This window comes from Gorilla gorilla, chromosome 12 (genome assembly GCF_029281585.2).
Source record: "Gorilla gorilla gorilla isolate KB3781 chromosome 12, NHGRI_mGorGor1-v2.1_pri, whole genome shotgun sequence".
NCBI lineage: Eukaryota > Metazoa > Chordata > Mammalia > Primates > Hominidae > Gorilla > Gorilla gorilla.
Genome location: NC_073236.2, coordinates 102,294,977 through 102,439,155, shown reverse-complemented (window position 1 = coordinate 102,439,155; position 144,179 = coordinate 102,294,977). Strand labels below are relative to the sequence as shown.

The 144,179-nt window shown below is 39.3% G+C and overlaps 1 non-coding gene across 1 annotated transcript; it reads right to left on the bottom strand.

The window, feature by feature from the left end:
• Nucleotides 1-53,259: 53,259 nt before the first annotated feature.
• On the bottom strand, nt 53,260-53,368 carry LOC115933605 (U6 spliceosomal RNA). Its single transcript, XR_004069475.1, has one exon. It is a non-coding gene; the product is annotated as a U6 spliceosomal RNA (small nuclear RNA).
• Between the last annotated feature and the right edge of the window lie 90,811 nt (nt 53,369-144,179).

Genomic DNA, 144,179 nt, shown 5'->3' with positions numbered 1-144,179 from the left:
AGGCTGAGCTTGGTGAGGTGTGTCTTTAAAGACCATTAGTCTGTTCTACCTTTCCTGAAGATTGAGGACAATAAGGGATATGAAGGTTCTACTGAATACTAAGAGCCTGAGAAACTGCTTGGGTGATTTGACTAGTAAAGGCTGGTCGGTTATCAGACTGGATAGAGGTGGGAAGGCTAAAACGAGGAATTATGTCTGACAGAAGGGAAGAAATGACCGTGGTGGCCTTCTCAGACCCTGTAGGAAAGGCCTCTACCTATCCAGTGAAAATGTCTACCTAGACTAAGGTATTTTTGTTTTCTGACTCAGGGCATGTGAGTAAAGTCAATTTGCCAGTCCTGGGCGGGGGCAAATCCTTGAACTTGATGTGCAGGGAAGGTGGCACTGCCATCAATAAACTAAATGTGATCAGGGTGAGGAACAGGGAAGAAGCAAATATGGGGAAATGGGGTGAATGTCAGGTGGATCAGAGAGATACAGTCATGAGGGTCAGGTGTGGTATCCGGAATAATGTGGGAGGCCGGATTGAAGTCCGGGCCAGGAACAATAGTAATTGTGAGAGACTCAACAAAGAGTGAGTACAGCTGAAGGAGCCAGGAAGCAGAAAGTATATGCCTCAGGTGTGAGGAAGAAAATAGATTTTGGAAGTTATGAGAGCTGCAGATTGTGAGTTGAGCATAGTTTGTGATTTTGAGGGCCTCTAAAACTATTAGGGCGGTGGCAGCCGCTGCACGGAGACATGATGGTCAGCCTAAAACAGTAAGGTCAAGTTGTTTGGACAAAAAGGCTACAGGACGTGATCCTGGTCCTCGTGTAAGAATTCTGACTGCAGAGCCCTGCACTTCAGCTGTGGGTAATGAAAAGGGTTGGGATGAGTCAGGGAGACCTAGGGTGGGGGCAAGTCTTTAAAGCTGTCTTCAAGGAATGGAAAGAGGAGTGGGGAAAGGATTTAGGATCTATGGGGTCAGTAGGTTTCCTTTTGTGAGTTTATATAATGGTTTTGTTAGGATGGCAAAACCAGGTATCTAAAGTTAAAAGTATCAACCATGCCTAGGAAGGAAAGGAGTTGTTGTTATGTAGAAGGTGCTGGGGTTTGAGAGATCAGTCGGACACAATCAGCATGGAGAGCACGTGTGTTTTTATGAGAATTATGCCGAGATAGGTAACAGATGAGGATGAAATTTGGACTTGACTGAAGTAATGGGGGCTGTCTGTGAAGCTTTGCGGCAGTACAGCCCAGGTAATTTGCTGAGCCTGATGGGAGTCAGGGTCAGTCCAAGTGAAAGCGAAGAGAGGCTGGGATGAAGGGTGTAAAGGAATAGTAAAGAAAGCATGTTTGAGATCCAGAACAGAATAATGGATTGTGGAGGGAGGTATTGAGGATAGGAGAGTATATGGGTTTGGCACCAAGGGGTGGGTAGGCAAAACAATTTGGTTGATAAGGCGCAGATCCTGAACTAACCTGTAAGCCTTGTCTGGTTTTAGGACAGGTGAAATGGGGGAATTGTAAGAGGAGTTTTTAAGTTTTAAAAGGCCATACTGTAGCAGGCGAGTGATAACAGGCTTTAATCCTTTTAAAGCGTGCTGTGGGATGGGATATTGGTGTTGAGTGGGGTAAACGTGATTAGGTTTTAATGAGATGGTAAGGGGTGCATGATCGGTCGCCAAGGAGGGAGTAGAGGTATCTTATACTAGTGGGCTAAGGTGGGGAGATACAAGGGGAGGATGTGAAGGAGGCTTTGAACTGGGGGAAAAAGCGGCATGTAGCCCAGGAATAGTCAGGGAAGCAGATAATTTAAAGTGTCTCGGCCTAATAAGGGAACTGGGCAGGTGGGGATAACTAAAAAGGAGTGCTTAAAAGAGTATTGTCTAAGTTGGCACCAGAGTTGGGGAGTTTTAAGAGGTTTAGAAGCCTGGCCATCAATACCAACAATAGTTATGGAGGCAAGGGAAACAGGCCCTTGAAAAGAAGGTAATGTGGAGTGGGTTGCCTCCATATTGATTAAGAAGGGGATGGACTTACCTTCCACTGTGAGTTACCCAGAGAGTCTGTGATGGTCCTGTAGGCTTTCGAGGCAATTGGGCAGTCTCAGTTTTCAGCTGCTAAGCCGAGAAGATCTGGGAAGGAGTCAGAGAGCCTTGGGCCAGAGTTCCAGGGCCTCTGGGAGTGGCTGCTAGGTGAGTTGAACAGTCTGATTTTCAGTGGCACAGATGGGACACGGCTTGGGAGGAATCCTGGGCTGTGGGCATTCCTTGACCCAGTGGCCAGATTTCTGGCACTTGTAGCAAGCTTTTGGGGGAGGAGGTTCTGGAGGAACCCCTTGCAGCTGCCGTCAGGCGTTTGGAAGTTCTTGTGTGCTGGAGATGTGGCTGGGGTTTGTCTCACAGTGGAGGCAAGGAATTGCAACACAGAAATATGTTGCTACTTGGCTGCTGCTACTCTATTATTGTACACCTTGAAGGTGAGGTTAATTAAGTCCTGTTGTGGGGTTTGAGGGCTGGAATTTAATTTTTGGAGATTTATTTAATGTCGGGAGCAGATTGGGTAAAAAATAAAATGTATATTGAGAATAAGATGGCCTTTTGACCTTTTAGGGTCTAGGGCTGTAAAGCGTCTCAGGGTTGCTGCTAAAGGGGCCATGAACTGGGCTGGGTTTTTTATATTTGATGAAAAAGAGTCTAAACGCTAACTGATTTGGGACAGGTCTGATAAAGAAAAAGGAGCATTAACCTTGACTATGCCTTTAGCTCCAGCCACCTTTGTAAGAGGAAATTGCTGGGCAGGTGGGAGAGGGCTAGTTTCGGAATGAAACTGTAAGCTGGACTGGGCGTGAGGAAGGGAGGTGATAAAAGGATTATAGGGTGGAGGAGCCGAGGCTGAGGAAGAATTGGGACCTAGCTCGGCCTGGCGAGGAGGGGAGAGGTCAGATGGGTCTATAGAAAAGGAAGATTAGAAAGACCCAGCAATGCTTGGGGTTGGGACTGAGGGGACAGGCGGAAGGGAAAGAAGGAAGATTTGGGACGAGTTGCATTGGGAACAGAGGGGAGGGACTGATATGTAAAAGAATGCCTGGACGTTAGGCACCTCAGATCATTTGCCCATTTTACGACAAGAATTATCTAGATCTTGTAGGATGGAAAAATTGAAAGTGCCGTTTTCTGGCTATTTAGAGCCATTGTCAAGTTTGTATTGGGGCTAAGCGGTGTTGCAGAAGAAAATAAGATGCTTAGATTTTAGGTCAGGTGAGAGTTGAAGAGGTTTTAAGTTCTTAAGAACACAGGCTAAGGGAGCAGAAGGAGGAATGGAGGGTGGAAGCTTGCCTATAGTGAAGGAGCCAAGGTTAAGAAAAAGGTAGAGACACGGAGAAGGGGGTGGGGAGCAGCCCTGGGCTGCAATGTGGGTGAGCAACAAGGCTTTGTGTGAGCAACAAGGCTGTTGATTTCACCTGGGTGCAGGCGGGCTGAGTCCGAAAAGAGAGTCAGCCATTTTTGTATTTTTAGTAGAGATAGGATTTCGCCATATTGGCCAGGCTGGTCTCAAAATCCTGACCTCAGGTGATCCACCCACCTCAGCCTTCCAAAGTACTGGGATTACAGATGTGAGCCACTGCAGCCAGCCCATTATGTTTTAAGAAAGTTTATGGTTTTGTATTGGGCCACACTCAAAGCCATCCTGGGTCGCATGCCACCGGTGGGCTGCGGGTTGGACAAGCTTAATTTACTCTATGGTTTTCACCCTCAGCTTTAGATTCTCCTTGGGGCTGCACTGCACGGACGGTCCCTGTCCATGTTTTTGCCTCTTTCCCAGTGGTAGAATGTACTCCAACAGTTTTCAAAGTTTTTGTATTTTAAGTAGTAAAGTCCTTTCTTTGAAGGATATCTCACACGAAAACCCCAAAGATAGAAGCAGTGCAGATCTGGTTGAAGGACGGAGAGTGGCCTAGAACTTTATTGGTGAAACCTTATCCAAACCCCCAGCACACTCACCCTGACCCACTGCAGCCGGGACTCTTCAGCAACTCCCTGTAAGCTGGTGCTCTGCAGACCTTAGCTTGGAGCTCCGATCTAATCTCCAGTCTGTTTTTACTCAGTTCTCAGAGGCAATGGCTTGGTGGATCAGTCAATCCTTGGGTTCTAGGTTACCACTTTCACCTGGTTCTCCTACCTTTCTAGTCTCTCCTTCTGTCTCCCTTGCTGTGTCTTTTTTTGTCTTTCTGACTCTTAAAAATCAGAATATTCTGGAGCTTAGTTCTTGGACCTCTTCTCCAGCTATACTCACTCCCCAGCTGATCACATCTAGCCCCATGGTTCGAAGATTATGTGTAGATAACTTCCAAATTAGTATCTCCAGTCTCAATCTCTCCCCAAACTCCAAACATCTCCACTGGGGTGTCCCAAAGACACTTCAAATGACGAAATGCAAAACTGAACTCACAGTTCCGTGCATCCTCCCGAATCTTCTTCTTCCTACATTAGTACATGGACACTTTTTAAGCCAGGTACTTACTCTTCTTTCTCAGCTCTGGACATTATCAAGTTCTATAGGCTCTCCTTTGTACCCCAAATCTGTCCCCTTTGAGCAGTGCTCCCACTCTGGGTCAAGTCACTATCATCTCTTCCTGGGTCCCCCTGCTCCACCTTGCTTCTGTAGTCTCCTATAACAGGGACTAGAACGATCCTTTTAAATTGGAATCGGGCTGGGTGTGGTGGCTCATGCCTGTAATCCCAGCACTTTGGGATGCATAGGTGGGCTGATCACCTAAGGTCAGGAGTTCGAGACCAGCCTGGCCAACATGGCAAAACCCTGTCTCTACTAAAAATACAAAAATTAGCTGGGCATGGTTGTGCCACCTGTAATCCCAGCTACTCAGGAGGCTGAGGCAGGAGAATTACTTGAACCCAGGAGGCAGAGGTTGCAGTGAGCTGAGATCACACCACTGCACTTCAGCCTGGGCAACACAGTGAGATTCTGTCTCAAAAAAAAAAAAAATTGCAATCAGGTCATATTACAGCTCTGAAATGGCTTTTCCTTTCTCTCAGAATAGGATCCAGTGTCATTTCTATGGCTGACAAGGTTCCATATGACCAGGCTCCTCCATCTTTCTGGTCCCTCCTCCTATGGCTCTCTTCCTACATCACCTCTCCTGGCCACACTGGCCTCCTGGCTTTTCCCAAACAAGCTGAGCACAGTCCTGAATTACTACCTTTCTATGTGCTGCTCCTCTGCCTGGAATGCTTTCCCCTAGATACTTGCGTCGGATGTGCCCACATTTCATCTGAGGCTTTGCTCAACTAATACTTAATTGGAGGGGTCTTCCCTGATCCCCTTCATCCTGTCCCCTGGACTTGCCCATTTTCCATCCTGGAGAGGTCTTAGTGACAACTTACGCTGTAAAGCCACCACCATCAATCACTTCATCCCCTAACGCTACAGATTGCTTCTTCTTCCCCCAGAGATGAGGGTTAGACTTATCTTTGGTAGGAGCTGCAGCAGGTGCAACACTGAGGTCTGACTCAACCGAATCCAGGGAAGCTCTGGCTTCCCCAGCGGCTGCCCTGGGGGCCAGTGACACAACCCAGAAATACATACAGTTAATGTCCTGCACAGTAGACAAATCAATGGAAAGCAGGAGATAGGAAGAGACCGAGGGTTAATTGCTTACCCTTCCTCCCTCCAGTGGATTGTTTTGACATGCAGTGATTTTATTTGACCTCTCTGGAAGAGATGGAGATGGAGAAACAAGCTGTATTTGTTGCAAAGCTGGCCATCTTGGTAACACATCCCTTGTATTTGCCATTCTTCCTTTCCTGTCTCACTTCCTACTTTCCTTCACTTTTACTCCCCCTAAATTGCACCTTCTCTCATAAAGTCTAAGCCATGAGCTTTTGTTTCAGGCTCTGATTTCTAGGGGACTGTTATCTGTTTATTTGTGTGTTATCTCTCTCTCCTCTCTAGAATGTGAGCCCAGAAGAAGAGTAGGGAGTTTGTTTCGTTTACTGCTGTATCCTCAATGACCGGCCTAGTACTTGGAACATGGTAGATGCATGTTAAATACTTGTTGAATGAACTTCATGATGAGGAAACTTGTCTTTCCTAATCCTGGACCTTAAGCCAGGATGATTCACTTGTAAGTCACCTGGTAAGTCCCACTCATCTGTGGCAATCCTTTCATACCTCTTGCTTTGAATCTGCTCTTGATCTTGCTTCTGCTTCCTCCTCTCTCACCTGTGATATGCAACAGCCTCCCAATTGGACTCCCTGCAGCATTCCACCCTGCTTCATTCTAGACTTCATGCAACAGTCAGAGAAATGTTTTAAACACATTAATCAGGTCTCATTGCTATGCTGCATAAAACCCTGTGATGGTTTTTCACTGCACTGAGAATTAATATGAAGTCCTTAACTATGGCTTACTATGGCCTACAAGGCCCTCCCCACTCAGAAACTCAACAATGTTTTTTTTTTTTTTTTTGAGACAGAGTCTCACTCTGTTGCCCAGGCTAGAGTGCAGTGGTGCAATCTCGGCTCACTTCAACCTCCGCCACCTGGGTTCAAGCAATTCTTCTGTCTCAGCCTCCTGAATAGCTGGGATTACAGCGCCCAACATCATGCCGGGCTAATTTTGTTTTTTTTTGTATTTTTTGTAGAGACAGGGTTTCACCATTTTGGGCAGGCTGGTCTCAAACTCCTGACCTCAGGTGATCCACCTGCTTCAGCCTCCCAAAGTGCTGGGATTATAGGTGTGAGCCACCACGCCTGGCCCAGAAACTCAACATTCTACCACTCTTTCCCTCCCTCTCTTGCCTAAAATGCCATGGCCCTCTTTTGTCCCTTGAACTTACTAAGCTCTCCCCTGCCATAGGGAGGCTTCTGGACATCCTTATTCTCCACATGGGATTCTGCTTTAGTCCCGATTTACATTGCTGTCTCTTTCTTGGCCTTCTCACAGAGGCTGTTCCTCACATCCTCTTATCCAAAATAGGTCCTTCCCTGTATATTTCTATCTCAGCACTCTACTCATTTCTTTCTTTATTCTTTTCACAACTTGTCATTACAATATTGTTTTACTATGGGTGGGGGGCAGCCTGTTTTCATGATCAAATTGTAGGTTTCATGAGGGCAAGGACTATGTCTATGTTTTTCATCATTGTATTCCCAGCAACTTGGAGATATTTGTGTGCGTCAGAGGTTTAATACATACTTGGTGATTAAACAAATATTCGAGAACTGATCCAGCTTCTATTTCTCTGGCTTCAGGACTTGCCTCAAATGTCCCTTTATCACAGGCCTTCTCCAACTACCCTATGTAAAATATAGCAGTGTATCTCCTGGCTTTTACTCTTGCTTGTGGTGAGAGATTTGGTATCCTTGGTCTGGGCCTTTTGTGTTCTCTAAGAACCTGGTTTGCCCTCTGCCTCTTGGCTCTACTGGCTGCCATGAGCATCTACACCTCCCAGCTCCAGCTCTCAGGGCCCCTGTCCTCATTCAAGGCCTGCCCTGCTTCATCCTGGAGGAGATGGGGCAAACTCAGATACAGAGAGCTTCAGCAACTTGTTCAAGTTTATACAATAATGAAGATTGGGCCAGAAGTCAGGTTTTGGGATTTGCACCCAGTCTCATGCCTTTTCACTCTATTATGCTAATCCTGTATCTCTGTTTCAAATCAAAGTGACTCATTTTGAGTTTTCAGATGAACACTCCAAGTGTTATGGAGTACCTGGTTATTTGAAGTAAAAAAAAAAAAAAAAAAAAAAGAATTGAAGCTTCTAGCTAGACAAACAAAGCTTGAAGCAACAGACAGCTATTGAAGACCAAATCTACCCACAGGGCTGGAATTAGGCACCGAGGGAACAGATGCAGGGAGAGATCCAAGCTCACAGCCAGGAGCCAGATGCTGGGTGTAAGCTGTCTGTGCCTGTCCTCCTTTCCCAAGGCCCGCCAAAGGGAGGCTCTGAGCTTCAGAGTGGGGATCTAGACTTCAGTTGCCAGTAGGTTCTGAAAGTGCTGCCCTCAGGGAAATTGTGACTTAGAAACAGAACTGCAACAAGTTTCAGTTGAAGTCCAGGGAATTCCCTAGGTATGCCTCTTGCCTCCTCCTCATCTCTCTCCTTCAAAAAAGGACATTTGAGGAAGTCCCAGGGAAGAGAGATGAGAAATATGGATATGAAATAAAGAGAAATGAAGAACCACAGTATGGAGTACTTTTCTGCATTGGGTAGGATTTGTGGGTGAGACAGAGAATTGGGTGGAGGGCAGAAGGCCAGAAGGAGTAGGCAGAGGAAGGAGGGGGTGTTGAACCTCCTTCAGGCATCGAGCAAGAAACCTGACCTCGGAATAGTCACACTTGATCTCCTTTTGGCGTCTGTGTACCAGCAAAGCCTTTAGGTTTAGTCTGTTTCCTCTGTGGCAGAAAAGGAAGCCCAAGACAATTTGCATAGGCAGCTCTCAAGCAAAGCCTCCCTCAAAGAGTTTCTGACTCATCCCCATGACTTCCTCCCCCATCTGTCAACAGGGGAAACTCCAGGTGGGAGGTTACATTTCCTGCCTCCCTGTTATGGACTAGTTTCCTTCCTGGGAGGTGAGGCAGAAGTGGAGGGGACTTTCTCCCTCCTCATCATCCCATGCCTTCTCTCTTCTCCCCGTTCCTCTCTATCAAACTCTATGTTCCCATTTTGAGCTGAGAATAAGGAACAGCAGAGTTTATTAAAAACATTTTAAAATCAAGTGATTAAACTCTGATAATGGCAGAATTTCAAACATGAGTGAGTATGTAAATCCAGTTGTAAAGATGAAGCTTTGAAGATATTTCTGTGTTCTCAGAACCTCAGAAGTTAATTCCTAGACATTGCTTCCTCCTAAGGGCAACTTCAGCACATGGTCCACAAGGATATAGGGCAGGATCCTCATAGAGGTAGTAGGCTACATGTCTCAAGTTGTAGGATGCTCTGGGCCCTCAAGTCTATCTATCCTCTTCCTCGAGTTCTGCACATCATCTTCTACATGCTGCTGGGCTCCTGAAAGCAGCACAACACCCGGACAGGGAGCTTGTTTGAGCATTCATTCTTTCTGTGTTTTGATAGTGTTCGGTAGGCCACCATCTGTGGGTTCTCTTTAGATCCACAGTTCTTCCTCTGGACATGGGATGTATCAAAGCAGGAAACAGGCTGCCCATCTGAGCTTTTCTTGATGTCGCGGCTGTGGCTCTGGCTGTTACCAGAGCTATACAGGAACCTCAGGGAGAGGGCTTGAAATGGTTGGGCATCAGGTATAAAGAAAAAAGCACTCAGAAGTATGGAATTTGTTTACATTGGTTCAGGGAACCAAAGAAAAAAGATTCGAGAATAGAATGTTCTGTCCTGTGTGCCCACTGAAATTAGAATTGTATGGGATTTTCCTCCAACACCCTGGTGGCTATTTTCCAGCGTCTTTTGCTGATTCCTCTTCATCTTCAGACTTGTCAAGTTTGAAAGGCTCTAAGACTCAGTTCTTGTTCCTCTTCATTTCTCCATCTCAGTCCATTGTTGACCTCATCCAGCTTCAAGTCTTTAAATACCATGTATATGTTGGCAACTCCTGGAGCTCTCAAATGTTTTCTAGACTTGTATGTACAACTGCCTACTGAACAGTTCTACCTGAAGGTCAGATTCAGCAAGTTCCCACTGAACTCCTGGTCTCCTCCCCACAAATCTGCTTCAGACATTGTTGGATGGCAGTAGCTCCAACCTTCCTGTAGCCCAAAACATAGTCATTCTTTTTATTGAGACATAATCTCGCTCTGTTGCTCAGGCTGGAGTGCAGTGGCGCGATCACGGCTCACTGCAACCTCCGCTCCCTGGGTTCAAGCAATTCTCCTGTCTCAGCCTCCCTAGTAGTTGGGATTACAGGGGTGTGCCACCAAGCCCGGCTAATTTTTGTATGCTTCGTAGAGACAGGGTTTTGCCATGTTGGCGAGGCTGGTATCGAACTTCTGACCTCAAGTGATCCACCCACCTCGGCCTCCCAAAGTCCTGGGATTATAGGTGTGAGCCACCATGCCTGGCCTTGGAGTCATTCTTGACTCTTCGATTTCACATCCCACACCCAGTCAGAAGGTAGCCTGGCCAGGTCTATCTTCCAAATACATCCAGAATCCAATCACCTTTTACCACCCCCATTGCTGCTGCACTGGGTCCGAGCCACCATTATCTCTTACCTTGATTACTTTAACAGCCTCTTATCAAGGCTTCCTGGTTCTACCCTTGCCCCCTTCAGTCTATTCTTCATGCAGCAGGAAGAGCGGTTCTTTAAAGAATTAGGCCCCATCATGTCACTCAAAGCCCTGCAATAATTCCTTATGTCATTCAGAATAAATGCCCTTACAGTGGTCTGATTGGTCCTCTGTGATCTGTCCTTGAGCACCATTCTGACTTCATCTTTGACTAGTCTCCTCCATTGCTCACTCTTACTTAGCCACAGTGGCCTACTTGCTGTTTCTTGAACACGTTAGTCTTAATCCTACCTCAGGACCTTTGCACAGGCTGTTCTCTCTGCCTGGAATATTTTCTCCCCACACTCCATGGCTATTTTTTAAAAAAATATTATTCCAGTCCTTGCTGAAGTGTAATTTTTCAATGATGTCTTGCTTGATCCCTCCCCTCAGTTTAAAGTTTTAATCTTGAGCTCTTTTACTCTGTTCTACTTATTTCTGTATCACCTTCTAACATATGGTAAAATTTACCTATTTAATATGTTTGCTTTTTGGCTGGGCTTGTTGGCTTATACCTGTCATCTCAGCACTTTGGGAGGCTGAGGTAGGAGGATCACTTGAGCCCAGGAGTTTAAGATCAGCCTGGGCGACATAGTGAGATCTCGTCTCTACTAAAAAAATAAAAATAAAATAAAATAAAAAAAAGCCAGGTGTGGTGGTGTGTACCTGTAGTCCCAGCTACTCAGGAGGCTGAGCTGAGAGGATTGCTTGAGCCCAGGAGTTCGAGGCTACAGCAAGCTATGATCACGCCACAGCACTCCAGCCTGGGCATCAGAGTGAGACCCTGTTTCCCCAAAAATGTTTGTTTTATATTATTTGACTTCCCCATTGAAATATAAGTGCCACAAAGGCAGGGATTTTTGTTTTGCTTGTTTGAACAGAGGCTGGCAATGGTGAGTTTGTTAAATGAGTGGATAAATAGCAACGGAATCAGGGATAGTCTCACAAGAGAGGGCAAATGAAAGGTGGGCAAGTGTCCACAGAGCACCAGAGTTTAAGTTGTGGCTAGTTATGGTTGAGGACCAGAGAGATTTTAGGTTGTAACTGGAGATAACACTGTGGGCCAGAAAATTGTCAATCCACATGTCCTCTGGGGTCTGTTTCCTGGTCATTGAGAATAAGCCAATCTGATTAAAAGAAAAATCAGGCATCCTATTAGTTAGACTCGGTGAACAGGCATGACCTCTAGATTATTCTCTTTTACCTTGCCTTGGTTATTGGGAGGCTACATCATATTTCATGATGCAAACGGGAATGGATACTTGATTCTGTTTTTCTTCTTTTATGCGGACATAAAAAATGATAGGAAAAGTGAAAGGTTTTAGGGGGAAATGCTTTGTTCATAGAATTGCAGCTCGAGTGAGAAGAGAGCTGGAGTGAGCTAAACAGAGAACTTTTTTTTGTAGTGAATCTTATGTCCATGCATACTCAGTGGGTATGCTGACTTTTAAATTGTTTGTGATACTGGCATATACTACAGTCACTGCTATCACTACCTGTGCTAAGGCGCAGCACCAGAGAAGTGACACCTTGGTACTGATGAAAAGCAAATCATCTGACTGTTTCAGGACCACAACCTGAGGGATGCTCAAACCCAGCTTCATCGTTCTGCCTCTGGTCTCATAACCTTTGACTTAGGTTCTGGTACCTCTGTTTCTTGCTAGTTTCTCACTCAAGATGGTGCTTCTGACAATAGCACCTTATGGAGATGGTGACTGTCATGATCAGTAGCATCCCCTTTCACTCTTAAGAGTTCAAGTTAAGATGATAAAATGTGGGGGGCAAACTATATCTAGGGCTTAGCTTGGCTGGTGACCTTGGACTCCTCCAACTTGCGGGCTCTCTGCCTCCCACCCCTCTGCTCCCTCCCATTGGCTTTGGTGATGGCGAAAACTTGATTGTGTGGAAGTTCACTTTCCACAGAAATTCAAAGGTTCACCCAGTGCAGTTCAGAATATGTAATTTGGCCATTAAATAACAGGGTGGATTCAAAAGTTTCTGGTTACCAGCAATGGAGAAGTGGTGCTAAATGAGAACAGAAACCCCAGCCCACTCCCTGAGGTTTGAGTGACCAGGAACCACATTGGCTGGAAGACAATGCCATGGATCTTAGTGTCTTGTGAAGAGACACTTGTGGTTTCTTGTTAGTTGTAACAGCAAGTCATGTTCCCCTTCTGAGACTTAGTGTCCCCATCTGCTAACTACAGGGACTCAGCCTAATGATTTGTTGGGTCCCTTTGAGCTCTAAGAGTCTGTGGACCAGTACAGCATATTATTTAAGAGCCTTACTTTGGAGATAGAACCGAATTCAAATCCTGGCTCTGTGATGTAAAACCTGTTCAATTTTGATCAGGTTATAAGTTCAACTTTCCCACGTGTAAAATGGAGATTATATTCATTCATAGGCTTTTTATGATGATTAAATGAAATAATATGTAAGAAAACACCTTGTGAAGTGGCTGGCACCTAATCACTCAGTGAAGGATACTGGCTACTATGACCCTGCATGTGATTCCCACGGGGTTGCTTTCAAAGCATATTATTTCATGTAAAGATTGCAACTGTGGGAGGTCAGTTGGGTGGCTATTGTCATCTTTATTTTTATCAATGAGAAAATTGAAGCTCAGAGAAGTCAAGTGACTTCCCTTTGGTTTCAGAGTTGGTGTGTGATAGAGCCAGGGCCTCGCCCGATACCATGGGAGAAATAAGAGGTACATCAATCAGACATTCATTGAAGAGACAGAGATGGTTGTATGCACTTAGCCAGCAGGGAAGACCTTTTAATCAGTCATTTATGTATGAAAATTCTCTAGAGATAAAAAGAGAGGGTGTTGTAAGAGTCTGATGATTAGGCCAGGAAAAATAAAAAACTTTCTGCCTCTTAGATAATGACGCAGGCTTGTATTTTGGTTCTTTTGTTCCACTGTCCTGCAAAGTGGCCGTATCTGATTCTGCTAACGTCATCGCATAGATCAGACTCTGTTTCTCATTGGCCTCTCTGATCATAGTCCCTCAGATCTGAGTCTTTACTGTTCACCTCTGATATTCACCACTATTCTATCAGTGTCTGTTTTGGGGCTCTGGTTCTGTCTTAAAATGTCATTGAAATTCTTTTTCTTTATTAAGAATTTATTTTTTATTCTTTTGCTTTATATTCCCTATACATGTCCATTGCAGAAGCATTGAAAAATACTGTCATGTGTAAAGAAGTAAACACTAATCTTACAGATGATCACTTTCTACATTTCATTCTAGATTTCTTTCTACGAGCATATACGTACAACAATTTTACTTAATTATTATCCTATTTGTGTTGTTCTATAACCTGCTTTTAGCCCTTATTTTAATACGAGTATTTCTTCATGTTATTACAATGATTTAAAAACAAGCTTTTAATGGTTGCATGTGTACTTCCATTGTATGTATGTACCAAAATTTATTTAACCCGTTTCCTACTGTCGAACACTAAAGATTCTTTCCAATATTTCACTTTGATAAATAATACTTGATGTGAACTTTCTGCCTGTAAAGTTTTGCTACGTCTCTGCTTGTTTCCTTACTGATAGTATTTTGCCTGCGAGGGCAGTGGGATGAGTACTTCGAGGATTAATCCCTGCCAAGGCGGCTGAGCAACAGGAAGGTCTCTGCAGGGCCCTCGCGCTGCCAGTAGGTGTCACCTTTGCCTCATGATTTCTCTTAATTTTTTTTTTTTCAGGATCCTTTTTGAAGGCCAAGAACAGAATAAATTTGTGAGTCAGTAAGATTCAGCTCCAAATATTAAAAGTCTCTTACAAGGGATACAAATTGGCAGTGCCTGAGGGCTGTGGGCCTGGTTATTTTGCTTTTTGTGTTGGGTTGATTTCTTCCAGCCCAGCAGTGTTTGCTGCTGAGCTGATTCTGAGAAAAAGCAGTCAATCTGGACTGCTGGCAAAACTCCATCCTCTCAGGTTCTCTAGGAAACACACACACACACACACGTAAAAAAAGCTACTGCGTACTGAGGGCTTTCTCAAAGCATCTGGTAATAAAAAATTCACAGCAATTTTAAAAGACAGTTATTATCAACACTCTTTTCTAGATAAGGGGATTAAGGCTCAGAGATGCTAAATGCTAAGGTGCCAATGGCTTAAGGCAGTATTCAGACCTGGGTACATTGATCAGTGAAGCCTGTGATTTTAACAATTTTCCTATGTTTGTTAAAAATGCTGATTCTGGCAGGGCACAGTAGCTAACACCTGTAATCCCAGAACTTCGGAAGGCCGAGGCGGGAGGATTGCTGAGCTCAGGAGTTCCAGACCAGCCTGGACAACATGGTAAACCCCATCTCTACCAAAAATGCAAAAAGTTAGCTGGGCATGATGGCGCATGCCTGTGGTCCCAGCTACTTGGGAGGCTGAGGTGAAAGGATCGCTTGAGCCCAGGAAACAGAGGTTGCAGTGAGCTGTGATTGCACCACTGCACTCCAGCCTGGGTGACAGAGTGAGATCCTCTCTCAATTAAAAAAAAAAAAAGCCATTTCTGAGGCCCCACCCCAGGCCTGTTGGACCAGAATATCTCAGCATGAGACCCTAGAATTTCCATTTAAATGGTCATCTTGGGAGATTTGTATGTGCACTAAACAGAGGTACTCATTTCATTTGTTCTGCGACCAGCTGAACCAACCAGAAATCATGAGAGGCTGGGAGAGGCTGGGTAGACCTTGGGTGGTCTGAGTCTTTAAGTCACTTGTCCAGTTTCCATTTTAGGTCAGCAACAAAGGTCTTGAAATAAATCATCTAGAACTGGCTTTGAGAGAGCATGCGATATGCTTTGAAATAAAGAGTTTTGTGGCCTCAGTAACCACTCTTTCTTTGGCTAAAAAAAGATTCTTTGAAACCCTTTTCACTCCTTAGCAGAGCAGCAGTGTGGCTTAGGGAATAGGCCTGTGCTTTAAAGTCAGACAGGCCTGAGTTTGAACGCTAGCTCTGCTACTTACCATCTCTCTCTGATCCTGGCCAGGTTGCCAAAGCTCTAAGGCTCAGTAACTTCCTCTGAAAAATGGGAATAAATATAACCACTTCATAGGGTTGAGGTGAATATAAATAAGATACTAACAGTGAAAATGTAATATCCAGCTCCTCTCTCATAATAAGTGTTCAGGAAATGACAAAAACTAGTTATTTAAAAAAATTAAGTAATAGAAAAAATGCTATTTTAAACCTAGGTAACTGTCTTTTTTCTAGTTACTTAAAAACAGCTTTATTGAGGTCTACTATACATGCATACCATAAAAATCACCCATTGTAACTGTACAGTTTGATAATTTCTAGTATATTTATTGACTTGTGCAACATCATCACAATCCAGTTTTGGAACATTTCCTTCACACCAGAGGCTTCCTCTTGCCTGTTTGCGGTCAATTATTATTTACTCTTAGCCCCAGGCAGCCACTGATCTGCTTTCTGTCTCTATAGATGTTCCATTTCTGGACAGTTCATATAAATGGGATCATAAAGCCAGGCGCGTGGCTCACGCCTGTAATCCCAGCACTTTGGGAGGCCGAGAGGCGGGCGGATCACGAGGTCAGGAGATCGAGATCATCTTGGCTAACAAGGTGAAATCCCGTCTCTACTAAAAATACAAAAAATTAGCCTGGCGTGGTGGCGGGCACCTGTGGTCCCAGCTACTCGGGAGGCTGAGGCAGGAGAATGGCATGAACTCGGGAGGCGGAGCTTGCAGTGAGCAGAGATCGTGCCACTGCACTCCAGCCTGGGGACAGAGCGAGACTCCGTCTCAAAAAAAAAAAAAAGAAAGGTATAATAAAATATGTAATCTTTAATGTCTGGCTTCTTTCCTTAGCATAATATTTTTGAGGTTCATTCATGTTGTAGCATGCATCAGTAGTTTTTATCTTTTTTGCTAAATAATTTTCCATTGTGTGAATACATTGGGAGGTATCTGCACTGCATGTTGTTTATTCTTTTACCCGTCGATGGCCATTCGGATTGTTTCTACTTTTTGCCTATTACAAATAATGCTATTATGAACATTCAAGTACAAGCTCTTTTTTGTTTGTTTTTTTGTTTTTGTTTTGTTTTTTTTTTTTTTGAGACGAAGTCTCACTCTGTCACCAGGCTGGAGTGCAGTGGCGCGATCTTGGCTCACTGCAACCTCCGCCTCCCAGGTTCAAGCAATTCTCCTGCCTCAGCCTTCTGACTAGCTGGGACTACAGGTGCGGACCAACATGCCCAGCTAATTTTTGTGTTTTTAGTAGAGACGGGGTTTCACCATGTTGGCCAGGATGGTCTCGATCTCTTGACCTCGTGATCCGCCCACTTCGGCCTCCCAAAGTGCTGGGATTACAGGTGTGAGTCACCGCGCCCGGCCTCAAGTACAAGTTTTTATGTGAGTTTATTGTTTCAGTTCTCTTAGGTATATATGTAGGAATAGCATTGCTGGGTAATATAATAACTGTATATAATTTTTTGAGAAATGACCAAACTATTTTCCAAAGCAGCTGTACTATTTTACATTCCTATCCGAAAGGTATCAGAGTTCCAATTTCTCCATATTCTTACAAACACTTGTTAGTGTCTGTCTTTTTGATGATAGCCTCCTACTAGGTGAGAAATAGAATCTCATTGTGGTTTTGATTGGCATTTTACTAATGATTAATGATGTTGAGCATCTTCGTATACTTATTGACCATTTATATATAACTTCTTTGAAAAAATGTCCATTCAGCTTTTTGGTCTACTTTTTCATTGCATTATGTGGCTTCTTATTATTGAGTTAAGAGATCCTTACATATTCTGAGTACAAGACCTATAACTGATACATGACTTGCAAGCATTTTTCCCCATTTCATGAGTTGTCTTTTCACCTTCTTGATGGTATTTTTTGAAGCAGAAAAGTTCTTAATTTTGATGAAGTTCAATTTATCTATTTTTTCTTTTGTTGCTTGTGAATTTTAGTGTCATATCTAAGAATCTATTGCCAACCCAAGGTCATGAGGGTTATTTCCATATTTTCTTCTAAGAGTTCTATGGTTTTTAGCTCTTACTAAAACATAACTGGATTAAGTGGTCTTTAATCCATTTGGAATTAATTTGTATATGTGGTATGATGTTAGAGGGTCCAGCTTCATTCTTTTACATGTGGATATCAGTTGGTCCAGTACCATTTGTTGAAAAGACTGTTTTTTCTCTGTTGAATTGTTTGGGAACCCTTGTTGAAAATAAACTGACCATGATGTAAGGATTTGTTTTCGGACTTTTAATTCCGATCCATTGCTTGTATGTCTCCCTATGCTAGACTACACTCTCTTCATTATTATAGCTTTCTAATAAAATTTCAAATGAGGAAGTATAAGTTATCTAAGTTTTTTATTTTTTCAAGATTTCTTTGGCTGTTTTGGATCCCTTAGATTTCCGTATAAAGTTTAGGATTAGCTTGTCAATTTCTGTAAAAAGGCCTGGTGAGATATTGATTGGGGGTATGTTGAGTCTGTACATCAATTGATGGACTGTGTCCATCTTTACAATATTAAATCTTCCAATCCATGAATGTGGGGTATCTTTCTATTTGTTAAGCCTTCTTAATTTCTTTCAGCAATGTCTGGTAGTTTTCAATGTTGTTAAATTTATTCCTAAGCGTTTTATTTTTTTGATGCTATTTCAAATAAAATTGTTTTTAAAATTTTATTTTTAGATTGTTCATTGTTTATGTATGCAATTGACTTTTGTAAATTGATCTTATATCCTGCAACATTGCCGAATTCGTTTACTAGTTTGAATAGTTTTTTAAGTGAATTCCTTAGGATTTTCTACAAATAAGATAGAGATAGTTTTACTTATTCCTTTCCAATATGGATGTTTTCTATTCTTTTTCTTGTCTAATTGGCTGCACTAGAACCTCCAGTACAATGCTGAATAAAAGTCTTGAGAGCAGACACCATGCATGTCTTTTTCTCAATATCAGGGGGTAAATATTCAGTCTTTTGCTTTTAAGTATCATATTAGCTGTAGATTTTTCCCAGATACCCTTTATCAGGTTGAGAAAGTTCCTATCTATTCCTAGGTTATTGAGTATATATTTAAATAATGAAAGGATATTGTATTTTATTAAATGCTTTTATTCATTTATTGAAATTATTTTGTATCTTATATCCTTTTTAATTAATATTTTTAATTTTGTTGAAAGCAAAATCTTGGAAGCCACATATCTTGCAAAACGATGCTTATTCAGTCATTAGATAATTCACTTTCTAAATTTCTGTGAAGTAATAAAAAATCATTACCAAGGCTTATCAAATGACTATGAATTATACTTACTATTCTTTCACCATGTTTAATCGAAAATACTCAGAAGTGGTTGGGAAAATAAATATTGCTAATATCAATGCAGCTTTGCCAATATAACATTTTCATAAAATGCTCTAAATTTTTTTTGTCAAAATCTTTGCATTGCACACAGAATTCATTCAACCTTTAGAAAATGCCTACCATATAACCTAAGTGACAAAGCCAGCCAGCCGTAAGTGTCAGACTCATCTAACAAACTTTTTTTTCTTTCAGAAAAAAGTCTGTTTTCACTTTTATATTAATGACAACAACAGCATGTTAACATATAGCCCCATGGCAATGGTCACTTCTGAGGGAACAATCGCTAAATATGAGTTGATTGCACTTCCTCACATACAACAGTTTTTAAAAATATGAGCTTAATATCCTGGATTCAATACTATTTACAATTTAATGGCAACAGGTAATGCCATGTGAATATCAGGATTCATTTTTTTGGCAACTAAAGCATTTATGAATAAGATAATATTATAAATTAATGTTTAAAACGAGAATATGAGTAAAAGGTTGCTGTCTCTTTTCTTTGCAGTAGCTCCATCTGGAGAGATGTTTCTGCACAATTTGAAACCTAAACTCAAATAAGCTCAGAATAAAAAGTTTGAAAATCTATTTCAAGTTGTATTCCTAAACAAGAATACATTGCATGCCATAATCATGTTCTTGCATGCCATAATCTTACCAGTAATGTGATTTTCTTTTCTGTAATAGTAGACAAATTATTGGATATGATTGGTAATATCTGTCAATCTGTTAGGTATATCCCTTATCTACCACAACTTTTTGCTTCTTGCAGTATGAAAAATGCCTCCTGCTATTTCAAGCACCCTATGAAATAAAGTAGTTTCTGCTATAATGTGGCATATATATGTCTGAAAACCTTTCATACTATACAAGTTACACATTAAAATGATAGGTTTATGGGACAAATAGGTTTGGGGCATAGCCCTCAAAACCTAGGCAACTTTCTAAGCAGTGCATTCACAGAAACGATAACTGGCTCCTGGGGAAATAATTTTGTCTGTCCAAGCGGACTGCCACAGGAGATATAAAAATGCATTTTAAAAAGGATGAAAATATTGGCAACCCTTTAATTAAAGCAGGGCTGGCTCCAGATATAAGCAGAGCTTGGGTCAGTGGGGTTGAGGTTGCAGTAATGGCAGGGCTTGGGTGGCAGTGAAACCTTCCACAAACCAAGAATCACAGAAGCCTGGGGTTGTACTTCTCAGCAGAGGTGACCCTCGAAAAAGGCACTTGTTTGAAAATGTCTTAAAATATAGTACTGCCAATACCACAGTGGAACTGAGGGCTTTTTCTTTTTTACTGAAGGTTATAATTTTACTCCCACTATTGTAACTTCCCTTGCTTAGAAGAAAACCCATACACAAAGCTAATACATGTTAAGAAAAATTACCTGAAACTTAGAAATAAGATAAAAGGATGGTAACACATTCTTTTGATATCAGATTGGAGCATTGTTTAACTGGCCAAGGATTATCTAGTTATTTAGACTAGTGCACCTTTATTTCACTTGCTATTCACTCTTGAACAAAAGCCCAGATTTTGTGAAGTTACATGTTAGTTTGTAGATTTTTATCTATAAGGAAGAAAACTTTAAAAATTATGGTCTTATTGCCCTATAGGTCACTAACTGGTTTTTTATCTAATCCGGCAATCTTTCTTTTTATTTTAATTTTTTTATTTCTGAGACAGAGTCTCACTCTGTTGCCCAGGCTGGAGTGCAGTGGCACGATCTTGGCTCACTGCAACCTGTGCCTCCTGGGTTCAAGTGATTCTCTTGTCTAAGCCTCCCAAGTTGCTGGAATTACAAGAACATGCCACCACGCCTGGCTAATTTTTGTGTTTTTAGTAGAGACAGGGTTTCACTATGTTGGCCAGGCTGGTCTCGAACTCCTGACCTCAGGTGATACGCCTGCCTCGGCCTCCCGAAGTGTTAATCCACCAATCTTATTGTAACATTCTTTTTTCAAAATGATTACAAATACCGTTTCTCAAATACTTTTTGAACCAACTTCACCATTTTACAAGTTGCCTCTTCAGCACATGTTCATTCTATATTTTTATGAGTCATGTTTTTTAATTTAAAAAAAATTATACTTTGATACATTGAAGTCAGAGAATATGTGCTGAAACTTTGCAATTTGTCAAGGCTTGCTTTATATAGCACATAGTCAGTTCTCAAATGTTTAAAAAGAATGAGTTTGATTGTTGCTGGCATAGTTTTTTATATTATTTATGTCAAGCTTGCTTATTGTGTATTTTAAATTTTCTATGACCCTACTGATTTTAAATGTGTATTTCATTTATTAATTACTGATAGAAGTGTGTTAAAATTTCCCACTATACTGTGAATTGATCTCCTCTTCTTAGTTACATCAACTTTTACTTTGTACATTTTCATCCTTTTATTCTCAATAACTTTTTGCTCTGATACTTTAGGTATGCTTCCAGTAAAGGGTATATAAGCAGATTTTGTTTTTGCAGCCAATTTGATGATCTTTGTCCTTTAACTGGGGTGTAGCGACCATTTTTATTAATTGTGGTAACTTCTGTGTTTGGGTTTATTTCCACCATCTTATTTTGTGACTTCTGTTTGTCTGCTATTCATTCCTCCTTGCCCCTTTCTTGTTTTAGATTGACTATTCTCATTTCTTCACTCTGCCTTCCCATGTTAGTTAGGAACTTACATACTCTATTTCTAATATTTTTACTAATTACCAAAAGAACTTTCAATATGCACATTTTTACTTATACATTATTTTTAGTCTGGTATTTTAGTTCTCCCTCATTTTTTAACACAATAAATTAGATGCTAGTTTTAGCTTTTGATTAAGTCTATTTATTTGGGTTTTTCTTACATGTATAACAATTTCTTTGCACAACATTTTTCCTTGGATCTCAGACCCTACTTCTGGAATCTTTTTTTCCTAAAGGAAGTACATCCTTCAGAAATTCCTTTAGATTTGTTGGTAGAAAACTCATTTGTCTTAAATATTTTTATATGCTTTTGCTGGATATAAATATCTAGGTTGACAGTTGTTTTCTTCAGCCCTTTGAAAATATGTTCTGCTGTCTTCCAGCTTCCATTTGAGAATCTTGTCTATTTGTCATTCTTTTGTTAGTAATGTATTTCTTTTTAAGTTCCTCTTTTTCTTTGACTTTCTGTAATTTTACTACAGCATGCCTAGGTATAAATTTCCTTGTCTTTCATAAATTCAAATATTAATAAATGTATTTTTATGAATTTATCTTGTTTGCTAATCATTGGCATCTTTGATTCTAAAGATTTGTGTTTTCTCATAATTTTGAAAAATTTCCAGCTAATATTTTGTAATTTTGTATTTTTCTCCATTTTCCTTTGTCTTCTTTCCTAGCTTTTTTTATTTGTTTGTTTGTTTTTTATGAAGTATTGCACTGTCGCCCAGGCTGGAGTGCAGTGGTTTGATCTCAGCTAACTGCAACTTCTGCCTTCCAGGTTCAAGCAATTCTCCTGCCTCAGCCTCCCGAGCAGCTGGGACCACAGGTGTATGACACCATGCCTGGCTAATTTTTTTGTATTTTTAATGGAGATGGGGTTTCACCATGTTGACCAGGCTGGTCTAGAACTCTTGACCTCAGGTGATCTGCCCACCTGGGCCTCCTAAAGTTCTGGGGTTACAGGTGTGAGCCACACGCCTGGGCCTTTCCTGGATTTTTGATTAGACACATATTGGATACTTGCTAACCAAGTGTGGTCTGTGAACTAGCAATATTGGCTTGCTCAGGAAGTCTGTTTAAAGTGCAGAATCTCAGATCCCATTCCAGACTACTAAATGAGAATCTGCATTTTAAGAAGCTCTCCAGGAGATTAATGTACACATTAAAATTTGACAAGCACTGCATTACACCTCTTTATGCTGTCCTTCATATCTTTTAACCTTTTATATTGTACATCTTTTGGTCTTTCTGTGATTTATTATGAATAAATTATTCACATTTTATGGTACATGACTCTTTTTATGTTTACTCTGATATGTTTATGTTTAATCATGAGTTTCTAATTTGGATTACTGTATTTTTAATTTTAAAATATTATATTAAACTTTTAAGCCTGCTTGAACTCTTTTTTACATTGTCATAATTTCAAACTTGTTAATTCCATTAAACATATTTAACGTAATTTATGTTTTATATCTGATAATTTCAATACCTATATTAATGATGAATATTATTCAATTTTTTTTGAGACAGGGTTTCACTTTGTTACCCAGGCCGGAGTGCAATGGCACAATCTTGGCTCACTGCAGCCTTCACCTCCTGGGCTCAAATGATCCTCCTGCCTCAGCCTCCCAAGTAGCGGGGACCACAGGTATGTGCCACCATGCCCAGCTAAATTTTGTGTTTTTTGTAGAGATGGGGTTTCATCATGTTGCTCAGGCTGGTCTTGAACTTCTGAGAGCTCAAGCAATCCACTCACTTTGACCTGGAATTACAGGGGTGAGCCACCTTGACTAGCCCAATTTTTTAATATGGTTTGTTTTTCTGTCAACTCTCAGTCATATTGGCTTGTTTTTTGGTTTCATTTTTGTGTTTATTTTTGTGATTTTAAAGTATGAGCTCATGCCCCTGAGAACTTTTATCTGTGAAAATTCTCTCAGGACTGGATTATATTGCATTCCTTCAGAGATAACTTATATTTGGCTCTTTGATGTGACTAGTGGCACTACCAATCTGGGACTACTTTAAAATAAATGTTCAACTTGAAGGTTTTTTTGGCCATATGCTTACTATAAATCCAGTCCCAGATCCAATTGGAGATCAGTTTACGGATATTAATTCTCAGAAAATATGCTTTCTCCCTCTTGATCCATAACAAGGAGTCAAGTTTCTTTATGGTTTATCTTCATGGGGTTATTGCTTTTTCTTTCTCTGAGGGTAGTATCTTTTGGCGGTCCAGGCTCTATCAGGAGTCTTTCATCTGGCATCTCACCTTCCTCAGGATATAAGCTTTGTTACTTGCAGCTCATTGAAACCCAAGGTCTAGGCAACCAGAGATCAGTGTGTCTCTGGGGGTAGCTGTTGGCTTCAATGTTTAGTTATCTTGCTGGATTTTTATTTCTTAAATAACATTTGACCATAAAGGATTTCTGTTACTCTCTTGCCAGCTCCGCTGCTAGGCATTTACAGAAACACTTTGTATATTATTTTCAGCGTTATTAAGTGTCCTTTAGTAGGAGAGGTTTTCGTAATGCTTATTCAGCTCTGTTGCCAGAAAGAGGAGTTTTGGAGGATTTCTTTGGATTTTTAATATGTAAGGGAAAGTGAATTTGATTTTAGACTTAAATCCCTTTGGAATTTTCCCTTTTTAAGACTTAAATTTGTAAAGAGATTTAATTTGAGTGTTTTAATTTCTCTCTAGGAACTTCATAGTGAGTGGGCTTAAATTTATACATAGGGCATCAGATACTGTCATTAGAGTGTTTTTATGATGTTCCAAATAAATAAATTTAGAACTCTGGCAGAGGAGGGACTATGATTTATTGGGTCCTCCCAAGCTCCAATAATAAACAACTGAGGCTATGAAGGAAAAAAAGAGTAAGAATGAGACAACTCATTGCTTAGTGCTTTCCCCCTCTATCTGATTTGCTGAGTAGGAAAGAAGATCCAGTGGAGTAAAGAGGATTGGTGAAAAGGCAAGTTGATGTTGTGTCTCTGATCAAGTGTAATGAAGAGGTGTTTATTCCTGACCGTTAGTATAGGAGTGGTGAGCCCATGGAAGTTTGACTGCCCTGGCCCGGAATCCTGTCTCTGGCAACTAATTCCTGTGTGATCCTGGATGAGTTACTTGATCATAATAACCATACTGTGGGGGCAGTTATTGTAATTACCGTACATAGATGAGGAAACATGGCCCTGGGAAGTTGGGTGAGATAATGTCTGCAAGGTACTTATCAAGCACTCAGTAAGTGGGAGCTGCAGTAAAGACTTAAAACTCTAGGATATAATATCTAATCATGTAAGTCCCTAATCAGTGGTCTTACTGGCATCAGGAAAAGGCCCACACCAAGTCCAGAAAGATGGGCAGAGAGATATTTTTATAGGGGTTGCATGGCATATTCTAAATCATATGAACCCTGTTTGTGTCTTATTTTTAGTAAATGACCCAACACTCTTTTTTTTTTTTTTTTTTTTTTGACGGAGTCTGGCTCTGTTGCCAGGCTGGAGTGCAGTGGTGAGATCCCAGCTCACTGCTACCTCTGCCTCCTGGGTTCAAGAGATTCTCCTGCCTCAGCCTTCTGAGTAGCTGGGACTACAGGCGTGCACCACCACACCCAGCTAATTTTTGTATTTTTAGTAGAGATGGGGTTTCACCATGTTGGCCAGGATGGTCTCTGTCTCTTGACTTCGTGATCTGCCCGACTCGGCCTCCCAAACTGCTGGGATTACAGGCGTGAGCCACCGCGCCCGGCCAAAGTGACCCAACGCTCTTGACTCACTCCTCTTCTCTCAACCTGGTCTTACATCAGAGGCTTAATTATATGATGTTTCCTCTCAATGTATGGCTATTTTACTATTTCTATTTGTGAAGATCGATACTATTCTGAAATTTGAGGTTTTCTCTTCTGTATATCATTGTCTGCAACTATTTATTGTTGATCTGTTGGTGAGATCTTTGTTCTGTCCGTTTTAAAAAAAATTTTATTATTACTATACTTTAAGTTTTAGGGTACATGTGCACAATGTGCAGGTTTGTTACATATGTATACATGTGCCATGTTCTGTCCATTTTTATACTTTGTTAATGTGCTAACATGAGCAGTGGTGGCAGAAAGAGTTTTGAATAAGTGAAAGAAGAGTCATAGGGCCTGAAATGAATTCCCTATAGCCCAGTTCTGTGATTCTTCTTGAATACCTCCAATCCTCCTTATTAACTGCTGAAGTAACTCAGGATTTTGCTCTTTACTTTTCAGATTCACTAGTATGTAAGCCAGTGGTCTCCAAAGTGGGCTTCTCAAGAGGTCTATGTAAAAGACAAAATAACTGTTATTTATACTTAGATTTAATTTTATCCTTTAAAATTCTAAGCTTAGTGCATTTTAATGGGAAGTATACAGGTATGCATTCTATAAATATACATATACAGTGAGTATATGCACATAATTTTTTATGATGGGAGAGTAATTAAAACAATTTGGACATCACTGATATAGGCTATATTTGCAGATTTAGAAATTATCAGTTCTACAATAGATGTTGGCATGGATGTCATGGGAAGGGAATGCTTATACACTACTAGTAGGAATGTAAATCACTACAATTTCTGTGGAAAGCAGTATGAAGATTTCTCAAAAAACTAAAAGTAGATTTACCATTTAATCCAGCAAGACCACTACTCGGTATCTATGCCAAGGAAAAGAAGTCATTTTATCAAAAAGATAACAGCACAATTCAAAATTGCAAAGACATTGAACCAGCCTAAGTGCCCATCAATTGATAAACGGATAAAGAAAATATGGTATATATACACCATGGAATAATACTCACCCATAAAAAAGAATAAAGTAACGTCTTTCACAGCAACTTGGATGGAGTCGAAGGCCATTGTTCTAAGTGAATTAACTCAGGAATGGAAAACCAAATACCATATATTCTCCCTTATAAGTTGGAGCTAAGCTATGGGTACACAAAGGTATACAGAGTGGTATAATGGACCTTGGGTGGAGGGTAGGAGGGGGTGGAGGATAGGAGGGGGTTGAGGCATAAAAAATCTACATATTGGGTACAATGTACACTACTTGGATGACAGGCTTACTAAAATCTCAGATTTCACCACGTAAACAAAACCCATCTGTACTCCAAAAGCTACTGGAATAAGAAGTATGTATATTATAAAAAAAGATCAGTTCTAGTATATTTTTAATAAAGGCAGAAGCTAACTGTAGGTAATAAGGTTTTCCAAAGTTTATCATTTTTAGGCAGTAATAGCTTTTAAGTGAACTTCTACTACTTAAATTTTTTAATTTTGTTTTTTGTAAAATTATGTCCAGAACATGTCTAAACTGTATGGTGGAAATATTGAACAAAACACGAGTAGAAATGAGACAAGACTAAATCTCTTCAGAAGCGTTAGTCGGCGTTGAGTTTCTAAGGTAGAATTATAGCATTTGGCTGGTTCAAACTTGCTTCCTCAAATAAAGTATCCCAATGTGGGATAAAGGGTGTTCCTAAGAGGTTCACATAGAATTCCCAAATATGTCATCTTCTAATTCAAAAATAGATTTTCATTTTTAAGTCTATCTTGGTTTTCAAAATACAAGGGATAAATTCTCTCAGGTAGCTTTTAGGTGGGGAAGAGGCCACCGGGGAGACTGGAGGTAACTCCCCGCAGAGAGAGAAGGTAATATAATAGGATTGGGATGGAGAAGTTGGCCATGAAAGGAAGAAAAAGATGTGAGATTCAACCTTTTGAAATCTCGAAGCGCGCTGCAAGTAAGCTGAGGTGAGTGAGAGAATTCAAGATGGCTGTTGTATTAGCTTCCTAGGGCTGCTGTAACAAAGTACCACCAACTGGGTGGCTTAAAATGACAGGAATTTATTCTCTCACAGTTCTGGAGGCTGGAAGTCCAAAATCACAGTGTGGGCAGGGCCACACACCCTCTGAACACGGAGGGAGGTATACTTCCTTGCCTCTTGCAGCTTTGGTAGCCCCAGATGTTCTTGGCTTATAGCAGCATCACTCTAATCCTCTTTCTCCCAGCAGCTATCTGCCATTTGTGTCTATGTCCAAATTTCGTCTTCTTATAAGGAACCAGTCATATTGGTTTAGGGGCCCATCCTATTCCACTATGACCTATCTTAACTACATCTGCAGCAACACTATTGCCAAATAAGGCCATATTCTGAGGCACTTGGTGTTAGAGAGTCAGCAAATCCTTTTGGAGGGCGCAATTCAACCTATCCACAGCTCCTGAGTGGTCTGAGGTTTCTTAGGAAAGAGATGGAGGGAGCCAGCAGTGAGCCTGGATTTCAGGGCTGTTGGTGGGAGCCCAGAATGGTGTGGGGATTCCTATCCTTAGACATTCTAAGTCAGGTCAAGAACTTGAAGACCCGGAAAAATACCAGTGGGGCATTAGGGAAAAGACATTTTATACTAGCCACTATGCTAGTATTAAATTGAGTGTTTTTGTTTAACCTTGTAGAATGGGTGAGTATGGGAGGCTGTTCACTTGTGCCTCCCCAACCCCTGGCACTGCTACACTGGCTCTCCATGGCTGCTGCTGGTCTGTTTTGTGGGTGCTCCAGTTTGGTTGATGCCATTTCAGTTGTTAAATCTTGTGAATCCCACCCCCGGGAATAGCTATTTAAAGGAATCATAGCTCTAAGTAGTGACGAAGAGGAGTCAGCTAGAGACTCATTTTTGAAAACCTTTGTGGTAAAAAGAATAGTTATAGTAGCCTGATGGGAGGGCAAGGTTAAGGGAAGGCATTTATTTTATTTTATTTTTAATGTAGATTTGATGTTCATTGTCAAACAGGAGGGCTTGAGGCCCTGCTATGGGCAGGAGAGTTTGGGATTTGGCCCATTGGTGCCGGGTTAACATCAGAAGGGAGCTAAGTGTTCTTACTGGGAGATTATTTTATTCCAGGTCTGACCTTTCTAGAATTGTCCCCTAGGCTCTGAGTCAAGGTAGCTGGGATGAGCGCCCTAATTCATGGATGCTTTCTTAGTTTGGAATCCATCCTGGCCATCTGTCAGGCAAGGATATAGCTGTTTTCTCCTCATGGGGACCATGGTGCCTGGGCACACACACACATGCCATTGCCATAGGCAAGTGACTTAGGAGAGGCCAAAGCCATCTTTGATTTTCTCCTTTTTTCTTCTATTGTTTAGTGGCCAACTGACCTAATTTCCAATGGGAATAAAGACCTATTGGTTTTTAAAAACATTTTTTTACCAGTATAATTTCATTGAAGATTCTTGTCCTTGTGAGTAAATATGATTTATTTTAAAATTATGCCTATAAAAGAGTAATGAGTGGGACAAATGTATAAGTGCCAGACAGAGGTGTTGGAACTTTTAATAAAGCACTTGTATCTTATAGGCATCTTAAAAACCCAAAGGAGGCTGGGTGCGGTGGTTCACACCTGTAATCCCAGCACTTCGGGAGGCCGAGGCGGGCGGATCGCTTGAGATCAGGAGTTCTAGACTACTCTGGCCAACATGGTGAAACTCCACCTCTACTAAAAACACAAAAATTAGCTGGGCCTGGTGGTGGGTGCCTGTAATCCCATCTACTTGGGAGGCTGAGGCAGGAGAATCACCTGAACCCGGAAGGCGGAGGTTGCAGTGAGCCGAGATCGCACCAGGGCACTCCAGCCTGGGCGACAGTGACACTCTGTATCAAAACAAAAACAAAAACCCCACAATGGAATGACCTGGGTTAAACAACCTTATCATGAAAGGATATTATTGAACTTCTGTGAGATGGTAACCTTGTTCTGAGGTCTTGCCATCATCTATCCAGCCATTATAAAGAGTAGACTAGATATTCAAAGAGAAGTTTGTGAAGCAGGATAGTTTATTGGAGAGTCCGTTGTAGTCATAGGGAGAGCACCATGGCTTTTCTCTTCTCCTGTAATCTCCTGTCCTGACCCCAAGCCACACGATTGTAGGACAGCCACTCTAGAGGTGGGATGCCAATGAGAAAGTAGGGCTGATACCTTATTACCCAGTTGGATTTCCCTTATATAGCGAATTAGTGTTCCTCACTTGGCTCCTGTTTGAACTGGAGGAGAATGAATTGAAGAGACTGGAAGTGAAGCGAGATGAGCTATAGTAGGGCAGCGTGGATTCCTACTCTATATTGGATCAATGATTCTTGAATTTCCTGCAGTCCAAGTGGGCACTGAGCTTGAGCTTGTGCCTTCTTATGGATAACCCACTCAGGAGGGTCTGATGCAGGCCAGAGGGCCCCAGGAGTAAAAAGGGGGGACAGGGTCTGGGGCAGGAGCCCAGGGAGATCAGGAGAGGTTGTGCAAGGGGATGTCTCACATGTAGGAGCCTGTGACCTGCCAAGGGAGGCAGCTTGGAGACACCTGCTTCCAGGAAAGCACAGCCAGCCAAAGCAGCTGGGAGAGCTGAGCAAAACAAACCTCCAACTCTCCTCCTTCCGCACCGTGGAGAGGCAAAGCAGGGATGCAGGGAGGCAAAGGGAGTGGATGATACTCCTGCCCTTGGGATCCCTTGTAGGATAGGTCCTTTGGGTCAGGGATGAGGCCTGAGCTGGGTCAAAGGAAAGATCTTGAATTGGACATAAAGGTTGACGTTTTATACTAAACTAGATTAAACTTTTTAATATCTCAAAGAGATGGAAAAGCTGAAGAATGTGCCTAAGGTGTCATCAAGGGATAGAACATGGATAAAGGCAGTAAGTGGAGAAAAAAAAAAGAGTTTTAGGCTTGTGTTCCACTGGGTACAGAGCTTGTGGTTTTCTGGTTCCATCTGAGAGCCAGCGAGCTGCAAAGCACAGTTGACCTTGTGGTTGGAGGACCAGCTGTGACACTGTCTGTGTGGATCAATGACTCCTGTTGGACGTGAATGGGGTATCTCAGGGACACCAGCTGGGCTGTGTGAGGCCAGCTAAGAGCAGATGCTGCCCCTGTCCCTGCCTCTGCACCCCTCCTCTGCCTTCAAACACTGCTTTGTCACTACGTAAGCTTCCTGTAGTTTAGATGACATTTGAAAGAAAAGGTGTGAAGGGACCCTGAATTGACAAAGATCTAGTTTCTACCATCTGGCATAATTAGGAAGTAATTTGAATTAGAAATTAAATTATTGTAGAGAAATAACATAAGTTTTATTCCTTGCACAGTTACCAGTGGATCACTTTTGAATACTTGTGCTTTCCGGGCACGTCATATTCTCCAATAAGTTGTTGGTATAAATTTTTTCCACTCAAATAGCCATTAAAAGGGTTGAAAAACTACCTATCGGGTACAATGTTTGCTATTTGGGTAATGGGGACATTAGAAGCCCAATCCCTACCAGATGCAATATACCCATGTAATAAACAGGCACAGGTACCCCCGAATCTAAAATAAAATAAAATTAAACAAACAAACAAAGAAACACATAGCCATTACGGTTTACTAGATCTGCCCAATCCCTCTTGTTTCAAATCATTGGTCCTGGTAATTCAGCAAGGAATTGGAAACCCCAACAAGTTTTATTTTCTTATTTTTGACTATGAAATTAATATATGGCAATTAGAGAAATTTTTGAAAATTTAAAATACATAGAAAAAATTTTATCCAAGTATTACCACCTAGAGAACTGTACAGTTAATAGCGTCTTATATTTCTTGCCAGGCTCCTGTCTTTGCATAGTTAACAAAGTTGTCATTATAGTGTATGTGCAGGTTTTTCCTCTGCTTTTTGAACTCTGTTATAGCATAAACACTTTCCATGTTATAGCAAGTTCTTTATAAACATTTCAATGGCTGCATAATAGTCTATCTTGTGAGTTTATGGTAATTTATATAATCACTTAGCTATTGTTGCTACCAAACAAAATTGCTAACACTGCCAAGGACATCTTTATGCAGTGTGGATGGGATAGAGACCGGAAGGCACTACATGGATCTTTGTTTAGAGACAGTGCCCTGTTAGGAAATACCACTTGCAGGGGGACCCATGTTGTAGGCTAGTCTCTTAGCTCTTTCAGAGTTAATGTCTCACAGGGCTCTGATCAAGCCTGGGAAGAGGTCTGGGGATGGAACATATAGGCTGAGGGCCTGTTATGTGCCTGACACACGGTTAGGCACTTCTGTGACTATTCTTGTGCATTCTATACAACTGCCCTACAAAGTGGATAGCATCTCCATTTTGGAGGAGAATCCTGAGGTTTAGAAATATGAAACGACTTTCCCAAGGTCACAGTCAGGGAGTGCCAGGGTCTGGCTGATTCCACAGTCCAGGTCCTTCGCGTGGCCCTCATTTTATTCTGCAGGCTTTGGTACCTTGTGGGACACACTTAAAAGGCCAAGGAGTCCCCGGGTTTGGGGTCGTGTGGGGGTAGATACAGCCCTGTCGGCTGCTGCTTTGTCTTGGGGCTGGAGATGGGGTGGATTAGGGCAGGAGACAGCAAAAGGGAAAACTAGCAAAACTAGAGATTTGCTAGTTAATGATGTTTTCTTGCAATTTTTTTTTGGGGGGGCACACAAAACATGTCTTGTGGCTCTTGTACTCAGAAGTCTGGAGGTAAGAGTTTGCTGGCTCTTGGCCAGGTGTGGTGGCTCACGTGTATAATCCCAGCACTTTGGGAGGCCAAGGTAGGTGGATCACTTGAGGCCAGGAATTTGAGAAAAGCGTGGCCAACATGGCAAAACCCCATCTTTACTAAAAATACAAAAAATAGCCAGGCATGGTGGTACATGCCTGTAGTCCCGGCTACTTGGGAAGCTGAGGCATGAGAATTGCTCTAACCCAGGAGGTGGAGGCTGCAGTGAGCTGAGATCGTGCCATTGCACTCCAGCCTGGGCAATAAAGTGACTCTGCCAAAAAAAAAAAAAAAAAAAAAAAAAAAGTTCCCTGGCCCTCCATTTCCCTGAGGCTTCTTTGGAGAGAAGCAAGACTTACTCTCTGTCCCTTTAATAGTGAAATGTCTTGGTGTGTTGGGCCCAGACTACCGTAGAAGTCTGAATAACTTCTCCACAGTTTCTTCCTTACTGGGTCAGTAACTCTGAATGGGCTTTCAGAGTTATTCTGAAAGATCACCACTAGGAGATGCACAAGATTCAAAGAAGTTAGAAAGAGCAGTGCTTGGTGATTTTTCTTTCACGTTTATCTGAGCTTTGCAGGTTTCTTTTGTTCTAAATTCATTGAGAATTGAGGGCGAAAATGTCAGTTTCTCAGATCCTATTAATTCTCCAAAGTGAAAAAAATCTACACTTGCCCGTAGTCACATCTAGTGAAACAGGCTGAAGGAACTGACAAACCAGATGCCATGTGTTAAGGATAATAATATGCGTAGCGCCTGATTCCTTTCAGGGAGATGTCAACACTGTTTTGTCACTTTGGTAGAGGACAGTGATGATGGCAGTGCAAATGGTTAACATTTATTGTGATTTCACTTCGCACCAGGCACCATGCTAATGCCTTTACGTTCTCTTATCACATTTAACCCTCCTGTACACTGTCTCAATTCATGGACACAACAGTTTTGTTACCCTCATTTTGCAGAAGAGGAAATTGAAGCATAGGGAGGTCGAGAAACTTATCCAAGGTTACCCACCTAGGAAGCAGCTGAGCTGCCATTTAGACTCAAGTTCTCTGGCCCCAGAGCTGCTCACTCAACCAGTTAAGTATTCTGCTTCCTGGTTTTTATCCCAACTTGACAGATGAAGAGCCATTTGATAGAGGTCAGAGTAGTTAAGGAATTTGTTCTGGTTCTCAGCTGATTAGGGAAGAAGCTTAGACTAGGTGTTCCTTCTCCTGGTCAAGAGCATTTCCCTTCTTTATCTTGTAGGCGCAGTGTCTGCTAGAGGCTACAAGAAAGAAAGAGGAAAGGTGGGGGCTCATTGGTGGGGCTGAGTCAAGGGGATAAGGGGATCTCAGCACAGAGGAAACAGTGGAAGGTTGCTGGGTGGCGGATTCTGCTACCCCTGGGCCCTTGTGGGCTGTGGCCACTTTAACTCTGGCTTAGATCATGGGCTGATTGGATATGGCCTATCTCTGGATGCTGGGTAGAATAAGCTGAAGTGGATGGAGCAGCTTGAACAAAAACATTCTGCAACCCTCTTTGAGTCTTCCTGGCTTTGGAACTCCCTGGTCAGCTCTGTCAACACGGGGTGGCAGCCATCGCTTCCCGGAGAGGAGAGGCGCTTTGAGGTCCTTTCTTCCATCTTTGCTTAGCTCCATGACAGTGTTGGAACACAAAGCTGAATGATCTTACAATCTTTTCCTGTGCTTGTATGGATGTATGGGTTTGCTTTTTTTTTTTTTCCCCCTCTAGTCCAGATTTCTATCTCTTAGACACTTGTCTTCAAGAGATGCTCACAGTTGTCACTCATGCAACCTTTATACTTATTCACACCCCACTCTATTCTTCTGACCATCAGCAGCTTCCTTTTCTTGGAGACTTCACCCTTGCAATGATCCAGGACTTCAAAGCTTGGCATGGCAGTGGAGGCCTTCTCCTGCTGTGGGTTAAGACACCGTCCCCAGGAGTCCCTTTGTGCAATACACAGTGCTGAACGACATGGAAGGATGGCACAGTTACCTCTCCAGAAGAGAGTGAGGCACCAGACCAACTAGTTGAAATCCTTGGAAATTATAGATGAATGAATGTAATAGAATGTGATTTGATAAAGTGGAGAGGGTGGTTCTGGGAGGTGGAGGGGAACACTTCCCAGCATTGCTATCCAAATGACATACTATAAATCAGGGGTCTTCAATCCTTGGACCATGAACTGATACTGATCTGTGGCCTGTTAGGAACTGGGCCACACAGCAGGAGGTGAGTGGCAGGTGAGTGAGGACTACCACCTGAGCTCCACTTCCTGTCAGATCAGTGGCGGCATTAGATTCTCATAGGAGGGGGAGCCTTATCGTGAACTGCACATGCGAGGGACCTAGATTGTGTGCTCCGTATGAGAATCCAATGCCTGATGATCTGAGATGGAACAGTTTCATCCCAAAACCATACCCACCCTCCCTTTGTGGAAAAATTGTCTTCTACAAAACCAGTCCCTGGGGCCGAAAAGGTTGGGGACCACTGCTATAAATAATGAATGAGAAAACCAGGCTTTAAGTCTTTCCCTCTCTCCCTTCCTTCTTTCTTCCTTTTTTTTTTCTTTTTCTTTTTCTGTTTTCTGACGGGCTTGTGAGCACACAGGTATGTGCTTCAGTGGCAGTCAACAGTTTTGCTGATTTCTTATTGTAACCTAGGCTAAAAAAATATTGCACAGTGAGTTGATAGTTGATAGTTGATTAAAAGTAATGGCAAAGACTGCAATTAATTTTGCACCAACCTAACAGAATTCTAATAAAGCTGGCTTAACTGGTGAGTATAAACTTTGCTGATGCTAGTTTCCTCTTCTAAAAATTAGAGATTTGGATAAGAAGAGTTTTTGGAAGTTTTGAGAGTCTTATTCATTCTAATATTTTATTTTTGGGAAAAAATGGAGATTTCAAACTGATATTTTGAGCAAGACAATGATACAAATCTTTAAAAACACAATGTGGATAAGGGTGTTGGGGTGGGTTCTTAGTCTCCAGGGTTGTTACGGATGCAAAGAGTGAGACCCTTGCCAAGGCCACCTATGTGGTGTGGCCCACCATACAGTTTTTAAATGGTATCCACATAGAATACTCTTTAGGTTTGCGTGGTTATTGCACAAAGCTGACCATTGATAGCCTGCCGGGGTTTGCTTGTGTGTCTTAAACACTCTTAAGACAAATAAATTGTCCAGTGGTCTATATTTGGTGCTCTTTTTTTTCATCCCTGTGTACAGAGCTGAACTGAGCTGGCTGCTTGCTCTTGGTCCAAATATAATGGCCCAATTGTCCCCTTATGTCAGGGGGTCGGGCTATGGAGCACACCCAGCGCCCTGTGGGAACCCACAGAAGGGAGGTGGCTATTTGGACATATAGTCTGTAGTGGAGACAAGTTAACGACCCTGCCTGGGGCATTCCAGAGTTTATTTAATGATAAAACTGGCCCCAGATTCTCCACTGGGGCTTGTAAGTCCTGTGCAGCACACGATGGGGGTGAGAATGCAGTTAAACACACATCCTAAAGGCATTTTAGCTTGTGAGGAAATGGTAAATCCCCTCTGTGATTTGAAAATACCATTTAAAAAATTGTGCCAAGACAGTTTTTTTTTTCCCTAACCCAGCTCTTATAAAGCAGAAAAACAGAATGGTAATTTAATCTATGACTATATGTGTCAAAGCAACTGATTGAAGAGTAGAAAGAATTCATCACTAGTGTCATGTTAATAAAAAAAAATGCAGTTATCTGATTGAATTATCTGTACATATACTATTCTGAATCCAGTCAAATTGATTCATATTGATGTGGCCTAAATGTGCCATTGGCCTGAAACTCACAGTCAGTAAATTGGATATGAAAGTCTTTAATAAAGCAATAAGCATTACCCAAATATCAGCTTCTTAACATTATGACTCTGGCAGGTGCTGAGTTTCTACTTTTGTTGGAGTTGGTGACAAACCTGAGTCAAGGTGTTGCCAAGAGAATGGGTCATTGCTAGGAGGACGTCTCTGAGCCTGAGGATAGACTCCTAGGGTGTCAATAGCATGGGTGACAGGGACATTGAGAAGAATGGGAATGTCAACTTCTGAAGACAGGACCACCACTAACACCTTGCCTTGATGGGTCTTTTATTCCAAACCTAGTGGGTTTTGCAGATGCTCTCTCATTAACTAATTTGTTAAGCTACTTAAAGAGGGTCTGGGAAGGAAGGAAGGTAGGGGTCACAGGCTCTTGATATGCATTGTATTTTCTGTTCCTTTGGTCCGACCAGGACAGGAGTGATAGTGAATGAGTGGTGAGAGAGAGCACCTTTTGGGAATGGTTGAGAAAAGCAGTGGATTTTGCTTTCCCCGTGGATTCTTCCCTCTGCTAGACTTGTGCAAAAACACATGTAGGCTGCACGAATCCCAGGGGTATCCCCCCAGGATGGAATCCCAGGGGGTTTTTCAGAGGGAAGACTCACTCTAAGAGGGAAGACAGTATTGGTCCAGCCAGGAAGACTTGTGTTAAATGTACACATGGGGACTTAACTATTTAAAAATGTGGAGGCTGGCCATGGTCAATCATGCCTGTAATCCCAGCACTTTCTGAGGCTGAGGTGGGAAGATCTCCTGATTCCAGAAGTTTGAGACCAGCCTGGGCAATGTAGTAATAACCCATCTCTACAAAATAAATAAATAAATTAAAAAAAAAAATAAATACAAACATTAGCCAGGCATGATGGCATGCGCCTGTAGTCCCAGCTACTCAGGAGGCTGAAGTGGGAGAATTGCTTGAGCTCAGAGGTCGAGGTTGCAGTGAGGTAGAATTGTGTCACTGCATTTCAACCTGGGTGACAGCGTGAGACTATGTCTCTAAAATAATAAATTTTAAAAATGTGGAGATTGGTTTGAAAACATAGATTTTACTTTGAAGCTAGGGAGGAATAATGCAAAGGTGCTAATGACTCGGATATAGCTCCGGGCAAATGATGCAGCAAGGCAGGACGATCCAATAAAAGTGGGGTTAGTACAGGAAGTAGAGAGATCCATGGGAAGAATGGACAAGAAAAAGATGAGTCAAGAAAGAACAACACAAACACTGAGCCCTAATGTAAACTATGGGCTTTAGTTAATAATAATACATCAATATTGGCTCATCAGTTATAAGAGATGGACTACACTAATCTAAGAAGTTAAGGATTGGAGAAACTGGGAAGCCAGATTCAGGAGATATATGGAAACTCTGTACTTTCTGCTCAAGTTTTCTGTAAGCCTAAAACTGCCTCCCTGCAATAAAGTTTATTAATTTAAAAAAATTAAAAAAATAGGTGAGAGAATGTTGTGGGAAGGCTGAGCAAAGAGCTCTAGTCCTAAAGTTAACCGTCTAGTTGAATTAAAGGTAGAAAGAAAAAGAGAGAAATTTCAGAATGCATTGAAGAGAGAGTAGGACCTACCCTTAAAGTAAGGGGAAAAATTGCAACATGTCAGAATTTCCTCTGGATTAAGGAAGGTGGGAGTGCCACAATGTCAGTGTACTTAGAGATGAGAACTTGAACATGGCATGGGGAAGGACCGTAATACTCCGTAATGAGATGGGAGCTAAACCCAGGGAGAAGACTAAGGGGTAGGCGTGGGAAGGTCCAGTTAATAGCAATAATGACACTAATAACCATCGCTCGTAATAAGCAGTTACTCTATCAGGCATTGTGCCAAATAAACTGTTTACGGGCATTATTTTATTTATTCTTCATAACAACCAGTATAGCAAGCACCAATTTTTTTATTTTTATTTTTATTTTATTTTATTATTCTTTAAGTTTTAGGGTACATGTGCACAATATGCAGGTTTGTTACATATGTATACATGTGCCATGTTGGTGTGCTGCACCCATTAACTCGTCATTTAGCATTAGGTATATCTCCAAATCTTATCCCTCCCCCCTCCCCCCACCCCACAACAGTCCCTGGAGTGTGATGTTCCCCTTCCTGTGTCCATGTGTTCTCATTGTTCAGTTCCCACCTATGAGTGAGAACATGCAGTGTTTGGTTTTTTGTCCTTGAGATAGTTTGCTGAGAATGATGGTTTCCAGTTTCATCCATGTCCCTACAAAGGACATGAACTCATCGTTTTTTATGGCTGCATAGTATTCCATGGTGTATATGTGCCACATTTTCTTAATCCAGTCTATCGTTGTTGGACATTTGGGTTGGTTCCAAGTCTTTGCTATTGTGAATAGTGCTGCAATAAACATACGTGTGCATGTGTCTTTATAGCAGCATGATTTATAATCCTTTGGGTATATACCCAGTAATGGGATGGCTGGGTCAAATGGTATTTCTAATTCTAGATCCCTGAGGAATCGCCACACTGACTTCCACAATGGTTGAACTAGTTTACAGTCCCACCAACAGTGTAAAAGTGTTCCTATTTCTCCACATCCTCTCCAGCGCCTGTTGTTTTCTGACTTTTTAATGATTGCCATTCTAAGTGGTGTGAGATGGTATCTCATTGTGGTTTTGATTTGCATTTCTCTGATGTCCAGTGATGACGAGCATTTTTTCATGTGTCTTTTGGCTGCATAAATGTCTTCTTTTGAGAAGTGTCTGTTTCTATCCTTCGCCCACTTTTTGATGAGATTGTTTGTTTTTTTCTGTAAATTTGTTTGAGTTCTTTGTAGATTCTGGATATTAGCCCTTTGTCAGATGAGTAGGTTCCAAAAATTTTCTCCCATTCTGTAGGTTGCCTGATCACTCTGATGGTAGTTTCTTTTGCCGTGCAGAAGCTCTTCAGTTTAATTAAATCCCATTTGTCACTTTTGTCTTTTGTTGCCATTGCTTTTGGTGTTTTAGACATGAAGTCCTTGCCCATGTCTATGTCCTGAATGGTATTGCCTAGGTTTTCTTCTAGGGTTTTTATGGTTTTAGGTCTAACATTTAAGTCTTTAATCCATCTTGAATTAATTTTTGTATAAGGTGTAAGGAAGGGATCCAGTTTCAGCTTTCTACATATGGCTAGCCAGTTTTCCCAGCACCATTTATTAAATAGGGAATCCTTTCCCCATTGAGCAAGCACCAATTTTATCTCCACTTCTGAGATGAAGAAGCTGAGACTCAGGGAGGTTAAGTAACTCGTCCAGGGTCACACAGTTCACTAGTGTCAGGGCCAGGATTTGTAATCAAGGTGGCTAATGCCATAGGCTGGCACTTAACCATTGATCTTTATTCCTTGGGAGTTGCTCTCTGAATAATTTCTTGCTTCAGAAATAGTACTTTAAAACTCTTAGTTAAGATGACTAAATATCATGCAGTTGTATTGTAAATATTTTGCCTCTGTTTCTACCACACCACACATCCCCTTGCTCTATACAAACTTGTACAATGACATTTGTTTGCTGGACTGGAGAGAAACAGAGGCAGAGCTGTGCTTTCAGAGAAGGCCCTGAGTCAGAGAAAGGCAGGGACAATGACTTTCTTTTTTTTTCCCTTTAGTAAAAAATTAATCCCTGTTTATTGTAACTAATTTAGAAATGGTAAGCCACACGGTTATTTTGCCTAATTTTAAAGGGGGAACAAGAATCCTTCTGAGAGCTACGTGCAGGTCAGTGTAGTGCGACAGATTTACTGAGCAATGCCATGTGTTAGACACCACACCAGGCTCTGGGGAGGGAAAAGATGAATCAGACCCGATCCCTATTCTAAATCACAGCATATGAGAAAACAAAGAGCCCCACCTTGTATGATAAATAAATTTGAAACTCTGTTCAGTACACACATTCCATCCAGACCACATCACCTCTGACTCCAGAGAACTCCCAAGGCTGGAGGTAATGCCTCTTCTAGAACAGGGGTCCCCAAGCCCTGGGCTGTGGACTGGTACTGATCAGTTTCCTGTTAGGAACTGGGCTACACAGCATTACCACCTGAGCTCTGCTTCCAGTCAGATCAGCCATGGCATTCGATTCTCAGAAGCAGAAACCCTATTGTGAACTGTCCATGTGACGGATCTAAGTTGTGTGCTCCTTATGAGAATCCAACTAATGCCTGATGGTCTGAGGTGGAACAGTTTCATCTGGAAATCATCCTTTCACCCCACAACCCCCAGGCCGCCGTCCGTGGTTTTGTCTTCCACAAAACCGGTCCCTGATGCCAAAAAGTTTGGGGACCGCTGTTCTGGGAGACATTGTAATGATGAATCTCAGCTGCTGAGTCTTCAGTCTGAGCCAATATCCCGTTGGTGTTAACACGCTGTGTGAAGATGGCCCAGATGAGGAAATCAAAGCTGCATGTGAAACCAAACCCACACACGCTCCCAGCAACACGCAAAGCTTTCACTACATTCATGGCTGCCTCCAGTCATGGTGAGACATGGAGAAAGCAAACATTAGCCAGGCATGATGGCATGTGCCTGTAGTCCCAGCTACTCAGGAGGCTGAAGTGGGAGAATTGCTTCAGCTCAGGGGGTTGAGGTTGCAGTGAGCTAGGATTGTGTCACTGCATTCCAGCCTGGGTGACAGAGTGAGACTCTGTCTCTAAAATAATAAATAAATTAAAAAAAATGTGGAGATTGGTTTGAAAACATAGATTTTACTTTGAAGCTAGCGAGGAATTATGAATTTTACTTTATGAACTTTACTTTGAAGCTAGGGAGGATAGATAAATTGAATCTATCAATTACTGATAGATTCAACAATTAACTCTGACCCCAGAGACCCTGCTATGTGCCAGATATGAGGGTATCAGGCTGGGTCCCTGGGAACCAACAAGACTTGGCTTACCCAGCTATGGAATTCCCGGATGAGCTGGGCTTGGCTTATCTCCTGTGCCGTTTACAGAGGCCCAAGTGCATTACTATAGACCCGTAGTGACTCAAGGAGTAGTGTACTTCACGAACTTTGAAAGTATAAAAGTAACTCCTCCTTCAGAGTTCACAGGTACCTCTGACTGGACAGATTGGCTATGGGCAATCTATGATAATGCACTCAGCTGCCCGCCATGTGGATATGCACACAAGAAGACAATGTAGGTACACTGGATATGCATATTGGAAGACTTAGGTGGTTGCTAACTTCTCCCAACTACCCACCTACAATTTGGGGTGTGCCGTTCATCTTGAATAATCCATTGGTTCACTCATTTAGCAAGTATTATGTACCCAGTATGTGTCAGGCCCAGTTCTAGTAAATGGAGATAATAGCAATGAGCAAACATTTAAGGCCTGTTACTGAAATGCCAGGGATTTGGTCTCAGTTCTGTTGCTTGCTGCACAGAATGCCAGCCAGGGAGAATGGGAGATAAAGTCTCAAATCCATCTTCCTGACCCGCTAAACTTGGGGGTGTTTATATAGCAGGGAAGGTGGGAAAAACAGGAATTGGGGAGGGGTAAGGGAGCAAAAATGATAGATGAGGGGTCTGGTGCCTCATCTGGATGTGGTGATCTTTTAAGTTTTAGTTCCTTGCCTGAGGGTTGGTTTCTAGAGGCAGGAACTCGGGTAAGACAAATGTAAGTTTCCAGTTTTAAGACCAGGGAGGGTCAATTTCAATGTTTATTCAAAAAACTGTAAATATTAGTTCTACGGGACAATTGGGCCGATTTCACCATCATGGAGCTTGCCTTCGTATGTGTGTGCATTTGTGTATGTAAGACAATAAATAAATTTAAAAAACAATAAATAAATGAATAAAATGTGTAGTATGTCAGATGATAAGGGTGATGGAGAAAATTAAGAGCAAGAGAGGAAGAGAACTGCTGGGACTTGGGAAAAAGTTACGATTTTCAGAGCACTCCTGGTACAGAAAAGAGTGAAGTGCAAAGGCCTTGAGACAAGGCATATTTAGCACGTTCAAGAAACATCCAGGAGGGCACTGCCTAGGGGCAGAGTGGGGCAGGGGAGAGGGGGCAGTGGAGGGAGAGGAGGTCAGAGGTGATGCAAGGCCAGATTGGCCTTAGCTTTTCTTCTGCAGGAGGAAGGGAGCAACCACAGGTTTGGTCAGGGGAAAGGCATGATCTGACTTTTGTTTTAGGAGTATAATTCTTGCTACTCCACTGAGAAAAGACTCTAGCAGGACTAGGTAAGAAGTAAGGAGATCAATTAGAAGCTATCGCAACAGCCAGGATGATAGATGACGATGGCTGGGGCTAAGGTGATATCAGTGGTGTTATTGGCGTTGAATCCGTATCCATATGGGCCTGCAGCAATCTCAGTTCTTGCCTCCTGAGGAGAAAAAATTGGACTGAGCAGCATAAGGCAGAAGGAGAGACTGAAGCAAGTTTTAGAGCAGGAGTGAAAGTTTATTAAAAAGCTTTAGAACAGGAATGAAAGGAAGTAAAGTACACTTGGGAGAGGGTCAAGTGGGCGACTTGAGTGATCAAGGGCACGGTTTGACCTTCTGACTTGGGATTTTATACATTGGCATACTTCTGGGGTCTTGCGTTACTTCTCCCCTGATTCTTCCCTTGGGGTGGGCTGTCCGCACGTGCAATGGCCTACTAGCGCTTGGGGGAGGAGTGTGTGCAGTGTGTTTACCAGAGTTGTATGCGTGCTCACTTAAGGCGTTCTTCCCTTACCAGTCTAGCATTCCTAGAGGAAGGTCATATAACAGTTAAACTCTGCCATTTTGCCTCTTAATGCGCATGCTGTAGCCCATTCGCCCAACCCCTGAGATCATATTGGGAAGCTGCTAACCACCAGTTTCAGGTGTTTTCTATCTACTAGGAGACTGCCTTTCCCTCGCACTGGCTGTGACCAATTATTATTTTAGAGAGACTCTTAATAACTGCCTGACCATCACCTGATGGTCCTGGTGTGTGTGTTGGGGGAGCCCTCTCCTGCCCTACTCATGCCTGACTAGCTACCTACTGTAACAGTGGAGGTGGTGACAGTTGAATTCTCGCCGGGCGCAGTGGCTCACGCCTGTAATCCCAGCACTTTGGGAGGCCAAGGAGGGCAGATCACAAGGTCAGGAGTTCAAGACCAGCCTGGCCAACATGGTGAAACTAAAAATACAAAAATTAGCTGGGCATGGTGGTGCGCACCTGTAATCCCAGCTACTCGGGATGCTGAGGCAGGAGAATTGCTTGAACTGAGACCCAGGAGGTGGAGGTTGCAGTGAGCTGAGATTGTGCTATTGCACTCCAGGCTGGGGTATAGAGCGAGACTCCATCTCAAAAAAAAAAAAGTTGAATTATGGATGCATGTCGTTAAGTAGTGTCAAAGGGATTTCACAAGAGATTGGATGCAGGATATTACAGAAAGAGAGGAGTCCAGCATCTGAGCTACAGGAAGGGTGCAGTTGCCGTTAACTGAGATGGGGAAGAATGGGGAGGAACAGATTTGAGGGCAAGTATCAGAAGCTTAGTTTAAGACATGTAAGTTTGAGATGGTTATTAGACATCCAAGTGGAGATGGCTATTTATACAAGCCTGGAGTTCAGGGGACAGGTCTGGGCTAGAGATAAATTATGCTTTGCCAGCGATAGGGGCTATTTACAGTCACCAACTTGGGTGAGATCACCGAGGCAGTGAGTGTAAAGAGAGAGAAGAGGCCAGAGCAGGGTGCTGGGCTCTCTCTTCACTGCAGTCAATGGAGGCATGTGAGTGGATATATACGTATATAGGTATATGTGTAGTTGTTCACAGAAGTAAGTCCAGCTTTTATTATCTACTTGAAAGAATGGATATTTCAGCACATAATGTCAGAATTGGCTGGGACATTAGAGATCATTTCAAGTGGGATCACCTTGTTTTAGAGCTGAGAAAAGAAGAGAAAGGAATTGTTTCCTGCAGATGAGCTGCTTTGTGGCTCCTAGCTGTAGAAGGGTGTGTATGTGTGTGTGTGTTTGTGTGTGTGTGTTGTGGTAGAGACGGAGGTGCTACTCACACATTGGGTGCCATTTCTCATTTACTAAGCCAACAAGTAACAGGCCAACAACCCTGCCTTTTCTCAGATATGGACCTCTCCAGAGCCATAGGATCTGAAGATGGAGGTTAGAAAGGAGCTGAGATGTAATCAAACCATACAATTTGTTTTCATCCCTTCTCCTCCTTCCTTTGAGGTTCTAGTGCTCTTAGTTTCAATTCAAGTTTCCCTTCAGGGATTAGATCTTATATCTTAAACACTCTAGTGTGAAATTATTGTATTTTCTATGTCGGCTCTCCCAATGAGTATTTGCACTTGAGGCCTTATATCTTCCATAGTAGGATGAAAGGCTTTGTGATGGTGGGGCTGCAGTGAGAGTGGGGGAGGTAGAGCTGTAAAAAGCAGTCAGCTCATGATCTTCCCCCATGCTTCTCTGAAATATAGAAGGCACAGAAGCACGAGAATTGGGGGGTCTTCTTAAGCACAGCCTGAACCAGACTACAGAGATTCTGGGGACCCAGGACTGGAAGGTGGGAGCTTGAGTCAAGAAAAACAATGATAACACTTGTGATCAAGACTACATATTTTTAATATACATGAATGCATTTAAACTTTGTAACAGTCCATGGAAGAAGGCATATTATCTTTATTTTACAGATAGGGAAATTGCGGTTCAGAAGACAAGTAACTAAAAGGAGAAGCAGCAGGCTTTGAACATTGGTCTCTAAGACTTCAAAGCCACACTGAGGAACAGTTTTAAAGGGATTAAATCTACTAGATACCATGGAAATTAGGAGCACGGGCTTTGGAAACAAAATAATTGATTTTAAATCCTGGATCTGCCATTTACTAGCTGTGAAACCTTGTTCAAATTGTATAACCTTGAACCTGTGTTTCCTGGGAAGGATTGCTGAGAAGATTAAATGAAGTAATGTATTTTAAAGACACAGCACAGTGCCTGGTGAATTATTGTGATTAATTAATGGTAAAAATTACTCAGGTTCTAGCTGCTGAGAGGCTGGCATGCAACACTATAGACACACTATAGTTGAGAGTTGGCATCTGTTGTGACTGATTGTCTCATGCTGTACCAGTTGTTGAATATTCTGACTGTCTCTCCTGATCTGGGGGACCAGGGAACACTCCTAAATCCATATAGGGCAGGTCATAAGAGCTGAAAGCCCAACCAACTGCTGAGGGCAGGGGATTCAGAGTTAGAGTGAGACCAGCAGTAAGAGGATGCCATGCCAAGGCAAAGATCAGGACACTATCCAATCTGTATGCCACAATGGGTATGTAAACCAAAAATAAATTCTAAGACCGTCATCCATCTGAATGAACCCAACCTCTTGGCAAAGGGCATTCCAAAATTAACCAGAAAAACTGGTCCAGGCCATGATGAGAAGTGGAGCTCAGACATGCCTCATTATACCCTCCTCCCTTTTGGAATTACTGTTAGTCATAGAACAGACTCTTTAAGTCTGATAAGAAACATTTACCATCTATTCTTTCTAAAACCTGCTCTCTGGAGGCTTCACCAGCATGAGAAAACTTTAGCCTCTAGTACTTGTTATCTTAACCCAGACATTCCTTTCTAAGTCTTTAGACAATAACTCTTTCAAACAATTGCCAATCAGAAAATCTTTGAATCTTTGACCTGGAAGCCCCCACTTTTAGTTGTCCTACCTTTCCAGACTGAACCAATGTACATTCTACATGTCTGGGTTGATATCCTATGTCTCTCTGAAATGTATAAAACCAAGCTGTGGCCCAACCACCTTGGGCATATGTTCTCAGGTCTCCTGAGGGCTCTATCGTAGGCCATTGTTCACTCATATTTGGCTCAGAATAAATCTCTTCAAATATTTCATGAAGTTTGACTCTTTTCATCAACAGGTGCTTGGACTATGACAACCTGGAGGGTTCTTCAAGTCAGGCTTCTTGAATTTGGCCAGGGCTATGTCTATTTTTCAAGCATGAAATGAGACTGAATCCAGAGGTGCACCAGAGATAAAGAAGATGCATCTGGATGAGTTAGAGGGCTGAAGCCGTGGGAGTACAGGCCACCTCTACCTCCTGTTTCTGACTATTGGTCTGCGCTGAGGGTGAAATGTTCATCCAGGAGCCCAAATTACACATCTAGAGATTAAGGAGCCCAGGGTCCTCAATATTCCTCAAATATGGAACATTGGTATGTTTATTTATTTATTTATTTATTTATTTTTGAGACAGGGTCTCACTCTGTCACCCAGCCTGGCGTGATCTCAGCTCACTGCAACCTCTGCCTCCGAGGCTCAAGCAATTCTCCTGCTTCAGCCTCCTGAGTATCTGGTATTACAGGCATGCACCACTACCGCCCAGCTAATTTTTGTATTTTTTAGTGGAGACGGAGTTTCACCATGTTGGCCAGGCTGGTCTTGAACTCCTGACCTCAGATGATACACCCGCCTCAGCCTCCTATGTTGATTATTTTAAACTGAAGTTCACTGAAGGTCAGCAAATGCTGGAAGAGGCTTTACTCTGATACCTCTTATCTACCTTAAGACTGGAGCCACAAGAGAGAACACCATTGCCTTCCACCCTCTCCCTTAAATCTCATTTTCTATATCAGAACAGAAGACTGAGGAATGTAATCACACCTGGATGGACTTTTTCACAAGATAATGTTTCCCTCTCTTGTGCATTCAAATTCCAAAAAGAATCATTTACAAACCATTATCTGGTCTTTGGTTACATTTACAGCACCCCTACTTCCTTCTCCCCAATAAAGAAGGTATTTACGTGTCAACCATCTGATCTTTCTTTGAGTTTTCTTTCTTTTTTTTTTAAATTTGTTTATTAACATTAACAAATTTATTATGCTCTTCTCATATTAACCTGTCTTTTGCTATAGGGGTATCAGCTGTGACCCTTATGATGGGGAGGAAAAAGATTACTCCCTTTTTGTCCCTATAATAGCATGAAATTAGAGCAAAGAACATTGAATTTATTAAGGAGCACATCCTTTGGGCTATATCACTGTCAATCTCTATAACAAACACAGGCTCTCTGCAAGAAAATGAACCCTGCCCTCTTTGTCAGGGTTCTCTTAGTATTAGTGAATCCACTTAAATTTATTTTTTATTTCCATAGGTTATTGGGAACAGGTGGTGTTTGGTTACATGAGTAAGTTATTTAGTGGTGATTTGTGAGATTTTGGTGCACCCATCACCTGTGCAGTATACATTGCACCCTATTTGTAGTCTTTTATCCCTCACCCTCTTCCCACACTTTCCCCCTGAGTTCCCAAAGTCCATTGTGTCATTCTTATGCCTTTGCATCCTCATAGCTTAGCTCCCACTTATGAGTGAGAACATATGATGTTTGGTTTTCCACTCCTGAGTTACTTCACTTAGACTAATAGTCTCCAATCTCATCCACGTCGTTGCAAATGCCATTAATTCATTCCTTTTTATGGCTGAGTAGTATTCCATCAATATATACACCACAGTTTCTTTATCCACTCGTTGATTGATGGGCATTTGGGTTGGTTCCACGTTTTTGCAGTTGCGAATTGTGCTGCTATAAACATGCGTGTGGAAGTATCTTTTTTGTATAATGACTTCTTTTCCTCTGGATAGATCCCAAGAAGTGGGATTGCTGGATCAAATGGTAGTTCTACTTTTAATTCTTTAAGGAATCTCCACACTGTTTTCCATAGTTGTTGTACTAGTTTACATTTCCACCAGTAGTGTAGAAGTGTTCCCTGTTCACTGCATCCACTCCAACATTTAATATTTTTTGATTTTTTTGATTATGGCCATTCTTGCAGGAGTAAGGTATCCTATTGTGGTTTTGATTTGCATTTCCCTGATTATTAGTGATGTTGAGTATTTTTTCATATGTTTGTTGGCCATTTGTATATCTTCTTTTGAGAATTGTCTATTCATGTCTTTAGCCCACTTTTTGATGGCATTGTTCATTTTTATCTTGCTGATTTGTTTGAGTTTGTTGTAGATTCTGGATATTAGTCCTTTGTCAGATGTATAGATGGTCAAGAATTTCTCCCAATTGGGTTGTCTGTTTACTCTGCTGACTGTTCCTTTTGCCATGCAAAAGCTCTTTAGTTTAATTAAGTCGTAGCTATTTATCTTTGTTTTTATTGCATTTGCTTTTGGGTTCTTGGTCATGAAATCCTTGTGCAATCCAATGTCCAGAGGGGTTTTTCCAATGTTATTATCTTCCAGAAATTTTATAGTTTCAGGTCTCAGATTTAAGTCCTTGATCCATCTTTTTTTTTCTTTTCTTTTTATTTATTAATTTTTTTTGATGGAGTTTTGCTCTTATTGCCCAGGCTGGAGTGCAATGGTGCGATCTCGGCTCACTGCAGCCTTCACCTCCTGGGTTCAAGTGAGTCTCCTGCCTCAGCTTCCTGACTAGCTGGGATTACAGGCTCCCGCTAGCATGCCCAGCTAACTTTTTTTTTTTTATTTTTAGTAGAGACAGGGTTTTGCCATGTTGGCCAGGCTGGTCTCGAGTTCCTGGCCTCAGGTGATCCGCCTGCCTTGGCCTCCCAAAGTGCTGGGATTACAGGCATGAGCCACTGTGCCCGGCCCTCTTGATCCATCTTGAGTTGATTTTTATATAAGGTGAGAGATGAGGATCCAATTTCGTTCTCCTACATGTGGCTACCCAATTATCCCAGCACCATTTGTTGAAAAGGGTGTCCTTTCCCCACTTGATGTTTTTGTTTGCTTTGTCAAAGATCAGTTGGCTGTAAGTATTTAGGTTTATTTCTGGGTACTCTATTCTGTTCTATTGGTCTATGTGCCTATTTTTATACAAGTATCATGCTGTTTTGGTGACTATGGCCTTATGTATAGGTTGAAATCAGGTACTGTGATGCCTCCAGATTTGTTCTTTTTGCTTAGTCTTGCTTTGGCTATGCAGGCTCTTCTTTAGTTCCACATGAACTTTAGGATTGGTTTTTCTAATTCTGTGAAGAATGACGGTGGTACTTTGATGGGAATTGCATTGAATTTGTAGGTTGCTTTTGGCAGTATTGTCATTTTCACATTATTGATTCTGCCCAGGCAAGAGCATGGAATGTATTTCCATTTGTTTATGTCATCTATGATTTCTTTCAGTAGTATTTTTCAGTTTTTCTTGTAGAGGTCTTCTACCTCCTTGATTACGCATATTCATAAGTATTTTTTTTTTGCATCTATTGTAAAAGGGGTTGAGTTCTTGATTTTATTTTCAGCTTGGTCACTGTTGGTGTATAGAAAAGCTACTAATTTGTGTACATTAATTTTGTATCTGGAAACTTTGCTGAATTCTTTTATCAGTTCTAGGAGCTTTCTGGAGGACTCTTTAGGGTTTTCTGGGTAAACAATTATATCATCAGCAAACAGCAATGGTTTGACTGCCTCTTTACTGATTTGGCTGCCCTTTATTTCCTTCTCTTTTCTGATTGCTCTGGATAGGACTTCCAGTACTATGTTGAAGTGGAGTGGTGAGAGTGGGCATCCTTGTCTTGTTCCAGTTCTCAGAGGGAATGCTTTCAACAGTTCTCCATTATGTTGGCTGTGGGTTTCTCATAAATAGCTTTTATTATGCTGAGGTATGTACTTTGTAGGCCGATTTTGCTGAGAGTTTTAATCATAAAGGGATGAATTTTTTTCTGCATCTATTGAGAGGATCATGTGATTTTTGTTTTTAATTCTGTTTATGTGGTGTATCACATTTATTGACTTGTGTATGTTAAAACATCCCTGCATCCCTGGTTTGAAACTCACTTGATCATGGTGGATTATCTTTTTGATATGTTGTTGGATTTGGTTAGCTAGTATTTTAAGGATTTTAGCATTTATGTTCATCAGGGATATTGGTCTGTAGTTTTCTTTTTTGGTTATATCCTTCCCTGGTTTTGGTATTAGGGTGATACTGGCTTCATAGAATGATTTAGGGAGGGTTCCCTCTTTCTCTATCTTGTGGAATAGTGTCAGTAGGATTGGTACCAATTCTTCTTGGAATGTCTGGTAGAATTCTGCTGTGTATCTGTCTGGTCCTGGGCTTTTTTTATTGGTAATTTTTAAATTACCATTTCAATCTCACTGCTTGTTATTGGTGTGTTCAGGGTATCTAATTCTTCCTGATTTAAGCTCAGAGCATTATATCTTTCCAGGAATATATCCATCTCTTCTAGGTTTTCTAGTTTATGTGTGTAAAGGTATTCACAGTAGCCTTGAATGATCTTTTGTATTTCTGTGGTGTCAGTTGTAATCTCTCCTGTTTCATTTCTAATTGAGCTTATTTGATTTTCTCTATTCTTTTCTTGGTTAATCTTGCGAATGGTCTATCAATTTTATTTATCTTTTTGAAGAACCAGCTTTTTGTTTCATTTATCTTTTGAATTTTTTTTTTTTCAATTTCATTTAGTTCTGCTCTGATCTTGGTTATTTCCTTTCTTCTGCTGGGTTTGGGTTTGGTTTGTTCTTATTTCCCTAGTTCCTTGACGTGTGACCTTAGATTGTCTGTGCTCTTTCAGACTTCTTAGTGTAGGCATTTAGGGCTATGAACTTTCCTCTTAGCATAGCACTGCCTTTGCTATATTCCAGAGGTTTTGATAGGTTATGTCACTATTGTTGTTCAGTTTGAAGAATTGTTTAATTTCCATCTTGATTTCATTTTTGACCCAATACTCGTTCAGGAGCAGGTTATTTAATTTCCATTGTATTTGCATGGTTTTAAAGGTTCCTTTTGGAGTTGATTTCCAGTTTTATTCCACTGTGGTCTGAGAGAGTGCTTGATATAATTTCAATTTTTCTTAAATTTATTAACGCTCATTTTCTGGCCTATCATATGGTCGATCTTGGAGAAATTTACATGAACTGTTGAATAGAATGTGTATTCTGCAGTTGTTGGAATGTTCTGTATATATCTGTATATATCTGTTAAGTCCATTTGTTGCAGGGTATAGTTTAAATCTAGTGTTTCTTTGTTGACTTTCTGCCTTGATGATCTGTCTAGTGCTGTCAGTGGAGTATTGAAGTCCCCCACCATTATTGTGTTACTGTCTATCTCATTTCTTAGGTCTATTAGTAATTGTTTTATAAATTTGGGACCTCCAGTGTTAGGCACATATATGTTTAGGATTGTGATATTTTCTTGTTGGACATGCGTTTTGTCATTACATAATGTCCTTCTTTGTCTTTTTTACTGCTGTTGCTTTAAAGTTTGTTTTGTCTGATAAGAATAGCTACTCCTGCTTGCTTTTGGTGTCCATTTGCATGAAATGTCTTTTTCTACCCCATTACCTTAAGTTTATGTGAGTCCTTATGCATTAGGTAAGTCCCTTGAAGGCAGCAGATAGTTGTTTGGTGAATTCTTATCCATTCTGCAATTGTGTATCTTTTAAGTGGAGCATTTAGGTCACTTATATTCAATGTTAGTATTGAGATGTGAGGTACCATTCCATTCATCATGCTGTTTGTTGCCTGTATACCTTGACTTTTTGTTTTTGTTTTTTAAATTGTATTTTTGTTTTGTAGGTCCTGTGAGATTTATGCTTTAAAGAGGTTCTGATTTGATGTGTTTCCAGTATTTGTTTCAAGACTTAGAGCTCCTTTTAGCAGTTCTTGTAGTGGTGGCTTGGTAGTGGTGAATTCTCTCAGCACTTGTTTTTGGAAAAAGACTGTATCTTTCCTTTATATAAGAAGCTTAGTTTTGCTGGATACAAAATTCTTTGCTGATAATTGTTTTGTTTGAGGAGGCTGAAGATAGGGCCCCAATCCCTTCTAGCTTATAGTGTTTCTGCTGAGAAATCTGCTGTTAATATGGTAGGTTTTCCTTTTTAGGTTACCTGGTGCTTTTGTCTCACAGCTCTTAAGAGTCTTTCCTTATTAACTAATTAGAGCCTATTAACTTTAGATAACCTGATGACAATGTGCCTAGGCAGTGATCTTTTTGTGATGAATTTCCCAGGTGTTCTTTGTGCTTCTTGTATTTGGATATCTAGGTCTCCAGCAAGGTTGGGGAAGTTTTCCTTGATTGTTCCCCCAAATATTTTTCCAAGCTTTTAGAATTGTCTTCTTCCTCAGGAACATTGATTATTCTTAGGACTGGTCATTTAACATAATCCCAGACTTCTTGGAGGCTTTGTTTATATTTTCTTATTCTTTTTTCTTTGTCTTTGTTGGGTTGGGTTAATTTGAAGACCTTGTCTTCAAATTCTGAGTTTGTTTCTTCTACTTGTTTGATTCTATTGCTGAGACTTTCCATAGCATTTTGCATTTCTGTGTGTTCGTTGTTTCCTGAAGTTTTGATTTTTTTTTATTTATGCTATTTATTTCATTGAATATTTCTCCCTTCACTTCTTGTATCATTTTTTTGATTTCCTTACATTGGACTTCACCTTTCTCTGGTGCCTCCCTGATTAGCTTAATAACCAGTCTCCTGAATTCCTTTTCAGGTAAATCAGGGATTTCTTCTAGGGTTGGATCAATTTCTGGTAAGCTAGTGTGACTTTTGGGGGTGTTAAAGAACATTGCTTAGTCATATTACCAGAGTTAGTTTTCTAGTTCCCTCTCATTTGGGTAGCTGTATCAGAGGAAAGGTCCAGAGCTGAAGGCTGTTGTTCAGATTATTTTGTCCCACGAGGTGTTCTCTTGATGTAATACTCTCCCCCTTTTCCTATGGATGCGGCTTCCTGAGGGTCAAGCTGTAGTGATTATTCTCTCTTCTGGATCTAGCCACCCAGCAAGTCTACCAGGCTCTAGGCTGGTACTGGGGGTTGTCTGCACAGAGTCCTGTGATGTGAACCATCTGTGGGTCTCTCAGCTGTGGATATCAGCACAGTATTTGGGGTGTCTACTGGGTCTGGCAGGTGCAATCTGCTTCCTTCAGATGGTATGTGGGTCCTCTTGGGTTTCCTGATTTATTCCTGCAGTCATTCTGGAGCAAAAATTCACGATGTGAGCCTCCACGCGCTGCTCTGTCTGTCCGAGTTGGAGCTGCAATCTAGTCCTGCCTCCATCTGCCATGATCCCTTCTGCCTCTAACCCCTGTCCTGAGGGAATGTGTGACTCCGCTTTGATTCTGACTACTTTTACATCACCTCGACAAGTTCATATTTGTATGCTGGAGGTATTCTGTCTGGGTAACTGGCATTGGCCATTAAGAATCAGAACTCCCTTTCTTTTGGGAAGGAGACCTGCTGAGAAATTAACTCTATACAGGAAACTCCTGCTGTTATCAAATATAATGTTGGGCAAAATGCAATAACCATTTAAAAATTACTTTTAGACTCGATAACATTTGAGAGCTAACCTATATTCTTTCCTGAGAGTCATGGAAGATTTAATCAGTTTATTTGCTACCCATCTCTTACAGTAAATTATCAATGGTCAAGATTCATAGTCAGATGTCCACATAGTATCAAAACAAGTAGAGTAGACAAAAAGCCACATAAAAACTCCATGAAAGGGAAGGGAATTGTAGGCTAGAGGAATCTGGAGGGTTCAGGAAAGACATGCATCTTTTTAAATTTTTATTTTATATTTTTAAATTTTAATTTTATATTTTTTATATGGAACACTTCACAAATTTGTGCATCATCGTTGTGCAAGGCCATGCTAATCGCTGTATCATTCCAATTTTAGTGTACGTGCTGCTGAAGCATAATGAAGCACATTATGGGTAGAATTTTTTTACTGATTCTGAGAAACCCACAAAAAAAATCCTTTAAAAATTCATTCACTTCTTAGCAATTTATTTTGAAAAATGCATATTTACAAGAAAATGAGTTAGATATTTCTTGTTTAAACTAATTAGCTATCTTTTATGATGAATCTTTAAATAGAAAATTATCCCAGCACTTTGGGAGGCTAAGGTGGGTGGATCATTTGAGCCTAGGAGTTTGAGACCAGCCTGGGCAACATGACGAAACACTGTCTCTACAAAAAAAAAAAAAATACAAAAAAAAAAAAAGAAAAAATTAGCCAGGCATGGTTGTGCACACCTGTAGTCCTAGCTATTTGGGAGGCTGAGATGGGAGGATTGGTCATACCTTGGATATAGAGGCTGTAGTGAGCCGTGATTGCACCACTGCACTCCAGCCTGGGCAACAGAGCAAGACCCTGTCTCAAAAAAAAAAAAAAAAAAAAAAAACAGAAGCTTTAAAAGTGTGAGCCATTAATTTATTTCTGACTTTCACTTACAGGATTTCAGGAAAAGAGAACTTTGCTTGATGTATTTTTCTGTATAGCATTAGTTCAGGAATAAAAATGGCTTTTTACCTTTCTACTGGTCTCTTTAGAATTTCTGGCTCAGAAATTTTTCATGAGGAATTGATTTCCCCAATTTTATCAATCAGTTGTAAAACAAAAATATTTAAGTAGTGAAAGAGTTCCTGAACCCAGTAAACCCATCATGCTGATAGTGCTATGACCATGACATCGGAGTTCAATATATCAAAACTGTTGCAACACAAAGTAAATTTTATCCTCTGGAAAGCTCACAGCTGGTTTATTTTGAGCTTACTAAGATTTCAAACATTCTGGTGAAGTCAATTGCAATCTCCTTTATTTATTTTCTAAGTGTACATGCTGTGTGTTTGTCTTTGTGGTTGTCGTTAGTGCTAAGACTCATAGTTTATCCCTCAGCCAACATCACTGGAAGCTTTAGTTCTTTTTCTTTGGGGTAAGTCAATAGCTGAGTGCACATTTGCAATGTTAATGGACTAAACACACCAATTAAGAGGGAGGAATGGTCAGAATGGGTAAAAGTTGCTAGACCCAACTACATATGACTAGGAGAGAAATTTAGAGATACAGATAGCTTGAAAATAAATTGATGGAACAAATTATGTTAAAAAATAGCAATATGAAGGCTGAAGTAGGCTAAATTAACATCAGATAAAACAGACTTGAAGAAAAAGAGTATTGCCAGAGATAAAAAGGAATGACAAAAATTATTAATTCTTCAGAAGACAAAACAAACATTAATGTGTATGGGCCTAAAACAGAGCCTCAAAACATATGAAACAAAAATGACAGAATTAGAGGGAAAAAATTCCAGAATTTGAGTGGAATGTTTTTATTCACTGTTTCTCAGGATTTGAGAGGACAACTAGCCAAAAATCAGTGTAAGACAGAGGATTCAAACACATTATCAACTGTCTTGATCTGAGTAATAATTATGGATGGCTCATTCAACCACTGAAAAATGAACACCTTTTTGTGTAATACACATTTGTTTTAGTGAATTTGGTATGTTCACCAATATACAACGTATTTTGGGCCATAAAATAAACCTTAATATAGTTACCAGATTGTAATAGTATAGACTGTGTTCTCTGATCACAATGAAATTAATTAGAAACCAACATCATTAATATTTAGGTAAATCCCAAATATTTGGCAATTAAAAAGCATTTTAAAATATTGATAGGCCAAAGGAGAAGACACACATAAATTACATTTTTAACTCAATGATGGTCAAAATATTTCAAAATTTGTGGGATTTAGCTGAAGAGATGCTTAGGGAGAAGTTTGTAGCTTAAATGCCTATTTAGAACAGAACAAAGAAAAGTGATATAAGGTACCACCTCAAGACTCTAGAAAAAGAAGAGCAAAGTAAATCCGAAGTAATTGGAAGGAAGGAAATCATAAAGACAAGAGAAAATATCACTAAAACAGACACAAATGAAAAAGGACATAAATCAGCAATGTTGGGAAGAAAGAAGGCTTATCACTACAGATCCTACAGAAATTAAAATAACAGATAATACTGTGAGCAAATGTATGCCAAAAATGAGAAAACTTTGGTGAAATAGACAACTTTCTAGAAAAATACAACTAAAATTGATGTAGGATGAAACAGAAAATCTGAATAGCCTTCTGTCTAATAATGAGACTGGCCTGGGCAACATGGCAAAACCCCATCTGTATCAGTCAATTTTCATGCTGCTGATAAAGACATACCTGAGTCCGGGAAGAAAAATAGGTTTAATCGACTTACAGTTCCACGTGGATGGGGAAGCCTCACAATCATGGCAGAAGGCAAAAGGCACTTCTTACATGGCAGTGGCAAGAAAGAATGAGAGAGAAGCAAAAGCGGAAACCCCTTATAAAACCATCAGCTCTCATGAGACTTATTCACTACAGTATGGGGGAAACTGCCTCCATGATTCAATTGTCTCCCACCAGTTCCCTCCCACAACACGTGGGAATTATGGGAGTACAGTTCAAGATGAGATCTGTGTGGGGACACAGAGCCAAATGATATCACCATTGCTACAAAAAATACAAAACTTGGCTGGGTGTGATGGTGTGCATCTGTAGTCCCAGTTACTCAGGAGGCTGGGGTAGGAGGATCCCTTGAGCCCGGGAGGTTGAGGTTGCAGTGAAACATGATTGTGCCACTGCACTCCAGCCTGGGTGACAGAATGAGACATTGTCTCAAAGAAAAAATAAAAATTGAAAAGCTTAGTCTCAAATCTACACAGAATGCAAATGACCTAAGAGAGCCAAGAAATTTTTAAAAAGAACCAAGTTCAAGAACTTACATCACTTGGCCTTATAACTTACCATAAAGTTAGAGTAATTAAGACTGTAATATTTGTGAAAAGATAGGCATACAGATCAATGCAAGTAATATAGATCAATAGAAGAGAGAATAGAGTTCATAAATAATTTCATATGTATTATATACGTACATACATGTGTTCAATTGATTTTCAACAAATGGTGCTAGAATAACCAGGTACTCACATGAAAAAAGAAAACAGCCCATATCTTACTCTGTACAGAAAGTTAACACAAAATTAATTATAGACTTAAATATAATAGCCAATATTATAAAAATTTTAAAACATGGGAGAAAATTTTGTAGCTTTGTGTAGTCATCTTAGATATGACACATTAGGCACAAACCACAAAAGAAAAAAGATAAATTGAATTTTATTAAAATTTAAAACTTCTTATCCAGAGACACCATTAAGAATATAAAAAGGTAAGCCACAGAATAGGGAAAAATATTTGTAATGCATATATCTGATGCATACAAAGGACTCAATTTCAGAAAATATACAGAATTCTTCTTATAACTAATGAGACACACAACTCAGTTTTAAAAATGGGCAAAAGATTTGCACATATAAATGTAAATGTTTCTATTTTGGAAGAGTGTGGCAGTTTCTTTAAAAATTAAACACATGCTTAATACACAAACCAGAATATCTCTTCTAGGTATTCACTAAAGAAGATTGAAAACTTATATCCACAAAAATATATGTACACAAATGTTTTTAGTATAACTATTCATGATAGCCCAAAGCTTCAAATAACCCAAATGTCCATCAATATTTGCTGAATTGACAAATAAAATGTGATTATATATCAGTATAATGAAAAATTACTCAGTAATTAAAATGAAAGAACCACTGACAGATGTAGTAACATGCAAGGATTTCAAAAACCATTATGTTGAGTGAAAGAAACCAGACACAAAAGAGTGCATACTGCATGATTCCATCTATATCAAATTCTAGAAAATGCAAACAAATCTATAGTGATGAAAAGTACATTAGTGGAGGCTGGGTCTGAGGTGGAGGAAACAAATAATCTTTTGGGAGGTGATGGAAATGTTTAGTATTTTGATTGTAGTGGTGTTTTCATGTGTGTTGTCAAAAGTCATCAATCTTACATTTTAGAAGATGCAGTTTGTTATATTTTCATTATGCTTCAATAAGGCTAATTTAAAAAAGAACTTCTTAAAAGCAAGAAGAAGAAGGTATTGACAGAAGTATAAATGGTATTTTAATTAATTTATAGAAGAGTAAATGGATGAGTCTTTGTAATGGTCTTTTAAATAATAATTCAGTTCCATTTACTACCATTAATACTACAAAGTACTGTGTTGCAACAGTCTATTAAAGTAATGAATCACCATTTCTGCCAATATTATAATAGAAACCTCAGCATTAATTTAAAAACTCTAGTATTAAAAAATGTTGACAATTATAACCAATTGACTTTCTGTATATTTGGGATAAAGGTTAAAAACCCTGCAATGGATTATTTGCTGAGAAATGTTTCTAAATAGTTGAAAATCTTCTCTTAAAAAGAAAAGAAAAGAAAATCTTCTCTTTTATGTGTTTTAAAAACAAAACATAAAATCATCAATATAAATTCTTTAATTTTTATTTATTTTTATCTTTTATTTTTATTATACTTTAAGTTTTAGGGCACATGTGCACAACGTGCAGGTTTGTTACATATGCCATGTGCCATGTTGGTGTGCTGCCCCCTTTAACTCATCATTTACATTAGGTATATCTCCTAATGCTATCCCTCCCCCCTCCGCCCACCCCACAACAGGCCCCAGTGTGTGATGTTCCCCTTCCTGTGTCCAAGTGTTCTCATTGTTCAATTCCCACCTATGAGTGAGAACATGCGGTGTTTGTTTTTTTGTCCTTGCGATAGTTTGCTGAGAACGATGGTTTCCAGCTTCATCCATGTCCCTACAAAGGACATGAACTCATCATTTTTTATGGCTGCATAGTATTCCATGGTGTATATGTGCCACATTTTCTTAATCTGGTCTATCATTGTTGGACATTTGGGTTGGTTCCAAGTCTTTGCTATTGTGAATAGTGCCACAATAAACATACGTGTGCATGTGTCTTTATAGCAGCATGATTTATAATTCTTTGGGTATATACCCAGTAATGGGATGGCTGGGTCAAATAGTGTTTCTAACTCTTTAATTTTTAAAAAACCTAGAATATAAGAATCTTAAATGTTGAGTCACAATTGCATGTGTGTGTGTGTGTGTGTGTGTATGCTGGGACACATAGTTAAATTTAGTCAATAGTTTCATAAATACTTAGACCCTAATTCACACATGATATATCTCATTAAAAAAATCAATTTGCTGGGAAATCATATTTTATGTTATGTAGTTAAAATAAATTAAGCATTTAATGTTATTTGTTAAGTAGTGAACAGATGGATGTTTTCTTTGATTAAAAATATTAAATATGGTAATAAAATAATTTATTTAATACAACTTCAGTAATAAGCTGTTCTAAATGAAATATGCGTAATAAATAATTTGGTTGGCCTTTGTTCCTGGTTCCTGGGAGGTAACCTCTAAACCTCTGGGATTTCCTGAGTGACAAGTGCATCTTTCTTATTCATGGTGTGTCCCTCAGATCACAACTAGTAGTTTATGCTAATGAGGTGACTCAAGATGGGAGCATGCCACTCCAGAAAGACCAACCACATGATTAGAGGGGGTTGGGGCTTTCAGCCACCTGATATCAGTCCAACTCCATATCAGTCCAGCTTCTAGGGAGGGAGGAGTTTGGATATTGAGTCACATGGACAATGGTTCACCAATCATGCTTATGTAATGAAACCTCAATAAAAACTCTGGACATGGAAGTGTGAGTAAGATTCCTTGATTCGCATGATTCTTTTTCTTCTTCTTTTTTTCCTGAGATGAAGTCTCACTCTGTCACCTGGGCTAGCGTGCCGTGGCATGATCTCTGTTCACTGCAACCTCTGCCTCCTGGGTTCAAGCGAATCTTCCACCTCAGCCTTCCAAATAGCTGCAACTACAGGCATGCACCTCCATGCCCGGCTAACTTTTTTATTTTTGTAGAGAAGGGGTTTCATCATGTTGCCCAGGCTGCTCTTAAACTCCTGAGCTCAAGTGATTTGCCTGCCTCAACCTCCCAAAGTGCTGGGATTGCAGGTGTGAGCCACCATGCCCAGCCGGCATTACTCTTTGGTTTTTGTAACTCTTTGATGCCAGGAGAGTAATACATCTTTGAGGATGACAGAAACTTCCTACACTTATCCCTCCACATCTCTTCCTTTGGCTGGTTCTAGTTTGTCTCCTTTTGCTATAATAAAACTATAAACATTGCACTTCCTGAATTCAGTGTGTCATTCTAGTGAATTATTTAAACCTGAAGGAGTCTGTGGAGATACTCAAAATTGTAGCCAGCTGGTCTGAAATGAGTGTGGCTATGGGGATCCCCCAACTTGAGACCGGTGTCTTAAATGAGGGCAGTCTTGTGGAGGATTGTGCCCTAAGACTTTGCAATTTAGGATACTCATTGCGGATGTCTCAGTTTAAAATCTTTAACATAAAGTATAAAAATCATAAAATGATTATTGAAAATTCTTGGGGTGGGAGATCTCTTAGTAATGTACTGTGAAAAGGGTTTAAAAGTGAAAAACTTTGTGCAATGGGCAAGTGTAACCACCACTTAGGGAAGAGCAGATTCTCCGCTCTGTAACCCAAATGTGCAGCTACAGCATCTAGATGGCTGTGTTTTGGTAGACATTCATATTATTTCATGACTGTGCTGACCATTTGCTATTTTAGCTTATTTCTCCCTTCTTTTTTTGTAGTAGACTCTGATTTGTGTTTAGAATTTGCCCCTCTGCACTTTCCAAGCCTCCCATCCCATATATACTTCTGTTTCTTGAGCAGAAGACTACAACCAACTTTAAATTCAGTAATTATTTTGGTTTAAGCCCAATCAGCACATTTATTTCCTTTATCCACAGTGGTTGACTTATGTGGCCCATTTTGGTTCAATGAGCTATGGAGAGATATTTTCTAAGGGTTTCTGGGAAAGAGATTTTCTTGAAATTGCAAAAAGCCTGCCTGACAAGACACTCACTTTCTGCTGGATATTAGGGAGAAAATATGTAGTTACAGAAACCCTTGGTAGCCATCTTCCAAACACAAGATAAAACCTTAAGATGAAGAAGACGCTGCAGACGGCAGTTTGTGGTATCAATGTTGAACAGCTTATTTGAGCCAGCCCTGAGGCTTATATGACCTCTGAAATTTTCATGTACATGGGTAAATGCATTCCCTTTACTGTTCCAGTCAGTTTGGATCAGTGCTTTCTGATTCTTGTATCCAATACCGTTCTGAGACAATAACTTTAATAAGAAATATGATGATGGTTTTGATAGGGAGTAAAAATCAAGTGTAAAATAACATTCTTACAAGAGAAAAAAGGTGTGGTGCATTGGATCTATGTGTTGGTTTAGGCACATTTGACCACCTCTGGCCTTCTTCTAAATCCCTTGAAATAAAATATATTTGTCAAAACTGGACCCACTACTTTCATGGAAAACAAGAAAGGGCAACATCAACATATCAGAAATGGTGGGAAATTTCCTGGATGATGGAAAGTAATGGGATTGACTTGATAAGGGTTGAAAAAACACACAGAGAAAACAGCTAGGTAGATAAGAGCAGATTCTGAGAAATTTCAAGGGAACAAAGAACAGAAAGGGTCATGTGACAATAGATGGGCCATTGGTACTGAACAGGGGCCAGTTAGGTTCATAAACCATCTCACACTGAGCCACAGGTCACAGAGGTGAGGGGTGGGTGAGTGTCCAGGTGAAGACACCAAGATTTGCACACTAGACAGTCAACCGCTGCCTCAGCAGGGTTTCTGGTTAGGAAGTGGAAGCTTCTAGAGAGCACACTGTCAGCCCCCCTCAATTCACACCATTTGGGGTGGGAGTGAGGAAAGACCTTTGCAACTGCAAAGCTAACTAAATAAAGCTTCCCAGGTCTTCATTCATAGAGATAAGTGGGAATAAATCTTCCCAGGTCTTCATTCATAGAGATAAGTGGGAATTCTAAGAATCTCAGATTCCATGTAGAAAACCAATAGCTAGAAAGAGAAGGATCAAGCTGAATGAACAGATCACTGGACCACAGAAAGAGAATATTGAGAACAAAAAAGGTTACAAAAGAAGTTCATTTTCTGTCTTTGGATATAAACAACAACATTCAAAGAATCTATTCATAAAATAAGAATTAGCAGCTATAAAAAAGTAACTCAGAGTACAGAAGGGTTTTTGAAAATAAAAAATATGATTGTCAAAATAAAAAAAGTCTAATGGAAAGAATAAGTAATGGAATGAACTGAACTCAAGACTGCAATAGTGATAGGACTAAGAATAGGATTAGGTAGGCAGGAGGGATTTTTCATTTTATTCTATATTTTTCTATGTTTGAATTTTTTTAAAGTAGTTGAGTAAAAAAGAAAAATTAAAAAATGGAATTGACTCAATAATTCTACTTTTGATAACTACTTTTTAACATTAAGGAAATCAACCCATATGCAGACAAAAATATATGTGCCCATATTTAATACATCTTTCATATTTATAATGCCAAAACATTGCAAATAATCTAAATATTAAACAGAAAAGTGACTTAATAAATTATTGAGTACACATGTTATAATACTTTATGCTACCATTAAAAATCATGTTTCAAAAAATATATCTAAATGTGAGGAAAACATACAAGATATATTAAGTGATAAAACAGAATCAAAACTATACTTAGTATATTCAAAATAGAAAGTACGTAGAACCAAGTATTCATTGTGATTATCTCTGAATGATAACGGTTTTTACTTCTGTATTGTATAAACTGTTTATATTTAAAATCGATCACTAATTTACTTAGAAAATGCTCCTAGGAAAGAAAAAGGAAAGGCAGTGATAGCAAGCAGAACATAGATGGAGTCCACATGGTCCCTTTCTGTATCTCTCTCGCTGAGGTGTATATTTCACTGAGTCTGTGAACCAGGCTGGAGAGAAACCCTAGATGAAGATTCAATTGCTTTCTGGAACAGAAGGTGTGCCTACTGTTTTGTAGTTTTGCTGATTTTGTTTTGTTTTCATTCAGAACAACATTGACATGAACCCACTCAAATAAATCATATTTATTTTAACCAACTGGTGTAGAGGGAACAAATCTTTATATATTCATATATGGCATGACACATACAACCTGTACACACACATACACACCCCCAAATCTACTCATGTGTTTCTTGGCCAAAAACTCTTGGGAAGTGTTATGCTTTTTTTTCCAGTTTTTTAGCCTACATCTGGCAGATTGAAAAGTATGAGTATGTACATACAAGAGAATTTTGCAAAAATATCACAATCTTTCTTTGCTCTAAATTTATACAATTTTAATGAATTTGCGCCTTCTTACATTCTAGGTATTTTCAGGAATTAAAGGAGATTATCCATTTATTAAAGAGGCATTTTATGTGTTTTTTAAATGAGTTACTATTTGATGTTTGCAATGCCCTGGCAACACATAGGCATTGTACTATTTCCTGCCCAAAGTTACTTGATTAGAATAATAATATTGTTTTTCCTCATAGTAGCTGTCTTCTGTCATTCTTCTTTGTAATCAATAACTAGATCACAGTAGAGAAAAAATGCTTTGAAACAGAACATTGATTTGGAACCTGTTTTTAATGTGAGAATTCAGGGTCATTCAACACAGCAAGGCAGTTTTATTTTCTTTGTAAATCCATTTGATAAATTGCCACTTTATGCTTAAATAGAGAAGCTTTTGTCCACTCTTCTTTGGTTTTTATGAAATCAGTTTAATGTAGTGAAAAAAAATCAGGGGCTTTGGGTTCATACCGGCTTCAGATGGAATTCTGGCTGTACTGTGTCCAAACTGCATGATTTGGGAAAGGTTACTTTTCTGAGCCTCAATTTATTTATCTGTACAATCAGAATAATATCAAGGATGAAGGGAATGACATTTGTAAAAGAAAATGACAAACTAGTATAGAGCTTGAATCTGAGATGGTTAAATGTTTCTAATAATGTATACTATGCTATAACCATTGTTGTTTTCCCGTACTAGGGGCTTGGTATTCCTCTGGACTGAATTAGAAGCCAGGAGGCTTAGAGTCCAGTCTAAGTTTGGCTGTTACCTGGCTGACATGATCCTGAGCCTGTTCATCCTCATCTGTAACATGAGGAGGTTAGAGGAGATGACTAAGGCTTCTTCCAGCTCTGAATGGGGATTTTGAGTAAAAATCTTACTTCGCACAGTCACACGTGTGGCAGGTGTTATGGCCATGTCAGAGCTGAGACTGGGTTGGAATTAGCAACGCCCTCCTTAAAGAGTCTCTGTGTTTGAGGCTGATCAGTCTTCTGTCCTAGGAAGCTGGCAGAGTGCAGGGGCTGGGGGAGGCACTTTTTTTTCAGAAGTAATTTATAAATTGATACATAATAATTATACATATTTATGGGGGTACATATGATATTTTGATACATATATACCATGTGTAATGACCAAGTCAGGGTGATTAGGATATTTGTCACCTCAAACATTTACTATTTCTTTGTGCTAGGGACACTCCAAATCTTCTAGCTATTTCAAAATATACAATAATAGTCACCCTACTGTGCTATCGAGCTCTAGAACATATTCCTTTTATTTAATTGTATTTTTGTACCCATTAACTGACCTGTTTTCATCTCACCCTCTCTCCTACCCTTCCCAGCCCCTGGTATTTATCATTCTACTCCCTACCTCCATGAGATCAACTTTTTTTTAGTTTTAATGTATGAGTGAAAACACCTGATATTTGTCTTTCTGTGCCTGGCTTATTTTACTTAACATAATGACCTTCAGTTCTATCCATGTTATTGCAAATGACAGGAGTTCATTCTTTTTCAGGTGGCTGAATAATATTCAATTGTATACATATACCATGTTTTATTTATCCATTTATTTATTCATTGATGGACACAGGTTGGTTTTGTTTCTTAGCTATTGTGAATAGTGCTGCAATAAACATAGAAGGCAGATATGTCTTCCATATCTTGATCTCCTTTCTTTTGGATAGATACCTGGCAGTGGGATGGCTGGAAAATATGGTAGACCTGTTTTTAATTTCTTGAGGAACCTTTGTACCGTGTTCCATAATGGCTGTACTAATTTACAATCCCACCAATCATGTACGAGCATTCCCTTTCTCTACATCCTTGCCAGCACTTGTTATTTTCTGTCTTTTTCATAATAGCTATTTTAACTGGAATGAGATGACATCTCATTGTGGTTTTGATTTGCCTTCTCCTGTGAGTAGTGATGTTGAGCATTTGCTCATATATATCTGTTGGGTATTTGTATGTCTTCTTTTGAGAAATGTCTATTCAGATCGTTTGCTCATTTTAAAATCGGATTATTTTGGGTTTTTTTTTTTGCAACTGAATTTTTCTTAACATCTCAACTATCAGGGAATGAGACTTAACCAAATTTTCTGCTTTGCTTGGAGCCCAAGAGTCTTGTGGGAAAAACAAGAGAACTCTGTCCATTTTTGTAATTTTAATATGTACTGCACTTTCTGAGGTACTTGCGGGGCGGGGGTGGGGGGGTGGTGGGTGGGTGTAAAGGAAGCCAGAATGAAGACAGAGACAAAACATTTATTTAAAAAAAAAAATCTCTTTTTGTGAGGAAGAATTTTGGCAGGTTGAGCCGAACTGAGCAGCAGGGGCTAAATATTAGAGTTCAGATAGGACGTGAGGCTGTGCTTATCAACCCAACATGGCCTTTAGTCCCCAAATCCCCTTGCACAACCACCAGGCCCCCTTCCCAGCTCTGCAACGCCTGCCCACTCTATCCACTCTATGGGGAATGGGGCTGTGTACAGAGGAGAGAACCAGAGGGGTTCAGCAGCTCTGCTGTGGCAGGCTCTTCTGCAAGAGTTCTGATGAGAGGCAGCAGGTGTTGTCCAACTGGCTAGAGACGGAGAGCAGCCGAGCTGCATAGCTTAGAGGAGACTACTTGGCCTGGAGGGGTTAGTGGCCTGTGGGTGATGGAGTAAAAATGGTCAACAGGGCAGGGAGCAGAAGGCAGGTGGAGACCATATCGTATATGTGACAATCTCCACCTTTCTTTATGACTTCTAGGGGAATTGATCCAAAGACTCACCAACTGGTGGACATTTGGGTTACAGCCCTGAAAATTCTTTGAACTGGTTGGGAAAAGGAAATTCAAAAAGGTACTGGACTTCCAGCTAATAAGTAGGTGTGTGGGTATGGGTGGAGGAGGATGTCAGGGCGGGGGGTGGTTTTGTATTGACTATTTAGATCTGGGATCTTATTTGTAACCTCTCTATACTTATTGGCTACTCTCACTTGGAATGTACTGGTTGTCCCCAGTATTTAGAATCATGACTTGCTGCTGTTACCTTATAGTTTAGCTTTGTCTTATGGCAAGTGCTTGATGCCTGCTGTGTGCAAAAGCCTGCACTAAGTGCTGTGGAGGACGTTGTCCTGCTCTTGGCTACTCACTGTCCACACAGTCTGGCCTCATGATCCTTCCTCTCCATGAGGAAAAGTGCTTCCTCCATCCTTGGATATTTCTCTGCAGATAACACAAGTGGTAGACTAGAACATTTCCAAAATATTATTTTTTATTGTAAAATATCATTTTGTATGAGAAAAGTTAAAATTTTCATTTTAACTTTTATATGAGAAAATATAAAATATCATTTTATATGAGAAAAGAAAACACTTTCACTCAGAGATCATCACTGTCAATTTGATATAAATTCTTAGAGTCTCCTTTTAAGGCATATTTATCTTTCAACAAACATTGAGTCAATTGCATTTACAAAATGAATCACTCTGTGTATATGGTTTTGGAACTTACTTTTTCATGCAACAATACATTGTGAATAGTTTTCCATGGACAGACAGAAAATCATTCCTCAGCTGGGTCTTGCAAATGACCTGGAGCTTTTATTTTTGTGGATGCTCTCTTTAATTAAAACTTGAGTTCCATATACGGATCTTTTCCTTCCATCCCTAAATTTGCATATTCCAAGAAGCCCATTTGTTAAAAATTATGAACGGAAGGATTGAAAGAAGAGAAATCTTTCTTTCCATTTAAGAACCACATAAAAATGCTCTGAATGTATATTTGACATTATCATCTGCTTCACAGATTTCTTTGGCTGGTATCCATTTAAATTGTTTTACTCTGTGCCACATGGGCTCTGTGAAGCTATAAGCTGGTCTTCACTGGGGAGATGTGGCAGAAGAGAACTGAGCGGTGGTAGAAGGTGGGAGTGGGGGGCAAGGAGAGTCATTGAGAGTAACCAACACTTGTTCCTGATCCAGGGCCTGGGGTTCACGGAAATGTCAGCATCACTCTAGTGAGGACTCATGCACTGAGAAGATTTTCTCTGGAGGCAAATTTGCCTTTATCTTCAAACCAAACAAAATCGAAATGGCCAAATGCAGGCTTTTCTTTTCTGGGGGCATTGTTTTCTGCAGAATATTAATAGGCGTTAGGAACAAAAAAAGGGTTCTGTGGTAAAGCAAATTTGGAAAATGCTGTATTTTACATAAACCTGTTTCTTCAATGCAGGACTTCTCAGAAACTTTAGCATGCTAATATGCACTCTGACCAAGAGAAGGAATCTATCAACTTTCCCCAAACTCACACACTCTCATTCTTTTGATTTTGGGTATCTGTATATTAACAACTTTGGAAAATGCCAGTCCTGGAAGTATAGTCTTCTACTGATACTGAAGTCAGGAAAAACAAAAGTGGTTCCGTTTTGTATTTAGGGTTGAGATGTTAGCCTGTAACTTGTCCTTCTTGGGGGTACTTCAGTCAAAAGCTACCTTCTAGTGGGAGGTGGGTGTGACAGAAGTCGTTCTTGGGGATTTTAAGTAACAAATGCTAAGCTGAAATGCTTTTCTGAGAAATCTTTGAGCAGAGCTGGTTCTTTCCTTAGACTGCTTACAAAGTTTGCAAAATAACAGGTGTTGGCTGAGAGATGAAAAGTGTGTTTATAGGTCTCAGTATTTTCCTTCTTATATCCCTCAAACCTTTCACCTTTATAAGGGCTGTCATCCTGGAATGAGACCCATGCAGCCTTCCTTCCTGGACGCCAGCTGAAGGATCTCTAGTTGCCATCCACGCCCCGCCTCCCCTTCTTGGAGCTGGTGATTTACTGCTGTAGTCTGAACGTTGGAGAATGTTCTTAATGAGCCTTACGACTGGGGGCTGTGCTTGGAGCTGCCTCTAACCACAACTATTCTTCGTAAAAAAAAAAAAAAAAAAAAAAAATTACCAGAAAACTAAGACCCCAGAAGAGGACCTCTGATGGGATGGTGGGTGTTTGAAAAAAAGAGGCAGGGTAGCATTCCTGGTTATCCATAAATTAAAACAAACAAAGGCATATCACATCCGACTGTAGTCAATTGCTCCTGTAAGAGAAGGAGTGTAATTCAAAGAGGTTTATGTATTTTGGCGGAGGATGGAGTGTGTGTGGGAGTTTGAAAGCATAGAATAACATGACCAGGAACTAGCTCCAGTGGCTGGGCAGCTCGTGCTTGCTCACTGCATCCGGCTAATGTACCTGGAGCCAATCTTTTTTTGCCTCCTTTATCCCTATTTGATCTCTTCCATGTCTGAGGCACCAAGGGGGTGTTGGAAGAAAGGCTGCATGTTTCTGAGATAACATCTTATGTTTTCACAATTAGGAACCATTTTAAAGCATAGTTGAATATTGTACTCTTACTCTTTTTTTTTTTTTATTGACAAGGTCTCACTCTTGACCAGGCTAGAGGGCTGCGACACGATCATAGCTCTCTGCAGCCTCAAACTCCTAAGCTCAGGCAATCCTCCTTAAAAGTTGGGTCTACAGGTGCATGCCACTGTGCTTGGCTATTTACTTTTTGTAGAGATGAGGGTCTTGCTATGTTGTCCAGGCTAGTCTCAAACTCTTCAGCTCAAGTAATCCTCCTGCCTTGACCTCCCACAGTGTTGAGGTCATACATGTGAGCCATGGTGCCTAGTTCTATCTTATTCTTATACCAAGCCTGTGAGCAAACATAGGATTTATCTCCATTATATATATATAAGACAGTAAAACATAGAGACGTTAAGATCTTATGCCTGAAATTATAAAGCAAGTTAATGGCAGAGCCAGAGGGGACTTGGCTTTCCAACTAGGGGGCCCAGGCTTTTCTAATCTAGGACTCTCTGGGTTGCCACACTAACTTCCTGTGCTTTAACATTTCAAATGAAAAAGGACTGAGTTTTGGTCACAATGATCCACTCACTACAGGTTGAATCAAAATCATTAAATGTGTTTATTAGAACACTTTTTCAGCTCCGGGGCTTAGGTTACGATTGTGAAAATATATGAAGACCCCTCAAATTAGAACAAGCAAAGGCTACTTACACATAACTCGCTCTCATGAGGGAGTCAGTCACCATCACTCATATTTGGCAGAGACTCCAAGGCAGGCAGAGGAGCAGGAAAGTTTCAGGTAGAACAAGGAGAAGACCTTAAGTACACCTTGATGAGGCTATTAGCATGGGGAAGTTACAGGTGGGCTAATTGAAGTGGGCATCCCATGTGATTGGTTAAGGGTGCTTATTTGGTTTTCTCCAGCTGGTCCTAAATTGGAAGTGGGAACAAAAATGAGGGAAGCAGTGAGTATCAAGTGTCGAGTCCTTGCCCTTTTGGATCAATTGCTGTAGAGATTATTGTCTGGCTTTCTGGACTGGTTACTACGAAGAGTAGGTTGGCTTCCTGCACTGGTTGCTGCAGGTTATGGGTTACAGTTTTTGTTGTTGTTGTTGTGGTTGTTTTTTGAGACACAGTCCCACTCTGTTGCCCAGGCTGGAGTGCAGTGGCTCGATCTCGGCTCACTGCAACCTCTGCCACCCTGGTTGAAGGGATTCTTCTGTCTCAGCCTCCCGAGTAGCTGGGATTACAGGCTCCTGCCACCTTGCCTGGCTAATTTTTGTATTTTTAGTAGACGTGGGGTTTTACCATCTTGGCCAGGCTGATCTTGAACTCCTGACCTTGTGATCCACCTGCCTCGGCCTTCCGAAGTGCTGGGATCACAGGCGTGAGCCACTGCGCCGGCCTACGGTTTTATTTATATATATATTCTAGCCATTGTCCCTTTGTATATTCAGCTTCTCAGGATTGAGAGGGAGTGAAGGAATAGGGAGGGGATCTGGGAAGTGCACGGAAGTGAGGGTTCTGGCACCACCTGGGGGTTAACACTTTGCCCCTACTTGCTTAATTTCGTTTCATTTGACATTATTAGTTTCTGTTGTATGACTTTTTTTTTTTTTTTTCAAAGCGATGCGGTCTTGTTATGTTGCCCAGACTGGTCTCCAACTCCTAGGCTCAAGCTACCCTCCCGCCTTAGCCTCACAAGTAACTGGGACTACAGGAGCAAACCACCATGTCTGACTGAGAATGGCTTTAATGCAGTAGACTATTGCTTATTATTTCCAAAGCAGTGAACTTTCAGATGCTATTAGCTAATGTGGACCCAGACCTCTGCCACCTGGTCCTGGATACTCTGGATATTTCTCAATTCTGGTTCCTTGAAGAGATTCTACTTTGCAGGAATTGGAGAAGGTTTCTAAAAGGAAGGGACATAAGAAAAAAATTTTGAAGAATGGATAGCTTTTGGGGCAAGTTAAAAATGTGCTGGAAAGTGGAAAAGGCAGGGAAATAGGAGCAGTATGGGCAAATGTATGAAGTAGAAATATGTATTCACAGAATGGCAGATAGCCTGGTATAGGAATGCGATTGGTTTGGGGTGAGATTGGAAGGATCTTGAATGTCATTCCTAGGAGCTTGGGTTTTATATGTGTTGGAAGCCTTAGTGTTTTGAATAGGATCTGAAATCCAGCCCATCTCTACAAAATACAAAAAAATGTAGCCGGGTATTGTGGCGCACCTGTAGTCCCAACTACTCAGGAGGTTGAAGTGAGAGAGAGTTGATTGTGCCCAGGAGTTTGAGGCTGCAGGGAGCCATGAACATACCACTGCACTCCAACCTGGGCAACACAGCAAGACCCTGTCTCCAAAAAGAAAAAAAAAAAACAGATCAAAGTTGCATATTTAGGACGATTACCATGGCAAAAGAATGTATGTTGACTTTGAAGAACAAGACGAGGTTGCAAGTGGTGGAAACTGATCTTAACTGCTTTCCATAATGAATAAGTAAGTTTTAACAGAAATTAACACGTCTTTTGAAAGGCAGCTGTCAATATACTTCCAATTGAATGTTTTGGGGACATCCAGCTTTCATATGGGTATAAATCATGAACCCACCCCAGATCCCACATGGAAATTCTGAAGCTATTCCTCAGGCTCAGCTGTGAGCCCGGGTGGAGTCATCAGTAGTCAATTTTAAAATGTTGCTGATAACAGGAAAGGCTAAGGGGGAGGAGCTATGAGGAGTGAAGGCAGGAAGTACAGGGAGCCAAGAAAGATAACTTGGTTTGTGTGGCAAACGGTAGCAGGGTATAGAATGAATGATTATACGGCAAAACAAGAGGAGAAACTTCAAATTATTCTGTTTTAATGTGTCCTCACAAACCTTGGATTCTGTTTTTTTTTTTTTTTTTTTTTTTGTGATGGAGTCTCACTGTTGTCACCCAGTCTGGAGTGCAATGGTGCAATCCCAGCTCACTGCAACCTCCACCTCCTGGGTTCAAGCGATTCTTCTGCCTCAGCCTCCCGTGTAGCTGGGACTACAGATGCGCGCCATCACGCCCTGCTAATTTTTGTATTTTTTTTTTTAGTAGAGATGGGGTTTTGCCATGTTGGCCAGGCTGGTCTCGAACTCCTAACCTCAGGTGATCTGCCCACCTTGGCCTCCCAAAGGGCTGTGATTACAGGCTTGAGCCACCGCACCCGGCCTAAATTCTGATTTAAAAAAATTTTAAATTATGTCAAAATTTGACTAAATCTGTATTGACCAAAAATCTAGCTTTTTGGAACAAATGCTTAATATTAGATTATTTATTTGTAAATGTTCTAAAAGGCTTCAAATAAGTGCATAATCTTTGACGTGATGCATGAATTAATCTTACTGAAACAATCAGATGAGTTTTCAAAGAAGTGTACATGAAGATGCTTATTATTTATGCTGAAAAAATGGACACAGCAGGAAAATAATTAAATATATTATGATATATTTAAGCAATGGCATGCAATGCAGCCTTTAAGATGATATGACTATATGTTGACTTGGAAAGACATCCATGGCATGCTAAGTTTTTTTTTTTTTTATACTTTAAGTTTTAGGGTACATGTGCACAATGTGTAGGTTAGTTACAGATGTATACATGTGCCATGCTGGTGTGCTGCACCCATTAACTTGTCATTTAGCCTTAGGTATATCTCCTAATGCTATCCCTCCCCCCTCCCCGCACCCCACAACAGTCCCCAGAGTGTGATGTTCCCCTTCCTGTGTCCATGTGTTCTCATTCATGACATGCTAAGTTTTAAAGAAAGGAGGTATCCAAACTTTGGATATAATATGTTCCCATTTTTGTACTTTAAATATGTAAATATTCTTATATATAAACATCTGGAAGGCTACATAGCAAATGCTAACAGTGGTTTGATCTAAGCTATTTGACATAGGCTTCTCTATTTTCTTCTTTAAATTTCCCCTTATTTTCTGAAAAAAAAAGTTTTTGCCATGAGAAAATAGAAATTCATTTGACAAGTTTACTTCTGTTAAAAGAAATAAAATGGTTAATTCTCTTGGAACATCTTTGGAATAAAAAGAGTGTTTACTCTTTAATAAACATATCTACATATTTATAAATATACAAATATTTATAAATTATATAAGTGTATATGTAGTATATGTGCGTTTGGGTTCCAGTGGCTAAATATACATGTCTATTTATATAAAGGCTATATATGCATAGTCTAGGAAACCTAGAAAATATGCTTTTTTGATGTGGTCAAATTTTCTTTTGTAAAAAGATTAAGTGACTCTGCATAATGGTGTGTTTTTTCCCTTAGAAATTATAGTCCTTTCCAGGTGGGAAAAATCACTGCCTCAGCTCTGGATCTTTCAACCAAGGCTTGGAGAGTGGTTGCATAGCAACTACTGTTGGCGTAAATGACCAGTCTTTGTTCTCTGGGGGATGATATTGACTTGCACAATAAAATGATGCATTCAGATACTTTGCCAGCTATAATAGGATAAAAGAGCTAGGACCTTTTAGGAGCCATTTGAAAAAAGACTTGGTAAAATGCAGAGCTTCAGTTTGTTCCATTGGAAATGATGAATCGAATACAGGACAGCTTTGAACAATGAAATTCAACAATGCAAATTCCTCAAGAAAGGAATCATTTCCCTTCTTTTCATCAACATTCATTAAGTTCCTACCAGGTACCAAGCTCTGTACTAGTTGCTAGGGATATAGTAATGATAACAAGCAGTCTCTACCATTTGGGAGCTTACAGGACAGTAGGAAAAACACAAAAGCTAATAACTCTAATACTTGATGCTAAGTGATCAAAGTATATGGGAGGATGTTATGGGACACAGAGAAAGCATATCCAGTGCTACCTTGAGATTGTTCAATAAGCCTTTCTTGAGCAGTGACTGTGTGTTTTGACATGGGGCTACAAAGATGAATGAGACTTGGCGCCTGGCCATAAGGATTTAAAACCTGACAGAAGAGACATATAAACAATTCAATCTAATACAATGTGGTAAATGCTCAGCTAGCAGAGGGATTAAAGTATGAGAGCACAGAGGTGGAGATTAATGAATGATTTAATGCCTACTTAATACTCTATTGTTTGCAAAACCCTTAAACATACATGATCTCATTTGATGTTTATGAACAGGTAGGATTTATCTCTCTCTTATTGATGAAGAAACTCAGGCTCAAAGATGTTGTGATTTGTCTAAGGTTGGTGTCATAGTCTGCTTGAACTGTTGTGATAAAATAAGACAGACTGGGTTACTTAAACAATAAAAATGTATTTTTTTACAGTTCTGGAGGCCAAAAGTCCCAGATCAAGGTCATATGGAGCTGGTTCCAGGTAAGGGTTCTCTTCCTGGCTTGCAGATGGCTACCTTCTGTCTGTGTCCTCACATGGTGGAGAAGGAGAGAGAGTGAGCAAGCTCTATAGTATCTCTTCCAATCCTATGTGACCAGAGCCCCACCTTTTTGATCTTATTTAACTTTACTTCCAGGGAGGTCCCATGTCCAAATAGAGCCATGCTGAGAGGTTAGGGCTTCAAAATAGGAATTTTTGGGGAACACAAACACTCAACACATAAGAGTTGGGCTATGTACTTGGGGCTTCAGCCAATAAATCGTGTGTGTGTGTGTGTGTGTGTGTGTGTGTGTGTGTGTGTGTGTGCTTGTGTATTTCCTTCACCATATTAGATCTAAGAGGCATTTTCTCCCAATGTGATGAATCTGTGACTCCCTCTTAACATTGAAGACATAAACAGGTCTGACATTTTGGGTCTCTGGCTACTCTTCCTTTCCCATCTTATCTTTAGGACTTGCTGACATGCAATCCTTTCTACAGTGCTCTCCTTGGTCTTGTGCACAGTCCATCCGTACCCATTTAGGTCTTGTCACTTGGAATCTTCAGTTGTAAGATCATGACCTGGAAGCTAGTTCTGTTTAAAAAGAATTTGGTGCCTGGGGCAGGTCCCCATTGCCTTATCCAGGATGAGACTGCAGCCTGCTCCAGGACCATTTAGAGAAGTAGGAAGGAGGTGGTAGGGGTAGCCAAGGCGGGAGCCAGGACTTACAGGGCTGGGAAGGGCATTTTGCCCAACAGCAGCAGCTGCTGTTACATGTTGGGCTTCCTGTCTTCTTACCCTCCCAATCAAAGAGCACAGCAGATGCTTCTTCCTGCCTGTGTGGGGCTGATGTGCCCACTTCCTGGCTTCCTCCAGCCTTGTGATCTTCAATCTTTGCTGCACATTCAAATTACTAGGGGGACATTTAAATACTATTAATGCTCACCTTATCCCCAGAGATTCTGATTTAACTGGAGTGGGACTTAGGGTCTCTAGTTTTTGAAAGCTCCTCAAGCGATCTCAACATGTTGCCAAGGATGAAAATTGGACACATTCCCTCTGCCCCGTTTTCAAGGGGGTGGGGCATATGCTGTGATTCCCAGGCTTCTACAGCCTCATCCGATTTGATTCTCTCAAGACCTGTGGGATAGACGGTATCATGACCTTAGAGATGAAAGCCTGAGACTGCATTTGGCCTGTGAGTTGGGAGGGGTCTGTTAGTAGGCAGAAGGTTTAGGTAGAAACAAAGGCCAGACTTGCTATAAGGAAATCAGGAAGGAATGATATTATTTTCTTGCTTTTTAAGGCAGACAGGATTTCATTCATTTATTCATTGAACAATATTTATTGAACAGCTCCTCCATGCCAAGTGCTGCACCAGGGGATGGGTTAAGAGCTAGCCCTTGACACGTGACACCTTCTGGGGCTCAGCCTTGGGTAGCGATTCTTTGGAGAAGTGTGCATTGTCAGAGCATTGTGGAACTGGAAAAGACACTGCCAGGGACAGTTTTCTTCACCTACATGACTCATATACTGAAAGAATGAAACTAATTTTTTCTTCCATTTAAAATTAAGCCTAGTCAGAATTTGTAATCTTGCTGGGATGTAAGTTTACAAGCCATAGCAAGGGATAATTATGGCAAATTTGAACTATGGCTTGATGACCAGGAAGAGAGAACATATCGCGCTAGACCCACGAATTCCACTGATGGCTCTGACACCCACGAAGTCCATCCATCTCTGTGCAGGGACATTCCACTAAACAAAGCCAATTGATATCTCACATTCTGAAGAGTTTTCAAATATTATTACTAAGGCATTTTCCCTTGTTTTGTTTTAATTCAAGTGGGTTTTTATTTGAGACTTAGAGGTCATAAGTTTTATATCCTCAGGCTCGATTTAAAACCTGGCCACAAGAGATAGTAAACAGCGGTCTCATTTTCTTGTAACAATAGTTCATGACATTGTGGTAAGAATCTACACTTGGCAGCTGAACATAACAAAAAACGCATGGTCTTTGGAGTTGAACTGGCCCAAATACGAATCCTATTCTGTCATTTACTTTGTTGGGATCCAGGGCAAGTTACTTAAGCATTTTAAGCCTCTGTTTCTTCATTTTTAAAATGGGTATAGCAATGTGAAAGAGTATATATATGCCTTAAACAGTGGCTAGTATGTAACTGGTCTTTGAAAAATATTCCTTTCTCCATTTGTCATGACATGACACATGGCACATCTCAGGACCCTGGTTTAAGGAGATGTGAAGCCCAAAGAAGGTCTTAGTTGAAATTTTGCATTGGAAAAGGAGATCTTATAATCTCCACCATGAATTATAAATGTCTAAGGAAGAGAAACAGTGTGTTTCTTATGCTTGCAAATTGCCTTTAATCTTGTATGCTTGTGAATAGTTGAATGGCAGGCAGACACGACAGCTTTACGTTCAAGTGACAAGACAAACAATAATACCTGTCAGTAGAGACTTACCTCTGTGCCATGCACTTTACATATCTTATTATTATTTTTTAAAGACAGAGTCTTGCTCTGTTGCCTAGGCTGGAGTGCAGTGACATGTTCACAGCTCACTGCAGTCCTGACCTCCTGGTCTCAGGCAGTCCTCCCACCTCAGCCTCCTGAGTAGCTGGAACCACAGGCAAGCGCCACCACGCCCAGCTGATTTATTTTTATTTTTGTAGAGATGAGGTCTCACTGTGTTGCCCAGGCTGGTCTCAAATTCCTGGGCTCAAGTGATCCTCCTGCCTCAGCCTCCCAAAGTGCTATTTTATCCTCATAATAACTTTTAAGAGAGGTGTTATCTCTATTTGCAAATAAGGAAACTAAACAGTAGTCAGGTTAATTGTCTTTCCCAAAGTTACACAACCAGTGGTAGAGGTGGGATTTTAAGCCAAAAATTGTCAGTAAATCATTGGAGATGGTGGCTATCATATTAAGAAGGCTATTTCTTTACTAAGCTCAGTCATGAGATTAGCATTCCAGTACCAACATGCTGGACACTTGCTGAATAGATGAACACATAGAATCAGTGCCTGCAAGCAGGGTGTGCCTAGTTATCCAGCAGGATGATTTCCTGGATGAGGGTTCGAGCCAAGTGAATGGGGTAATGGCCCCTAACAAACCCAGGGCCCTTGGGTCAGTGGCATCTACAATGCAATGATTACATGCTAATAATTTCAGTATTTGCATTATAGTTCAGGAAATAGAAGAACAAGTCTTTTCTTATTGCTGTGCCTTTGTTGGACATTTTGGTTGAGTACAATTTTTCCTTATCACCTTCTGAATACTTTCTGAAATACTTTCAACTGCAATTCGACTTTCAGTCTTTGCAAGTGTATCCATTGGGTGATATGTATGGTGTTATGACATTTATGTTCTAATGACGCATAAGGGCTTCCAGATTTGTAGTAAGTCTAGAATTCATCTCCAGTGACTACACTGAGCAAAAACAATATGCACTTTGTAATGATAAAAATTCTTAGTAATGGTTCTGTAATTAGCCTAATGATTTCAACAACTGATCTTTAATATGCATGAGCTTAATTCCTGTTAAGAGCAGAAAATCTCAGATTCCTCTCAAGGTCTCCCTTCATACTTATCTTCAATAATTTAATAAATGTGTATGAGTCTATAGTTGCTCATGTTTTCTCCATTTATATGCATTTATCTGGGTCAACATGTGGTTAGAGTGATGACATACAAAGGAAATTCAGGCCTCTTGTCTCAGAGCCAGAGGCCTGTATAAACATTCCTGTGTCTGAGATTTGGGGGTTGGAGAAGGTCTCTGGACCTGTCCCCTCAAAATGTCAGGAGCTTACTGCATCTCCCAAAAGGATAGTGCCTAGAAAATGTAGACTTTGTTGATAAAAAATACATAGTGATCATTACATTGACATTTGAAGTATCTGGTTCTTTTCAGATTAGGCAGATGATAGTAAAAGGTCATTGGTGGTGTTGATGAAGGAGAGAGTGGTTGATGAGTAGGATATTAATAATGGCCCTTTACTGAGGCAAGCAAACAGAACCCAACAGACAATATATGGGCAAATACTGTTAAAAACACGGCAACACAAAAACTCACAGGGCTCCACAGAAATACAAGCAAAAACAAACTCCAGACCTATTGGCTTAACATAATTCCAGAAAAGACCCAGTAAGGGTCTGGATAAAGTGTTCATGGCCAAGAGGAACTGAAAAAGTCAGATTCCAGGGGTCCTCACATTTCTGGTTTCCCATTAGATTTTATCTCCCATCTCAAGCAGTAGGATCTGGCAAGAGGGGTACAAAAGACTCTGCAATTCAACTTTCAGAAGAGCTGGGGGAAGAAGCAAGGCCATGCCTCTCTGTTAGTAATCCTCTGTGCTTTAGACCACAGTGTGAGAATTTGGAGGCGAGAGGGCAAAAGGAGGTTGCAGCAGGAATCTTGGCCTGGGATCAGTTTGAGGGAGTTTTGCATAAAGGTATTTACTTTGGGAAGATAATATTAGCTCAATTATTTCCCATGGAAACTGGAAAATAAACTCCCACTTTAAACTAAACACATGCACATACTTAGTTTCTGTTTGCACTCTTTCCCTGACTAGTGAGTGAGAAAGGTCTTTGTGTGTGTGTCTGTGTGTGTGTGTGTGTGTGAGTGTGTATGCTTCTTTGTGGCCCTATTTTTGCTTTGCTTCAACTTATTTCATCATTTCGTGCTTGCTGCCTAGCAGACATGGATGGGTGGATTTTGATCAGAGTTAAAGGCAGTTTGCCCACTATCTGCCATGGTGGGACTTATACCTGCCAGTCGGTAGGCCTCCCTGAAGTTCATCTTGTCTTGTCAAAATGCTGATGCATCAAGATTGATGTGTTTTGAGTAGGAATTATTTTTCAAAGCCTTGTTTGGGCCAGTTCTGGTCTGGTGCCATGTCTTACATAATGTATATCATGAATCTTCACTGAGAAAGAAACAAGCCTGTGTTTCTGAAGTGTCCTTCAGCTTAGGTTTGCCCATACACTTTTGGTAAAATTCCTTTTCCAGGAGCCTCAGAGTGAGTCCAGGATACAGAAAAAGAGGAGTGTATCATGCTTGTGGGTTTAACAGTTTATCTGTCACCACCTCCACCCCACCCCATGAAAAGGCCAAGTTGTCTCACTGGGGATAATTTAATGCCACTCTTCTAGGATAACAGAGAGTCACTTAATGCATGTATTTAGTCAGTCTTTGAAGTAAAGGAAGGTGTGTCGATTTCTGTGTAGAAGTGGTGTGCCCAAAGGAGTGGAGTGGTTCTACTCCTCCTCCTTCACCTCCTCCTTCCATTCCATTAATTTTGAGCACTGCATAAAGCATGGTATTATTGAGGATGTTGCTGGGGATGTTGTTCCATTTATTTTTACTACATATCAAATCACTCCATAGTTTTTGTAGCTTAGAAATTTGTAAAGGGCTGTGATGAGTGGTTCTGGAAGGGTGTGTCTCCTGCAGGAACCTATAAGAGCTTGGGTCTGGCTGGGCATCTCTCTCTCTCTCCATGTAGTCTCAGGGTATCTCCATGTGATCTTTCCATTTGGGATAATTTGGGCTTCCTCACAACATGGAGGCTTCGGGGAGGTAGACTGTTAAATGATAAATCAGGGCTTCAGTGCTAGTGCACCAGTGAACTAGGGGGAGGCATCAACTTTCCTAACAGCCTTGGAAATCATGTAGTATTACGTCTGTTGCATTCTGTTGGTTCTAAGCAAGTCAGTGTACTCAGAGATAAGGAAAATGGATACTGACCCTACTTTTTGCTGGGAGGAGTATCAAGGTAATATTGTAGAAGAGCATGTGCCATCTTTGGGGGATACAATTTGTCATAGGAATAGCTCTATTCAAGAAAAAATAATCACAGTAAAGACAGTCCAACTGGAAATAGTCCTTTCGGGAAGTTCTGTGATCTCAAAATGTTGCATGCCGGTTTGAATGGTAAAATATACACTGACCTTTCTGTGAAATCATTTTTTTTACTTTAAAATGTTATATTGTGGTATACTTTACATTCAATAAAATGAACACATCTTAAATATACAGTTTAATAAATTTTGATAAATGTGTGCATTCGTGTGACAACCACCCCAGTCAAAACACAGAATACTTCATCACCCCCAAAATTCCCTTGTGCTCTTATGGAATAAACCCTTGCTGTCTTTGGTCTCAGGCAATTTCTGTGTTGTTTTCTGTTACTATTTGATCAATTTTACCTGTTTTAGATTTTCACGGAATCTGACAGCATATACTCTTTTGTCGGCATAATAGTTTTCAGATTCACTCATTTTGTTGTGTGTAATGTAAATCAACATTATTTCTGAGTAATATGCCATAGAATAAATATACTGTAATTTGTTTATCCATTCTCCAGTTGATAGACATTTGGGTTGTTTATTGTTTTTGGCTATTATGAATAAAGCTGGTATGAATATTCATGTACAAATGCTTATGTAGACATACCCTTTCATTTCTCCTGGATTAATACTAAGGAGTGGAATTGCTGGGCCATATGGGAAATTTATGTTGAACTTTATGAGAAATTATCATTCTGTTTTCCACAGTGGTTGTTCCGTTTTACATTCTTACCAACAACATAAGAAAGTTTCTGTAACTTTACATCCTCACTGTACTTGGGTATGTCAGTCTTCAATTTTAGATAATCCAGTGTGTAGTGGTTTAAATATACATTTTCATGATGATCAGGATGTTGAGCATATTTTCATTCATTTATTAGACATTTATATTTCTCCTTTCATAAACTATCTGTTCAAATCTTCTGCCCATTAAGCATTTTAAAACATATTTTTCCTGTTGGATTATAGTTCTTTAAATAGTCTCATTACAAGACCTTCAGTAGGTACGTATATGGTGAATATTTTTTTTCCCAGTCTGTGGATTGCCTGTTTATTCTTTTATGATATCTTTGGACTAGAAGTCATTAATTTTGATAATGTTTCATTTATACTTTTTCATTTTATGGTTTGTTCTTTTTATCTGTTAGGTCTAAAAAAATCTTTCCTACCCCATAGTCACAAAGATTTTCTTCTGCATATTTTTCTAGAAGTCTTACAGTTTTAGCTTCAACTTCTATGATCAATTTTTGTTTATAGTGTGAGGTAAGGGTCAAGGTTTATTTGTTAAAATATGGGATCTGGTTTTTCAAGAACTGTGTTGAAAACACTGTCCTTTACTTATTGAATTATCTCGACGTCCTTGTTAAAAATCAATTTGCCATTGGGTAGTTACATTTTTTGACTGCCTATTGTGTTCCATTTATTTATGTCTATCCTTATGTAAATATCACACTGTCTCCATTTCTATAGCTTTATAGAAAGTCTCAAATTCCTTTCTAAAATTGCTTTTACCAATCTTGGTTCTTTGCATTATATCACCATAAATTTCAAAAACACCCTGTCAATTTCTTTTAAAAAGCTTCCTGGGATTTTTATTAGAATTCCGTTGAATCTATAGATCACTTCAGGGAAATTTATCCATTTATAATGTTGAATCTTTTGATTCATGAACATAGTATATCTCTTCCTTTATTTAGGATTTTAAAAATTTATCTCTTACACAGTTTTTGTTAGATTTATGCTTATTTTATGTTTTGATCCTATTGTAAATAACATTGTTTTAAGTTTCATTTTGAAATTATTCATTGTGCTAGTATACAGAGGTAAAAGTGGTTTTTATATTAATCCTGTATCTTGCAACCTTGCTGTATTCATCCATTAGTTGTAATAGTTTTTATTATGGATTCTTTAGGGGTTTCAATATGTACAATCATGTCATCTGTGAATAAAGGAAGTTTTATATTTTCCTTTCTAATCTGTATGCCGTTTATTGTCTTTTTCTTGCCTTATTGTATTGGTCAGGACCTCCAATACAACTTTGAATGGAAGCGATAAGAGCATGCATCCTTGCCTTCTTTCTAATATTAGAGGGAAAACATTCAATCTGACATTAAGTGTGATGTTAGCTGTAGATTTTTTTTTTGGTAGATGCCTTTTATTGGGTTGAGGAAATTCCCTTTTACTCTTAGTTTGCTGAGGGATTTAAAAATAATTATGCCTGGTTTTTGAATTTCCCAGTGCTTTTTATGTATCTATGGGAATGGTTATAGAGTTTTTCTGGTTGATTCTATTGATATAGTGTATTGCATTAATTATTCTCTAATGGCAAACCAACCTGCATTCCTGAGACAACTCCCATTTGGTCATGATGTATTATCTTGTTGCAGTGTCTATCAATGGAGTGTCTATCTTGAGGTCGCAGTAAAGATATTGGCTAGGATTGAAATTATCTGAAGCTTTGTCTGGTTGAAAGTTTCTGCTTCTAGGAAACTTCTTGCTAAAAGTCACATGACTGTGTTTGGCAGCAGATAGTTCTTTACCGATGAACCTGTTTTCTCAATGTGACAGCTAGATTCCCCCAGAGCGAGTGACTGGGTATGTTGTCAGGGAGGGAGGAGAGAAGAGAAAAAGAGCCAGAGTGAGAGTGAGAGAGACTGAAAGAGACTTTTATTTTTCTGTTTTCTGTTTCATTGACTTCTGCTTTTATTATTTTCTTCCTTGTATTCATTTAGTGCTCGCTTTTGGTCTTCTTTTTTAGCTTCTTGAGTAGGAATATTACATTGTTGATTTTTAAAATGTATTCTTTCTCATGTAAGCATTTAAGAGTACAGATTTCTCTTTAAGCCTACTTGAGTTGCATCTTATACATTCTGATGTGCTGGGTATTTGCCATCATTTAAAATACTTAAAAGTTTCTCTTGAAATTTCTTCTTTGGTGTATGGCTTATGGACTATTTAAAAGTGTTTTTACTTAATTTCAAAAAAGTAAGGATCCTACAGTTACATTTTTGTTATCCATTTCTAATTTATTTCCATTGTGATAAGTGAATATCCTATGCATAATTTCAATTTTAAAAATGTATTTCTACCTCTTTTATGACCCAGCATAGGTCTATCACAGTGAATGTTTTATTTGTACTTGAAAAGAATGTGTATTTGTCCATGTTACATGTAGTGTTTTAAAAATATCAATTAAGTCATTTTGGTTGATTGAGTTTTCCATGTCTTCTATATCTTTACTGATTTTTTAAAAGTCTACTTGTTCTATCAGTTACTGGTAGAGGAGTGTTGAAATTTTTCGTTTCCCTGTTGGTTTGTTTATTTTTCCCCTCTGTTCTATCAGTTTTTCTTCATGTATCTTGAAGTCCTATAATTGAATGAATACACATTTAGGATTGTTATGTCTTCAGAAATATTTATCCTTTTTATCAATAAGAGACTATATCTCTTTCTGTCTGTTAATCTTTCTTATCTTGATAGGTACTTTGTTCAAACTTTATATACTCTCCAACTTTTTATGATTAGTGTCCAAATGGTATGTGTTTTTCTATCCTTTTATAACAGTTATCTTCTCTGTTTCAAAATGTTTGAAGTGCATTTCTCCCAGACAGTATATAATGGGTCTTGTTTTTTGAAAATCTGACAATCTCTGTGAGTGTTTTTTTTTTTTGTGACAATTTCTGTTCAAATTATAGTGCTTAGGCTGTTTGTGGTTAATGTAATATCAGTATGCTTAAATTTAAGTTTATCATCTTGCTACTTACTTTCTATTCATTGCATACTTCATTTTCTCAGTTTTTCTCGTTTCCTGATTTATTTTGTATTGAGTATTTTAGCATTTTGTTTTATTTCTAATATTGGCAAATCTTTATACTTTTTAATTCATGGTTATTATAGTGTTTAAAATATGCATCTTAAGTCATCACAGTCTACCTTCAAGTAACATACTACCATTTCATGTATAATATAAGAATATTAACATTATACAATTCCATTTCTCTGCTCTCATTCTTTGTGCTATTGTTATCATACCTTTTACTTATGCATAAATTATAAATTTCATAATACATTGTTCTAATTTTTGTTTTAAGCCATAATTATGTTTTAAATAAGCTTAAAATGAAAAAAAATTCTTTTGTATTTGTTGCTCACATACTTGCCATTTCTGGAGCTCTTTGTTATCGTTGAAGATCTGAGGTTTCATCTGTTATTTTCCTTCAGCTTGAAGAACTTCCTTTTACATTTATTGTAGTACAGGTTAGATGATCATAAATTATCCCAGCTTTTGTTTATGTGAAAATGTCTCCATTTTGTTTTTATTTTTAACAATATATTTGATGGATATAAAAGTCTAGGTTTACTTTTTGTCCCCTTTTGGTACTTTAAAACATATCATTCAATTGTCTTTTGGCTGACTTTGTTTCTGATAAGAAGTCATTGGTTTTCTCACCTTTGTTTTTTTGTAACAAATATGTTTCCCCCTGCCTTTGGCTACCTTTTCTCTCTATTTCTAGTTTTCAGCAATTTTAATATGGTGTGCCCTAATGTGTTTTTCTTTGTGTTAATACTATGTGAGTTGTATTAATACTCTTGGATCTGTAGGTTTATGCTTTTTATAAAAATTTGAAAAATTTAGCCATTATTTCATGTTTCTATTCCTATGTCTTTGAGTTCACTGATCCTTTCTTTTCCAGTGTATACACTGCTATTGATCTCAGTCAACAAAATTTTCACTTCAGATGTTATGCTTTTTAGCTCCATAAGTTTCATTTGGTTCTCTTTTATGTCTTCAATTTCTCTATTTCTTTTAAATCTTTGAAAATATGTAAATATCACTTTAAAAATCTTTGTCTGTGAATTGTCATCTGTGTCATTTCTGTGTATGTTTCTATTGACTGATCTTTCTCTTCTGGCCACAGGTCCCGTTTTACTGCTTTTTTTCAGGGTTACTCTTTTTTGATAGGATACTGGCCATTGTAAATATCACTTTGTGTTGAGTAGACTTTGGAATCTTCTTTTACAGATATTTGGATTTTATTTTGGCAGACGGTTTAGCTACTTTCAGACCAACTTGATTCTTTTGAGGTTTGTTTTTAGCACAGGTCTGCAGTAGCCCCAGTCTAGCCCTAATACTTCTGGGGTCTTTTCTGAATGCCCTGCTTGTTCTGAGATTTCTACACCATAATTGGTAAGAACTTGGATGACTCCCAGGCTTGTATGAGTTATGGGAATTGTTCAGCTTACAGCTCCTTGTTAGTTCTTTCACTCATAGTTTCTTTTTTTTTGCCTGGTTTCGTGGTGTCTTACCACATACATGCAGAACAGGGCATGCTGCTGAAGACTCAAGGGACCACCTATGCAGCTTTCTGAAGCTCTTTCTTTGTGTGATTTTCTTCCCTTTGGAACTCTGCCTTGCAAATTCCAGCTGCCCAAGCCTCTTCTAACTCCAATATTGTATCTTTAACTCCATGAGATTTATGTGGGTTCCACTTTTCTTTTCATTAATTAATTAATTTATTCTTGAGACAGAGTCTTGCTCTGTCACCCAGGCTGGAGCACAGTGGTACAATTTCGGCTCACCATAACCTCCGCCTCCTGGGTTCAAGCAATTCTCCTGCCTCAGCCTCCCAAGTAGCTGGAACTACAGGTGCATGCCACCATGCCCAGCTAATTTTTATATTTTTAGTAGAGACAGGGTTTCACCATATTAGCCAGGCTAGTCTTGAACTCCTGACTTCGGGTGACCCACCTGCCTCTGCCTCCCAAAGTGCTGGGATTACAGGCATGAGCTGTCATGCTTGGCTGGGTGCTTTTGTATGCTCTAGTCTCCGGGTAGAAAGCTGGGACAGTTTTAGGGCTTACCTTGTTTGTTTCCTTTCTTTTGGGGATCAATTTCTGTGCAGTCTGCAGCTTATGTCTGAAAAGAGTTGTTTCATAAATGCTTTCCTTTTGAAAAAATAGTTTATAGTGGGCAAGTAAGTCTAGTACCAGTTACTGTATCATGTACTGTGACTAGAAGTTATAAAATCACATTTTAAGTCAAAGTGGAACAATCTTTTTTCATTACTCTTTGTAGGCATATATAATTTTATCTGATGACTGGTTAACTGAAAAAAAAATCCCTTTAGTACAATACTGAGAAATTAAGAATTTCCAATAAGAGAACTAGACTCTTAGAGTTGAGTTAATTTGATGTGTCTTTTGCCCATTGGACAGGGCTCCAAAATGATTTGGGAGAGAACTTGGCTGTAGTCTCTCTTAACAAATATCAAAGTATCCTTCATTTTCTCACTCACTCTACTTTTGTCTACAGAAAGTGAATTCAAAAAAGCTGGAGAGGAGACGCATCAGGTCAGAAGGGATTTGCTGCTCTGAACTGCCAGTTACACTGCACAAAAGTACATCACATACCTTTTTGCAGAGCCACTAGTGCGGCATACAAAGAAAGGGTTCTTATTGCTATCTTGGCTGCCGTTGTGGTTTTATGTTCCCATGGTTTGGAAGCCATGACTTAGAAAGAGCCATGGTACCTGGCTGACAAACCAGCTGACATAAATGTGCTAACCATTTTCTGGCAGGTGGCCTGGTCTGCTAGCTGGCTTCTGAGAAATGATACACATGGAGGCCTCACAGGCAGATCACCACTATCTCCAGCCTCTGAAAGTTCTGGAATCTGAATCTGGAATGAGTTTATTGCCCTCTATTTTCACTGGAAATAGACCAAAGAAACTGCCAAATGCTCTTTCTGTGTCAAACACCCAACGTACAATGCGACTGTGTTTGTTAAGGCATTGGGTTCTTCAAATAGGTGGGCCTAGGAAGAGTTAAATCAGTCTGTCTGTCTGTCTATCTATCTATCCATCCATCCATCCATCCATCATCTATCATGTATCTACCTATCTAAATATACATGCTATAGCTGTATATATTATATTTCTAGTTTACATGTTGTTTTAATACATAGATGAAACTAATGCAGGCTAGTTTCTCAATCCCTCATCTGCAATAAAAGAATAATATTAATTTGTACTGCATAGGATAGGAAGATACAATGAATTTATATGTGTAAATAACTTAATACCTAGTACATAGTGCCTTAGCTCAATACATCTTTACTACTGTTATTATTGTTTTACATTATAGATGGAAGGTAGTGCTTCTTGGTTACTCCAAGACTTATTCTATAGAGTATGCTTGAGCTTGGCTCCTCTATGGCCCTGTTTCAGCTTTTTGGTGATGTTAATCTATATTCTCTTTTTAACATATACTTTAGGAAACACATTCCCTGCCCTGCCCTGCCCTGCCCTCCCCTCCCTCCCCTCCCCTTCTCTTCCTGTCATCCGCTTTCCTTCCCTTCTTTCTTTCTTCTTTCAATGGATAGAGTCTTTCTAATAAGAATAGTCCTATTAGACAGACTATAAATAATGATATTCATAGATTTATTTGGTTATGACCTTGGCTTTGAACCTACTTCAGTGTTGGGATTTATCTGCCAAAACCAAGGAGAGAACTGAGATAAGAAAATTCAAGTTAAATTGTGGTAATTCACAGATGTTGTGTGAAGAAGCAGACTTCTCATTTTTCAGGCATGGTTCTCCTGTCTGAGACTTGGATTTGGATGTGACAGACAAGAATGTAATTTTAAAGTATTAAGATAGCAGTACAATTCGCAATTGCAAAAATGTGGAACCAACCCAAATGCCCATCAATCAACAAGTAGATACAGAAACTGTGATATATATATATATATATATATATATATATATATATATATATACATATATGTATGATGGCCTACTACTCTGCCATAAAAAAGGAATGAATTAATAACATTTGCAGCAACCTGGATGAGATTGGAGACTATTACTCTAAGTGAAGTAACTAAGGAGTGGAAAACCAAACATCGTATGTTCTCACTTAAGTGGGAGCTAAGCTATGAGGATGCAAACGCATAAGGATGACACAACAGTGGACTTTGGGGACTCAGGGGGAAAGTGTGGGAAGGGGGGGTGTGGGATAAAAGACTACAAATAGGGTTCAGTGTATACTGCTTGGGTGATGAGTGCACCAAAATCTCACAAATCACCACTAAAGAACTTACTCATGTAACCAAACACCACCTGTTCCCCAACAACCTATGGAAATTAAAAATTAAGAAAAAAAATAAAGTACTAAGAGTGTAGTTATAGAATGTTAAAAGGTGTCGTAGATGCCACCAGGCCTGTTTTAAACAGAAAGACACTGAGAAACATACCATAATCTGTGCTGATAGTTTGCCTATTGACTCTCAGCCCCAAGACCACAATTGTATACTCTGCTCTGTGGTGCTAGCTTTAGAGCTCCGCCAATCACATATTCCAGACTGTTTTTGCCAGATGACTTCCTACTGGGTTCTGCTAATTTCTGTCATTGGAAGAAGACTGGAAGGTAGGAGCTTCCTTCCTATTTCTCGTTGGTCTTGTCAGTGAAAGTTTACCCTTCTCTTTGTTTTCTTTTAGCATTGCCAGAACTAGCTTCATCTTACCCGCTCAGGGATATTGTTGGGAGCCAGGTGTTCATTCTTTCTCAGGTATCTGAGCCCCAGCTCAATGGGGCGGGTCCTCTGAGATTCTGAGATTCTATCAGCAGCTGGGAAGTACAGTACTATCTCCTCAGAGGGCTAAGCCCTAGGTTAGCGGATATCCCTCTTTTGAGCTTCTAGGTTTTGATAATCCCAACCACTTCTCTTTTATTTACCTAGTCCTAAGGGTTGTAGATTCTTATCTCTGGGTTATTTTAATGCTTTCCTTTTGTTCTTTCATTTTTCTAACTCTTGTGAAAACAATTTCCTATACAGTAGTCCTCCCTTATCCATGGTTTCGCTTTCTGTGGTTTCAGTTATCCATAGTCAGCTGTGGTCTGAAAATATTAAATGGAAATTCCAGAAATAAACAACTCACAATTTTAAAGTGTGCACCATTCTCAGTAGTGTGATGAAATGTGTGCTATCCCTCTGGGTCCCACTCTGGACTGCCTGGGACGGGAATCATCCCTTTGTCCGGCATATCCACACTGGAGATGCTACCTTCCTGTTAGTCACTTAGCAGCTTTAGATTGAAAAAACATAGTATACATACGGTTCAGTCCTATTTGCTGTTTCACGTCTCCACTGGGGGTCTTGGAACACACGCCCATGGATAAGGGGAGATTACTGTATTAAATCTTTTTAATTTAAATATTTGGTATAATTCTTTCTTCCCTTCCCTTCCTTTCCCTTCCCTTCCTTTCCCTTCCCTTCCCTTCCCTTCCCTTCCCTTCCCTTCCCTTCCCTTCTCTTTCCTTCCCTTCTCTTTCCTTCCCTTCTCTTTCCTTCCCTTCCTCTCTTCTCTCTTCCTCTTTGCTTCCCTTCTTTCTTTCTTCTTTCAATGGATAGAATTTTTCTAATAAGAATAGTCCTATTGGACAGACGATACATGATGATATTTGCGGATTGATTTGGTTATGACCTTGGCTTTGAATGCAACTCTGGGCTCCTTTCCAAAGGAAAAATGGGATACTCTTAGTCCATGGTATGCAGTGGCATAATAATTAAATTATCGACTATGGTCACTTAGGATAAAGTTTCTGTTAAATTTCCTGATAAAGTAAGTTTCTTGGGGCACCAAATGACTACTGCATCTGACTCTTAAGTAGAGTCAATGGCTACAAGGACTGTGGCATGAGATGGCTCTTTTTTTTTTGTCTGTACTGGAGGAATAGTAAAAAGAAAATAACAAGTTTGGGGTTTTAAATTCTCAGCTTAAGCGTCAGTCAGAAAGCCAGAGAACTTCTATGGTTACCCTATAAAAGACCATTATATTTCCTGTAGCTGTGGAACAAATATCACTGAAAGCCAAACTCCAAATCTGTGTGGATTGCAGAATTATAATCTAAACTGAAATCACAGACTCACCAAATTCTTATGTGTAAGTTAGAGAACTGATTGGGAAGAAGTGGGACCTTGATATTTGAAATGAGGGCATTCTGAATGGACTCAGAAAAAGCCAAAAATTTACAACTTTGCAAGCATCCCTAAACTTTCCTTGTTAGTAGAACAAGCTCCTTCTTCCGTATCTGAGGTTAATCTCTTCCTTGGTTGAAAACTCTTAATTTCATCTTATGCTGTTGTCTTGTGAGAGTGTCTTATTCTCCTACCTCCATCAAGACCCATTCTTCATTGCCTCAAGACTTGTATGTCAAGTCAGATATCCTCAGGTACGGGAAAGAAATAGCATAGACTCCCAGAGAATTGCATGGTTTACTTAACAGCAAACATCTGAGTAGTACGGAGTATTGTGAGAATAAATTCTAAGTGTATTAGACCAAGGAGAATAGAATATAATATGAGGTCAGCCTGAATTTATTGATATGGGTGCACTTACCAGAGATTCTGGATTTAATGTGTCAGCATAACTAGCTGGAGGTGGTCCTGACAGTGTGGTTAGTTGACTGAAACTTGGGCTAAACGATGGCCTACGTTCTGAGGCTGAGATGTCACAACTTCTGTGGCATAATGTAGAGGATGAGTCAACAAATTATGGTCCATGGGTCAAGTCTGTGAGCTAGGAACAGTTTTCATAATTTAAAGAAGAAAGAGGAGAGAAGGAGGAGGAGGAAGAGAAGGAGAAAGGAGACAGAAAGCCTATATGGTCCACAAAGCCTAAAATATATAGTCTCTGGACATTTACAGAAAAAGTTTGAGGACCTTTGGTATAGAGAAAGAAATCCAAAGGTTTGGGGGTAGGTATAAATAATGGAATAGATTTATCCTGTGCAAACTCTCCTTTTCTCTATGTCTTCCAAGTGTGTTTACAGCCATGGCTCAGGCTCATGTGTGCTCAGGCTGAGCATCACTGGGGAGAAGGTGTCTCTTCTCCTGCCTCACTGCACTGAAGGCAGAATAATGACATTCAGAGAGTCCTCCTTGTCTTATCTCTGTTCCCCTCTGGTACCCCTTGGGAGATGGGGGACATGGAATGTTAAAAAACAAAACAAAACAATGAGCCTTTGAGTAAGGACAGATTATCTGTTGGTTTTTTTCTTCCTTTAATTAAGGTGGTCTCCTGAGAAGCTAAGGGAAGAGAAGACTTAGACATTACTAGAACCCATTCCTCAAGACACTGTATTCAGACAGAGGTAAACTACCTGTGCATAACTCCACATACCTCCTTAATCGATACTGTGGCTGATAAGGTGATTGCTGATTAGATGTTTAGCTTTCATAGTTACCACAAATTCTTTTTTGGGGAGAAATTCTTTTCTTTTTCCAGCTTACCTTTTCCAACTCACATGCTTTTAAAAGCAATGTTTGCAGTTTCTGCCACTCCAATGTCAACGAGAATTTATTTTAAAATGTGTGTGAACTGGCAGCTTCTCAGAAAAAAAAAGCATTGTTTTGGGAATGAAGTCATCTGTTTGGAGAGCAAAGCCTCAAGTATCATGCAAGAGGCGGGAACCCAGTGCCCTCTGCCTGCTCAACCCTTTGGCACACACAGCCATTGTCAAAACCTGTTTCCAGAGCAACTGAATTCTCTCTTGAAATTACTTGGCAGTTGACAAGCTCCTCTCCCTAAGGGTCTGGAGCAACTCCTTTCAAGGGTCTTATTTTAATGTAGCTTGTCCCTGATGGAGACCAAGATCATTGCCAGCTGAAGAATTTACCAGTACTCTCAAGTTGGCTCACCTGATACATTTTTATAGTAGAGATCAAGGTGTGTGTTTGGGATTTGGACTCTATTTGATGTCTTCATCGTCTTAGAAACATGTATGTCCTAAAGTCAAAACAATAGCTGGCTTTTTGGGTTATCTGCAGGATAATATCGTATCTGGGTACACAGTGTTGACAGTCTTTGAGAGGTATTGCTCCCATGCATTTTTCCAAACGGTGTATGGAGTAAATAGCCATTCAGTATTACAGACTCTGTTTTCTGACCATGGCACAGCGGGGTCTGGGGAAAGGAGAAGACTGGGCCTTCCTTTGACTTTGTAAGTCTTTGCTTTAAAAAAATCATTTAAAAAAACGCAATAAAAGCTTAATTTAAAAACGGATGTCCAGGATGAATTGCTAGGTCAAAACTAACAAAAGTGGAATTTAATATAAGTGTAAAAATCCTGTGATTAAGTTAAAAAATCAGCTTCCTAAATAACTCCCAGGTGGGGAAGCTCTTGATTTTACAGTCACAGTGAATCTTTTTCTATTAAAGGTGGCCAACTTGCATGACTTCTTCAACCAGCCCCCCAGAAAAACCTCTCCTGGGCCATGTGCAAGCAAAGAATAATTTAAATCTCATTAGAGAAAAAAAGATTAAACAGAACTCTTCATTGTTGAATGGTATCCATTAATTAAGGGCAAAAGAGTAAAAGCATTTTAACTATACAGCTGAACTAACAGAATTTGATATTTAGGCTATTAAACCTAAAATCCAGGTCAATCATTGAAAATAAAATTGGACATATATAGAAAGTAAAAACATAACTGAGAAAATACAAATGGATACACAGAGAAAAGGAGAAGGCATTGGGGTCCCATGCACAATCTTCCTGAGCTAAGTATGTTGGGGAAACGTAGGTCTCTTGATTAAACCCAGGTTGGTTTTGGCATTTCTGGGGGACCAAAGAGGGAAATGGGTTCCATTAAGTTACTTGATGGTGGCTGCAGCCAATTGAAAGTAAGGCCCATTAGAAAGGCCCTGCATAGCTCGTGTAGGACAGGCCTTTCACATGCCATGGTGCATTACACTTTCAAGGCACCTTCACTTTCATGATCTCTTTTGCTCCTCCTGTCTTACAGATGTGATCATTGAAGGACTGAGAGCAGAAATATCTTTAAATTCCCAGAGCCAGTTAGCAGCATGGCTAGGTCTGGTCCCCTTGGCCCCTGCTTTTTTGTATTGATTACCTCTCTTAGAAGATTGCATCTTACAAAAGGTTATTACCTTATCTAGGAAATGTTAACCTTAATTCCTACCTTGAATTAAAATTGGTTGGGGACTTGGGGTGGGGAGTGAGGATAAGACTTAAGCACCTGCCTCCCAAGTTCTCTTCCCTGGGATAGTCTGAGCCGCTTCTTGTCTTCTGGGTCCCAGTTTCTTATTTCCTTTCAATGGGGTCTACAGATGGACTGGGAGTTGGCAAAATCAGCTGGTGCTTTGGGATTGATGATGCTTGGTTGCCTCTTCTTGAGCCAGTAGAGCCTGGGGTACCTTTTATATGATGCAATGGGATTCACAGAAGCTACACTCAGTGCAAATGCCTTTGTCTTTTCAGAGAGCAGAAATTCTGGTGGGTACTCAGTTGGAGATTATCTCTGCTGTTTTATCTCCTTCCTGTTCTTTCCTCTTATATTGTCCCCCTTTTCCCATCAATGTTCACATTTCTGGCTTATCTAGAATATTATATCTTTGTATATGTGGAACATTGGCTCAATAATGAGCACCCGTGCTTTTCAGATGGGTTTGGGGATTGTCAGCCACATAACCTCATCGCTGGTCTTATATAGATTCCCATGATATCATCTCTGGGTCCTGTGGGGGTAAATCTCAACTTATCACACCAGTCTTGCTGGGTCACAGGCTCATTTACTTCATTACTCACTTCAACGCCCTTCTTTTGCTCTCATCTCTCCCCACTTTGGCCATATGTCATTCCATATCTCTGTGTTTCAGAAACTTAATTGCAAACTGAAATTGCATGGATTGGGTTTACTCAGTTTTATTATTACAATACTAAAAAATATTAAGTGCTTAATTGTGCATGGTGATATATAAAAGGGGCTGACTTAATGATGTGCAAATAATAATCTCATATTTTATTACAGCTAATGCTATTATGTCCATTATCTCCTTTAGTACACCAATTCCAGCTATTTGTGCCTTATACATTTGTCTAAGGAGGTGTGGGATACTCTTGGCACACTCAGAATACTGCTTGCCAGTAAGTCCGATCCCTAAGTCTTACGGCCAAAGGGGCTGTGCAAAGGACCCTGGGATCAATTTTAAGGCTTTTAACATTTCTCTGCCTCTGATTATTAGTTCAAACATGCATCATAGGGAATCAGATTGGAGGGAAGGGGCAATAGACATCCCCCCACAGTTTAGGACCATGCGAAGTTGAATTGGAGGCAGGGGAAGAAGTGTGGCCTTATTAAAGGTGTTGTTTAATATTCCAAGTTTGGGATCAGTGTCAAGTAGCCTCCAGTTAGACTCTTGCTGAACTCAAAAAGGGTTTCACTCACTAAAACTCTTTAGTGAGGTATTAATAAGTATGACACCACAAAAGGGATCCATGTCCAGAGAATTTAGAAAATGAGCCTTTCTCAACACACATTAGCATACTGATGGCTTGGAGAAATCCTTCAGCAAAGGAAACATTTTAAACCTGCCTTAACTCAGAGTTTCCTAAAAGTAGTGGATCATGGAACCATTTGGAGGAGGAGCACCTGTGAACATCTGTGTATTCCAAGTTCTGGGAAGTGCTGAATTTGACTAAGTTTTGTAAGGGAGGAGATGTAATAACGAAAGAAACACACAGCCTTAGGGGTGGTTAAGGAGGAAATGAAGCAGTCAGGAGAAGGCAGAGGGACCCAACTGCAGGTGGTGGCTGAGGCCCTGCCCAGTGTTTTTGCCATGGGGAGGCATCTACTGTTCTGAGGTCTTCAGCCCTCGCTGTCTCACTGTGCATTGCCTTTTGGGAAGCATGGATTATGCTTTCTCCTGTCAAAACACACCTTCCATTTAGAAAGAAAGTCAGAAGTTTCTAGGATTGGGTCCTGGTAGATTCTGAATCTAGGATGAATGGCTTCAAACTTGAACTCCTGATTTTTTAGCTGCGCGTGTGACCAGAAAGCAAGGTGTTTGCTAGAACTTACATTGCTGACCCTTCACCTACTTTTAGAAACCCTTTTCACTTTTGCATGTTTTTCCCTGGAGGTTTGCTATCAGGCTGCTGCAAACGCATCAGATGACAGGTACCCAGAGCTGCTATTTCTGGAAGCCCTTGGCCATGTAAAAATACCAAAAATATTTTTTCCTTGTTAAAATATAAGAACTAGTCTTAGTGAGATTTAAATCATACATTGATTTTGCTTGGAAAACCCCCAATCTTTGTTCTGTGTTTTAGGATGGACTTTGAGGTTCAATTCCAGGGCTTTAGAATATGTTCTTTAGCAAATAACTTGATGTATTTGAATGGTGCTTCTAAATTTCTGAAACAGCACTAAAGGATGTTATTTTTTGGTGTGGCTGGGAATAAAAATACCCTGTTAAACTTTTGAACCATACATCCCTCTGCCTCAATAGCAGGGCAGATGTGGAGAGAAACTACTGCTTTTTTTTTTTTACATTTGGAAGGCGGTATGTACCAAGTAAAGTTCCCTCCCAACATAGTTTTGCTTTATTTGAAGAAGTTTATTAGACAAGATTAGTCTTCAGGCAATAATAGAGATTCTTCAGGAACCAAATATTTACATTTTGAACTAGCTGTAGAAATGTTTAGTGATTCTTGTGAATTTAGCTTAGACACTGCTACCTATTGTATTGAATTCATGCTTTCCTCTTGGGAACGAAGTTTGAGGTAATCTATGAAATGTATACATAATTAAGGTAATGGAAGATATTTTGAAACTTAAAAATTATGGAGTGATTTTTCCATTGACCAAGGTTTAGGAATGATGTAGAAGAAATCTGAGGCTGGCTTTAAACTTCAGAATGCATTTTTGAGGAAAGAAGGACTCTTTGTTTTTATAAATATGTTTTAATTGAGTCATCTCTGGGACTCTGTTTGGAGGTTAGGTCTTCCAGGAAGGGGGATGAAACATTTTGTAGCTAAGGTCTATTCTGATTATCTTTGATTTGAATTCATTGCTTTTAATTTGTCTTTTCCCCCCATTATTTTTACATGGGTAAATGGAGAGTATTCTGGCTGTCAGTGCTTTGACATTTTTATTAGATAAATTTGAAAGGCATTAATTCAGGCCAATTCTGTATTCTCCAAAGCTTCAAATGAAAGAGTGCAATATCCCAGTCATGAAACACCTCAAGAAGGACTTATGTTTATCTTCTAAAATGAGGTTTCACTTGGTATATGTTTGGCTGACATATTGCAGTTCTAAACTTGAGCAGACAAGCATTTTGAAGAGATTATTTCACCAATTTAAAAGTGATTATGTAATATCTGTGAACTCAGTGTGCATTTCAGGAAAAATGCTGTTGGCTTTGTCTTCGTCCTCAAGTCATACATTAAGCCTTGAAACTCAGAAATGTCCTCTGAGCTGTCATTAGTGACTCTTCAACTGTCCCTTCTTTTTTGTGTTTCAGCATAATGATTACATATGAATGAAATTAGAATTTCATGTAGTATAGGTTTCAGTGAAAAACAATCCAATAACAGTATTCTAATCTCTCTCTTTTTGTTCAAGGACTAGTTTCTTTTGTTGTGTTCCTTCAAATCCAGAATTCTCAAATCTCCAGTATAAATGGCTATTATGCCTATAAAAAAGCAAGCTCATCTCAGATTCATGCAGACGATAGGCTTACTCTGGACAATTTTGTAAATGGTCTCATATTGTGTTATTTCCGTGTGATGATTTCCTGATATAGTGGTAATTTGGTGGGTTTTCAGGGTTTATAGACCGCTGTTTCACTCTAAGTCATTAAAACAACAAACAGGTTATGCTGGAGATAATTGGAAGATATTCCTAGTTAGCTTTTGGGGTGATCAAATGTTAAGCAGAAGTGTATTTCTGGTCCTCCTTTTTGTTGAAGGGATGAATGGATGGATGATAAACCAATCGAAAGACTCCCTGTCTACCAGAGCCAAGCTGTAGAGAAGCTTACTTAATAAATCTGCTGATAATAAATTTGTATGTACCAGTACTGCTAATTGGTCATGTACCATATATTTCTGTGCCTCAGATGTCCTTGCACTATTCCTGCTGCCTCATCTTAATCCAGACCCTCATTGTCTTATACCAAAGATAACTATAACAACTTTCTTGCTAGTCTCTGGCCTCCAACCTCTGGCTTCTTCCAGTTCACAGTGGGTCTAGCACTAGCTGAAAAATCTCCCCAAATGTCCTGTTAATCCTTTTGCAAGGACCTGCAATGGTTCCCCATTGTCGGCCTTATCATGTCGAAACGTCTTATTCTATGTAGTGATGTGAGCATACTTGTTCTACTTCAGCCCAACTGAGTGTGGCCCTGCACTTATTTATTTATTTATTTCTATTCATTTATGTTTTGAGATAGGGTCTTTCTCCCTCTCCCCAGCTTAAGTGCACTGGTGCTATCTTGGCTCACTGCAACCTCTGCCTCCTGAGTTCAAGTGATTCTTGTACCTCAGCCTTCTGAGTAGCTGGGACTACAGGCACCTAGTTGACTAATTTTCATATTTTTAGTAGAGACGGGGTTTCGCCATGTTGGCCAGCTTGGTCTCGAACTCCAGGTCTCGAGTGATTTGCCTGCCTCAGCCTCCGAAAGTGCTGGGATTACAGGAATGCGCCACTGTGCCTGGCCCAGCCCTGAACTTTTATTTACACTCTTTGTTTTTTTTGGATCAAGGTTTATCCATCAAACAGTTTGACAATATGTAGTGGGTCTTAAAATTTCTCCTATTCCTGGGGAAATAATTCTTAATATAGAAACAAGTTCAGTGTATAAAGATGGTCATTGCAGTTATTTATATAATTAAAAGTCACAAACAACCTAAATATTCAGCCAAGGAGAGTTAAGTGTGGCATAGCTTATAAAACTTAGACATTAAAAATGATGTGTACAATAAGTTTGTTAGCATAGGAAGTACATTCACGCATCACTTAATGAAGGAGATGTGTTCTGAGAAATGCATCATTAGGTGATTTCATTGATGTGTGAACATCATAGAGTGTACTTACACAAACCTAGATGTTACAGCCTACTATAAAGGTATACAACTCTATAGTACTCCCTATTGCTCCTAGGCTACAAACCTGTACAGCATATTACTGTACTCAGTTCTTGGTAACACAATGGTATGTATTTGTGTATCTAAACATAGAAAAGGTACAGTAAAAATAAGATATAAAAGATAAAAAATGGCATACATATATTGCACTTACTGTGAATGGAGCTTTCTGGACTAGAGGTTGCTCTGAGTGAGTCAGTGAGTGAGTGGTGAGTGAAAGTGAGGGCCTAGAATATTACTGTACACTACTGTAGACTTTATAAGTACCACACACTTAGGCTACACTAAATTTAAGTATTTTTCTTTCTTTAATAACAAATTAACCTTAGCTTACTGTAACTTTTTAACTTTATAAACTTAAAATTTTTAAACTTTTGACTCTTATAATAACAGTTTAAAACAGAAACATGTTGTATAGTTATACAAAACTATTTTCTTTTTTTATATTCTTGTTCTTTTTTTTTTTTTTTAAGAGGCAGGGTCTCACTTTGTTGCCCAGGCTGGAGTGTGCAGTAGTGCAATCATAGCTCACTGCTGAGCTTGAATTCCTGGACTCAAGTGATCCTCCTGTCTCACCTTCCTGAGTAGCTGGGACTACAGGTGCATGCCACCACACCTGGCTAATTTACAATTTTTTTTTATTTGTAGAGATAGGGTCTTGCTATGTTGCTCAGGCTGGTCTCAAACTTCTGGCCTCAACTTATCTTCCCACCTTGGCTCACCAAATTTTTGGGATTACAGGTGTGAGCCGCTATGCCCAGCCTTTATATCCTCACTCTATAAGCTTTTTCTTATTTTAAAAATGTTTTATTTTTTATTTTTTTACTTTTTAAACTTTTTTTGTTAAAAAATGAAGACAGAAATACATATGTTAGCCTAGGCCTACACAGGGTCAGGATGACCAATATCACTGTCTTCCACCTCCACATCTTGTCCCACTAAGAAGGGCTTTAGGGACAGAAACATGCATGCAGCTGTCATCTTCTAAGATAACAATGCCTTCTTCTGGTATACTTCCTGAAGGACCCACCTGAGACTGTCTTCCAGTTAACTGTTTTTTTCAATAAGTAGAAGGAGTACACTCTAAAATAATGATAAAATGTATCGTAAATACATAAGCTAGTAACATAGTTGTTTATTATCATTATTAAGTGTTATGTGCTGTACATGACTGTATGTGCTTTGTTTGTTTACACCAGCATCACCATAAACATGTGAGTAATGTGTTGCACTAGGATGTTATGGCAGCTACAGTGTCACTAGGTGACAGGAATTTTCTGACTCCATTATAATCTTATAGGATCGCCATATATATGTGGTCCATCATTGACCAAAACATCATTATGTGGCTCATGACTTTATTTATATTTCAAGAAGAGAGGAAAAATACTAAACTCTGTATACAGTATTGAAGGTAGCAGTGGCCTGCGTGGAGCAGCTGTTGCCAAGATGCTGACTGCAGCGGGGGAGGCACAGCTGGGCTGCATGCACCACGGAGCTGGCGGGAACCAGGAGCAGGCAGGAGTCCTGTCCTCCTGGGTGCAGCTGCAGCCTCCCTTGCTGCAGCTGTGACCTGGGCATCTCTGTACTCCCTGCCCCTATAGGCTTGGAGGTGTCTGCTCCCACTGCCTGGCTTCTCCCCATTCCTGGCACCCACTCCAATCTGGGAGAGAGGTTGAGGCTGAGCCCAGGTGCTGTCGCAGACTTGCTGGGTATGCGCATGCTTGGGGCAGCACTGACACACCAGCCCCCTACCACCTTGGCCCCCTCAGGACTTTGGGTGTCCATAAGCATGGAAGGGAGGCCAAGGTGGGGCTGAGGGCAGCTTGGCACTGGCCTGTAGGCACCCCTTGGCACAAACAGCCTGGGTGCCATGAATAGTGACAAGAGGCAGACAGACTCTTGGGTGGAAAGAGGTCCCTGGTGAAGCCCCGCCTTCAAGCTGGGGAGGGCCTGAAGCCTGGGGCCCAGGCTGCTGGTCCTGCAGACTGGAGTGGGAACCTGTGGTGTTTTTTCTGGGTTCACCCATGGCTGCCCATGGAGCAATCAGCACACACTTCCTTCCCTCTGAGGCCCATAAAAACCCTTGGACTCAGCCAGACTCAAAGAGAGATGATTGGACGAACATCTGCAGAGAGCAGCTACCCACCCCAGGGTCTCCTCTTTGCTGAGAGCTGAAGAGAGATATGGGACGACCAGCTGTGGAGAGGAGCTACCCACTCCAGGGTCTCCTCTCTGCTGAGAGCTTAACACTTGTTGGGACACCCTGGCTGTGGAGAGGAGCTACCCAATGGAGGTCTGCTCTGAGCTGTTCTGTTGCTCAATAAATCTCCTCTTCACCTTACTCACCCTCCACTTGTCCATGTACCTCATTCTTCCTGGATACAGGACAAGAAGCCCCACTGAATGGTGGGGCTGAAACAGCTATAACAAAGACAACGCTGAAACATGCCCCTTGCTTGCCACGTTGCAGGTGACAAGAAGCAGAGAAGAGAGAAGGAGAGCAGAGCTGTGGTCTTTCAAGGGGGCTCAGACATAGGAGCTCCCCAAGCCAGGGCTGTGACCCCCTCTTTGGGGCTCAGTGGTTCCTGGTGTCTCCAAGCTTTCAGGTGCCACTGCATTCCTTGGTGCCAGCCATGAAAACTGCTTGCAGTACACCTGGTCCAGCTGCAGCCTCGCAGGGAGCTGGTGCCCGTGCCAGCCCCTGGAGCTGCCTGCCCCATTGTGGCAGGTATGCTGGCTGTGTGCAGTGGCTGGACTCCATGCTTGCTCACACACCCCTTGCTGCTCTGCACCTGGCTCATTCTTGGCAGGCATGGGATCGAGGCTGGTAGTGTGAGCTGAGCACAGCCTGTCAGGCCGAGTGGGTAGAAAGAGCCCAGTGGGCCAGAGAAAAATTCAGGCAAAGTCGCCACTGGCCACAGAGGTTTCCAGCTGGCAAAGTGACACCCCAAGAATCCTGTGACAGTATTAGCTCAACCATTAAAAAAACAGAGAGAAAAGAACCCTAGAAATTCATATTCTAAAACAAAAGTTATCCATGGGTAGTAGGATTATGGGCTACTTTTAGTTGTTTTTTTTTTTTTTTTAACACTTTTTAATGTTGATATTTTTTATATGATCATTCCTTACTTTTGTAATCAGAAAAACTTTTCTTCTGATTTTTTTCTATCCTTATTGCCCTTTCTAATAATAAAGATAATCTATACCCATTGTTAAAATTTTAGACTGTAGAAATGTATGAAAAACTTTAAAAAGTAAGTTATCCATAATTTCAATTTAAAAAGTCACCTAGTGATAGCCACTGTATTTCTCAAGTTTGCTCTGGTAACAAGATGACACACAATCATGGTGACTTGCAACAGCAAACATTCATTTATCATTCCTTCGTGTTACCAGAGGGCTTGGCTGTGGATGTTCTGCAGGTCCTGGGATCTGCTCCTCATAGCTTCTCATTCTGGATCTCAGGCTAAAGGAAGGGCCCTGCTCTGGGACATTCCTCTACTCACAGGAAGGGAAGAGGAGAGGCTGAACCAAACCACCCATCACATTTAAAACATTAGTGTGGGTCAGTATAGGACACACCTGTGTATGTTGCAGTGACAAAGAAAGTCACATGGCCAAGCCCAGCATGACTGGGTCAGGGCAGTACGCCTGCTTGGCAGGAGAGGAGAGTTATCTACCATAACCACCAGTAGCATTTTGGTGTACATATCCTTACAGACTTTTCAATATGCAAGAGCATGCGTACATATACACATGCATACTTTTAAAAAATGGGATGACACACACTGTAAAATTACTTTTTTTCTTTTGAGATAATGTCTCTGTTACCCCGGCTGCAGTGCTGTGGCATGATCAAAGCTCACAGCAGCCTCAACCTCCCAGGTCAGGTGATCCTCCCACTTCAGCCTCCTGAGTAGGTGGGAGCACAGGTGTGCAACACCATGCCTGGCTAATTTTTATAATTTTTGTAGAGAAGAGGGTTTCATCCTGTTGCCCAAGCTGGTCTTGAACTCCTGGGTTCAAGCTATCTGCCTGCGTTGGCCTCCCAAAGTGCTGGGATTACAGGCGCATGAGCCACCACACCCAGCCAAAATTACTTTCTTAAAATTTTTTTGGTAGACATTTTTCTAGGGCAATATCTTTATTCTTAACTGTTCATTTAGAATTCTTACATTTTCATTTGAATACATAATATTCCACTTTATAGATACATCATAATTTCTCTAACCTGTCCCTGTATTTATGGATATGTAGGCTGTTCTCTTTCTTTCTTTCTGTTATAAATAGTCCTGCCATGAACATCTTTGTTCATATATCATTGAATACATCATTAAGATAAATTACTAGAAATAAAATCAGTGGAGCATTCAGAATGCACTTCTTTTTGAGACAAGGTCTCACTTGGTCACCCATGCTTGGGTGCAGTGGCACCCTTCAGTGCAAGGCTCACTGAAGCCTTAACCTCCCAGGCTCAGTGATCCTCCCATCTCAGCCTCCTGAGTAGCTAGGACTACAATACCTGGCTAATTTTTTAAAAATATTTTTTGTAGAGATGGGGTTTCACCATGTTGCCCAGTTTGGTCACCAACTCTTGGGCTCAAGCAATCTGCCCCCTCGGCCTCCCAGAGTGCTGGGATTACAGGTGTGAACCACCATGTCCAGCCAGAATGCACATTTTCAAGGCTTTTGGTAAATGTTGCAGATTGCCTTCTTGAAATCTAATTTACACTCCTGCCAAGAGTGACGATTTGTACTTAAAAATAAAAATCTATTTACTCTTCAAGTCCGAGTTTAAATTAAACTTTCCATAATTTGTTTTCCTAGTAACTCCAGCCAGAATTGATTCTGAACATGGTACTTGAATTTCATAAGTATATGTATTTATTGTCATCTCAATTGTAAGTTTCTGGAGGGCAGGGACCCTTCCTTGAACTGCTTTATTTTCCCAGAAGGGATTTGCACACTCTCCTGATTCATGCATGCCTGGATAATATTTTGAGTGCTTAAGTGTTTTTTGCCTCCTAGTATTTTTCCCTTTCCTATCACTGTACTTTCCTGTGCCTCTGTTTTCTGATCCTCCATTAGGCAGATCTGTAGTTCACATGACCTCAGGGGAGGTACAAGGGGAGAAGATAGGGATGATTGTGCACAGGCAGTAGCAGAATGCCATTCTTTCTGGGTTTTGTTTTTAAAAGATGAAAGCCCAGAGTTGGGAGAGAATTCTCAGGCATAGAAGCAGCAAGAGAGAGCATGGGACTTCTTTCCAGTTTTAGGACTGAGTCCCCCAGAGTGGGGAGGGAGACAGGGGGGCTGCCTGGGAGATTGCACCCTGCTTCCAGGCAGAGCAAAACAAATGCTTCTACAGGCACTGCTTCCTGAGACCAGAAAGCATTGTCTGTAGGAGCATTCAAGCTTGAGCCTCACTCTGGCAGCCACTGGCAGGAATGGCACTCAGCCTTTGTTTTTTTACACTACTTAGTTGTTGTTCCTTCTCCTTCTCCTTCTTCTTCCACCTCCTCCTCCTCCTCCTGCTCCTCCTCCTTCTCCTCCTCCTCCTCCTCCTTATTCCTCCTTCCTCCTCCTCCTTCTTCCCTCCTCCTCCTTCTTGTTCTTGAAATCTCCATCATTTGAAACTCAAGAGATTTCACATACAAATCCAAATACCTATCTTCTCTTGAAAAAACCTGGAAGATTCGGTATTGCCAGCCACACTCCTGCATGGAAACCCTCACAGGGAGTAAATAGTTGCTGTTCCCTTCAGATGAGTGGGGCACCAGTGCACCTGATTCCCACAGTCCCCTTCGCTATAGATGTCCTTCCCCATCTGGCCTTTCTCATGTATAGCCTTGAAGCCTGGTCTGAGCAGCCTCTCAGAAAACTCCTGTGCCCTAGGTATGGATCAGCAACAGCGGAGCTCCAACCATGTAGCTTACCAGAACTTATGCGGACAGTTAGGATAAGGATTGGGTGTCCACTCCCAATGCTTAAATGCCCGAAAGTCTTTCAGACTTGAGACAACTTTTGGGATAGAGGTAGAGGCCTGAAAATGACTGAGGTTAAGTTTCCTCTCATCACTTTGGGATAAGGCTCAAAATAGAAATGAAATTGTCTATGGAAACAAGAGCTCTTCCGTTTCTTGTACAGTTGAGCTTATGATTTAAGAGTCATACCCTGTTCATACTTTAAAAACTCATGAAATATTTACCGAGTGTTTACCATGAGCAGGCACTGTTCCAGGCACTTGGGATACAGCTATGAATAAGACAAAACTTCTCTCCTTATGGTGATTACACTCCATTAGCCCCACTGGAAAGACAGTCCTCCTTGAACTTATCTGAAGCATTTGGTAGAATTAATGGCTTCCTCTTTGTTAGGACACTTTATTCACTTGGCTTCCAGGATACACACATTCCTGTTTTCCTCCTCCTCAGTGACTGCTCTTGTCTTTGCTGGTTCCTTTTATTCTTCCTAACCCTTTAATGTTGGAGGTCCCAAGATTTGGTCCTGTATGCATCTCTCCTCTTCTCTTATTATACTCACTCTCTTTGGGCTATCGTTTATTCTCCCAAATTTAAATAGCATCTATATGCTTAATGACTTTCAAATTTGTATGTCCAGCCCGGATGACTTCACTGAAGTCAGGACCCCAGCTACTTACTCAACCTCATCACCTGGATGTCTTGTAGGCATTCCAGACTTGATGTGACCCCCAAACTTCTCTAAAAGGCCTGCCCACTCTCTAGCCTTTTCCATCTCAGTTGGTGGCACTTTATCTTTTCAGTTGCTCAGGCCAAGCAACTTGGAGTCATTCTTGAGGACTCTTATACACACCATATCCAGCCTGTCTGCAAAAATGTTTTGACTCTACTTTTAAGATATATCCAGAATCCAACCACATTCAACACATCCCTTTCTACCACTGAGGTCCAAGCCACCATTCACTCTCACCTAAATTACTGCAGTAACCTCCTTACTGGTCTTTCTGTTTTTGCCCTTGTCCTCTATAGCCTATTCTTCATACAGTACTCAGAGTGATGCTGTTAACACACCCACTATGTCATGTCTCAATCTCTAAAATCTCACTGCCTTCTCAGTTGCCTTAGGGTAAGACCCTGGTAAGGAACTATGTAAGTTCACTATGTCTCTGGGCTCATGGCTGGTCTCTCTCTCTCCTTCCCTCAATCTGCTGTAACCATATGACCTCCTTGCCCTTCCCCAGGGACCTTGTGTTTTTTTGTCCTTTGCCTGAAATCCTCTCCCTTCTGATATCAGAGCTTCTCAGTGAAGGCTTCCCTGACTACTATATTATGACTGGACTAACTCATTCCACAAAACTATCTATGCCCCTTCCTTGATTGATTTTCCTCCCATAGCACTTACTAGCACCTAACATATCACGCATTTTACTTATTTGTGTTTAAATTTTTATCTTTTTAGAGAAGGGGTCTCACTCCATTACCCAGTGGAGTGCAGTGGTGCAATCCTAGCTCACTGGAGCCCCAAATCACTGGGCTCAGGTGATTCTCCCACCTTAGCCTCCTGAGTAGCAGGGATTACTGAAATGCACCACCATGCCTGGCTAATTTTTAAAAATTTTTGTAGAGAAAGGGTCTTGCTATGTTGCCTAGGTTGGTTTTGAACTCCTGGCCTAAGGTGATCCTCCTGCCTTGGGCTGCCTCAGCGCTGGGATTATAGGCAGGAGCCATTGCACCCAGCCTTATTTATTTTATTAATCTCCTGACTCCCTCCACTAAAATATAAGTTCCCTGAGGGCAGGGTTGTTGTTGTTGTTGTTGTTGTTACTGCTGAGTCCCCAGCGCCTATGTTGTTGCTCCATAAATATTTGTTGAATGAATGAATAAATAAATGGATGAATCTTAGAGGAAATCTACCTGAATTGACAATGGGTTACAGGGAGGAGGTTTGCTTGTCTGTTCTGTACTCATTTATTGCGAACTGACTACGTGTTGGGCCATGTGGTCATTTCTGAGAAAAAAAGAAAAAATAAGACTGTTCCCTCTCCATTTTTCAAGTTCATGTGGTGGCATAGCCCTGCTTACCCAGAATCTGCCTGGAGGTCAAGGCTGGTTTACCTAAGCAGCACTACTTAGGGAGCTGTGGGGCAAGGGTGTCCTTTTTTTTTTTTTTTTCCTGAAAATCTAACGCATTACGTCGTGTGCTTCTGAAAACCTTTTTTAGAAATTATATTTTGGCTGGGCGCGGTGGCTCATGCCTGTAATCCCAGCACTTAGGCGGGCGGATCATGAGGTCAAGAGATCGAGACCATCCTGGCCAACATGGTGAAACCCCATCTCTACTAAAAATACAAAAATTAGCTGGGTGTTTGTGGCATGTGCCTGTAATCCCAGCTACTCAGGAGGCTGAGGCAGGAGAATCGCTTGAACCCGGGAGGCGGAGGTGGCAGTGAGCTGAGAGCGTGACTGCACTCCAGCCTGGGTGACAGAGGGAGACTCTGTCTCAAAAAAAAAAAAAAAAAAAAGAAATGAGAAAGAGATAAACTTCTAATTAAGCCAATTTTACTGTTAGAATATCATGTAACTGTTTTGGCGGTTAGGCTTAAGAAAATGAGGTTTTAGCATTACTTTTTAACTTATATCTTTATGAGCTTTTTTCTCTTTTTCAGGGATAATAGAGATGTGACTGAATTGTACTTTTTGTAAGGAGCAGGCCAGCCAATATTCAAATTTGAATTTTAAAAGGAATCTCTTCCTGTCACTACAGCTGTGGATCAAAGGCATTGTGGAGTAGCAGTAAAATGGTTGATTAAAGATTATTTTACATTGAAATATGTTTTTTCCAAATGTTATTGTAAAGGAACTGAGGAAAACCCCACAGTCTGTTGAGTGAAAGTAGGACACTTGTTAAGCATTCACATGGGACTCTGTAATAGGTGAAGTCAAGGTTCTTAGACAAAAATTGTCAATGTGGGAGGCCCTTATAGTTATAAAAATGATATGGGGTCCTCAACATCCTTCTCGAACATTGAGAGGATCTTGGTCATACATCGTAGGGTGCTCAGAGCATTGTCTGCTAGTAGAGGGGTTGGAATGGGGAACTGTGCAGAGAGACTGCCATTGCTGGAGAATCAGTAGGCACAATGGGAGATAAGTACGTCTTCTATACTAAGGAATTCTAGATACTAATGATTTTGCAATAACATGATAAATCAGAAACAAACAGAAAAGAAAATTCTCTTTCTCTCTGGGAAAACCACCGCATTAGCCTTTTTCCCCATGACTTTCCATGATTATATATGAAAGATTCTCTAGTATTTAATGGGAAAAAAGAAAACTTCTGGAGACCCAGGAAGAGTTTTGGTGGAAAAGACTAACAGAGGTTTTAATCTCGAGCTCTGGGAGGTGTCTCGCCTCTTTAAGTAGAAGCAGATTTGATATCATTCCTTTAATTAAAACCATCTGACGCACAAAATCCCTTCTCAGTTGCCCTAGATAACTTATTTTCCAACTCCACCTTCAAATGGTTTGTCTTCCAATGAAGTGTGTTATCGTTTATTCAAATGACTGATAACCCAAGAGTTGTGAATAATGGAAAAATGACAAAACTTGCTATACATAATCAGTTGGCAAAGGAAGGAGAAATAACAGCTGCTTAACTGTTATAACATATATTTTTAAACTGAGCTTGTAAGTCAGTGTAACTGCCAAGTCACAGATTTTTTTCAGTAATCTCAAGATGGCTTAAAGCCATACAGATATGAGTTTGTTGGTGGCTTTCTTCTACCCCGAGCTCTTGTCTTTGGAAATATTGGTCAGGGAGAAAGGGTGCTTTTAGAACTGAGCTGTTCAGGGTCCCAGATCCTCTAATGTAATGCCAGCTGAACCCAGACAGTGACTTCCACCTCCATGAATGCAGGTAGGCATTGATACAGGAAAAAATTCAATGTTCTCCTGAAAAGTTGATTGGCAGTCAAATTAAGGTAAATTAAAATAAATACTCAATGCAGTAATGGAGCTCGATCTTTATAGAACTCTATGAATAATCATTTTTCAAGATCAGGATTTCTTGGAGAAGCATGCTGATTCAAGTGACTTAAGCTGGAATTCCAGCTCTACCCCTTATGGCTTTGTGAATGTTGTTAAGGGATATAACCTTAAGGAATCTGTCTTCTCACCTATAAAATTAACATGTATTAATAAAATCTTATTGGGGAGGTTCTATTAAAATGAGTTAATGAATATATAAGTGATTTGCTTATTAATTTTTAAAACTTATAAAACTGAAAAATATGGAGAATAATTTAACAGGTACCCAGTGACCAACCACTATATTTAAAAGTAACATCTGCCTTATTCTTCCCTTTTCTTTTTCTAGAAATCAAATATTAAATACAGCTGACTGTTTCTCATCCCATCCTTTTTCCTTCTTTCACAGATTTAACCACTATTCTGAAGTTGTATCTTTACCAACCATATTTTTGTTTTTATTTATTTATTCATTTTCGAGATGGAATTTTACTTTTTTGCCCAGGCTGGAGTGCAGTGGCATGATCTCTGCTCACTGCGACCTCCACCTCCCAGGATCAAGCAAGTTTCCTGCCTCAGCCTCCCGAGTAGCTGGGATTACAGGCGCCCGCCACCACGTCAGGCTAATTTTTGTATTTTTAGTAAAATTTTAAAAAGACAAAATTTTAGTAAATTTTGTATTTTTAGTAAATACAAAAAAAGACAGGCTAATTTTTGTATTTTTAGTAAAGTATTTTCACCATGTTGGCCAGGCTGGTCTCGAACTCCTGACCTCAAGTGATCCACCTGCCTCGGCCTCCCAAAGTGCTGGGATTTACAGGCGTGAACCACCGCACCAGGCCGCATCCCTATTTTTGTATGTGTATGTATCCCTAAACATTATATAGCATTGTTTTGTAAGTTTTACAAGTTTACATAAATGGAATAGTTCCAAATCTTTTTGCAATTGTCTTTCATATAACACTGATTTTGAGATTTAGCCGTGTTGCCCCATTAAGAAGTAGTATATTCATTTAAACTACTATCTAGTATCTCATTATATGTAATTATTTATTTCACCAGTAAAAAAGCTTGAGCTTTTAAAATTTTTTTTCTATTCATACAAGGTTGCAATGAATAGGCTTTGCATTTAAGAGTAAAATTATGGGCCACAGGGATGTACCTCTTCAGTTTTGCTAGATATTGCCAAATTACTCATCGAAGTATTTGTAGTAGCCATATAAGAGAGTTTCAATTTCCCCATATCTGCCTCAACAATTTGTATTTTAGATATCTTCTTTTTCTGAAGTGGTATCTCACATTAACTTCGTTTTAGCTAGTGAGGCTGAGAAATTTTTAGGTGTTCCAGTTTTCTCTTGTGTAAATTGTCAGTTCATATCCTTTGCCCATTTTATTATTGTATTCTTTGTATTTTTCTTATTGATTATATTAATTTTATTTATTTTAAAATATATTTATAAGGGATACTATACCTTTTTCAGTTACATGTGTGACACATAGCTTATACAAAGTATAGAGTTTGCATTTTAACTTAATTTGTGTCATCTTATATAATTTTTAATTTTAATATAACATTCTATTATAATAAAAAATGCAAATCAACCATTTCCTTTATGATTTGTGCCCCTGGCTTCTCTTTTAGGAAATAATTCACTTCTCCATTATCACAAAAATATTCTTTTCCCATTCTTTCAAAATTCTAATATTTACACTTAGAATTTAATGTGTCCATGGAGTGAGGTTGGGATCAGTTGTACCTTTTTTTTTTTTTTTTTTGCATATGGACAACATTAGTTGCAGTAACATGTATTATGTAGTCCATTCTTTCCCACTGACTTCTGATGACATCTTGTATTCATGTGGTTTTTTTTAAATTTTTTTTACCCTAAGCATTCTCTTCTATTTTACTGGTTTATTTTCTCTTTCTTTGGACAAATATTATTTTTTACAAGTTTTTTTAAACTTTTGTTTTAAAGTTTAAAACTCCTGTTTTAAGTTCAGGGGCACACATGCAAGTTTGTTATATAGGTAAACTTGTGTTATGAGAGTTTGTTGTACTGATAATTTCATTACCCAGTATTAGACCAAGTGCCCACTAGTTACTTTTCCTGATCCTTTCCCTCTTCCCATCCTCGAACCTTTGGTAGGCCCTAGTGTCTGTTGTTACCCTCTATGTGTCCATGTGTTCTCATCATTTAGCTCCTACTTATAAGTGGGAACATGTGGTATTTGGTTTTCTGTATATGTGTTAGTTTGCTAAGGGTAATGGCCTCCAGCTCCATTCATGTTCCTCCAAACGACATTATCTCCTTTTTATGGCTGCATAGTATTTCAAGGTATATATGTATCATGTTTTCTTTATCCAGTCTACCACTGATGGACATTGAGGTTGATTCCATGTCTTTGCTATTGTGAATACTGCTGCAATGAACATACATGTGCATGTGTCTTTATGACAGAACAATTTATATTCTTTTGGGTATATACTCAGTAATGGGATTGCTAAGTCAAATGGTAGTTCTGTTTTTAAGTCTTTGAGGAATCACTACACTGATTTCCACAATGGTTGAACTAATTTTACACTACCACCAACAGTGTATAAGGGTTCCTTTTTCTCTGCCACCTCAGTAGCATCTGTTATTTTTTGACTTTTTAATCATAGCCATTCTGACTGGTGTGGGATGGTATCTTATTGTGGTTTTGATTTGCAATTCTCTAATGATCAGTGATGTTGAACTATTTGTCATATGCTTGATAGCCACATTTATGTGTTCTTTCGAAAAATATTTGTTCATGTCTTTGCCCACTTTTTAATGGGGTTATTAGTTGATTTGTTTAAGGTCCTTATAGGTTCTGGGTATTAGTCCTTTGTCAGATGCATAGTTTGTGAATATTTTCCCCCATTTTGTAGGTTGTTTATTCTGTTGATAGTTTCTTTTGCTGTGTAGAAGCTCTTTAGTTTAATTAGGTTCCACTTGTCAATTTTTATTTTTGTTGCAATTGCTTTTGAGGGCTTAGTCATAAATTCTTTGCCTAGGCTGATGTCCAGAAGGGTATTTCCTAGCTTTTCTTCTAGGATTTTTATAGTTTGAGGTTATACATTTGTATTTAATCCATCTTGAGTTAATTTTTGTATATGATGATAGGTAGGGGTCCAGTTTCTGGTTAGCCAGTTTTCCCAGCACCATTTATTGAATAGGGAGTCCTTTCTCTGTTGCTTATTTTGTTGACTTTGTCAAAGATCAGTTGGTTGGAGGTGTGCAGCTGTATCTCTAGGTTCTCTATTCTCTTCCAGTGGTCTACATGTCTATTTTTGTACTAGTACCATGCTGTTTTGGTTGCTGTAGCCTTGTAGTATAGTTTGAAGTCAGGTAATGTGATACCTTTGGCTTTGTTCTTTTTGCTTGGGATTGGCTTGGCTGTTCATACTCTTTTTTGGTTCTAATGAATTTTAGAATTTTTTTCTAATTTGGTGAAAAATGACATTTTGATATGAATAGCACTTGATGTGAATAGCATTGAATATCATAATTTGATATGAATAGCACTGAATCTGTAGATTGCTTTGGGCAGTATGGCCATTTTAATGATATTAATTCTTCCAATCTATGAGCATGAAATCCTTTTCCATTTGGTTGTGTCATCTCTGATTTCTTTTAGCAATGTTTTGTAGCTCTCCTTGTGGAGATCTTTCACCTTCCTGGTTAAATGTATTTCTAGGTATTTTATTCTTTTTGGGATATTGTAAATGGGATTGTGTTTTTGATTTAGGTCACAGCTTGAGTATCATTGGTAAAAAGAAATGCTAATTTTTGTTTATGGATTTTGTAAACTAAAACTTTACTAAAGTTGTTTATCAGGTCTATAAGCCTTTTGTTGGACTCTTTAGGGTTTCCTAGGCGTAGAATCATGTAATTAGTGAAGACAGATAATTTGACTTCCTCTTTTCCTATTTAGATACCTTTTATTCCTTTCTCTGGCCTGATTGCTCTGGCTAGGACTTCCAGTACTATGTTGAATAGGAGTGGTGACAGTGGACTTCCATCCTTGTCGTGTTTCAATTCTTAAGGAGAATGCTTCCAGCTTTTGCCCATTCAGTATGATGTTGTCTGTGGGTTTTGTTATACATGGCTCTTATTATTTTAAGGTAACTTCCTTTGATGCCTAGTTTCTTGAGGGTATTTGTCATGAAGGGATGTTGGATTTTAACAAAAAGCTTTTTCTGTGTATATTCAGCTGATTATATGGTTTTTGTTTTTAATTATGTTTATGTGTTGAATCACGTGTATTGATTTGTGTATGTTGAACCAACCTTGCATCCCAGGAATGAAGCATACTTGATCATGGTGAATTAACTTTTTCAAGTGCTGCTGTATTCAGTTTGCTAGTATTTTGTTGAGAATTTTTGTATCTATGTTCATCAGGGATACTGGCCTGTAGTTTCCTTTATTTGTTGTTCTTTTGCCAGATTTTGGTATCAGGATGATACTAGTTTCAAAGAATGAGTTAGGAAGGAGTCCCTCCTTTATTTTTTGGAATAGTTTCAGTAGGATTGGTACTAGATGTTCCTTGTACATAGGGTAGAATTTGGCTGTGAATCAATCTGGTTGAGGGCTTTTTATTGGTTGGTAGTTTTAAAAAAAATTATAATTCAATTTCAGAACTCATTATTGGTTCAAAGTTTTGGGAGTTTGTATGATTTCAGGAATTTGTCCATTTCCGCTATATTTTTTAGTTTGTGTGCATAGAAGTGTTCATAATAGTCTCTGAGGATCTTTTGTATTTTTTGTGGGGTTGGTTGTAATGTCACCTTTGTCATTTCCAGTTGTGCTTATTTGGATCTTCTTTCTTTTTATCCTTTTTAAGTTGTGCTTATTTGGATCTTCTTTCTTTTTTTCCTTTTTAATCTACCTAGCAGTCCATCACTCTTGTTTATCCTTTCAAATAATCAATTTTTCATTTTGTTGATCCTGTTTGGTTCTTTGGATCTCAATTTCGCTTGGTTCTTCTCTGATTTTAGTTATTTATTTTCTTCTGCTGGCTTAAATAAAAACTTAAGTGACTCTTTCTTGGGGGGGTTATCCATCACCTCATGTATTTATTCTTTGTGGTAGAAACAATCCAAATATACTCTTTTAGTTATTCAAAAATGTACAATTAAAATCTTTTTGACTATAGTCACCTTATTAGGTCTTATTCATTCTTTCTAACTATTTTTTTGTACATAGTAACCATCTCCACATTTTCCTCAGGCCTCTACTACTCTTACCAGCCTCTGGTAACCATCCTTCTATTTTCTATCTCCATGAGTTCAATTGTTTTAATTTTTAGCTCCCATAAGTAAGTGAGAACATGTGAAATTTGTCTTTCTATGTCTGGCTTATTTCACTTAACACCATGACCTCCAGTTCTATCCATGTTATTGCAAATGACAGGATCTTGTTCTTTTTTATGGCCAAATATTACTCCATTGTGTATATGTACCACATTTTCTTCATTCATTCATCTGTTGATTAATACTTAGGTTGCTTCCAAATCTTGGCTATTGTGAATAGTGCTGCAATAAACATGGGAGTGCAGATATCTCTTTGATACACTGATTTCCTTTCTTTTGGGTATGTGCCTAGGAATGGGATTGCTGGATTATGTGGTAGCTCTATTTTTAGTTTTTTGAGGAAACTCCTCCAAATTGTTTTCTATAGTGGTTGTACTGATTTACCTTCCCACCAACAGTATATGAGGGTTCCTTTTTCTCCTCATCTTCTGCTAGCTTTGGGATTAGTTTGTTCTTGTTTTTCTAATTTTTTTAGGTGCAGTGTTAGACTGTTAATTTGAGATATTTCTATCTTGTTGATCCAGTTAGCGCTATAACCTTTCCCCTTGACACTGCTTTTGCTGCATCCCAGAGACATTAGTATGTTTTATCTCTGTTTTCATTCGTTTTAAAGATTTTTTTGATTTCTGCCTTAATTTTGCTGTTTACCCAAAAGTCATTCAGGAGCAAGTTGATTAGGTTCCACAGCATCGTGTGGTTTTGAGAGTTCCTCTTGGTATTGATTTCTATTTTTATTCCACTGTAGGCTGAGGATATGCTTGGTATGATTTTGATTTTTCTGAATTTATTAAAACTTATTTTGTGACCAAACATATGGTCAGTCTTAGAGTGTGTTCTATATGTAGATGAGAAGAATATATATTTTGTGCTTGTTGGCTGGAATATTCTGTAGATGTTTATTAAGTTCAATTGGTTGAATGTTGAATTTAAGTCTAGAATTTCTTTATTAGTTTTCTGCCTCAGTGATCTGGCTAATGCTGTCAGTGGGGGATTGATGTCCTGTACTATTATTGTGCGGTTGTTTGTCTTTTCATAGGTGAAAAACTTTCACTCTATTTCTGACTGTGAACTATGTAGAAAATATGAATTATCTGCTATTTAAAGGTTTGATAAAGTTTGCTTTAAAGCCTTTGGGGCATTTTTCTTGTGGCTAGATCTTTACTGATCAATTTGAAACTTTATATAGGATTTTACTGGCTTTCTAGTTTTTCATTAGCCAGTGTTGGCAATTTATAGTTTTCTAGAATTTTCATTTAAGTTTCACCTTTATTGACATAAAGTTTTATACAATATACTAATGTTTTTAAAAAATCCCCATTCTATCTATAGTTATATCCCTTTTTTTGTTCTTAGTATTGTCTATATATTCCTTTTTTCCTTAATCAATTTTCCGGAGATGTGTATTTCCTTTGTGTGTTTTTTCTCCAAAGAATCAGTTTTTTGTTTTGCTGATTGATTCTGTCTTTGTTTTCTCTTCTGCTTTTATATTTATTTATTTATTTTTATTTTATTTTAGTTTTTTTTTAGAAGTGGACATCTCACTATATTGCCCAGGCTTGTCTTGAACTCCTGGCCTCAAGTAATCCTCCCGCTTAGCCTCCTGAGTAGCTGGGATTACAGGTGGATGCCATCATTTCCAGCTTACTTTCTATTTAACATTTCCTTTAAACTTACTTACACTGTTGTTCTTCTCACTTCTTGAGTTCCTGGGCTTGTTACTTTTCTGTCTTTTTTTCCTTCAACACATGCATTTAAAGGTATACATATTTTGTCTTAAAGCATACTTACACTAGGTCTTACACATTTTATGTTATGTTTTCATTCTTATTTATTTGCAAGTATTAAACATTTCCATTATTATTTCTTCATAAACTGCAAATAATGTAGAGTCATGTTTGTATATTTCCAAATGCATATTTTGACCTTGTAGTTGTTGGTTTTTAATTTTATTGCATTTTATAATCAGTTTAATGCTGTTATTTTGACTCTTAGATTTCCCTTTCTTTTTTTTTTATCTACTTCTAGTTCCTAATTGAGCCTGTTGTCATGTCTGTTGGTTTTGTTTTGTTGCAAATAATTTCTAAGCATTGGCTGTATTTTTGATTGTGAGCTCATCTTCAGTTTGACATTTTGCATGGGCCTTCTATGAGGTTTGAACATTTCTCTTTAGGGTATTCTGCATTTATTTCTACCAGAAGCCCCAGGGTTTCAATAGTGCAAGACCTATTTTTATGTTAATTTCTCAGTTTATTATTTATCATGCAGGTAGTATAAATCTGACCCCCTACATTTACCTGTCATGGGTTTGAGAATTTTATTTCTTTTCACATGAACTTTCTCTCCTTCCCAGAGCCCTTATAGATTACAAGATCTCCTCCTGCTTGCCTGGACTGGTGAGAGGTTACCTTTCTGGAGTCCTAGTTTTGCAGGAAATTCAATTCTAGCTTCTTTCCTCTCAGCCTCTCAGGGGATCAGAAAAGTGCCTTATGTTCCTGGGAAGATGTTGAAATTCCAGCCCCAACCAGGATACCCCCTGAGTGACTGAGACCTCTGCTTACATGCTTGCTACTCTAGTTTTGAATAACTGTTTATTTCTGTAATTCCCCTTTGAGATCGGCCATATATTAAGAATGGTTTTGGTTATATTATAAAATTTCTAATTTTTCAAGAGAAGGAAAGGATGTACTGTCTGATCAGGCAAACTTATTGGTATTACCAGTGTAGAATTTTATAAATGTAATTTAGAGAAAGTTCTTATCTTGTGCTGCAAACTATCATTTAAAAAATAATTATTCTTGTAAATAACTTTTTATGTATTGGGTTTTCTTAAAGTAGGCTGGACATAATTATTTTTAATTGAGTTCACTTAGAGAGGAGACATCTAAGTATGAATTATGGTTCTATTCTAAGGTTGTCGTAGAGTCTTGGAAAAAAGGAAGAGTCTTGGCTTCAAGGAAATAATATAATTTCATTTACTGCTGATTTATGGGAGTATTGAGATTTACATCACTATTAATTCTCTGGACCAAGATCAACTGGAGCCTGTTGGGCACTGTAAGCCCAAGAAGCTCAAAGTGACGTGCGCAGTGTTGTATGTCTAAAATGATGGGTTTTGGCATTTTGATAGATTGACAAGCTTTTTCACTGAGTTCTAAATATAGAAATGGGCTTCTTTCCCCACATAGAAAATAATAAGAATTTATTTCCTAAAGAACACATTTTTTTTTTTTTTCCACTCTAGGCCTGATTCTCTTTGACAGGATGAAGATTTTCTTGGGAATAGATGAGATTTATTTTGGTTGGCCAGAGTGCCTGTCTACTGAAGGCCCCAAATACTAGCTGATACACTCAAGTTAATATGGATCCCCTCTCCTTTGTTTTTAATATTTATTATTCATACATTTTTATTTTGCATTAATATAGAAACTCATTTCAAAAAGTATGGGGCAGTTAGTAAACTCAGATAATTTCACACCAGAACTGCTTTTTTTTGTTGTGAGAATAGTTTGACAGCTTAGGAAAAATTAGTAACTTGATTATGTGAGCTGATACTTGAAGATGTTACCTGAGTTTAGGAACTGACTATGACAAGGAACCTACTAACAAGTGAGAATTCACGCATGTTAGTGCATTTAAAATATAGGGCTAATTTAAATAATTGGTAAAAGAAATATAAACAGGATTCTGAGTAATAAATATCTAATTTTCTTCACAGCTTTTGAAATTGGCAAACATTTAGTCCTTAAAAAAAAGAGTGACCATTGGGCTTACCTTCTGTTAAAACTTCTTTGTCTGGCTGAACCCAAAAACTTTAGGGGAGATTGAAGTAAAGCTGGAGGGAAGGCAAGTCAACCATCACTGTGGCTAGATGTACTCTGATTTCCTTATGTGGTCTACATGAGGCCAGCCCTAAAGCATCATCAGATCATCTTAACATAAACTTTGGGATGAGTAGGCAATTACTGCATTCAAGAGATGAACAATCTAACAATTGAGTCATATTGAGTCTTCTTGACACTTTGCTTATTTCAACTCTTTACAGTTGACACTTTGCTTATTTCAACTCTTTACAGTAACTGTTTAATACATCAAATTCATAGTGCATGACTAGTCAAATTTTTTTTGACACTCTACTTGCCAGGTGGTATAGGTAATTCCTATTTCTAAACTTAGAGAATTGCATTCTTTTTAGGATTGTATAGAAGTTATTTTGAAACACTCTCCCAAAGACAGCTAATGCAGTGGTTAGGGATACTGTCTGTGTTCAGATCCCAGCTCTGCCTTGTTGTGTAGTTACCTTTGGCAAAGTTGCTTCAGTGTCTGATTTTGGAGACAATAATAGCATCGCTGTTATTGAGTAGTTGGGAGAATTAGAAAATACGTAAAAAGCATGTGCCTCCCATGTAGTAAGCGTTCAGTGTTAGCCATTGTAATTAAACATGCATATATTCTGCATGAAAACATACTCAAGGAACCTGAAGTATAGCTCTTACGAACATACTGATTTTTGAGACAGTTTCTATCATCCTTTTGGGAAAGGAAATTTATTTTTTCTCCTGAAAAAGTAAGCAATCTATCTAAGTTGGTGATTCTACAAAAAAAAAAAAAAAAAAAAGTCTTTCTTTTTGGATATTTCAATCTCTTTAGGAGTGAATTCTAGAAAACTAAGTTCAAATTTTAGCTCTAGCTGTGCTTGGCTAATAGCTCCTCTTTGTAATCCAGCATTTAGTGAAATAAATTTGATTTTCAAATTTGGGCAAGGGAAACTTAAATATCAATTGTTGTTTTATTCATACTGCCTTGTCTAATTCCTTTAATTGTCTTTGCAATGTCATTTTACTGTTCCCCTGCTCTCCATCCCTTCTTTTGCTGTTTAGAACAGAGCCTTTTCCAATTGGAACTATCCACTCTGACTTTTGAAATGCTAGATTTCCAGCTGGTAACAGAGTGTGTGTCAACTGAAGAAAGCCTGTGCTTGTGAATTTCTGGTTTGCATTAGACCATCATGCTTTATTGTTCTAAAGGCTCTTGAAGGAGGATTCAATTCCACGGTGCCATGCAACCTCTCCAGGATGGGGCATTTGTTTCCAACAGCTGTTCACTTGATGTTCTTGATTTTAGAAATCACTTGGGTAAATCTTTAGATACAGTTCATCACCATCATGTATCAAATGAGGATAATCTGAATCCCTTGAAAGCATGCATAAAATAGGTAATTGCCCTTGAAAATAAGCACAAATAATTTACTGGTAAATATTTGTTTCACCAGACCACATCCCACTTCTCCAAGCTGCAGTCTGTACTCCACAGATGCTGGTAAAACCCACATTAAAATAATTGGTTCATTATGGTCCTAAGTCAATGGCTACTTCTAAAGTTTTTTTCTTTTGTTTTTTCTGAGTCCAAAAGTAGTAAGAGACAGAGTAAAGGACCTTTAATTTATTCCACTGTTGACTTCCCTGACAGCAATTTTCATTACAACCCAGGCTGGTGTGCTGCTGCTCATTAGATTTCATTTAAACACTTGGAAAATCAAGACCCTCCACACCTGAATTTCTTATACTTCCCTCTCTGGTCATCCCAGCAATGTGTTTTCTCTGCAGCTAGGTGTGTAAGGACAGCCCTGGTGTCAGCCTCACACTTTGTCTGATTCTCTTCTTCCTTCTAGCTCAACACTGTCATCTGTAGCTATCTTCTGACATCCACATTTAAAAATTTCCTTTGACTTGACTGGCCATTCTCCTCTGAACCCCCTACAAGAAGTTGTCATGTCCATTTCCACTGACCTAAGACATCCTTGAGTTTAGAAATCAATCTGTGCACACAATGAATAGTTTCATATATTGTCTTGAATTTCTAGCAATCCCAGTCTAATTACTGGTTGTCTTCTCCTATCTCCAACTCCAAGAGGGATTGTAGAGACAGAGATAGGCTTTTATTTCTTTGGCATCACAAGAAAAAGTACTGTACTGTCCATGCCTGTTTATGTATTTTGTTCATTGTCTCATCTGTGTCTAGTGTGCCTTTGTTTTCAAATGAATATTATAGTGCATATTAAGCATTTTATTATTAATAATGGTGTCCAAAATGAATTTTCAGATGTACTATTTAAATATAGCATAAGCAATATATTGTCTATGCCTTGCTTGACTCTTGATATCTTGCCTTCCTATTATCTAAAATCAGAGAGGGCAAGCTGGACAAAGACAGCAGGAGAAAATGGAGAGATTGTAAAAACTTACCTTGAGAAAGTCAAGGATGGGCTGGGAGGATATGTGGAAGACACTAAAAGGGATGAAAAGATTCTTCTGACTACATGATATGTACATATTTGCTTCTTTATCTTTGTCCCAGAGTGTCTTTTGGCTCATCAAATAAAATCATCACAAGAAAAAGAAGGTTGGTGGTATTTTGTTTAGGAAGGAACCTTATTATGTTTTTTGATTTATGTTTATGGGTATATCAATTCAGTTTTCCTGGGTCTCAACCTTATAAGATCAGAGTTCTGGAAAGGGTTAATGAGTTAATTTGACTGCAGTGTGTCTGCTTAGTCTGCTAATGTATAGTAATTTATGAATATTACAATTATGCATAGCTATTTAAGATGGAGAATATTCCAAGCATGCTTAACAAATCCATTATCCGTGAAAAACTGTATGTATTTAGATGATTCCTAGGGTAATAGCATTCTCCATTCCACATGTTTTAAGATGTTTTCTTGAGAGCTTCAGTCCATCACAGAATCTCTGCCTGCTGACCCCAGGGATGTCTATTCACCACTGCGAGGAGGTTCTTTGTACCCAAAATGGACCTTCTTAACTTTGCTTGAGATTAGGAATAAAAGGAATAACAGAGCTAGAATGTATTTACCTGTCTTCCTTGGGGGACTGAGGTTTGAGGTGAGACATGAAAGAGGTGGTGTTAATCAAGCCCAATGCAGATGTGGGTGGGTAAAGAGACAGGAAGAGGAGGTGTAATGGTTAATTTTCTGAGCCAACTTGGTAGGCAGTGGTGCCCAGTTGTTTGGTCAAACACCAATCTAGATGTTGTAGGTTTTTCATTTGTTTAGATGTGATTAACATTTAAATCAGTAGGCTGGGCGCATGGGCTCACACCTGTAATCCCAGCACTTTGGGAGGCTGAGGCGGGCGAATCACAAGGTCAGGAGTTTGAGACTAGTCTGGCCAACATGGTGAAACCTTTTCTCTACTAAAAATACAAAAAAAAAAAAAAAAAAAATAGCCGGGCGTGATGGCAGGCACCTGTAATCTCAGCTATTTGGGAGGCTGAGGCAGGAGAACTGCTTGAACCCAGGAGGCAGAGGTTGCAGTGAGCCGAGATCGTGCCACTGCACTCTAGCCTGGGTGACAGAGCAAGACTCTGTCTCGGAAAAAAACCAGAAACCAAAAAATATTTAAATCAGTAGACTTTGAGTAAAGCAGATTAACCTCCATAATGTGGGTCAACTCCATGCAATCAAGTGAAGGCCTTGAGAACAAAGACTGAGGTTCCCTCCTCACCCCTCAAAGAGAAAGGAACTCGAATTCACCTCAAGACTGCAGCACAGAAATTCTGCTTGAGTTTCCAGCCTTTGCTTCAGACTCAAGACTGGAATATCAACTCTTGCTGGCATTTCCAACCTGCCTTGTGGATTTGTAGCTTGCCAGCCCATACAATTTTCTTAAAATAAATCTCCTCTTTCTCTCTCTTCCTCTCTCTTCCTCATCCCTCCCTCCCCTCTCTCTCCATAGGTAGACAGAGAAAGCCAGAGAGATATAGATGTATCTATATCCCCCATTGATTCTATTTTTCTGGAAAACCTTAACTAATACAGGAGGGGAAGAAGATGTTAGCAGAAGGAACCATGTAGGACCCATACAGGCAAAGTTGCAAAGTCCTTGAGGCAGGAGGGAGCTGGTGTTTGAGAAAATAAAAACAGGCTTATATTGCTGAAGCACGGAAAGCTAGTGGCTGGAGGAATAGCCAGGCTGGATTTTGTGTTGCGAAGTTGTTTACGCAGAGCTGGGACTTTAGACACAGCTGCAAACATTAATTCTTTGAATTTGTATAGGACTCCTTTAAATCCACTCAATCTTCCAATTTTTTTTGTTATGAAGTGTTTATGTATTATGCATTCTTATACTTTTCTTACTACCATGTAAGATTTCTACAAATCACGTTCATACACTAAAATGTTCATTCTTTTCTCTCCTTTCATTTCTCCCTTCATCTTTCTTTACAGTGTGCTGCCTCTCTAGGCATTTTCTCTTTTGACCTTCAAATTCCTCATGCACTTGATTGGCCTTCAGATTCCTTGTACACTTGAGCGTTTTTGCACTCTGGGTCTTTAGGCTCCACTTCATGCTTTGGTTCCACAGTTTATGTACTTTCAATCAATTGGCTCCCCATATCCTTTGCTGTGATATATTAGTCCCAGGTCCTGATTTTTTTTTTTTTTGAGAAGTATTTTTTTCTCATTCTGCATTGTCTTGGGTGTCTGTCCATAAAGGTGCCTTGCTTTTCGTAAGATAAAGTGTGGGATGTGGAATTCCTGTCCTTGAACAGTATAGAAAATGATAGGACATGATTCATCTCATGGTGTCTTTCCGAAGAGATGTCCAGCTGTTCCTGTTAAGTCCTCAGCTCTGCCCTAGTTTCTATCCTTTCAAAAAACAGGTTTTTCAGTTTTGCCTCCAATGCTGTAAGCTACCCCATCTACTCCCAGTAAATCCCTTCTCTGCTGAAGTTAGCCAGAGCTAGTTTCTGTGGCTTACAACATAAGGAGTCTACTCATCCAGCATGAAAGGAGAAAGGCAAAGAATTCGGTGTGGCTGGAGGGAATGGTATGTGTGGGAACAGTGAGGATAAGGCAGTTTGGGGCCAGGTTTTAAAGGGCGGCAGGAAAAGAACTGGGGAATAAAGATGTTCACTGGGAGGACGTAGATGGAATGTGTTCAGCTAACTGAGAGAGTAAAGCAAAAGCCAGTTGGGCCCATCAGGGAGTTTGTTACTGAAGAGTTTAGGAATTCCCAGAATTCCAAGGGATATGCAATCTCACGGAGGTGATGTGGATTCTGTGCAAAACATGGGAACTCGATCCACTGTTTTGGCCAACAGAAGAGAACTGGTCAGCCTGGATTGTAGAAAATAGAAGACCAATGAATTGGTGTCATAAGAGAGCATTCCTTGTATCTGCTGCATGTACCTGTTCATCACAGCCCAAACCATGATTCTCAAGGCCCCAAATGGCCAAACAGCTAACTCTGCTTGAGCTAATTCTGTGGCCATAAAGAATCTTATTATAAAGGGGTTACTCATGTAACTTTTTCTGGAGGAGGAATATAAGTCTCAGGCCAAGATGAGGATTAGGACTTGTTCAGCAGGTATGTTTCCATGAAAATTAATATGCTGACAATTTTGGTTCTTATATAACTTTTGCAGGCTTAGATTATGTGGGTCCACTGCTGTGATACTGATTGAATTTCGAGCCTATGAATCTGAGGACAAGGCTGTAGACTGCAGTGAATTCACTCATTCAAGTAGCATTATGAAGCCCGAACTTTTTTGCACTTTCCATGAAGCCATGCTTTTTTTTTCTTTTATCTTATAGGCAAAGGATGCCTATCGAGGAAGGTTTTTAAGGTAGTAAATGAAGAGATCGGTTTAGAAAGAATCATGATTGCAAGGCAGAGAGACTCTGGCAGAAGAGAGGAGGGAGGAAGGTACTGTAAGAACCCCGAGGAAAGCTTAAGAGATCTGGATTAAGGTCACAGCAGTGAGAGGGGGTGGAGATGGCAGCTGCTGGATTGAACTAGGATCTTCTAGATCTTGATGACCCGCTGGATAGGAAGGGTGAGGGCTAGGCTGTAATCAAAGATACCAAAAGAGTGTCTTCTTTGTCACTTTTCTTTCATTAAATAACCGTATCTGAATTTCCACAAACAATGCTGCAATAGTTAAAATTGTGACAGTATGAAAACAGAATCTGAATTAAATTAGTGCTATGTCAGCCCATTGCACTAAACCACGAATTCCCTAAGAGGTTTAGAAACATATTGGATAAAGTGAAATTAATCCTTGAGAGCCACAAGTTGACATATGTATACGCTATGAATCCATAAACTATACTGTGTGCATTGGAAAAGGAAGCTAAAAAATCCGTGTGAACACACATCTGTATACCGTCCTGTGAATAAAGCCTACTTGACAATGCCATTTTCTTTTGCAGTGTTGAACCAGGAGGAGGCTCTGAAATGTTAACATTGTTGACCTTTACAGTCCGACGTGTTGTTGATTGCACCCCCAGACAAACTTGATGAGGCTTTGCAATCAGGTCACCGTTTAATATGACTCACTATCCTAAATTTAGAAAAGGCTGTGATTCTAATAGCAAGTGACAAAAACCAGAGAATTTCAAGCTCTTGTCAGCTGCTCTGGGTTACATTCCCCTCCAGGCAAAGTCAGAGCTGCCAGCCTCGTTAATGAAAATTATGAGCCTGTTAGGAGAAGAATAACCAAGAGGTGCTGCCGATAAGAAGTGAGAGAATTAAAATGCTCCTTAACTTTTGGCTTCAGACTTAAAATAGTTCCTTTGGTTTTAAATATTTTTAAAAGCAAGACCTGAAAGTGAGTTTTGTGACTTTTCACTAGCTTGCATGGAATAAGGAGTTGTGTGGTTATGTGATGAATTCAGGATCATTACCGCAACCCTTCTTGATGCTGGAGAGCAGACTTTCTGCTTGAGTGTAAAAACAGTTTCAGGTTTACCCCTAAATTATAAAATACAGCAGTTCATATTTGACTCTGGAGGCCTAGCCATGGACATTTTGAAATTGGGATCTCACCGAAGCCCAAACAAACCAGAAACCTTCATCATCTGACTCTTTCAGGCTTATCAATATTTCACACAAAGAAGGGGCACAAAGAAGGCTTTGTGCTGCTGAGCTGAGAGGCTCTGCTGGGGGAATGCGGTTGGCAGAGAATATACCACAAACTTAAAGAGAAAAGAAAATAGAAAGCCAGTGTAGACACTGTCAAAATGAGGTGCCATGCTTTTATTCACTGTCTGGGTGTGCATCTTTATGTTGAGCAGATCCAGGGACATCAACATGCTGGCTTTGTATTTTACGTAAACATTCCCCTTTCATTTATCTTCTCTTCTGATTAGCAATCCTATGTTTAACATGATTCAAATGCTAATATGCTTGATTTTATGAGAAAACAGCACGGGCTTTTCAACTTGGGGTATTACAAGTGATATTTAGTCTCTGTTTTAACATAATTGGGTAAAGATAGGATTCATGGGAGCCCAGATTTTCTAAATTCTAATCCCTAGCTCAGGTTCTTCAAACATTTTTTGTATTCAGTGCAGATCTTTGAATACTCAACATTTTGATAGCAAACCCCCAAACACACTGGGCAGCTAAAACATCAATGTAACTACTCCTATGGTAAGATCATATTTGCAGTGTTCCTTAAACCATGCGCAGTTATTGCTATAGTCACTGTCTCCCTTCAGCATGATGTTGCTATTTCAGTAGATTTACTGTCCTGCCCACATTCTCTTATATACGCATGAGGCGAGCATATCACATTTCTAGTAAACATACTATCTTTCTTTGAGTATGCTGCTTCTTAACACATTCTAAATTTGTTATACCCTGTGCTGTACCCGACCCCACAAACCCACATTCCATCTGGCACACATTGCTGGAATGGTGTGTTTTACTCTGTTGTAGTAAAAATAAACTTTATACATAGATGAAAACTTGGCAGCATACTTACATGGTTCTTGAGAACGGCTTGGCACACTGCCTTTGCACAATATTGACATCTCAGATAATCTCAGGCAAGTCACAGAAATTTTGCCCCTCAATTTCCCCTTCTGCAAAATCAGAGTAAATTCAGTTGCTATAGAAATAATGATGAAAGCATTGTGAGCTCTCCAAAGGTAATTGGTATGTAATCTTGCTGCAGGCTTGGATTCTCCAGAAAGCTGATTCTGAGATGGTGATCAGCTCACAGGAAGGGTACCAGAGAGTATTCTTTGAATCAACAAGTGTGGAAGGCATGGGACAATGAGGACATGGCAGGCGAAGGATTGGCTGTGCTTCCATGTAATAAAGGCTCAGCCACCCCATGGGGAGCTCTGAGGCTCCTTTAGAGTTGTACCAACTTGGAGTTAGGGGCAAGTTCTTTATCCAGTCATTGAATACAGGCTTTCTTCAGCTGGGGTAGTTCCTGGAGAGGGCCCTCTGCAGAGGGCTGTCATCTTACAATCTTCCCAGCAGGTGGAAAGCAATTCTTCATTCCTGAAGTGGGGATCTGGGCAGCACATCACAACATACATTACCAAAACCAAGCTAGGAGCAACAAATGTGAGCAAGTTTGCTTTCTTCTATGGTTGGTGGCTTCCAACGAAGCCAGAATTATGGCACGGATGAGTACGGTGAGAATTCCTTTTCTTTACTTCCAGCCCTCTACACAAAGTTCCAATACACTCTGATGCTGCAGTCTAGCTTGAGGGATTCTAGCAGGGAAATTGCTAAAGGGTCCCTTCTAGGATCTGGTTGATCTTCCTGCCTTCAATGAGCCTGTCTTCTTTGTACACTCAGTACTACATAATCTGGTTACATTTTCTCTCTAGTATTGAATTCTCTAATATTCAAAGTGAAACATTTATATCACTGTCTTTCAAGTCTTGGTTCTATATGCAAAAATGATCAGCTGCCTAAAGAAGAGAGCTTACATGTACTTGACATATCTCCTAAGTTTTGTAAGGTAGAGCAGTACTCCTAATCTCTCCCTTTTTATGACATTGATGTTCTGAAAATATCAGGCCAGTTATCTCATAGAGCATTTCTTATTCTGGATGTGACTGATTGTTCCTGCATACTGTTGTTCAACTTGTTCTTCTTCAGGGTAGGAAATTAGGTAGATCTAAAGGCTTGATAAGATTCAGGTTAAACATTTGGGTAAGAATACTCGATTATATCCATTTTGGAAAACAAAAAGTTACAAAACACATTCTGGAACTTCAAAATACATGAAGTAAAAATTGAAATAAGTAAGGAAAAATAGGTAATTCTAAAATTATAGTTGAAGGTTTAAAACCCCACTCTTGAGGGAGGATTGCTTCAGTCCAGGAGTTTGAGGCTACAGTGAGCTATGATTGTGCCACTGCACTCCATCCTGGGTGACAGAGCATGATCCTTTCTCTAAAACAAACAAACAAAAAATACCTCTCTTTCAATAATTAAAAAAACACTGCAAAATATCAGTAAAGGTATAGGGAATCTAAACAAGACTATTAAGCAACTTGATCTGATTGATATTTATAAAACATTATACCTCAATACTGATTAGTAAACATTCTTTTCAAGCGTACAAGTTATGTTCATCAGGATACAACACATGTTGAACCATAAAACAAGCCTCAATAATTTAAAAAAGATTGAAATTATATACAGTGTATTCTCTGATCATAATGGCATTTACTTGTAAATTAATAACAATAAAGTATCTAGGAAACCATCAACAGATTGGATTAAACACATCTAAATAACTTATGGATGAAATAAATCACAAAATAAATTAGAAAATATTTTAAATTAAAAGCAAATAAAAATACAATATATCAAAATTTGCAGGAAGCAGCTAAGGTGATGCTCAGAGGGAAATTCATAGCTTTAAATGCTTATATTAAAAATGAAAAGCCTAAAATCAGTAGCTGAGGATACACTTCAAGAAGCTAGGAAGAGTGAAGGAAACCCAAAGTAAAGTAGAAGAAAGGAATTTAAAAAGATAAGAGCAGAAATAATAGTAAAAAAAGGAAACACGGCAATTGGAAACCTCATACATTGTTGGTAAAAGTGTAAATGGTATATTCACTCTGGAAAAAGGTCTGGAAGTTTCTCATAAAATGAAATATATACTTACCCTAGGACCCAGCAATTCCTCTTCTGGGTATTTATCCAAAAGAAATGAAAATATATACTGTTGACCCTTTAACAACGTGAGTTTAAACTGTGCAGGTCCACTTATAGGTGAATTTTTTTCAATAAAAGTTATGCCAAGTATTCCTACCTTCCCTCTACCTCTCCATCTTTTTCACCTCTGTCAGTTCTGAGACAGCAAGACCAGCCCCTTCTCTTCCTCCACCTCCTCAGCCTACTCAATGTAAAGACGATGAGGATGAAGACCTTCGTGATGATCCACTTCCACTTAATGAATAGTAAATGTATTTTTTCTTCCTTATAATTTTCTTAATAACGTTTTCTTTTCCTAGCTTACTTTATGGTGAGAATATAGTATATGACACATATGACATGCAAAATATGTGTTAATAGAATGTATATGTTATCAGTGAGGCTTCCAGTCAACAGTAGGCTATTAGTAGTTAAGTTTTTAGAGAGTCCAAAGTTATATGCAAATTTTCAACTGCATAGGGAGGTGGACACCTCTAACCCCCAAGATGTTTAAGGGTCAACTGTATTGGCAAAAAACATTTGTACAGGAATTTTCATGAATGTTTCATTCATAATAACCAAAGCCTAGAAACAATCCAGGTGTCCATTATTAAGAGAATGGAAAAACAAGTTGTGGTATTTTCATAAAACGGAATACTTCTCAGCAATGAAAGGTATGAACTATATTTAACAATAGGCTGATTCTCAAAAGCATTATTTTGAGTGGCAGAAGCCAAGACCAAAAGAGTATATATTGTACAATTCTATATATATGAGGTTCTAGAATAGGTGAAATTAATCTATGGTGAAAAAATCAGAATAGTGCTTTCCTCTTGAGGGTGTGGAGTGGGAGAGGGGATTGACTGGGGTGGGTCATGAAATAACTTACTGGTAATGTTCTGTTTCTTGATATGAACTTGGGTTACACAGATGTATATATTTGTTGAAACTTAACAAGTATAATTTAAAATTTTTGCATCTCATTATATGTAAATTTTCCATCAAAAGAAAAAATTGTAAAGAAATATTGAACTCTAATGATTTGCATACAAAATATTTAAGGGAAACTGTACTATTGTACTTTCCTTTGAGATATACCAAAAAATAAGACAGATTGATGAATAAAGTGTACATATGAATAGATGTAAAGGCATGACTAGGCTCAGTGGCTTTTGCCTGTAATCCCAGCACTTTGGGAGGCCAAGGTGAGTGGATCACTTGAGGCAAAAAGTTCGAGACCAGCCTGAGCAACATGGTGAAAACCTGGCTGCACTAAAAATACAAAAATTAGCTGGGCATGGTGGTGCGTGCTTATAGTTCCAGCTACTCAGGAGGCTGAGGTATGAGAATCACTGGAACCCAGGAGGTGGAGATTGCAATGAGCTGAGGTTGCACCACTGCACTGCAGCCTGGGCAACAGAGTGAGACTCTGTCAAAAAAATAATAATAATAAAAAAAGTGTAAACACATGTAGCAAAACAAGCATAGTAAAAAATTAACAATATTCTCTGGGTGGTGGGTATATGAATGTGTACCATAAAATGCTTTCAACCTTGTTCTTTGAAAATTGTCCCAGTAAAATGTTGGGGTAAAAACATTTTGGGGACTACTGGGAGAAGTTCAATAAGGACTAGATATTATGTGATATTTGAGAATTATTTTTATCAGTTTTCTTTGGTGTTTTAATAGTATGGTTATTATGTGACAGCTTATTCTTAGAAGAAAGGAGTTAAAATATTTAGTAGTGTGTCATGATGTCTGCAACTCACTTGAAAATGGCTCAACAGAAATTTACATAATAGGGCAAATAATATGTTACAATTGTTGAATCTAGACCATGGTTACTAGGGTGTTTACGGTCCTTTTCTTTTATTATAAAGTATTGAAAAAGTAAGCAGTAGAAGTAATTAGATATTATGTCAAAGGGCAGTGACTATAAAGTCTGGAAATGCTGTACCTGAGATATTTATAATTTCCAGAATTCCTTTAAAAGGATCAACTTTGGGTTGGTAGCTGCAGGGGACTACTGCTAGACCTGGTTCAGAAGGCCAAGTCATGAGCACCCTCTTCTTGCCTTCTGTCTTATTTTACTTCTCAAGAGAGTTCCTGTTTCAGAGTTTAAATGTGAACTTCTTTTCTTTTTCTTTTTCTTTTTTTCTTTTTTTTTTTTTGAGACAGAGTCTCTCTCTGTTGCCCAGGCTGGAGTGCAGTGGCACCATCTTGGTTCACTGCAACCTCTGTCTCCCAGGTTCAAGGGATCTTGTGCCTCAGCCTCCTGAGTAGCTGGGACTATAGGTGCATGCCACCATGCTTGGCTCATTTTTGTATTTTTTAGCGGAGAGAGGGTTTCACCATGTTGGCCAGGCTGGTCTTGAACTCCTGACCTCAAGTGATCCACCTACCTTGGCCTTTCAAAGTGCTGGGATTACAGGCATGAGCCACTGTGTCCGGCCCCTGAATGTGAACTTCTGAGTTCATGATCTTGACTTTTTGTCCGATTCTGAACTACATTGTTGATGAATCTGACGCTATATCTTTTTTCACCACAGATTGAGATGTGGGTTTTTAGTGTCATCCTAGTCATTGAACCTTAATGCCTGCACATTGCTTCACTAGAGATTCACTAGAGGCTTAACAACAAATTTACTGCCAAAAATAAATACAGGTGGAACAGCAGATACAACAAGCCATCTCTTATTGTTCAGGCCTTAGCTTCTGTTGTGTGCAGTACCCTGTGTAGTGACATAGAAACAGACAGTCCGCATGACTCTCTGGGCTCAGGGATGATGTTGAAGGGGACAGATGGACTCACAAAGACCAAGCAATATGGTCACAGTGCTGTGAATGTATTTGGAAAGCAGTATTTGGTCTCATTTGATGTTTATGTCTGTGTCTGGGTACACTTATGGCTATGTGGGTGTGCTCCAGGAACTGGAAGGCCTTCCTTGGAAGAATTACGCTTTGCTTCATTTCATTGAAAATTCCCTGGCTAACATAATTTTCGATTATGGAATCTAACTCCCAGAGGATTTTTGTGGGTAAAAATGGATAAATTTCTTGATAAAAATGTAAAGATAGTGAATCTCAGAGTATTTCAAGCTGCTTTCTTTTCACCACTCTGATTCCTGATGAAAAGTTGGGTGCCTTCACAATGGACACTCTAGATAAGTTGGCCCCAAACCTGGCCGTCCCCAGGATTTCCTGGAGAGCTAGTTTAAAATGTAGATTCCCGGGTCCACCCAAAATCCACAGAATCATGATCTCTGGGGAATGGGCCCTTGGAATCTCTATTTTTTAAAAAGCTGTACGAGTTACTCAGATGGTAAGCAAGTTTGTAGAACTTTAGACAAGTGGTTCTCAAATTTTACTGTGTATATGTGTATTAGTCCATTCTCACATTGCTATAAAGAACTACCTGAGACTGGGTAATTTATAAAGACAAGAGATTTAATTGACTTACAGTTCTGCAGGCTGTACAGGAGGCATGGCTGGGGAGGCCTCAGGAAACTTACAATCATAGTGGAAGGTGAAGGGGAAGCAGGGACGTCTTACACGGCCAGAGAAGGAGGAAGAGAGAGAAGGGGGAGGTGCTATATATTTATTTTATTTTATTTTATTTATTTATTTTATTATTGTTATACTTTAAGTTTTAGGATACATGTGCACAACGTGCAGGTTTTTTATATATGTATACATGTGCCATGTTGGTGTGCTGCACCCATTAACTTGTCATTTAACATTAGGTATATCTCCTAATGCTATCCCTCCACCTCACCCCCATGCCACAACAGGCCCCTGTGTGTGATGTTCCCCTTCCTGTGTCCAAGTGTTCTCATTGTTCAGTTCCCACATATGAGTGAGAACATGCAGTGTTTGGTTTTTTGTCCTCGCGATAGTTTGCTGAGAATGATGGTTTCCAGCTTCATCCATGTCCCTACAAAGGACATGAACTCATCATTTTTTATGGCTGCATAGTATTCCATGGTGTATATGTGCCACATTTTCTTAATCCAGTCTATCATTGACGGACATTTGGATTGGTTCCAAGTCTTAGCTATTGTGAATAGTGCCGCAATAAACATACCTGTGCATGTGTCTTTATAGCAGCATGATTTATAATCCTTTGGGTATATACCCAGTAATGGGATGGCTGGGTTGAATGGTATTTCTAGTTCTAGATCCCTGAGGAATCGCCACACTGTCTTCCACAATGGTTGAACCAGTTTACAGTCCCACCAACAGTGTAAAAGTGTTCCTATTTCTCCACATCCTCTCCAGCACCTGTTGTTTCCTGAGTTTTTAATGATCGCCATTCTAACTGGTGTGAGATGGTATCTCATTGTGGTTTTGATTTGCATTTCTCTGATGGCCACTGATGATGAGCATTTTTTCATGTTTTTTTGGCTGCATAAATGTCTCCTTTTGAGAAGTGTCTGTTCATATCCTTCGCCCACTTTTTGATGGGGTTGTTTGTTTTTTTCTTGTAAATTTGTTTAAGTTCATAAACAACCAGAACTCATGAGAACTCACTCACTGTCACGAGAATAGCAAGGTGGAAGTCTACACCCATGATCCAATGCCTCCCACCAGGCCCCTTCTCCAACATTGAGGATTACAATTTGACTTGAGATTTCGGAGGGGACACGAATTCAAAGCATATGAGTAGGAATCACTGGGGTGTCTTGTTAAAATGCAGATTCTGATTCAGTAGCTCTGAGGTAGGTTGAAAATCCTGCATCTTAAACAAGCTACCTGGTACTGCTGCTGGTCTGCAGACCATATGATGAGTGGTGAGGAACTTGATCAGGCCCTGAAATATTTTCCCTAAAATGAGAGTCACGTCTTCCTTTGTAGAGAGCCTATTTGGCCAGTGTTCAGCATGCGACAAACTATTCTCACCTCCTTGCTTGATATCTCTTTGCTTCAAAATATTTTGCTTGAACAGCTGATGACTCAGACTTGTGACTATTCACTTTGGTTTGCCCAGCAGGTCCTAGTTTATACCTATTGTTCTGGCATATTAATAATAATAATAGTTATTATTATTATTTCTTGAGACAGGGTGTCTATTGCCCAGGCTCAAGCAATCCTCGCACCTCAGCCTCACAAACAGCTGGAACTACAGGCATGTGCCACCATGTTTGGCTAATCTTTAAAATTTTTTGTAGAGACCAGGTCTCACTATATTGCCCAGGTTGGTCTTAAACTCCTGGGCTCAAGTGATCCTCGCATCTTGGCCTCCAAAAGTGCTGGGATTACAGGTGTGAGCCACTGTGCCCAGCTCTGGCATAATTATTAAAGGGTTCTCTGCAACTTGTACTGTTAGCAGTGTCTCCAGCTGGAAGATAAATTATAAAGTCATCCTTTCTAAATTCACAGATGTTGAGAAGTGATATGATATAATGTACAGAACATAGGTTATATACCCAAAATCCTGTATAGCTTCATATCCTGGCTTCATTAGCCCATACTACATGTACAACCTTGAGCAAGTCAAGCCTCAATAATCTCATGTGTAACACAAAAGTGGCTTATCATGAGAATTTATAGAAATGATATAGAAAGTTTCTATTAATAGCACAATGGCTGGCATGTAGTAGGCACCTATTTATTTAGATCCCTGTCTCTTTATGGGTCAATGAAGTGAACATCTACTCTGCTTTGAAATAGCAAAAGTAGAACGCCGCTATCAACTTAGGATCAGAAGCAGCTGCAATATTAAAAGGATGGATTTGCTACACTTGTATTTCACTGAAACCCTCATGAGCCTAATATGGAATCTATCTCTGAACCCAGTAGTCCTATGAGATTTCTATCTTATCATGTGCACTTCAGCTATGTTAATAGACCTAAATCTTGAATTAGAGAAATAAAGATATTAGTATTTATTGAGTTCCAACTGTGTGCTAGACGGAGTTAGTTCCAAATTGGACCAGGTCACTATCACAGTTGAAGGACAAGATATAAACAAGTTCAATCCACTTATAAACAGAAATAATTAACAGACTTCCTGGGGGAACATCTATATCCAGTATTTTAGACCTAATCACCTCATAAAAGGATTTTGATATGACTACAAACAAGAGGATATGGATGGGAAAAGATAAAACTTGGTTATAGTTTTATTGCAATAAAGTACCCATGAAAACACACCCAACAATGAAGCAAATTTGAACAAGATACAATCAATGATTGGCTCCTTGAATACGCCCCACCTAGCTATGCAGACTTGCCTGGGTGATTTCCTTAAACTTGCAGTAATTTTTTAAAAGAATTAGAATATTTGGGATACCATTTGAGTGTTACGGCAATGCTCTAATTTATTAGGAGCCTACTGGGCAGGTGTTCTTACTGAATATCCAAAATAACTTAATGGAATAAGTTGTACTATTATCTCCATTTTACAGATGAGGAAACTGAGACACAAAAAAATTAGTTTCATGCGAGGTCACTTTGAAAGTGAGAGAGAGAACTGAGATTCAAACTTGGATGTTTAACTCTGAGTTCTTATTCTTAATTATCACATATCATTTCTCTGTGTTAATTAATATTTTCCATATTTTCAAAACAGCATTTTATTACACCATAATCTCATGTGGTCAAACTTGGGAACTTGGCCCAGGAGCATGAGCTATGTGAGATACATAGCCCATGTATTTAGGGCAAGTAGAAAAAGTTATATTAATTCATTTAACAATTTTACTGAAGTATAATTGAAGTACAATGTTTTAAAGTATAATTTTATCAGTTTTGACAAATGTATACACCCATGAAACCATCACCATAACCAAGTTAATAATTATTTCTCTCTCCTAAAATTTTTTCCCAACTCCTTTATAAATACACTCCTCCCTCTGCCAAGATTCACAGGCAACTACTGATCTGCTTTCTGTCACTATAGGTTCGTTTACATTTTTAAGAATTTCATATAAATAGAATAATATAGTATATGCTCCTTGGGGCCATGCTTCTTTCAGTCAGCATAATAATTCTGAGATTCTTCGGAAATCGTAATTTGTTGAGCATATTGGTAGTTTGTTCCTTTTTATTGCTGAGTAGTTTTGCATTATATGGATGTACCACAAATTGTGTTAATGGACATTGAAGCTGTTTTCAGTTTTTGGCGATAACAAAGTTGCTATGAACATTTGTGTGTAAGTCTTAGTGTGGACATATGCTTTCATTTCCCTTGGGTAAAAACCTAGGAATGTATATCCTATGATATATTTTATATAAGTTTTATAAGTTTTATATATTTTATATTTTAAAGAACTTGCCAAACCATTTTCCAAAATAGTTGTGCTTTACATTCTCAGCAGCAATTGTCTACATCCTCATCAACACTTGGTATTGCCAGTTTAAAATGTATATATGTAAGATATATATTCTAGAATATAGAATATTCTTATGTATTCTAGAATATAGAATATTCTAATGTACTCTAGAATACTAGAATATACATAATAATCTAGAACATTAGAATATTAGCATATATATTCTAGAATATATTAGAATATATAATATATTCTAGAATATATTAGAATATATAATATATTCTAGACTATATTAGAATATATAATATATTCTAGAATATATTAGAATATATAATATATTCTAGAATATATTAGAATATATAATATATTCTAGAATATTAGCATATATATTCTAGACTATATTAGAATATATAATATATATTCTAGACTATATTAGAATATATAATATATATTCTAGACTATATTAGAATATATAATATATATTCTAGAATATATTAGAATATATAATATATATTCTAGAATATTCTGATATATTCTAGAATATTCTAACATAGAATATTAGAATATATGTAGGATATATGTTCTAGAATATTCTAACATATAGAATATTAAAATATGTAGGATATATTCTAGAATATTAGAATATTCTAATATTAGAATATATATTCTAGAATATTCTAATATTAGAATATATATTCTAGAATATTCTGATATTAGAATATATATTCTAGAATATTCTGATATTAGAATATATATTCTAGAATATTCTGATATTAGAATATATATTCTAGAATATTCTGATATTAGAATATATATTCTAGAATATTCTGATATTAGAATATATATTCTAGAATATTCTGATATTAGAATATATATTCTAGAATATTCTGATATTAGAATATATATTCTAGAATATTCTGATATTAGAATATATATTCTAGAATATTCTAATATATAGAATATTAAAATATATAGGATATATATTCTAGAATATATATCATATATATAGAATAATAGGTGGATAGTAGTGTCTCGTTGTACTTTTAATTTACACTTCTGATGACTAACAATATGAGCTCTTTTCATATGCTTCTGAGCCAACTATAGGTCCTTTTAGGTAAAGTATATAAATGTTTTACTTATTTTAAAAATTGGATTGTTTGTCTTCTTACTGTTGAGTGATAAAATTTTCAAATATATTCTCTGTGCAAGAACTTGTCTGATATATGTTTAGTAAATATTTTCCCAGGTCTGTGGCTTGCTGTTTTGTTATCTTAGTGGTGTCTTTCAGATAGTAAAACACTTAAAATTTGGTCAAAGATCAGTTATTTTTTTTCTTTTATAGCTCATGCTTTTTGTGTTCTAGCCAAGAAATGTTTGCCTACCCCAAGATGTAATTCTTCTGCGCTTTTTGTAAAAAATTTTAGAGTTTTATGTTTCAAATTTAGGACTATGATTACTTTGAGTTAATTTTTGTGGATGGTGTGAGGTAAAGGTCCATATTAATTTTTTTTTCTGAACAATGTGTCCAGCATCATTTGTTGAAAATACTTTCCTTTCCCCATCGAATTGCCTTAGTATTTTTGTAAAAAAAACAAAAAACAACAAATCGACCATATGTATGTGGTTTATTTCTGTATTCTCTATTCTTTTCTATAAATTTATGTCTGTCTTTTCACCAGTATCATACTGCCTTTTATTTTATATTATTTTATTTATTATTTATTTATTTTTAGAGACAGAGTCTCACTCTTTCACCCAGGCTGGAGTGCAGTGGTGCAATCATAGCTCATTGTAACCTTGAACTCCTGGGCTCAAGTTATCCTCCTTCTTTAGTCTCCTGAGTAGCTAGGAATACTGCCATGTAACACCTTGCTTGGCTAATTTAAAATAAATTTTTTTTTCTGTAAAGACAGGGTCTTGCTATGTTGCCCAGGATGGTGTCAAATTCTTGGCCTCAAGTGATCCTCCTGCCTTGGCCTCCCAAAGTGCTGGAATTATAGGCATAAGCCACTGCACCCAGCCCATATTGCTTTTATTATCAGAGTTTTATAAAATATTTTTTGAAATCAGGTAAGTGTCCCAACCTTGTTCTTCTTTTAACAGAATGCTTGGGTCTTTTGTGTTTTCATATATATATATATATATATGTGTGTGTGTGTGTGTGTGTTTTCATATACATACATATATATATGTATTAGAATCAGCATTTCAATTCCTAAAAAATTGACAGTGCATTGAAACTATAGATTGCCTTGGGGAAAATCATAATCTTAATGATATTGAATGTGATAGTTATTTTTGTTTCAGCTTGACTGGTTTAAGGGATGCCCAGATAGCTGGTAAACAACATCATTTCTAGATGTATTTGTGATGGTGTTTCTGGAAGAGATTAGTGTTTGAAACAGTAGACTGAGTATAGAAGATCCACCCTACCAACACTGGTAGGCATCATGCAATCCATTGAGGGAGCGAATAGAACCAAAAGGTTGAGGAAGGTGAATTCTCTCTCTCCTTGAGCTAGGATGCCCATTATCTTTGGCCCTTGGATATTGAAGCTTGGGTTCTTGCACTTTTGGATTCTGGGACTTATACCAGGGCCATCACCCTTCCTCTGGTTCTCAGACCTTCAGGCTCAGACTGAATTACACCAATGATTTTCCTGGTTTTTCAGCTTGTAGACAGCATACCATGAGAATTCTCAGCCTCTATACTTAAGTGAGCCAATTCCCATGGTAAATCTCTTCTTACATATGTCCTCTGGAGAATGCTGACTAATACACTGAGTCTTTAAATCTATGAATATGGTCTATCTTCCCTTTTATTTAGGTTTTCTTTACTTTATCTTAGCAGTATTCCATAGTTTTTGGTGTAGACATATTTGACTTGCTTAAAACAATTTTTTTATTGCTATTGTAAATGGAATTTTTTTAAAGTTCAGTTTTGAATTGTTGCTGCTTATATACTGGAATACGATGGCTTAAAAATATCATCCGTGTACCTTACTAAACTTATTTATGAGTTGTAGTAATTATTTTGTGGATTCCCTGAGATTTCCTACATAAATAATTCTATTGCCTGTAAATATTATTTTACTTTCTTATTGATCTTTATTCTTTTTATTTCTTTCCCATCTTTTTCATTTTACTTCCCTCTCCCTCTTTTAAAAAATATTACAGTGGTTTAGACTCCCAGTATAATATTGAATAGAAGCAGTGAAAGTAGGTCCCCTTGAATTGTTACCAATCTTAGGGTGCTAATGTCAAGTATGATGTTAGCTGTAGGTTTTGCATGGATGACTATTGTCAATTTGAGAAAATTTCCAAATATTTTTAGTTTGCTGAGAGTTTAAAAAAAAATCACAAATAAGTGCTGAATTTTGTCAAATGTCTTTTCCCCATCTATTAAAATGATAATATGAATATTCTCCTTTAATCTGTTAATGAGTGAATTATGTTTGATTGGTGTTCAAATGCTAAAACCAACATTAGTTCCTTGGAATAAATTCTACACAGTTATGATGTATTGTCTGTATATTGTTAAACTCAATGTAATAATATTTTGTTAAGGATTCTTGAATCTACCTTTCCCCTTACTTTCCTTCTATATTTTTGTTTTTGAGAGGTTTTAGTTTATTCAGTGGGAGGGATGCCCTGGAATGGGCCTTCGGTGCTACATAGTGGAAGCAAAATGTGTACTTTTTTAAAAAAGTAAAATATTTAAAAATGATTCTGTAGGTAAATGTGGGTTGCTTATTGGCCAATGTTCCCAGCTAATTCCCTTAAATATTGAGGGAGAATAAACTTTTTACAAAATGTAATATAAAATTTTTCATTTATATGTCTAGTAGGATTCCAGTAGGACCATCCACTTCCCTTTATAGGTGTTTAGAACAAAAGACTTGTGCAATCAGATTGTAATATGCTTTAGGAAGGTAGACCTTTTTGTTGCTAGTTCATTATTTTATGACTAAGGAATTTTGAGATATATAAACTCTTCAACTTCCCAATTTGGGCTGTATTCTTATAGGGTATCAATTCCAGATTAGCACAGAAACTTCGTCTGCAATGAAAATTTGCTAAGCAAGTTGAAGTTCATTCAGTGCTAGCGTGCTTGAGGAATTATGAAACATCAGACTGTGTTGCTACTGGAGATGGGGGTGGGGTTGTGTGAAGATTTTACTTAAGGTTAAATGAAGTTTTTGGACTTTCAGATAATTATTCGAATCAGAGATAAAGATATCAGCTAGAGAACCTTGTGTGCCTCCTTGTACACTGTTGAAAGAGAAGTCTGAAGAAATGTGAGCGTTTCGGCTAAGGTGCCAAAGCCTAGTCAAGGAAATCAGGAAGTGTAGGGGAAAATGCATGGACTTTTGAATCAGATGAATGTGGTTGGTATTACTGGGCTTTATCCCTTACAGGCCATGTTTTCGTTTTGGAGACTTCAACTTTTGAGCCTCAGTGTTCTTAATATCTACTTACAAAGATCTTTGTGAAAATTAAATAAAAATATATGGAAAGCCCTTTGCATATAGTAGCAATGAAATAGATGCTAATTCCTTTTTTTTTATAGGTCAGTATTTAAACTATTGAAACAGTATATTCACCATTTTTTGAAAATTACTTTTAAAAAGCCAGATTTTTTTTGACAGATCATTTTTCTTCTATGTATGTTGTTATTTAAGCAGCATTCTTAGTCTCTCTCTCTCTAGACTGGAAGCTCCAGGAAGACAACAAACTTGTTTATCTGGCTTATGGTTGTATTCCCAGATATTAGCAGAGAAATTGGTACATCATAAGCAATGATGTTTATTCCCTGAGTGATGAAATGTTGTTTGCAAGTCGTTCCTATACAACTGTTGGTCTCTGGAAAGCTTCTTAATTGCTTATTTTTCCCCAAGAGGGTCCAAGATACCAGAGTGCATTGCAATCAGCAAAGGCTACAAAAATGAAAAAACACACAGATGGCCAGAGGTGGTCCAACTCATTCTTCTTTACTCCAAAAAAATAACTCCCCAAATAGAATATTTTCAAAATTTAGGGATAGGGATATTTTGCCTTGTGGGGTGGCTAATAGTTAAGCTAAAAAAAAAAAAAAAAAGTCTTGGTTATGAATGTTGTGGCTATAAGCTTTTTTTTATTTGCTTGACAAAGAATTCCTTTCTTTACTATAAATTTCTTGAGGTTAGTGTCTGTTTAACATTATAAAAATACCTGATGTACAATACAATTAAAGCTAAAGCCCCTTCTGAAAAGTTGATAGCTATTGAGATTCTGACTATTTAAAACATTCAAAAGAGGCTTTAAGTGATCACATGTAAATTAGATCTCTACAGAGGTGACACGAGAATAAAAAACTGCTTACGTACAGTGATTGAAACCCAGCAGTCTCCTTTGAGAGGCACAGAGAGATGATGATGGTGGTTAGTGTAGCTAGCTGGTTTCTTGACTAGCATGTTAAGCCAATTAATAAAGGTACACCTGGCATCTGAGTATTTTCCTTCCCATTTTTTTCTTTCGAGAACAAGTATGTTTAAGAAAGCTAGAAAGAAAGAAAAAAAAGGGAAAGAAAAAGCAAGGCAGCTCATTTTATTTTATTTTTTTTCATGATTTGTTCTTAAAGTTTTCTTTTTAGAAAATAAATGCAAGAATGTTTTTGGAACCATCTGAAAAATGTGTGTTTCTATTTCCAGTAGGACTTGAACCAGGTCTGAGATCATTTTCAGTTTAACTGACAGCTCTTAAGCAGAAATGCTAAACCTTCAAATCCTCAGTCCTCTCTGCAACTGGAGTTTTCTTTAAGATTGTCAAATAAATATGTTTGGGGAAGATGGTAATTAAGTGTGAACAGATGGTTGTTTTTAGCTGAGATATTAAGTCTCGGTGTTTAATAGAATGATTTGCCCTGTTGGAATCAGTGGGTGTGATGTAGTTTACTGGTTGGCAAGACATCAAGTTTGTCAAAGCTAATTGGGAACCATGATAGAGATTCAAATTCCTTATATGGTTTTTAGGACTGGGGAAGTGTTAGAGGAAGATTACGACACTGCTACTCCATGCCAAAACGTTACACTGCGGCTCTGTAGACTGAAGATTGCCTCACAAGCAGAAATATACTCTTTCCAACAAACACTGGTGGAATGAAAAGGACATTGGATTCCTGCTTCCAGTTACTGCTTGCCCTTCCCTGACTTTGTGACCTGAGGCAAGTCCCCAAATCCCTCTGGGCCCCAGTATCCTCATTTTTCAAATGGAGGCGGGTTAGAATTAAGATGCAATCATGCATCCAGTTGTTTTCCAAAGCATTGTCCAGCTAGGGAAGTGGTAGCATGTGGTGACTCAGAGCTTCCCCGATCCTTTTAGATCAAAGAACACTTTTATGCCTTTGTGCGACTGGTGTGCTGTGGGTACAGGTACTTTTACATCCTCTAGTTAGTGAGTGCAAAGTACTCTTGGAAGCTCCCAAGCACTCAAGGTTTCAGTCTGCATTCTTCTCCTTTATATGCACTTTATATTTCAGGTTTTATAGTTTGAGGATTTGAAAGGTAAGAAAAGTGTGAGCTACAGATTTTGGAAGAATCCAGGAGCTGAGCTCATAGCTAAGAACATGTCAGGGGTGTTAAGCAGCTCTGAGGTATGTAACAAAGGCCATTTAGGTCGCAGGAGGCTGCCACCAGAACACTACCCACCCCTCTAGCCCATGCCAGCCAGGTGGGGGACAGGTGGAAAGATGGAGATGTGGACAGCATCAGAGATTTTTCAGCTTTCATATGCCACATACTCATGCTATGTTTATGCACACACACACACACATGCACACACACGATTTAAATAAAGGTTTTCACTGAAAATCTTGTGGTTAGATTGTGCCTTAAAGTTTTTGGTTAGCCCAAGGGATGGGTGCTGTTGTGAGGGAAATTTCACAGCAAAGAAAATATTTAATGAAACTCCTTACCTGGGGAGCCCATAGAAAGAAGGGGATATGACCTCAACACTCTAAAATATAAAACTTTACTCTTCAGAAACAATTATCTAATTTCACTGAAGGAGAAGGCAGGCCATGTCTTCACAAGCCCAGGGTTTGCCAAGTAGATAAATTACCTGGGAAAATGGTGCTTCTGATCATTTTTGTCCCCAGTGTCTAAGGCTCATTATTGTGAAGTATACATTCCCGGCAAGCATTGTCAGGAGCTAGGTCTGTTGTTTAATAAATGAACACTCATGGACTTGGAAGCAGATGGCAGCTCCCCTGAGAGGAAGCGGGAGATTTGGGAGAGGACAGCAGCACAGCCTCACTCACAATCCCTTATTTTGGCGGAGGAAAGTAAGGGCTCTTCAGGGTATGTTTCTACCTTCTCATGGCTGAAATCCGATGAGGCATTGGACCTCCTCACCCAGAGTCTTTGGATGCTTCTGTCTGAGCCTGAGCAGTGGGCCAGATGGACTATCGGTCTGCCTCAGGTGGTGTTTCTTATGGTTTCAATTAGACCTGAATCTATCAAATGCATTGCAAATGCCCAGAATAGGGCAAGGACAAGCCGCCTTTCCAGGAGGCGTTTTCTGTTCTCATAATCAATGTCAAAACACTTCTTGCCTTGTATACAATCCATCTGGCTAGTAACTGAGCCCAAAACTTAGAAGTTCCTCTTAGTTTACTTTAGAGCAAGATTTCTCCATTCTACACCCTGTTAGCCTGTCCATGGGGCTGCACAGTAGCTTAGGTTATGGGAGGGATTGCAAAGATTTTCCATTTGGAAATCTGAGATGATTGGAAAAATGAATGGAAAAAAGTCAGGCTTCCAGAATTTCGTTTCTACCAAACAATCATCTATATAAATTATTCCCTGTGACTACGTGTCCAATGTATCAAAAGCATCCAGATATGGTATGGAAACAGGATTGACAATCTTACCAGTTAAAAATAGGTATAGATAAAATGTATGTTTTATCTGTATATCTCATGATGTGCTCTTTATTGAGATTATCTTAAATAATTACATATTGTAATGACTAAAAAACAAAACCAAAAGCTGGGTGCGGCAGAAAGCACCTATAGTCCCAGCTATTTGGGAGACTAAGTGGGAGGATTGTTTGAGTTCAGGAGCTTGAGATCAGCCTAAGCAATATAGCAAGACCTCCATCTAAAGGTAAATAAATAAAATGAAATAAAAGAAAATAAATAATAAATTTAAAAATTAAAAAAACAAAACTAGTTTGAAACATACACAGGTCCACTGTCATCTTTACTCATGGTTGCTGATGTTCTAATTTTCATATATAATCCATGACTGCATCCTTTGTGTCTTTCAATCTCATATCAAATGTCCCTCCTCAGAGGTCTTTCTGACTACTTTAATAAAACCCCCAGCTAAAAAATCTTCACCTCTAGTCCAGAGAACAACTGGACAATTACGGCAGAAGACCACAGTGTGTGTCTTTTATTCCTTTATTCTTAAAATAACAGAATGCTCCAATTTGTAGCCAGATACCCAACTTCTCAAATAGATACTACACTTCCCAGATGGCCTTGTAATTGTTGTGGTCACGTGACTAAGTTTGGGCCAATGGGAAGTGAGAGGAATGAAAACACAACACTTAAAGTCATCTTCTTATCGATGCACCGTGTGTCCTGGTCATCCTTTCTTGCTTTCCCACAGGCTGGAATGTAGACATGGTGCATGTGAATTGCTCCAGATGAGTGCACTGGATGAGTATACCACTCTGGGAGATGAACAGGGAAATGGATAGCACCTTGGTCCTTGGGGACCCCTGTAGATGCAGCACCTTCCACCCCTGGACAGGTCACCTTTAGGAGCAAAAAAATACACTTTTATCTTCTTTAAGCACCATATTTTCAATCTCTCTGTTACTGAAATTCAGGTGTACCCTAAACAATACATTCTCTATCACATCTATTTCATTTTCTTCATAATAGTTACCCCTATCTTTATTTCTCTCATCTGTTTATTTGTTTATTGTCTATCATCTTTCACTGAAATAGTTTCCACTAGGACAGAAATTTTGTGTTAACTTCTGCATCCCCAGCAGCTAGAACAGTGCCTGACACATAATAGGTGCTCAATAAATAGTTATGAATTAATGAAGGACTTAGTAATTAGGTAAGGCATATCTGTTATGGGTTATGAGAGAGCTCATGAGACTTCTTCGAGTAGATTCTCAGCAGGTTTATTAACCATGGGAGGTTTATTAACCTCTGGGAGGCCACAGAGGATCAGGATGCCATGGTAACTCTTATTTACTCATCACGCCTGTTCTGGGAGCTTTTTATATTCTAATGGTTGACCTGGTCATTATTTTATTTTTATCTGGTTTGTTCTAAGAACTACCTCTAATGTTTATGTGGTGAGATACCAGAGCAGTGGTATCCCGCTGGCCGTTCATTCCACACATATTTATCGAGGGCCTGTTATCTGCCAGGTGAACTGGTAGGGGGAGGTGTGCCATTTTATTCTAACATCAGGATCAATGTCAACATGTTAAATGTACGAAAAGAGGGTTCATATTAGTTCACACTTGACAAATCACAGAGTCATACGAATGAGGAACTTAGCCAAGAATGATATTTACAACTAAATCTGTAATGAGGGGAGTCCACAGAGGAGCAGGATGCCATGGTAACTCTTATTTACCCACCACGCCTGTTCTGGGAGCTTTTTATATTCTAGGGAGAGATGCATTCTCTCTCACAATGAATCAGGGACACGATCTGACTGCTATAAGGGCCATATTCAAAAAGTGGTGAGATATTTTATATCTGGACTTTACTGACTAGTGAAAGTAAAATCTTTTAAACTGAGTTTCACCATAATTGGTAATGGGAATAATTAAGCAGGCAAGAGTTTATTCAACTCTGTTTTTTTTTTTTTTTTTGAGATAGGGTCTCCAGGTTTGAATGTAGTGGCGTGATCATTGCACTGCTCACTGCAGCCTCGACACCTCCAAACTCAGGTGATCCTTCCACCTCAGCCTCCTGAGTAGCTGGGATTACAGGCGCACACCACCAAGCCCAGGTAATTTTTGTATTTTTTGTAGAGACGGGGTTTCACCATGTTGCCCAGGCTGGTCTCGAACTGCTGGGCTCAAGGAATCCACCTGTCTTGGCCTCCCAAAGTGCTGGGATTACAGGCATGAGCCACCAACTTTGAATAAAAAATATTGCTGGGAGAAAATTAGGACAGGCAGACTGAGGTTTTTGGTTGAGGAAAATTCCACTTGATTTTAGGGGAAATGATTCATTTTAGAGTAGGTTCTAGATTATAGTGGTCCTCAAATCTTGCTGTGCGTAAGAATGTGCTTAACTCTAGAAAGTAATAATTGCATCATAGGCATTTATTTTTTTAAACTT